General features: G+C 40.0%; 1 protein-coding gene across 8 annotated transcripts; it reads right to left on the reverse strand.

The window, feature by feature from the left end:
• Positions 1-8,235: 8,235 nt before the first annotated feature.
• On the reverse strand, positions 8,236-114,962 carry HECTD1 (HECT domain E3 ubiquitin protein ligase 1; the record flags this gene model as incomplete). Of its 8 annotated transcripts, none has more annotated exons than XM_080706752.1 (42): positions 8,236-8,373; positions 8,483-8,627; positions 13,331-13,481; positions 14,600-14,693; positions 14,814-14,892; positions 16,561-17,168; positions 17,646-17,783; positions 21,410-21,611; positions 24,131-24,258; positions 24,659-24,744; positions 24,832-25,039; positions 25,525-25,707; positions 25,893-25,947; positions 30,640-30,862; positions 33,367-33,523; positions 37,014-37,136; positions 38,244-38,371; positions 40,168-40,389; positions 41,083-41,778; positions 45,323-45,499; positions 45,594-45,760; positions 46,768-47,091; positions 48,662-48,801; positions 49,861-49,995; positions 52,291-52,396; positions 55,693-55,787; positions 57,480-57,626; positions 58,484-58,618; positions 63,155-63,231; positions 63,334-63,597; positions 64,594-64,816; positions 70,254-70,424; positions 70,633-70,771; positions 79,262-79,436; positions 81,684-81,798; positions 86,496-86,594; positions 86,679-86,755; positions 89,654-89,924; positions 90,022-90,303; positions 92,872-93,099; positions 98,744-98,978; positions 114,823-114,962. In XM_080706752.1, 42 exons carry the CDS (start codon positions 114,960-114,962, stop codon positions 8,236-8,238), a joined length of 7,686 nt encoding a protein of 2,561 aa, XP_080562878.1. The 8 variants fall into 8 exon arrangements, with proteins under 8 accessions (XP_080562878.1, XP_080562877.1, XP_080562876.1 ...); XM_080706751.1 differs by having other exon boundaries at positions 38,238-38,371; XM_080706750.1 differs by having other exon boundaries at positions 38,238-38,371; positions 41,083-41,919.
• Between the last annotated feature and the right edge of the window lie 4,556 nt (positions 114,963-119,518).

Genomic DNA, 119,518 nt, shown 5'->3' on the forward strand with positions numbered 1-119,518 from the left:
TTACAAGTGTGCGCCACCACGCCCGGCTCCCAGCCCTCTTTTTTATTCTTTATTTTGAAACAGGGTTTCACTAAGTTGTGGAGGGCTTCACAAAGTAGCTGAGGCTGGGTGTGAACCTCCTCTCTCAGCCTTCCAAGTACTGGTATTACAAGCGTGCACCACCACGCCCAGCTTATTTTCTAATTATAAGCATATTTTCCCACTTTAAATAAATGCTATTGAGTACCTAACCCTTTTAGGTCTCTGCTTCCCTTTACAAATTAAATTCAGCAATTGCAGGATGATGTAAAGATTGTGTGGCAGTTATCTTTTGGCCAATAAAAATTTAAAATTGACTTAAATACATGCCATTTTGATTAAAATTATCTTCTGGATGCTCTCTTTTTCCTTAAAAAGTTTTAGTAAAATTTCCTTTAAGCCAGGTGTGGTGGCACACGCTTGTCATGTCAGCATTTGGGAGGCTGAGACAGGAGGATCTGGGTTTGCTGCCAGCCTCAGGTACTTAGGCCCTTTACAACTCAGTGAGACCCTGTTTCAAAATAATAAAAACTAGGGCTGGGGGTGGAGCTCAGAGGTAGAATGCCCAGTAACCCCCCCCCCCGCAATTTTTTTTTCTTTAAAAAATGTACTTAGCCGGGTGGTGCACGCTTGTAATCCCCGCGCTTGGGAGGCTGATACAGGAGGATCGCACAGGTTCAAAGCCAGCCTGGGAGTATAGCCCAGAGGTAGAAAGCCTCTGGGATCCAGCTCCAGTACCACAAAAACAAAAAGTACCTAAAGGAGATTGCATAATTACATTTTACTTGCCAGTTTCTAAAGCCGTGTGTGTGTGTGTGTGTGTGTGTGTGTGTGTGTGTGTGTGTGTGTATTTTGCTGTGGATTGAACCCAGAGCAGTTGTGCCTCTGAGCTACACCCTCAGCCCTATTTTATTTTTTATTTGGAAACAGGGTCTCACTAAGTTGATGCGAGCCTGTCGCTGAGGCTAGCTTCAAACCTGTGATCCTAGTCTCAGCCTCCCAGATACTGGGAGTAGGGCATGCGCCACCTTGCTGGCTACTCTAAAAGCCTTCCATAGGCACTCTAAGGGCACTTTGCAGTCACCATGCTGCCATGTCACTAAGTCTGTGTTATCATCAACTAATGGTTAAGCATTAACACAGAGCCCTTGCAGCTGTCATTTATACCACATTTTGAAGGGTTATTAATAGGCTTCTGAAAATGTTACTTTCATTTCAGAGTTTAAAAATAAAATGCAAAAGAAAGCATATCTGTTCCAAGTTGGCATGAAATGAATCCTTTCCTTCCTTCCTGATGCTTGTTCCTTGAACTCCTCCCAGAATGTCTCAGAAGCCAAGTACTAAGCAGTATAGAACAGTAGTGCCCCATATCCCCTAAAACCTTCCTATATACGCTTTCTCCGCTCAGGCAACAGTAGAATATTGTAGGAATGGGAGGGCAGGTACGTGGAGAAGTGGAAATACATTAGGATGCCATTCTATGTACAATTCCAAGAGTTCTTTTATCTCCAAAACTCAATCCAAGAGGACACCAATGGCCCTTCTAGGGACTGACCACTCAGCACTGTGCTCTCGTGTAATGGAGGAGGGGCTTTTTTTCGGGGGAGGGGGGTTACTGGGGGTGGAACCCAGGGGCTTTCTACCTCCAGGCTATATTCCCAGATCTATCTTATGTTTTATTTGTAAATAGGGTCTAAGTTGCTGAGAGCCTCACTAAATAGCTGAGGCTGTCTTTGAACCTGTGCGATCTTCCTGTCTCAGCCTCCCAAGTGCTGGGATAACAAGTGTGTGGCACCACGCCTGACTAAAGGTTTTTTTGTTGTTGTTTTTTTTTTTTTTTTTTTTTTTTGTACTGGGGATGGAACCCAAGGGCTTTCTACCTCCAGGCTACACTCCCAGACCTATTTTACATTTTATTTAGTAACAGGGTCTCACTAAGCTGCTGAGAGCCTAAGTAGCTGAGGATGGCTTTGAACCTCCACGACCCTCCTGTCTCAGCCTCCCAAGTACTAGGATTACAAGCGGCGTCACCACGCCCAGGCTAATTTAGTTCTTTATCTTTTTCTGAAAACCTACTTCTGAGCCGGGTGTGGTGGCGCACGCTTGTAATCCCAGCATTCGGGAGGCTGAGACCTGGAGGATCGCGGTTCGTGGACAGCCTCAGCTACTTAGTGAGGCCCTCTGCAACTCAGTGAGACCCGGTTTCAAAATAAAGAATAAAAAGTAGGGCAGGGGGCGTAGCTCAGAGGTCAAATGCCCCTGGGTTCCATTCCCAAACCTGCAAAATTAAATAAAGTAAAAAAAATTAAAACCTACTTCTGTATTTCAAAATTTTGATCCATAAAGACCCAGAAAACTAGACATAGTGCATTCCAGAGGCAATCATGAGTGCTCCAGGACTCATTCAGGAAAGCAGGGGGAAGGCTTCTGACTTGTGGGAATAAGTGGTTATATGTATTGAGTTGTCAAGGTCTGGGGAAAGCCCAGTCTAAATCAAAGTGCTTTGGAGGTCTTTCTGAGACACAGTAGTTGGGAAACACTGTCCTAGTTGGTAAGCACTTATCAGTAGCACATTCAGGTAACTGCTGAAACTGGTACACCAGAAGCAGCTAGGGAATTAACAAAATTAATTTTGGGGTCACACCAAAATAGTAGTTGAGTTACATCTTGGCACAGATTTTAGCACCTTGAGAGAAAAATAAGTTTAAAAAGTATTAGGTGGATATCACAGAAAAAAAATTCAAATTACATTAAGAGACCCCAGTAGATGTTAACACTTCACTCATTCAAAGTGTGCTGTAAGCCTGGCGTGGTGGCGCACGTTTGTAATCCCAGCATTTGGGAGGCTGAGACCGGAGGATCACAGTTCGCGGACAACCTCAGCTACTTAGTGAGGCCCTCTGCAACTCAGTGAGACCCTGTTTCAAAATAAAGAATAAAAAATAGGGCAGGGGGTATAGCTTGCAGGTCGAATCCCCCTGAGTTCCATCCCCAGACCCTCAAAAAAAAGAGTGTGTTGTAATGTGATTATTTTACTGACAGGCTGTGAAGTCATCTCACTTCAGAAAGATGATTTTTTTTGGGGGGGTAGTACTGGGGGTGGAACACAAAGGCTTTCTACCTCCGGGCTATACTCCCAGACCTGTTTTATATTTTATTTGGAAACAGGGTCTCACTGAGTTGCTGAGAGCCTCACCAAGTAGCTGAGGCTGGCTTCGAACATGCGCGATCCTCCTGTCTAAGCCTCCCAAGAGCGGGGATTACAAGCGTGCGCCACCACACCCGGCTCAGAAAGATGATTTAAGTGATAGTAAACTTACTAATTTTTATAAGATCCATCAATTTATCTGCCATAGCAACCTGCTAGACTAGGGAATCTGCAAACCTTTTCAGTAAAGGGCCAGAAAATAAGTATTTTAGGTTGTGTGGCCTCATGGTCTCTGTTAACTAATCCACTCTGCTGTTGGCAGTGCAAAAGCAAACATGGATTGTACATAAATGTTACGTGTTTTAATAAAACTATGGCCAAGAGTAATGGTGCATGCCTGTAATCTCAGTACTTGTGAGGATGAAAGAGGATCACAGGTTTGAGGCCCGCCTTAGTAATTTAGCAAGAGCTTTTTAAAATTTCTTATAATTTCTGTATCATAACTACTATTCTTACACTGTTCAGCAATTTAAAAAATTTAAAACCACACTCATGGTTGTGTGGTTGTTTGCTGACCTTTTACCAGGTTATCCTTGATAAAAGTGGTTGAATGACAGACATTTTAGAATTTTAAATAATGGCAATACTATACACATACCTGGATTTCAACTGTAACCCGTGTAGTGGCTTAGTTTATGACTTTATTGAAAAAAATGATCACCACTTTTGTGGGTCTGTGGATGGAACCCAGAGGCATTTGACCCCCAAGCTACACCCCCAATTTTTTTTTGTTTTTGTTTTGGTGGTACTGGGGTTCCTGGAAACCCTTCTCCGGGCTACACTCCCAGACCTATTTTATACTTTTTTTTTAATTTTTGGAAACAGGGTCTCTTAAGCCAGCCAAGCTGGCTTCGATGATCACCACTTTTGGATTGAAACATAGGTCATACATTTGAATAAGGTTATTCGTGTGTGTGTGTGTGTGTGTGTGTGTGTGTGTGTGTGTGTGTGTGTTACTGGGAACAGAACCCAAGGGCATTTTACTTCCAAGCAATACACACAGCCCTACTTTTTAATTACTCATTTTGAAACAGGGTCTCACTGAGTTGCAAAGGACCTAAGTAGCCGAGGCTATCCACAAACCAAGATCCTCCTGTCTGTCTCCCGAATGCTAGGATTACAAGCATGCAACACCATGCCCAATTCAAGCTCTTAATATTGAAAGGAATTTTTTTTTTTGGGGGGGTGGTACTGGGGGTGGAACCCAGAGGCTTTTTACCTCCGGGCTATACTCCCAGACCTGTTTTGTATTTTATTTGGAAACAGGGTCTCACTAAGTTGCCGAGAGCCTCACTAAGTAGCTAAGGCTGGCTTGGAACCTGTGCGATCCTCCTGTCTCAGCCTCCCAAGCGCGGGGATTACAAGCATGCATCACCACGCCCGGCTAGGAAATGTATTTTTTAAACAGGTAAACACGCACCAGGCATGGTGGCGCAGGCTGGCGTGTAATCCCCGTGCTTGGGAGGCGGAGACAGGAGGATCGCACAGGTTCGTAGTCAGCCTCGCTGGCTTAAGAGACCCTGTTTCCAAATAAATAAAAAAAAGGTCTGGTAGTGTAGCCCTGAGGTAGAAGGGCTTCCAGGAACCTCAGTACCACCAAAAAAACCCCCACAAAAAACAAAAACCAAAAAAACAGGTAAACACTGGGCAATGTAAAAAATGCTTTTAAGCTAGGCTTGGTGGGGCACTTGGTAGGTTGAAATAGGAACAATACTGAGGAACCAATATAAAATAAAAAGGAGACCAGGCACACGCCTCTAATCCCAATACTTGGGAGACAGAGACAGGAAGATTGCAGGTTCAAAGCCAGCCTGAGCCACTCATCAAAGCTCTCAGCAACATAGTGACACTGTTTCCAAATAAAAAATAAGATAGGAGCCAGGTGTGGTGGCACAGCTTGTAATCCCAGCATTTGGGAGGCTGACACCTCTTTGCTGACAGCCTGTTACTTAGTGAGGCCCTCTGCAACTTTGTGAGACTCTGATTCAAAATAAAGAATAAAAAATAGGGCAAGGGGTGTAGCTCAGAGGTCAAATGTCCCTGGGTTCTATTCCCAGACCTGCAAAAAATTAAAATAAAATAAAATAGGGTAGGGGTATAGCTTGGAGGTAGAATGCTCATAGGTTCAATCCCCAGCACTACTAAATACAAATAAGTGAAAGGGGTTGGAGTATAACTTGGAAGTATAATGCCCCTGAGAGCAATCACAATATCACATAAAAATAAGAGGCTGAGGCCAGGCGTGGTAGCACACACCTGTAATCCCAGTGTACTTGGGAGCCTGAGACAGAATCACAGGTTCAGAACCAGCCTCAGCAATTTTAGCATAATCCTGTTTCCAAATAAATACAATAGGGCTTGAGGTATAGTTCAGAGGTAGAATGCCCCTCAGTTCAATCTCCACCAGCACCACCACCACCAAAAATAAATAAATCTCTAGTACCAAAAAAAATCCCTAGTACCAAAAAAATTAAGACAACTAACTGACCATTTCTAGCTGAAGAATCCTTTGGAACTAATTACAAGCCAGGCATGGTGGCACATGCTTGTAATCCCAGTACTTGGGAGGCTGAGTCAGGAAGATTGCAGGTCCAAAGCCAGCCTCAGCTAGCCAAAGAATACTTTAAAACTAAATACAAAGCCAGGTGTGGTGACGCATGCTTGTAATCTCAGCGTTCAGGAGGCTGAGACAGGAGGATCTGGGTTCATGCTCAGCCTCAGCTACTTAGTGAGGCCCTTTGCAACTCAATGAGACCTGTTTCAAAATAAATAAAAAATTGGGCTGGGGGTGTAGCTCAGAGGTAGAATGCCCCTGGGTTTCATCCCCAGTACCAGAAAAAAAAAATTAAATATAAACCGGGCACAGTGGCACATGCGTTCAGGAAACAGAGATGGGAGGATCGTGGTTTGCAGACAGCCTCAGCTATTACTTACAGAGGCCCTTTGCAACTCAGTGCAACTCAATGAGACCCTGTTTCAAACATAAAAAGAACTAAAAGAACTAAAAGGGCTGGGGTGTAGCTCGGAGGTAGAAGGCCCCTGGGTTCCATCCCCAGTACCACAAAAAAAAAAAAAAAAAAGAAAAAGAAAAAATGAAATACAAGCCGGGCATGGTGGCACATGCTTGTAATTCCAGTTCTTGGGAGGCTGAGACAGGAGGATTGCAGGTTCAAGGACAGCCTTGGCTACTTAGCCCTCTGCAACTTAAGTGAGACCCTGTTTCAAAATAAACATAAAAAAAAAAAAAAGCCGGGCGTGGTGGCGCACGCTTGTAATCCCAGCATTTGGGAGGCTGAGACAGGAGGATGGTGGTTCGTGGGCAGCCTCAGCTACTTAGTGAGGCCCTCTGAGACTCAGTGAGACCCTGTTTCAAAATAAAGAATAAAAAATTGGAAAGGGGGTGTAGCTTGGAGGTCAAATGCCTCTAGGTTCCAGCCCCAGACCCTCAAACAAAAAAAAAAAAAAAAAAAAAAAAAAGAAAGAAAGAAAAATAGGGCCGGGCGTGGTGGTGCACGCTTATAATCCTCGCGCTTGGGAGGCTAAAACAGGAGGATCACGTAGGTTCGAAGCCAGCCTCAGTTGGCTTAAGAGACCCTGTTTCCAAATAAAAATATGAAATAGGTCTGAGAGTGTAACCCGGAGGTAGAAGGCCCCTGGGTTCCACCCCAAGTACCACAAAAAAAAAAAAAAAAAAAAAAAAAAGCTGGAGGTATAATTCAGAGGTAGAATGCCCTGGATTCTATCCCCAGTACCACAAAAACAAAACAAAACAAAACAAACAAAACCGGCCAGGCATGGTGGCGCATGCTTGCAATCCTAGTACTTGGGAGGCTGAAATAGTATTGCAGTTTTGCAGCCACCCTCAGCAATTTAGGTAGGCCCTCTGCAACTCAGTGTGACCCGGTTTTAAAATAAAGAGCAAAAAATAGGGCTGGGAATGTAGCTTGGAGGTGGAATGCCCCTGGGATCAATCCCCAGTACCACAAAAAATAAATAAGTACAAATAAATATAAATACAAGAGATCAGTGACAAGTATGTGAATATGTGTATTTCTTCTAGCCTGCCAATTTTAATAAGTATATTTACTGTAGAAAAGTACATTTCTTTATGTAGTAATTTCAGAAAACTAAATTTGAAGGACTCAAAAAGTGTCTTAAGTCTGATGGCGTAAGTGAAATAGTCATGATACAGTTTTGTACGCTGCAAACATTTTAATGATTATTGTTGAGCATACATTTTGAAAAATTTTTACTTCAAACTGCAACAAGTTAAATAAATGTTTATAATATACAAAGAAAATACAACCAAACAAAACTTGCTTTAAGTGTGCCTTGCACCTAGACCAGTGTTTCCCCACCCCCAGTATTTATTTTTGAGCTGCACAAACACACTTAAGAATTTGATCTTTATAGTATGGCATTTAGGAAATAAAAATATACTCCCACCTCAAAGAAATAAAAAGGTTGTGCATGATTATATGCCAAACAAAAGAGAGAACACTATAATACTCTGATAGTGCAGGCATCATTAAAAAGGAAAAGAAAAAGCTTGAGATGCTCATTAACTCTCTATGTTTCAAGGAAGCCGATTTTTGACCAAGTAGCTTAAAAGCCAGCAAGACGGGAATCGGTGATGGCAACTGTAGTGTATGGAGTATGAAATGACAAACTTTACACAAATACACTGTTAGAAATGTACCAGTGAACACTGAAGATCTGAAAAGCTGCTCTTTGGAACAGTCAAGTAGGACCAACCACCTTATTCCAGTCACGTAAGCCCTTGTAAAGCAACACAGTGTTCTGTGCTATATACCTGCTGGCTGGGTAGTTAAAGGATTGGTTTTATCATTAGCAGCTAACAAACTTATTCCACATGTTCTTAAAGCCTTAAATGGTGGGAAAAAGGCAAGTGTCATTAGCGTGGAAGATTAGACACTTCTCTGCACACAAACACAAGAGGCTTCACTAGTATTTTAAAGTCTCTGATGTCTCTCATTGTATTTCAAAACTCAATTGAGATGAAAGCCTTTCTCCATTGTAGCAGCTAGCAAACGCTCTCTCATGATCTCCTCTGAAGAATACTCGGGCAACTTGAGATAGTGCACACAGGTATTGACCGATGGATAGCTTGCGTCAGTAGCATCGACCTGAAGAAAGTGAAAGTAACAGAAGACCATAAATATAAATGGTTTTTCTTTATTTTAATCCTAAAGTAATTGTATGTGGATTCCCCATTAGGTAGACTTTAGACTTTACCTTGCGCACAACCGTGAGCCTGGGATGCAGATTAGCCAGTCCACCAGGGGGTAGAGTTGAGCAGCCAGTGGTAAACTGCAGGAATGCTTTCCTTTCATCAGAAGACATGCCACATAAAACCCTCACAAACCTCAGGAAACCAGGGCTAGAAGAACAAAAGTTTAGTTATGTTGATCTGACAGTAGGTTTAAATAAAAAACACTACTACTACACTGCAATCCATTAATAACTCTTCTAAAAAAACAGTATCTACATGTCATAAGAACAGACTGCTGGGCACTGTGACAAACACCTATAATCCCAGCTACCCAGGAGGCTGAGAATGGAGGATCACAAGTTCAAGGCCAGCCTTGGCAATTTAGCAATGCCCTGTCTCAAAAAGGGGCCAGGCATATTGGTGTACACCTATAATCCCACTACTTGGAAGGCTGATATAAGAGGATCTCAGGTTGTAGACCAACCTTAGCAATTCAGCAGGATTTTCAAAAACCTAGTGAGATCTGTCTCAAAACAAAAACTAAAAAAAGACCAGGGCTATAACTCAGAGATAGAATGCCCATGGGTTCAATCCCCAGTATCACAATAATAAATAAATAAATAAATTAATTAATTAATAAAAGCCGGGCATGGTGGCACATGCTTGTAATCCCAGCATTTAGGAGGCTGAGACAGGAGGATCATGGTTAACGGCCAGCCTCAGTTACTTAGGCCCTTCGCAACTTAGTGAGGCCCTGTTTCAAATTAAAGAATAAGAAATAGGGCATCAGGTGTAGCTCAGAGGTCAAATGCCCCTGGGTTCCATCCCCAGACCCGCAAAAAAAACCCCAAAAAATTTAATTACGGAAAAAAAAAATTATTTTTAAACCAGGCATGGTGGCGCACGCTTGTAATCCCTGTGCTTGGGAGGCTGAAACAGGAGGATCGCACAGGTTTGAAACCAGCCTCAGGTACTTAGTGAGGCTTTCAACAACTTAGTGAGATCCTGTTTCCAAATAAAATATAAAAAAGGTATGGGAGTATGGCCTGGAGATAACACGCCCCTGGATTTCACCCCCAGCACCACCACCCCCCAAAAAAATTAAATAAAATATTAAATATGCTAAGGATATAGCCCAGTGGAATAGCCCTCCCCTACCCCTCGTTTAATTTCCAGGACTATCCAGAGACTTGCTTGGTAAGCATGAAATGGGACAATACAAGCAACTTTTTTTTTGGTACTGGTGATGAAACCCAGGGGCATTTTACCTCCAAGTGACATCTCCAGCCCTATTTTTTATTCTTTAATTTGAAACAGGGTCTCACTGAGTTGCAAACGGCCTCAACTAAGTAGCTGAGGAGGTCCACGAACCACGATCCTCTGGTCTTACCCTCCCAAATGCTGGAATTACAAGCATAGGCTACCATGCCCAGCTTTTTCTGGCTACATTTACAAGCTACCTCAAAGACAGTCTTGTACTTATATAAACAGTTAAGAACCGAAATACCAATGGACTGACTGTAAGGTCAAACATGCAATAACGCCAGCAAATCAGAAAAAAAATCACGATATACCTGCATTAATTAATCCAAATAAGGATAAATTTATCAGACTTAAATAATCCACTTTTATTCCAATAAAATGATCAATTACCATAATGAAATGAAGTACTTTTTTTTTTTTTGGTGGTACTGGGGTTCCTGAAAACCCTTCAATCTCCGGGCTACACTCCCAGACCTATTTTATATATTTTTAAAATTTGGAAACAGGGTCTCTTAAACCAGCGAGGCTGGCTTCAAACCTGGGCAATCCTCCTGTGTCCGCCTTCCAAGTGCAGGGATTACAAGCATGCACCACCACGCCCAGCAATGAAGTACTTTTATGCCAGAACATGTATGAATTTTTACACACACACACACACACACACACACACACACACACACACACTTTTTAGGTGGTAGTGGTACTAGGGATTGAACCCAGGAACATTCTACCGCCAAGCTACATCTCCAGCCCTCTTTCTTTCTTCTTTGGAAACAAGGTTTCCCTGGGTTGCTGAATATCACTATGGTGATGATGCTGGCCTCAAACCTATTGATCCTCCTGTCTTAGCCTCCCAAATACTGCATTATAGGCATATGTCACTGCACCTGGCTACAATTTATTTTATTTATTTATTTATTTTGCAGCACTGGGAATGGAAACTAGGAACATTCTACCTCTGAGCTATACCTCCAGCCCAACTTTTTTTTGTGTGTGCCATTCTGGGGACGGAACCCTGCCCTACATTTTATCTATATTTTGAAACAGGGTCTCACTAAATTGTGGAGGGCCTCACTAAGTAGCTGAGGCTGTCCATGAACCATGATCCTCCAGTCTCAAGCCTCCCAAATGCTGGTATTACACACGTGTGCCACCATGCCTGGCTTTATTCTTTACTTTATTTATTTATTTTGGTGGTACTGGGAGTAGAACCCACAGGCTTTTCTACCTCTGGACTATACTCCCAGACCTATTTCATACTTTATTTGGAAACAGTGTCTCATTAAGTTGCTGAGAACCTCACTAAGTAGCTGAGGCTGGCTTTGAATCTGCTCGATCCTCCTGTCTCTTACAAGCGTGAGCCACCACAGTCAGCTATTTTTCTTTCTTCTTCTTCTCCTTCTTCTTCTTCTTTTTTTTTTTTTTTTTTTTTTTTTTGTGGTGCTGGGGGTGGAACCCAGAGGCTTTCTACCTCTGGGCTACACTCCCAGACCTATATTCTATTTTATTTGGAAACAGGGTCTCACTGAGTTGCTGAGAGCCTCACTCAGTAGCTGAGGCTGGCTTTGAACCTGTGTGATCCTTCTGTCTCAGCCTCCCAAGCACTGGGATGACAAGCGTGCGCCACCACGCCTGGCTCTATTCCACGCTTGGCTCTATTCTTTATTTTGAAACAGAGACTCACTGAGATGCAAGAGCCTCACTGAGTAGCTGAGGTGAACCATGATCCTCCTGTCTCAGCCTCACAAATGCTGGGATTACAAGTGTGCGCCACCATGCCTGACTTGTTCTTTATTTTACAAATTGAGAAGCTGGGCATGGTGGCATATGTTTGTAATCCCAACATTCGGGAGGCTGAGACAGGAGGATTGTGGTTCGCAGACAGCCTCAGCCAAATACTGAGGTCCTTTGCAACTCAGTGAGACCCTGTTTCAAAATAAAGAATTATGCCGGGCGTGGTGGCACATGCTTGTAATCCCAGCATTTGGGAGGCTGAGACTGGAGGATCATGGTTCGTGGACAGCCTCAGCTATTTAGTGAGACTCTCTGCAACTTAGTGAGACCTTGTTTCAAAATAAAGAATAAAAATCAGGGCAGGGTGTGTAGCCTGGAGGTAGAATGCCCCTGGATTCCACCCCCAGACCCGCAAAAATAAAGAAAGAAAGAAAGAAAGAAAGAAAGAAAGAAAGAAAGAAAGAAAGAAAGAAAGAATTTAAAAAACAGGGCCGAGGAAGTAGCTCAGAGGTAGAATGCCCCTGGGTCCCATCTCCAGTACCACAAAAATAAAAAAAAAATTTCAAAAGTAAGGCTGGGGGGTATAGCTTGTAGGTAGAATGTCCCTGGGTTCAATGCTAGTACTATAATAAATAAATAAACAAACAAACAAAGAGAAGGATTTCAACATTAGTTAGGATTTAATTTTCTTCTTGTATACCCTCCTCAACCTTACCATTAGATATGACTGTGTGTGTGTGTGTGTGTGTGGGGGGGGGTACTGGGGATAAAACCCAGGGGCATTCTACCTCCAAGCTACACCCCCAGCTTGCTTGCTTTCTTTCTCTTTCTTTCTTTCTTTCTTTCTTTCTTTCTTTCTTTCTTTCTTTATTTATTTATTTTTGGTGGTACTAGGGTTCCTGAAAACCCTTCTACCTCCGGGCTACACTCCCAGACCTATTTTTATACTTTTTAAATTTGGAAACAGGGTCTCTTAAGCCAGCACGGCTGGCCTCAAACCTGCGCGGTCCTCCTGTCTCTGTCTCCTAAGCGCGGGGATTACAAGTGTGCGCCACCACACCTGGCTCTTTATTATTTTTTTGGTGGAAATGGGGATGGAACCCAGGGGCCTTCTACCTCCAGGATATACTCCCAGATCTATTTTATATTTTATTTGGAAACAGGGTCTTGCTAAGTTGCTGAGATTATTCTTTATTTTTTGAAACAGGGTCTCACTGAATTTCCAGGGCCTCACTAAGTAAGCGGAGGCTGTCCGCGAACTGCAATCCTCCAATCCCAGCCTTTCAAATGCTGGCATTATAAGCGTGTGCCAATATACCCGGCCTCCCCAGCCCAATTTTTGATTATTTTATTTTATTTGTTTTATCTTTTTATTTTTATTTTTATTTTTTTTTTTTTGCGGGTTTGGAGATGGAACCCAGGGGCATTCGACCTCTGAGCTATACCCCCTGCCCTATTTTTTTATTCTTTATTTTGAAACTGGGTCTCACTGAGTTGCAGAGGGCTTCACTAAGTAGCTGAGGCTGTCCGCGAACCGCAATCCTCCAGTCTCAGCCTCCCAAATACTGGGATTACAAGTGTGCGCCACCACGCCCGGCTTGATTCTTTATTTTAAAACAGGGTCTCACTGAGTTGCAAAGGGCCTCACCAAATAGTAGCTGAGGCTGTTTGCGAACCGCGACCCTCCTGTCTCAGCCTCCCAAATGCTGGGATTACAAACGTGGGCTGCCACACCTGGCTTTTACCAATGGATAAGAATCTTGGCACCATTGCTTTCTCATTTAGTTTATGAACATAATTCATTCTTTGGAAAACATTATTTGATTTTTGGACAAAAAACAATTTTGTAGAACTTAAAAATATTCAACACATACCTGTCACGTGTATAGCCCAGTTTAGGTTCAGTGTAATTGATAATATCCTCTGCTGCCCAGGAAGGTGACTGGTTTCCACAAAGAATCATCTGGACTTCTTCATGGCTGAAGGAACTTAGTTTCTCCATTGGAAAAACTTTATTAAACCCATCTACAATATACATATAGCAAAAACACAAAAACAGAGCACAACTCTTAAGTCTCTTAAAATACAAACATAGTAAGAGAATACTAGTCACTATGGTCAACAAATTCTTATCAATACCTAACCTGGAGATCCAGTTCTGTTATATAAGTAGCTAAAATTGTATTCAGGTTTTTCCAAAGTAATTTACAGTCTCATACTTTTCTCCCATTTTCACCTGAAGAACATTCATATTTGTTTGTTTTGTGGTACTGGGGATTGAACCTAGGGGCATTCTACTTGAGCTATACCCTCAGCCCTATTTTTTTATTTGGAAATACAGTATTACTAAGTTGCTTAGAACCTTACTAAGTTGCTGAGGCTGGCCTCTAACTACAGTCCTCCTGTCTCAGCATCCCAAGTACTGGGATTTCAGATGTACCCCACCATACCTGGAAAACTTTCATGTGTTAATTTATCCTGATCATGTAATGTAGAATGTATGCAAACTAATGCTCACTTACAAATGAGCAAACAAGGGCCAAAAGTGGGTTTTGATTACCTCAGAGGAGCAAGCTGAGACTCTTCCACAGATTGAGATTGTTAAAACCTACTCTGAGAAATCTGCAGGTCCTATCTGGAGGACAGAAACTACAGGGGAAGGTCAGTGATCTTGACCTTATTTTGGTGATACTACAGACATTCTACCTCTGAGCTACATAGCCCCCACTGTAAATTTTTTATTTTGAAACAGGGTCTAAGTTACCACATGCTGCCCTTGAACTGTAATCCTCCTGTTTCAGCCTCCCAAGTACTGAGGATATAGGTAGGTGTCACCACACCTGTAAGATTTTTTTTTTTTTTTTGGTGGTACTGAGGATGGAACCCAGGGGGGGCATTCTACCTCCTAGCTACACCCCCCAGACCTATTTTTTTTTTAATTCTTTATTTTAAAACAGGATTTCACTGAGTTGCAAAGGGCCTCACAAAGTAGCCGAGGCTGACACGAATCTCGATCCTGTCTCAGCCTCCCAAATGCTGGGATTACTAGCATGCGCCACCATGCCTGGCACCTGTGGTGATCTTGACCTTAATTTCAACTGTCTCAAAGTAAAAGGAAAGAGCTTATTATACTTTAAAATTACCTCTAAAGGCTTCCATCTGTTTCTGAATACCTGTATGCATACAAAAGTCAAACATCAAATCCACATATTCCTCTGCATTATCCATTGTTATCATCTGCAAAGAAAAATATGCCAGTATTGTTAATATCTAGGACTATTTCAGTAGCACCTAGTACAAGTGGCCTTGTTATTAGAGGATGTTTCAGAACAACTGTATTAAGAGCAAAATCTTTACCTCATCTTCACCACTTGGCTTGAGATCCACAGCTGTAAAACCATATATTCTTGAGGAAGGGCAAAACTGGAAATTTAAACTGAGAGGACAAAAAAGATTAAACTGACATTCAGCAACTGTTGATGTTTAGTTTTCATAACATTGCTGCCATAACTATGAATGTCCCCTCCCATTAAAATAATATCACTACCTACATCAGCTTAAGTATAAAATGACTAAATTTTATTATTTACTTATTTTCCGGTGCTGCGGATCAAACCCAGGGAAATTCTATTTCCAGGCCACACCCCCCTAAACCATCTTTATTTTTTATTTTGAAACAGGGTCTCACTAGGTTGTTGAGAGTCTCACTAAGTTGTTGAGGCTGGTCTTGGACCTGCAATCCTCTTGTCTCACCCTCCCATGTACTGGGATTACAGGCATGTGCTACCATGCCTGGTTGATACCTGATTTTTTTTTTTCCTCCCTGATACTGGGAATTGAATTCAGGGGGCATTCTACTTCCCAGATACAGCCCCAGCCCTATTTTTATTCTTTATTTTGAAGCAGGGTCTAAGTTGCAGAAGGTCTAAGTAGCTGAGGCTGTCTGTGAACCATGATCCTCCCATCTCAGCCTCCCAAGTATTGAGATTACAAGTGTGCGTCACCACACCTGACTTTTAAATGCAAAATCGTATGCATCCTATGCACAAAAACTACTGGGCCATCTGTTCTCCAACCTGTGCTTTGCAAAGAATGCGTGAAACTATGACTTTTTATATTTCACTTCTTTATGATACACAATTAATGAATTAAAGATTTTTGTAATAAATCATGATAGGAACATGCTTATAAGACAATTTTTTCAGAAACTACTCACTATTATTTACACATAGGAAATATGTGTATATTTATACATAGATAGTAATATATCGCTTACTGATTGGGGATACATTCTGAGAAATATGTCACTAGGCAATTTTTTTTTTGTGCAAGCATAGAATATACTTATACAAACCTATACAGTACAGCCTACTACACACCTAGGCTTTAACTCCTGGACTACAAACTTGAATAACATGTTACTGTGCTGAACAGTGTAGGCAACAGTAACACATTGGTACCTGTGTATCTAAACATATAAAAGGTAGAGTAAAATAAACCAGGTGACAGGAATGTTTCACACCATGAACATTCTGTGGAGCCACCTTCTTACAGGAGGCCCATCACTGGTTGAAATGTTACTATATGGCACATGACATATCAAACACAACTTCCCAATATTATCAGCAAACATTAAAGAAAGTGAAAGCCTTTTTGTCAACCCTAAAACATAAGAATATACCTGAAGAAATGATAACTACATGTATAGAAAAAGCATCTGATGTAGATATAGCCACTGGAAACAATGGCTTATATACCAACCAAACTCTTCTTAAGCTTTGCAAGGAGGCTATGTATCTATGATAAATTTATCAAAATATTTTGCCTTCAGACTTTTTACAAAAGACTTATATAAATTTAATACATCTGAAAAGTTAGATAATCTTTTGGAGGTTGATAATAAACTATATTCTGGTATCCTGAGTATTAATTACCTTTGTCACATTAATAAATCAAAGGTTTAAATTGAGAATCCATATTCCTATAGCATATTACTGCTTTTGACAGACTGTTTAGTCATATACTGTAAATAAGCAGGGACAGAGAAACTAAAGGTTTAGAACACATCCACTCATTGTGTTAAAGAACGTAATATAATACTTACCCTAAATCCTCTATGCTAAGTGGAGGCCCAGAACCTGATGGATTCTTCAGCACCAGTTCCTGTAACTTCGTGTTCTTTTCATCTTCAGAAAGACCTTTGTTGCTTAAAATCTGGCGCCTCTTGATAGCAAGGTCTTTAATTTCTTTTAAAAATCTGGCTCTGTGTGGGTTTACTAGTTCAAAGTCCTCCCAGGTTAAAATCCCATTAAACCAAGCTGGAGGTTTGGGCTTAGGGGGATCAAGAATAAATTCTGATTTTGAGTCTTCTTCAAAGCTTCCTACTGATAGTGAATCATGGCCTTCTTCTGTAGAAGCTTCAGACTGACTTTCAGTACAGTGTAAGTCTCTATCACCTCTTGACTCATAGATCAGTTTACTCATATTGCTTTTAATGTCCCCCATACACATGAGTTTAAAAAAAGGTTTAGAAATAGGTAAATCCACAAGTCTATTGTCTTGAATGCACTTGGCCAAGAATATTCCAAGGAAATGAAAGAGTTTCGTGATCCTTTCAAGCTCATCACTATCTTGTGGAAATGGTGCTGTAAACAGTCCACATGACCTCTGCACATAGTATCCAGGAGGTTTCAATCCACCTCCAAGATCGACCTAATTTTTTTTAGAGGGGGAAATGCAAATAAAATTAGACAAAAGCAACTAAGCCTGTAACTCATTTTATCTAAGAAAAATATCCATAAACATCTTCATGAATTTTTTTTTTTTGGGTCTGGGGATGGAACCCTAGGGCATTCTACCTCCAAGGTACACCCCCTGCCCTATTTTTTATTCTTTATTTTGAAACAGGGTCTCACTAAATTACGGAGGGCTTCACTAAGTAGCTGAGGTTATCCGCAAACCACAATCCTCCGGTCTCAGCATCTTCATGAATTTAACCATCTAAAAGTATATATTTTGTTACGAGCTTTTGATGATTAAATTTTATGCTTAAGAAATTATTAATAATGTCAAAATTATGCAGTAATGAAAGTAGAGTAGAAAACCTGGCTTATGTTCTAAAAGCATAAGGTATTTTTAACACTTTCCAAAGCAGAGTCACAACTCAAATCACAAAGATATACATCTTACATGACGAGATTCATCATCGGGGAAGTTATCATCACAAAGCCAAGCTCCCAAGTCCGTCCTCTGAAATTCTGCTGCCACCAGAGCATAAAACTCTAATGTGGGTCCCAAACCAGTTCCTTCTTCTCCTAAAAATTCAACCTAAAATAGGAACAAATAAATATGTTTGTGAATATAAGGTGCTTTTTTGAAAAATTTGTGTTTGCATGTGTACGGTACTGGGGATTGAACTCAGAGGCATTCTACTACCAAGCTATGCCCCAAGCTTAATATTACTTATCATTGCGAAACAGGGTCTTGCTAAGTAAGGGTCTTGCTAAGTTCGTGAAGCTGGTCTTAAATGTTTGATCTTCCTGTCTCACCCTCCCAAGTACTGGATTACACAGATGTGCATCACCATGCCTGGCACAGTTTTTTATTTTATTTTATTATATTATTTTTAGTGGCACTGGGGATTGAGCCCAAGGGCATTCTACCTCAGAATTACACCCCCAGCCGTGTGTGTGTGTGTGTGTGTGTGTGTGTGTGTGTGTGTGTGTGTGTGTAGCTGGGAATTGAACCCAGGGACATTTTACCTCTATGCTACACTCCCAGCCCAAGTAAGAGAGAGAGAGAGAGAGTGTGAGTGTGTGTGTGTGTGTGTGTGTGTGTGTGTAGCTGGGAATTGAACCCAGGGACATTCTACCTCTGTGCTATACTCCCAGCCCAATTGTGTGTGTGTGTGTGTGTGTGTGTGTGTGTGTGTGAGAGAGAGAGAGAGAGAGAGAGAGAGAGAGAGAGAGAGATAGATAGATACTGGGGGTGGAACCCAGAGGCTTTCTACCTCCAGGCTATACTCCCAGCCCTATTTTATATTTTATGTGGAAACAGGGTCTAAGTTGCTGAGAGCCTCACTAAGTTTAGCTGAGGCTGGCTTCGATCCTGCACAATCCTCCTGTTTCTGCCTCTCAAGTGTGGGGATTACAAGAATGTGCCACCACGCCTGGCTCTAGCCCAAATTTTAGTCCTTATTTTGAAACAAGGTCTCACTAAGTTGCAGAGGGCCCCACTAAGTAGCTTGAGGCTGGCCACGAACCTGGATCTTCCCGTCTCAGCCTCCCACATACTGGGATTATAAATGTGCATGGCTCCCATTTTATTTTTACTTGAAAACAGGGTCTTGCTAGGTTGATGCATGTCTCACTACTTGCTGAGGGTGTCCTCAAATCTGTAATCCTCCTGTCTCAGCCTCCAAAGAATTGGGATTATAAGAGTGCGCCACCAGGCCCAGATTATTATTATTATTATTAATTTATTTTTTGGTGGTACTGAGGGTGGAACCCAGGGGCTTTTCTATCTCCGGGTTATACTCCCAGACCTATTTTATACTTTATTTGGAAACAGTTTCTCACTAAGTTGCTGAGAGCCTCACTAAATAGTTGAAGCTGGCTTCAAACCTGTGCGATCCTCCTGTCTCAGCCTCCCAAGTGCTGGGATTATAAACGTGAGTTACCATGCCCGGCTTGTTTTATTTTTACTTACTTACTTAACTAACTTACTGACTTACTGACTGACTTACTTACTTATTTATTTGCGGGTCTGGGGGTGGAACCCAGGGGCATTTGACCTCTGAGCTACACCCCCTGTCCTATTTTTTATTCTTTATTTTGAAACCGGGTCTCACTGAGTTGCAGAGGGCCTCACTAGGTAGCTGAGGCTGTCCGCGAACTGCGATCTGGTCTCAGCTTCCCAAATGCTGGGAATACAAGCATGCGCCACCACTCCCGGCTTATTTTATTTTTAATGATTCAATTCTTTCCAAAATTTGACTCTCCTCAATCCAATAGTACACCATTTCTCACAACAGCAGTGTAGTACAGTATAATAAGCAACATAGGAATTTTATTTCAGTTTTTCTAAAAAGGAGATTACCTTTTGTTATACACTATTATACATTTAAAACAGTTCAACACTGTTCATATATTGATTACTGGTCATAACAATTACAGAATAATTAAATCTGCTTTTTATATCAAAGCCAATCAAATCTCAGGTAAAGAGATTAATTTGCTCAAAGAAGCAATGGTAAACCAAGTGTGGTGGCGTACGCTTATAATCCCAGTATTTGGGAGGCTGAGACAGGAGGATTGCAGGTTCTAGGCCAGCCTCAGGTACTTAGTGAGACCCTCTTTCAAAATAAAGAATAAATATAGGGCTGGGGAGTGTAACTCAGAGGTAGAATGACCCTGGGTTCAATCCCCCAGTACCACATACACACACAAAAAATGATGGTGTACGGATTTTTTTTTTTTTTGGTGGTACTGGGGTTCCCGGAAGCCCTTCTACCTCCGGGCTACACTCCCAGACCTATTTTTACATTTTTATTTGGAAACAGGGTCTCCTAAGTCAGCACGAACGGCTGGCTTCGAACCTGCGCAATCCTCCTGTCTCTGCCTCTCAAGCGCGGGGATTACAAGCGTGCGCCACCATGCCCAGCTGGTGTACAGATTTTTATGTGTGTGTTTGTTTTTGCGGTACTGGGGTTAAACCCAGGGGCATTCTACCTCTGAGCTACACCTTGAGCCCTATTTTTTATTCTTTAGTTTGAAACAGGGTCTCACTGAGTTGCACAGGGCCTCACTAAGTAGTAGCTGAGGCTGTCCTCTAACCGTGATCCTCCTGTTTCAGCCTCCCAAATGCTGGGATTACAAGCTTGTACCACCATGCCCAGCTAGATTTTTATGTGTTTTTGTGATACTAAAGCCTAAACTCTTTAACTGTATCATTTAAAGGTGTTTGTCTATACTCTACCTCTTCCAAAATTGATTTGAAGCCAGGCGTGGTGGCGCATGATTGTAATCCCAGCATTTGGGAGGCAGGGACCGGAGGATTGTGGTTCACCAACAGCATCAGGTACTTAGCAAGGCCCTTCGCAACTCAGTGAGACCCTGTTTCAAAAATAAAAAGACTAAAAAATAGGGCTGGGGGCATAGCTTGGAGGTAGAATGGCCCTGGGTTCCATCCTCCCAGTGCTGCAAAAAAAAATTATTTGAAGCCTCTTCTAAAACCATACATCATAAAATAAAAAAAAATTAAGAATTATCTAGATTAGAACATAAAGGCAAGAGCAATATGATAAGAGCAAAGAACACTTAAATATAAAATGAATCATAAAGCTTGTACAACTTCTAGAGATGTATCAGATTTGTCATGATCAATTTGTGATCCAAAAGATCAAACAAGCTGATTCATGAACGTTAGTGATAGGAGATATTTCCCCAGTTCCTCATTAAGGGATAATGGGATATGACTAACAATGTCCAAAACAGCATTTCTATAGTAAAATACTGAATTTCATAGTCTTTTCCTGCTTTCAATACAGACTACCAATGATGCAATAGCAAGTACAATTTAGGTTAAGCAATGGCACAAACACAGCATGCTCCAAAAATGCAGATTATCTCAAAGCACAGCTTAATATAAAAAGAATTTTTGTGAGTACTATTCATTTCAACTTTAGGAAATGAACCGTGGCCTTTAAACATATCTTGCCATCGCGAGAATGAAGAAATTTGCTGCTAATTAAGCATGCCAAATCCTGACCCATGAGAGGTGGGCCAACACCCTCTTAGAAAAGGCGCTCTGCCAGAAAAGGCCTCTGTAGAGATAACAGAGACCCCTACTCGTGTTTGTCTGACACCACTTTTAAGCAGTAGAAAACAAAGACTGGCTGACTTCCTAAGTATCATTCCTTTCCCCCCCAAAAAATTTTATTTATATGAGGTTACCTCAAGAACTGATTTCCGATCTGCATGTATTTGCATGACATTCTCAGCCCATTCCATCAGAGATTCACCACGTGGAACTTTTACTCTTTCATGCTTGAGACGACCAACTCTAAATTCTCCAGGGTCATCTCGCCTCACACTGCTTGTGGTCCTTGTTCGTTCCACAGTAGCTTCACGTCGGTTTTGTAACCACACTATCGCTCTGAAATAGAAATGACTATGTAGTTGCAACATACTTTAACAGCTGAATGCACTATTAAACCAGTAACAAAATATAAAGATTTAAGAGGGTCTTGCTAAATTGACCAGAGTCTAAGTTGTTGAGGTTGGCCTCAAACCTGAGATATTCCTGTCTTAGCCACCTAAGTGCCAGGATTACAGGTGCATGCCACCATATCCAGCTTAGTCAATTTAATTTTTACCGCATAAATTATGGTTTCCTTTCATAAATAAAATATTTAAAATTCTTTTTATTATAGTCTGCATTCAAAAAGTTGAGAAAATACTGGGTCTGTATATTCCCTTGTTATTTCAGTTAAATATAGGTCTAGCTGGACACAGTGGTGCACACCTGTAATATCAGTATTTGGGAGGCTAAGGCAGCAGTATCACAGGTTCAAAGACAGCCTCAGCAATCTAGTGAAGCCCTTAGAAACCTAGTGAAACCCTGTTTAAAAAACAAAACAAGGCTGGGGGTGGTGGCATAAGCTTGTAATCCCAGCATCTGGGAGGCTGAGAGAAGAGGATAGTTTGTGAACAGCCTCAGCTACTTAGTGAGGCCCTTTACAACTCAGTGAGACCCTGTTTCAAAATAAACAATAAAAAATTGAGCTGGGATTCGCCGGGCATGGTGGCACACACTTGTAATCCCCGCACTTGGGAGGCGGAGACAGGAGGATCGCGCAGGTTCAAAGCTAGCCTCGCTGGCTTAAAATATCCTGTTTCCAAATAAAAATATAAAAAACAGGTGTCCAGGGGTATAGCCCAGAGGTAGAAGGGTTTCCAGGAACCCCAGTACCACAAAAAAAAAAAAAAAAAAAAAAAAAAAAAGAAAAGAACAAACAGGGCTAGGGGATTGGCTCAGAAGTAGAATCCCTAGTGTCTCTGTCTGTCTGTCTGTCTGTCTGTCTGTCTGTCTCTCTCTCTCTCTCACACACACACACACACGTCTATAGTCTAAGCCCCCAAAAGTACATCCTCAGCCCTATTTTATTTTGAAATGGTCTCAAGTAAGAAGCTGAGGCTGACTACATATCCAAGTTCCTCCTGTCTCAGCCTACCAAGTACTGGAATTACAAGTGTGAACCATCATGCCTCATTAAGCTATCTTTATTACTTTGATACAAACTGAAAATTAAGACTGAAATGATTAGTATAGCCAGGCATGGTGGCACATGCTTATAATAAGAATTCAGTTTTGTATTGCTGAGAATTTTAAATTACCAAAGAATTGTAAGCCAGGCATGGTGGCAAATGCTTGAAACTCCAGCATTTGGGAGGCTGAAACAGGAGAATCACAGCTGAGACAGGAGAATCAGTTTGCCGACAGCCTCAGCTACTACTTTTTTTTTTTTTTTTTTTTGCAGGTCTAGCAATGGAACCCAGGGGCATTACAACCTCTGAGCTACACCCCCTGCCCTATTTTTTATTCTTTATTTTGAAACCGGGTCTCACTGAGTTGCAAAGGGCCTCACTAAGTAGCTAAGCCTGTCCGCGAACCGCAATCCTCCTGTCTTAGCCTCCTGAATGCTGGGATTACAAGCGTGCGCCACCATGCCCAGCTTCTCAGCTACTTCTCGGTGAGGCCCTCTACAATTCAGTGAGACCCCGTTTCAAAATACACAATAAAAAATAGGACTGGGGATGTAACTTGGAGGTAGAATGCCTCTGGGCTCCATCCCCAGTACTGCAAAATAAAGGAAGAAAAAAAAAGAAAAAAGACTAAATAGGGCTGGCGGTGTAGCTCGGAGGTATGATGCCCCTGGGTTCCATCTCCGGTACTACAAAAAAAAACTCATAAAAATAAAACAAACAAACAAACAAACAAAAAAGAGAGATAGAGAAATGAATTGTAGAGTAAATCTTAGTTGATAGAAATATTCATTTGTCCTGTACTACTCCAACAAAATATATGCAACTGGAAATGGAAAAAAAATTTTTTTGGTGGGTCTGGGAATGGAACCCAGGGGTATTTGACCTCCAAGTTACATCCCCTGCCCTATTTTGTATTTTTATTTTAAAACAAGGTCTCACTAAGTTGCAGAGGGCCTCACTAAGTAGCTGAGGCTCCAGTCTCAGCCTCCCAAATGCTGGGGTTACAAGCATGCGCCACCATACCCAACTTATGGAAACAAATTTAAATACTAACAATTCTTTTTATTTATTTTATTTTATTGCAGGTCTGAGGATGGAACGCAAAGGCATTTGACCTCTGAGCTACAACCCTGGCCCTATTTTTTATTCTTTATTTTGAAACGGGGTCTCACTAGGTTGCGGAGGGCCTCACTGAGTAACTAAAGCTGTCCACGAACTGTAATCCTTCAGTGTCTGCCTCCCGAATGCTGGGATTACAAGTGAGCGCCACCACACCCGGCCTAACAATCCTTTTTAATAACACAAGAAAGTATATTCCCTCCATCAGTCTTAACAGTATACTTCTATATTTTTCAAACTTATATAACATTAAGACCAATATTTCTGATAAAAAGATATACTTCCTACCTTGATGCACCAAATGCTGTACATGTGAAATAAAGCTGTCTAGTTTCAAATGGTATTAGAAAAGGACACTTGCTGGTTAACTGTTCACACCAGTCTGGTAGAGCTCCACTTGCCAATGCCAATGGTTCCTGCAAATTAACAAATTTAAGAATGTCTTAGTGCTAAAAGGCAATCAAATCTTAAATCAATATTGAATGCAGAAGACTCTATATCCAACGCCGGGCGTGGTGGCACACACCTGTAATCCCTGCGCTTGGGAGGCTGAGACAGGAGGATCGTACAGGTTCGAACCCACCCTCAGCTACTTAGTGAGACCCTGTTTCCAAATAAAATATAAAATAGGTATGGGAGTATAGCCCAGAAGTAGAAAGCCCCTGGGATCCATCCCCAGTACCACCAAAAAAAAAAAAAAAAGGCTATATCCCAAATTACTGAATAAGAGAGAAAAACAAATGGAGAAAGGACAAAAAGGAATATTGCAAAAGCCTGACAGGTACAGAAAATAGCCCACCGATGTGATGTAATTACCTCAATCTGCTGCAAAATTTTTGTTGTGATTTTCTTGCTAGTAAATTCATCTGGTGGAAAAGTAAACTGAGGCTGCTCTTCACCATCTATAAAATTAAAAGAAAAAAATGAATAAAAATTTAACTCCACTTGCTTCTAAGATGCTTAGAAATGACACAGGGCTTCTTACAGACCTTCTTGGGATATTCTTGAATAAGGGTCACTTGCAACAATATACAGAATACGAAGAAGTTGAAGGACATCTTCTACGCCACAAGAGTTCTGTCCATTGCCTGCTTTGGCCTGAGGCTGTTCTTTTATCAAATTAAGGATATCACTACTTTGAAGACTAGAAATGGCCCCCTGGCTTAATCCAGACTTTGTTCCATGCTCACAAAAATCCTAAAGAAACAAGTTGCAAAAGTAGCCATCAATCACATTTTCAAGAAGTGTTATACATTCTTCTGATAGTGTTACTTTAAAAAGGTTAGGTTTGTCAAAGCTTTACCTTCTTTTGAAATAAAATTAGTATCACACAAGATAAAAATCAATGTACCCTAAACCATAAAATTCCCAGATAAAATATAACCATATAAGCCATAGTTAAAAGTCTGCATTCAGATCAAATATCCAAAGCCTTTGAAATTTTAATATTGACACATTAACAATGTTAATTCACTACTTATTTTTTTAGGTGTCCCCAACAAATCAGTCTTCTCTAAGCTTTTATCTTTCTTGCAGTGCTGGGGATTGAACCCAGGGCCTCATATGTACTAAGTAAGGCCTCTACCACTGAGTTACACCCCCAACTCCTAAAGCTTTTAGAGCTGCAAAACAAAGCATAAAGTCATTCTCAATCAGAATAGTGTTCTGAAGCAAATATATACCTTATATGCAGCTATGAGCTGAGAACAATTTCTGTTTTTCCTAATACTTTTATTAGTGCCAGTTAATTTCCAGTGGCGCAGGAAAGCTGCATCTGCATTCTTCTGCAGGTAGGTTATCAAGTCATTCTTTGGTAATTCATCAGTGCCAAGGTACTGCTCCACATGCTCTATAGACCAGCAACCCTACAACAGGAAAAACCAAAATGTTGGCCTTTCCTAATACTACAGTCCATAATACTTAACATGCATCACATGAGGTATGTTTAAGATCATGCATTTAATCTAAAGTATTCCAAATGGTTCACTGCAAGTGTTAGTTTTTTCCTCTTGACTAAACAGCAATAAGAGCTTTTCTAAAAATAACTTACCATCTTTCCATTTTCCTTTTCTTTGTCAGAATCCTTCATTTCTCTGTACATGATTCTAAATATAAAGACATTGATTTAAGTTAATTTATATATCACATCATATATATATAATTTTTTTAAATTTTGGTGGTACTGGGGATTAAGCCTAGAGGGCATTCTATCTCCTAACTACACCCCCAGCCCTATTTTTTATTTTTTTATTTTGAAACAGGTCTCCCATCCAAGTACTGAGGATTCAGCTTCGTGACTAGCCTCAGCTACTTAGTGAGGCCCTTTGCAACTCAATGAGACCCCATTCAAAATAAAGAATAAAAAATAGGCTGGGGGTAGAGTTCAGAGGTAGAATGCCCCTGGGTTCCATCCCCAGTACCACAAAAAAAAAAAAAAAAAGAAAAGAAAAGAAAACGAGGGTCTCACAAAGTTGGAGAGGGCCTTACTAAGTAGCTGAGGCTGGGCTTGAACCTATAATCCTCTTATCACAGCCTTCCAAGTACTAGTATTACAAAGTGGTCGCCACCACGCTCAGCTCAAATCATATTCTTTAAAAAGTATATTAATGATCCATTCCCTAAAAATATGCTTCCATTAAACAACGAACTCAGGAAGAATTTTTTTTTTTTCCCAGTACTGGAGATGGAGCCCAGGGGCATTCTACCTCCAAGCTATACCACCAGCCCTATTTTTTATTTTTTGAAATAGGGCCTCACTGAATTGCAAAGGGCCTCACTCAGTAGCTGAGGCTGTCTGCGATCGGCAATCCTCCAGTCTCCACCTCCTGAATGCTGCGACTACAAGTGTGTGCCACCACACCCGGCCCAGAAAGAATTTTAAGAAAAAAGTATTTGTTGATAATAAAGAAAAGTAGCTGAAACTATATTCCTGAAAATTAGCCTTACAGAAAAAAAAGCATAGCCGGGTGTGGTGGCACACACTTGTAATCCCCGCGCTTGGGAGGCTGAGACAGGAGGATCGCACAGGTTCGAAGCCAGCCTCAGCTACTCAGTGAGGCTTCCAGCAACTTAATAAGACCCTGTTTCCAAATAAAATATTAAAAAAAAAAAAGGTCTGGGAGTATAGCCCGGAGGTAGAAAGCCTCTGGATTCCACCCCCAGTACCACCAAAAAAGAAAAAAGAAAAAAAGAAAAAAAAGCATACATAAAATATAGAACCTTTTATTGGGGATTGAATAATACAGATGTGTCCTCCTAGTTACACCCTCCTCCTTATTTTTAATTTTCTTTTATTTCCTTTTTTTAAATTTTGGTGGTACTGGGGTTCCTGGAAACCCTTCTACTTCTGGGCTATACTCCCAGACCTATTTTTATACTTTTTTATTTGGAAAAAAGGTGTCTTAAGCCAGTGTGGCTGGCTTCAAACCTGCCCGATCCTCCTGTCTCCGCCTCCCAAGCACAGGGATTACAAGCGTGCACCACCATACCCGGCTTTTATTTACTTTTTTGCGGGTCTGGGGATGGAACCAAGGGGCATTTGACCTCTGAGCTACACCTCCTGCCTTATTTTGTATTTTTATTTTGAAAGGGTCTCACTAAGTTGTGGAGGGCCTCACTAAGTAACTGAGGCTGTTTGTGAACTGCGATCTTTCTGTCTCAGCCTCCTGAATGCTGGGATTACAAGTGTGCGCCACCACACCCAGCTTTAATATTCATTTATTTATTTACTTATTTTTGTGTGGTACTGGAGGTTGAACCCAGGGAAATTTTACCTCAGAGATACACCTTCAGTTCTTTTTTCTTTTTTATTTTTTTCTTTTGGTGGTACTGGGGTTCCTGGAAGCCCTTCTACCTCCGGGCTACACTCCCACGGGCTACACTCCCAGACCTATTTTTTAACTTTTTTATTTGGAAACAGGGTCTCTTAAGCCAGCATGGCTGGCTCCGAACCAGCGTGATCCTCCTGTCTCCACCTCCCAAGTGCGGGGATTACAAGCGTGCGCCACCACGCCCGGCCAGTTCTTTTTTATTTTGAAACAAGGTCATGTTAGGTTTCTGAGAGTCTCTTTCTTTGCTGAGGCCGTCCTCGAACTTGCCATCCTTCTGTCTCAACCTCTCAACTACTGGATTACAGGCATGTGCCACTATGCCTAGTTAGGTTTTATTTTTGAAACAGGGTCTTTCAAAGTTCCTGAGAGTCTGGCTATATTGCTGAGCCTTGCCTTGAACCTGTGATTCTCCTGTCTCAACCTCCCAAGTACTAGGATTGCAGGGGTACACCACCACACCTAACTGAATTTCTAAAGATATGAAATGATGCTCTATACCAAATATTATGACATTCATATATTGCTGTAAAAATAAAATGGGAGCTGGGTATAGTGGCGCACGCTTGTAATCCCAGCATTTGGGAGGCTGAGACCGGAGGATCGTGGTTCGCAGATAGCCTCGGCTACGTAGTGAGGCCCTCTGCAACTTAGTGAGACCCTATTTCAAAATAAAGAATAAAAAATAAATAAGGCAGAGGGTGTAGCTTGGAGGTCGAATGTCCCTGGATTACATCCCCAGACCCAAAAAAAAAAAAAAAAAAGAAAGAAAGAAAAGAAAAAAAATGGGATAAGAAATAGTTCTTCTATACCTACATAGAAAAGAAAGTGATTATATTAAACAAGGCACTGATGTCAATTTTTTTGATGTGTGATACTGGCATTCCTGGAAGCCCTTCAACCTCCAGGCTACACTCCCAGACCTATTTTATATTTTTTAAATTTGGAAACAGGGTCTCCTAAGCCAGTGCGCACGGCTGGCTTCGAACGTGTGCGATCCTCCTGTCTCTGCCTCCCAAGTGCGGGGATTACAAGCGTGCACCACCAAGCCTGGCCTGATGTCAATTTTTGAACTCTAATAAAAATTGAAGGGAAGGCCGGGCGTGGTGACGCACGCTTGTAATCCCGCGCTTGGGAGGTGGAGACAGGAGAATCGCACAGGTTTGAAGCCAGATGCGCTGGTTTAAGAGACCCTGTTTCCAAATAAAAATATAAAAAAATAGGTCTGGGAGTGTAGCCCGGAGGTAGAAGGGCTTCCAGGAACCCTAGTACCACCACCAAAAAAAAAAAAAAAAAAAAAAAAACACTGAAGGGAGATTATGATGACCTTCTGTTCTATCTTAATGAAATGAACCTTTTATTGGACATTATATAAGATTATTAAAGATAAGAGAAATAAATTAACAAAACTGAGTTACAATAACAATTATGTAACAATTTATTATTTATGACATATATATTTGTGGTACTGCAAATTGAAGCTCAGTGCTATTTTATTTTTTATTTTAAAACAGGGTCTCTCGTCCGGGCATGGTGGTGCACGCTTGTAATTCCCCCACTTGGGAGACGGAGACAGGAAGATTGTGTAGGTTCAAAGCCAGCCATGCTGGTTTCCAAAAAAAAAAAAAAAAAAAGTATAAAATAGGTCTGGGAGTATAGCCCAGAAGGGCTTCCAGGAACCCCAGTACCACCAAACAAACAAACAAACAAACAAACAAACAAAAAAAAACAATAATAAATAAAACAAACAGGGTCTGTCTCTCTTGCCAGGTGTGGTGGCACACGCTTGTAATCCTAGCATTTGGGAGACTGAGACCGGAGGATCATGGTTCGCAGACAGCCTCAACAACTTAGTGAGGTCCTTTGCAACTTAGTGAGACCCTATTTCAAATAATAAAATAAAACAGGGTCTAAGTTGCTGGAGGTCTCACTAACTTGCTAGGACTGACCTCATACCTTCAATCCTCCTGTCTCAACTTCCCAAGTACTAGGATTATATGCACATGACACCATGCCCAGCTTATGTTATTAATATTATGAAAGACTAAATATATTTTGAGTAATACTTATAAGGTACTTACTACATCCCATAAGTAACCAAGGCACTTTACATCTATCAATTCATTGACTATTTACAACTTATTTATTTATTTATTTATTTAATTTATTTATTTCTTGTGGTACTGGGGGTGGAACCCAGGGGCTTTTCTACTTCTGGGATATACTCCCAGACCTATTTTCTACTTTATTTGGAAACAGGCTCTCATTAAGTTGCTGAGAGCCTCACTAAGTAGCTGAGGCTGGCTTTGAACCTGTGCGATCTTCCTGTTTCAGCCTCCCAAACACTGGAATTACAAGCACGCACCACTTTCTAGATTAGGAGAGTTAAGCATCACTGGGTATGGTGGAGCACACTTGTAATCCCTGCGCTTGGGAGGCAGAGACAGGAGGATCACGCAGGTTCGAAGCCAGCAGCGCTGGCTTAAGAGATCCTGTTTCCAAATAAAAATATAAAATAGGTCTGGGAGTGTAGTCCGAGGGTAGAAGGGCTTCCAAAACCCCAGTACCACCAAAAAAAAAAAAAAAAAGGAAAGTTAAGCATCAAATTTTAAGTATGCCCAGGTTCATTTGTTCAAGAGAATAAATGAAACAGAAAGATAAGCTTGGTGGGCTAAATTCACATACTCCAAAATAAAAAATAAAAGTACTTAATACTTCATATACAAACTTTATAAAGGAGTTCAACTGATACTCTTTTTAACTATTACATGAAGTCAAGATTATTTCTAGTTCTAAAACTTAAGATATTCTACATCAGGAATCAGAAATGTGCCCATCTGTTCCTTGTAAGTAATAGAACAAGGAACAAATATTTTCTATTCCTAAAACTCAAAATATAGAAACACAAAGCTTTGTGATTCCTATGCAATGTAACAGTATCTTTTTAAATATTCGGGTAAACTCTCTTACGTGTATGTTGGCTCCCAAATACGCCTGAGTTTATCTGACTTCACATTGCCATTACAAGACAACTGGAGCAGTTTCTGCACATAGTAAAAGATGGTCGATCTGAAATTGGTGAGTGGCAATTCAACTTCTCGGGTTGTTCCAAGACCCGTTACTTTCAAAGTAAGGGCTAATCGAGGTGATGGAGTACACTCGACTTCTTCCAAGAGCTCTGAATGAGGTGTTCCTAGAAATTTGGAAGACTTATAAAAAACAACCATACTAAAACAATCCACAAATAAACGGGAGACAAAGCTATATGAAATCCAAATTCTTTTTGCCACAAATAGATATGTCATACACATTTATTGGCTGTCCTCAAACTGCGATCCTCCTGTCTCAGCCTTTAAAATGCTGGGATTACAAGTGTGTGCCACCACCCCCAGCTCTGCCGATAGTAATTTATACTAAAGAATATTAGCTCTGCATCCTGTTTTGTATACATTGACAACTAATAATATTTATCTTGTCAAAAATAGAAAGTTATCTTAATCATGTTCAATAATAGGGATATGGCTCAGTTAAGGTATAGTGATATGTCATGCAATGAGTAAAATATTTTAGATAAGAACTGGGCAAGCTGGATGTGGTAGCGCAGGCTTGTAATCCCAGCATTTGGGAGGCTGAAACTGAAGAACTGCAGTTTACGGACATAGCTTGGAGGTAGAATCACCCTGGGTTCCGTCCCCAGTGCTGCAAAAATAAATGAATAAATAAACTTATATAAATGTGCGCCCACCATGCTCAGCTGCCATATACGTTTATTTATTTATTTTTTTTGTGGTACTGGGGGTGAAACCCAGAGGCTTTCAACCTCCAAGCTATACTCCCAGCCCTATTTTATATTTTTATTTGGAAACAGGGTCTCACTAAGTTGCTGAGAACCTCACTAGGTAGCTGAGGCTGGCTTCGAACCTGCGTGATCCTCCTGTCATAGTCCCCCAAGCGTGGGGATTACAAGCGTGGGCCACCATGCCCAGCTTTGCTATGTACTTTTAAATGTTTTACTTCATTTAATCTTTTTAACTACCTTACAAACAGGAACTATTCTCTCCATATAAGAGATATAGAAATTCAGGCTTAGCTTGGGGGACTTGCCCAATGCATTAGTTTTCTATTGCTGCAAAAAAATATTACCATAAACTGGGTAGGTCTGAAGTTACACAAAATTATTCTCTCACAGTTCTGGAGGTCACAAGTCTAAAGTGGACTGTGTAATGCTTCATTCCTACTGGAGGCTCTAGAGAAGCCTCTTCTTATTCTGGGGAGCTACCCACATTTTTAAGCTCTCAGCCCCTTCTGTTTTCTTATCTATATCTTCTCCTCAGACTCTGACCCCTCTGCCTCCCTCTAAAAGAAGTGCTGTGATAATATTAAGCCACCTGAATAATCCTCGATAATTTTCCCATCTCCAGATGCTTATCTTAATTATATCTGCAATGTCTCTTTTGTAATGTTCAGGTAACATATTGACAGGCTCCACAGGTTAATACCTGAACGTCTTTAAGGATGCCATTAGAATACCTACTATACTCTATAAAATTTTAAGGGGTGAAGTTGTCACCTAGGCCAAGGGACTCCAAAAGCCATAACTAGAATCACGCCATGGGTTTTCAAAATTAACAGGAGCCAGGCATAGTTTTGTATACTTGTAATCTTTACTTGGAAGGCTTAGACAGTAGGATCATACATTCAAGGACAACCTCTGCAAGTAGTGAGATGTTCATCAACCTACTGAAACCCTGTTTCCAAGAAAAAAAAAAACAAAAACAAGACTAGCAATGCAGCTCAGAGGTAAAAATGCCCCTGGGTTCAATCTCTAGTGCCTCCCCACATGCATGCACACACACAAAAAGGCTAATAGAAATATTAGCAAATTCAATCCAATAGAAAATAGAATAAAAAATTCCCCATCTTTAAATGATGCCTTGCTTTAAAAACTATAAAAATATTTTAGAACAATTTGTGTGTTGGAAGCTAGACATGATGGTGCACACTTGTACTTGGGAGGCCGAGACAGGAGGATCACAGGTTCTCCGCCAGCCTCAGCTACTTTAAAAAGCCCTCTGCAATTTAGTGAGGCCCTGTTTCAAAATAAAGAATAAAAAAATAAGGCTGGGGGTGTGGCTCAGAGGTAGAATGCCCCTGGGTTCCGTCTCCAGAACCACACACACACACACACACACACACACACACACACACACACACACACACACAAATTGTTAGAGTTGGAGATGCAACTCAGTGGTTCAATATAAGTTTAAACATGTACGAGGCTGTAGTTTCAATCCCTAGCACCAGAAATTTAATATATATATACTTATTTATATTTTATACATAATTTCCTCTTCTAAACTATGTTTCTTCAATGACCAACAAAGAGCTTTACCCAAAAAATTTTTAGTTATAACCTGTGAATATAAGCAAGTTACAAATGACCTTACTTTTCAAACTGTACATAACTATTTTAGTAAGTATCCTTTCAGGGGAGTTGGGGTTAGGGAGTACTGGAGATTAAACCCAGGGGCATTCTACCTCCAAGCTACACCCCCAATCTTATATTCCCCACACTGGCCTTGAGCCTCCCGTCCTCCTGTCTCAGCCTCCCAAGCACTGAGATTACAGCTTTGTGTCACTGTACCCGGCCTATTTGGTATCTATTAGAACTAAATCACAAAACTAAAACTGTACCTGGGGGTGGAATTTCTAAGTCAGTTGTCTGTTGGACATTAGTACGACCAGGTCTAGGATCAAAAGCAGGAACCAAAGCAGAAAACTGCCGCTTTAGCACATAATCATCATCCCATGTTCTCCGACGACCACCTTTAGTTTCATACTCTTCTTCTTCCTATTAAAATTTCAAATACAGTTAAAAATGACAAGATGAAAATTCTTATTTGAAGCCTAGCGTGGTGGTACACACTTGTAATCCAAGCATTTGGGAGGCTGAGACTGGAGAATCACGGTTCGTGGACGGTCTCAGCTACTTAGTGAGGCCCTCTGCAACTTAGTGAGACCCTGTTTCAAAGTAAAGAATAAAAAATTGGGCTGGAGGTATAGCTCGGAGGTCGAATGCCCCTGGGTTCCATCCCCAGACCCGCAAAAATAAATAAATAAAAATAAAAAGTGATGTGCTAGCTACAAAATAAGGTATGTTATATACTTCTTTATATAGCTGTTGTACTTCCTTATTTAGAGATACCACTTAAGCACTGAAGGAGCTAATATGAAAAGTACATATGAAAAAGTATGTTGCTTAATGGTTTGGGTTTAGCAAATGTAAGCTGCAGCAAATGTAAGTGGTAAATGCACAAATCTACACATGTGGTAATATGACAGCACACATACACCAAACCAATACCAAATTTCTAGCTTTGATATTATGCTATAATTAGTAAGTACGAAACTAATCACTGGAAATAGCCAGACACATAAAACCTTTTTGTGATATTTTGGCAGCTTCCTATGTACGCGTGTGTGCGTATGTGTGCACGTGCGTGCGTATGTTACTGGGGATTGAAACCAGGGGCATTCTAACTCTGAGCTATACTCCCAGCTCCTTTTTTATTCTTATTTTAAAACAGGGTCTCACTAAGTTGCAGAGGGCCTACTTTAAGTAGCTGAGGCTGACCACGAACCCAGATCCTTCTGTCTCAGCCTCCCAAATACTGGGATTACAAGCATACACCACTATTCCTGGCTTTAGTATCTTAAAAAGGGTGTTTTAACGCAAATTTCATTTCAGACTGAATTACTCACATAAATAATAGCACATTTAGGCATTACTTTAAATATCTCTATGGAAATGGGGTGGCAAGGTTGCAAGTAGGTCTGGTTGCAATCTCAGGAATGGCGGGTCCCTGGGGTGTGGCCTTGGAAATTATTTCCCTTTTTCCACTTTCTGCTGCCATGTCCTGAGATCCAGGGTCCCCAGCCTCACAGAGACTGAACTCAAAATCTCCAAACTGTGACCAAGTAATTCTTCCTTCTTTTAAACTACGTTGTCAGGTGTTTGGATTACAGCAGTGAAAATGCTGACAAGACAGGAAATGTTAAGGCAAATGATATATACTTACACACACACACACACACACACACACACACACACACACACACACACACCTACACCTTTACAGCTTTTTATTTTGTGGTACTGTTAATAGTATTCAGAGGTGCTCTACCACTGAGCTACATTGTACCCAGCTATTTTTTTTTTTAAATTTTGGGAGAGGGTCTTGCCAAATTGTCAAGGTTGGTCTTGAGCATGAAATCCTCCAATCTTAGCCTTTTTCTGGGGGTGGGGGGGTGGTACTGGGATTCCTGGAAACCCTTCTACCTCCGGGCTATACTCCCAGTGCTATTTTTTTATATTTTTTAAATTTGGAAACGGGTCTCTAAAGCCAGCCGGGCTAGCTTCAAACCTGCACGATCCTCCTGTCTCCGCCTCCCAAGCACGGGGATTACAATCATGTGCCACCACGCCCCACCTATCTTAGCCTTCTAAGAACTGAGAACATAGGCATGCACCACCACACCCAGCTGAAAATTAATTTTTAAAATAGATCACACTGGCATTTTGTATGTTTATGGGGGTTCTTAGGTTGAACCCAAGGGTGTTCTATCTCTATGCCTATTTTGTTTTATTATTACTATTATTATTATTATTTTGCTGTACTGGAGATGAAAACCATGTGTGTTATACCTCCAAGGTATATCCCCAGTCCTATTTTTTATTCTTTATTTTGAAACAGGGTCTCACTGAGTTGCAAAGGGCCTCACTAAGTAGTAGCTGAGGCTCTCCAAAAACCACAATCCTCCTGTCTCAACCTCCCAAATGCTGGAATTACAAGCATGCACCACCATGCCCAGCTTTTTTAAAAATTTGAAACAGGGTCTCAGTAAGTTATTGAGGGTCTTGCTAAGTTTCTGGGTTTGGCCTTAAACTTGCAATCTTACTGTCTCAGCTTCCCAAGTATTAGGATTACAGGTGTGTGCCTCACACCTGGCTTCAAACTGACATTTGATAGCTCTGGAGCCAAAATGTCTGGATTTGCATCCTGGACTCAAAACTCTGTGTGTGACTTTTAGCATCACTTCATCTGCAAGTCTAAGCTAATTGAAACATTGAAAGGAATGTTGGAAAGGTTAAATAAGTTAGGATGTATTTAGGACTATGACCAGCACCTAATCAGTGATTAGAGATAGCTCATGAGACTACTCCTGCTATACTAATACAATTACAAATTTTTTTTTTTTTTTTTTTTTGGTGGTACTGGGATTCCTGGAAGCCTTTCTACCTCGGGGCTACACTCGCAGACCTATTTCTATTTTTATTTGGAAACAGGGTCTCCTAAGCCAGTGCGCGCGGCTGGCTTCGAACCTGCACGATCCTCCTGTCTCTGCCTCCCAAGCGCGGGGATTACAAGCGTGCGCTACCACGCCCGGCTACAATTACAAATTTTAACCAGTTAACAAACTTTCATATATACTTACTGTTACCCAAAGGCCAAGAGAAAGGGGTTTCAGTAAGATTTTTTTTTTTTGGTAATACTGAGGATGGAAGCCAGGGTCATTCTACCTCCAAGCTACACCCCAGCCCTTTTTTTTTTTTTTTTTTTTTTTTTTATGGTACTGGGGATGGAACCCTTCTACCTCCAGGCTTCACTCCCCAATCTATTTAAAATTTTATTTGGCTGGGCGTAGTGGCGCACACTTGTAATCCCCGCACTTGGGAGGCAGAGACAGGAAGATCCCGCAGGTTCGAAGCCAGCCGTGCTGGCTTTAAGAGAACCTGTTTCCAAATAAAAATATAAAATAGGTCTGGGAGTGTAGCCCTAAGGTAGAAGGGCTTCCAGGAACCCCAGTACCACCAAAAAAAAAAAAAAAAATTATTTGGAAATAAGAGTCTCTTAAGCCAGCGCGGCTGGCTTCGAACCTGCACGATCCTCCTGTCTCCGCCTCCCAAACGCAGGGATTACAAGTGTGTGCCACCACCACCACCAGCTATTTCTTTTTTTTTTTTAATTCTTTATTTTGAAACAGGGTCTCACTGATTTGCGAAGGGCCTCGCTAATTATCTGAAACTATCTGCGAACTGCGATCCTCCGGTCTCAGCCTCCCGAATGCTGGGATTACAAGTGTGCGCCACCACGCCCAGCTAGTACGGTATTTTTGATTGCCAAACAATCATGAAATCTACTTGGAATATGGAACCCAAGAAAAAGGAAAAGTTTCTTTTGGTAACTCTAGAAGCTGCCTCCTTCCCACCACTTCCCACATGTAATTCTAAGCATTTTCATAAAAATATACCATAGGGAAGATACATATGACAGTAATACCTGCTCCCCAATAGGTCGGCTCCCTGCTCCAGCAGGGACCTGTGGTAGCTGGGAGGTGACAGCATGGTGTGTAACATCAGAGCGGGAGCCAGCTCGACGTTGCAAGGATGGACGTCTCAGGATCTGAAGTAAAAAAACCCCACAGAGACACAGTTTAGTTACTTGACCCATAAATAACATCCCCACCACTGGGCCTTGCCCTGAAACTATCAATATGTATTAAGAAACATGTTACTAAAAACCTTTGCTTTTATTAGCCATCTTCAGAAAAGTTAGAAATTGAAAGTTTTAAATTTACCATGCATTTTACGCTAATCTCCTTCCTAAAAACTTTACTACTGTGTTTTCTTCTTCTTTTTTTTTTTTTTTTTTTGCGGATCTAGGGATGGAACCCAGAGGCATTCAACCTCCGAGCTATACCCCCTGCCCAATTTTTTATTCTTTATTTTGAAACAGGGTCTCACTGATTTGCAGAGGGCCTCACTAAGTAGCTGAGGCTGTCTGCGAACTGTAATCCTCCAGTCTCAGCCTCCGGAATGCTGGGGTTACAAGCCTGCACCACGCCTGGCTACTACTATTGTGTTTTCTAAAAAGTACACACTAAAAGCATTTTTTAGGTTTCTTTACCCCATTAAGACTCAACTTCTCTTCTTTAAATATGTAAAGCCAGCTGGGCGTGGTGGCGCATGCTTGCAATCCCTGAGCTTGGGAGGCTGAGACAGAAAGATCACACAAGTCAGAGCCAGCCTCAGCTACTTAGTGAGACTCTGTTTCCAAATAAAATATAATAATAGATCTGGGAGTATAGCCTGAAGGTAAAAAAGCCCCCGGGTTCCACCCTCAGTACCACCAAAAAAAAAAAAAAATAAATAAATAAATAAATAAACAAACAAACAGTGACACTGTTTATAAAATAGCAGGCCCTAAAAATCCTAATTATAATTACTATTGAAGAGCCAAAAAAATTAAGTTCTTTAAGATTAATGCAATTGTCTCTAATTTCACACAGCTTTAATTCTGTTAAAACACCAGCATGTTAAATTGTGGTAATTTCCAAATACAAAGACACTCATGAATGCCTAGATTAAAAAGTGATGTTAACTATCCATATTTTTCATACTGGTGCCATCTATCCCTCCTTCAAAGTTTAATTCTGACAGCTCTTCTTCGCCTTGATTATTAGCATCCCATCTTAGTGAAGAGAAAGGGGGACTCCGTCTCTACCATAACCTCCTCGTATTCTTGGTCCTCCTGATTGTCATCTTCATTCTCATCATCTTCCTCATCTGGCTCAGGCAAATCCTCATCATCATCTAGCTCAGCTAACAGAGTACTGGCACGGCAGCTATCAAGAAAATCTAGAAAACAAAACCAACAACCTTATCATCAACACAATTAATGAAGCAATAACAAAGTTAATGGCATCTGACGCTGTAAAACACAAAAGGTAAAATTCAAAAGGTTCAAGTTTACGCCGGGCGTGGTGGTGCACACTTATAATCCCCGTGCTTGGGAGGTGGAGACAGGAGGACCGCGCAGGTTCGAAGCCAGCCGTGCTGGCCTAAGAGACCCTGTTTCAAAAATACAAAATAGGTCTGGGAGTGTAGCCCGGAAGTAGAAGGGCTTCCAGGAACCCCAGCACCACACACAAAAAAAAGGTTCAAGTTTATAAAGATCACTTAATGATGCCACCCATCTTCCATCACCATACATAAAGGATGAGTAACAAATGGGAACTAGTCACAAATGTTGCAGAAAACTGGCAAGTTAGAGATATAAACGGACATTTTTGGTTTTAGTTTGAATGCCATAAAAAATGTTTTACAATGAGTGGCATCTTAAATTTGATAAAATACATTACTCCTAACATATAAGAGCATCCTATAAATCATCACTTTTGCAAACACAATTACAGGTAAAGAAAAATTAGAGAAATATGACATTCCTAAAACCATAAAAGATCAGATTCAAATCTAACTTAGGACAGGCCATATGATCAGAAAAAAAAGAAGAGTACTGTCTAGTAATGTGGTACACACCTATATAATTATAGAATACACATTCATATAAATGCCTATGACAATGAAAAGCTACAAATTACATAAAATAGAGAATTTATTAAATAGTGATAATACAGTAGAGTATTCTGAAACTATTTAAAATGCTGAAGAAACCCATTCAATAATGTAAAAATATTTTCAAAGTATACTGAGAACAGCTGGCTGAAAGGATATATATATATATATATATATACATATGTGTATATACATACATATGTATATATATACGTGTGTGTGTGTGTGTGTGTGTGTGTGTGTGTGTATGCACAATTTCTTTTCTGTTTAAAATCAAAATCAAGCTGGCCATGGTGGTGCACACTTGTAATCCCAGTACTTGGGAAGCTGAGACAGGAGGATCATACAGGTTTAAAGCTGGCCTCAGCTACTTAGTGAAGCTCTCAGTAACTTAGATCCTGTTTCCAAATAAAATATAAAATAGGTTGGGGTGTAGCCCGGAGATAGAAGACCCCTGGGTTTCATCCCCAGTATCACACACACACACACACAAAATTAAAATCATACATATCAAATGATATACCTTAAATCAGATTTGGAAGGTACAGCACAAATATTTTTGGGGGGATATTGGGGAATGAATCAAGGTCATTTTACCTCTGAGCTACACCCTCACTAAGTTAATGAGGCTGGCTACAAACCTACGACCCACGTTTCAGCCTCCCTAGTACTGGGATTTCAGGTACGTACCACGACTCCCAGCTTCTACATATTCTATATTTGATTTTCTTGTGTGTGGTATTAAAGCATTTTACCTCCAAGATTCACCCTAGCCCTTTTTATTTTTGAACATTATCTCAGTATCAAAGTTGCTAAGGGTTTCACTAAACTGCTGAGGCTGGCCTTGAGCCTGGGATCCTCTTGTTTCAGTCTCCCCAAGTACTGAGATTACAGGTGTTAGCCACTAGGCCTATACATAATTGATAATTTAATAGTTTTTCATTATCACTGAATTTTTTTCATTTTATATGAAGATATATATATTTTTTAAATTCCTTTTAAACTGAAAGTTAAGAATATGCCAGTAGAAAAACTTATCATCATTATCTAAATAATTTTTACTTTAAACTGTAACTTACCATATAAGGAATACTCTGCTTCCTGACCTGTGTCACTCTCACTTGAAGTTGATGTGAGGCTTGTGGTTAAAGTATTACTTAATGACTGACCAACTGATAAAACTGTTGTTGCTGTAGCTACATTGCTGCTGCTAGTAACACTGGATGTTGACATAGTCACTGTTGATGTAGTACCAGGTGTGGTCAAATTAGGAAAACTCTGAGCACCCATAAGAGGAGAAGCTAAAGACAAAAATGAAGCAAAGCAATATAAATATTTGGGGCTGTAGAAACGTTAGTAAAAAACAAGATTTACTTTTTTTTAAAGTCATGAAAAACAAATAATGAAAAAGCTAAAAAGCAACAACTTTGGGAACCCAACTGAAATCCAACTAAAAATTCTGGTTTTAAATATAGCACTATTATTTTAAAAAGTATTAAGCCTATTTTTTAAAAAAAAAAAGTGAAAAAAGCAATGAAAATAATTCTTGGTGTTATTTTGCAATTAGTTTGAATCATTAATAGCCTAAATTAGAGTTAAGTAATTTTCAGACACTACAATGAATTTAGCAGCTAAGTAAAAGCTCTATCGGGATAAAGCTTTGGTTTCAATGGACTATAATATTTAATAGTCACCTATTTCTTCATGCAACTTTGCTTAATCATTTTTCATAAAGAAGTGAAAAACATTAAGTGTTATTGTTTTATCCTTTTAGAATATGAAATTATTTATCATACTTTATCTCAGTTCTTAAAATATTATTATTCTATAGAGCTTAACTTTATATTCCTGCAGTGCTAAATCTGATGTCTTGGCCAACATGGTTAATGATCTAGTTAAAGACTGCAGCCAGAACAACTGAATATGAGACTCTACAACTTCACATCCCTCCAGGTGGAATAAGCATGGGGTTCCATAAGGAAAAGCTCACTTACTTGCTGTGCTCATCACATTCCTCCCCAAAGTATTAGTGTTGTTATCACTGCTGCTTCGGCTTAGATTCATGTTGTTCGTGGCATTAGTCCGTGCTATGTTTGCCACTCTCCTTACAAAACTCTCCAAGCTAGATGTTTCTCTTGAGGACAGGTTAGGTACACTTGCACTAGAGCTCATAGGGGCCCCAGCAGCCAACAAAGAACTCACTGACAGTCTGTTACTTGCTGAAGAGCTAAGGGGTCGTTGTGAAGCTGCTTCTTTATTAGTTAATTCAGATACTGAACTAACATCAGGGGAGCTAACACTAACGATCCCCATGGATATTGCACTAGAATCCCCAGGAGTACGAACAGAACTATCGGGGCCTAACTTCCTTTCAGCATTTTCGCTTCCCGTTTCCGCTGTTAAGGTGCTGGTGCTTGCACTGGATGATGACCCTACTTCTGTTTGAGGGACGCTTTCAGCAGATGAAAGAACAACAATTGGTTCATGGACATCAGCTCCTGAAACTATACTGTGTTCCATTACAATTTCTGATCTCCGTTCCGTTTTGGTCGAACCCAAGCTGATGTCGCTGCTACTGGCCACGCTACACACAGAACTGCTGCTTCCTTTTCTACTTGAGGAGCCTGCAGCAGCAGATGTCTTGTCTGGACAGTTGTTTTTCACCAAGCTGCTCCATGATTGCGTTGTGCCTGAAACAGTGGATGAAACAGGTTTGGGTGATGCCACTGTATCAGGGTCGTACCCTGGTGCAAGCTTGAGGTCAAATTTTCCTTCTGCGCCCATACGGTAAGAGTTTGAGCCACCAGCATCCCAGGTGACATCAATCCAGCCTGGAAAGGGACAGGAGTTTGTGAGACCCAGCAGAAAGCAGATAGGAGCGTGTCAGACAGTAGCTCCACAATATGGGATCAGCTTTTCATCAGTGTTGTACTTTTCTGAATTTCTAGTCACTTAAGGTCTGCTAACTAAATGTAAATTTTTGGACTCAAATATTATTTAAATATGCATAATTAGTCTGAAGGTCTATACTAAAATATTCTCACAATAAAATTATACTAAGGAAAAGAAATGTATATGTAAGGTTTCTGAAAAATCTTTAAAATTCTTCCTTTTATTTCTGAACTGTTGAAGACTAATGATATTTTAAAACAATTTAAGGGCAGTGTTTACATCTATTGTGTTATATTTTAAATGGAAGAATTTCTTAAAATTTTATAAGACTGATATAAATAGTAAAATAAAATACTGCAATTTCAGCAAGGAAATAAAAAGGTTTTAAATTGCTAAATATGATTATGTGGTCAACGGTTCTTTCTAGAAAAGTTCTGGCCTACAATTAATTTCTAAGGTTGAGATAAATCCTCTAAATGACAAGTACAATATTCATATATTAACTTGTAGAAAATTCGAGGCTATAAGTCAGCATTTCGGTTGTGTTCTCAAAGTTCAGTGGTTATTTGATTCTCTTATGATTAAATTTAATAGATTTTAAAAAGCACAGAAAAAATTTTAAAACAAAACTTAAAACGCATGCTTAACTCTTATATTAGAACTTATATGCTAAAGCTAGTAAGATGTAAAAGAACTGAGAAGCGCAATGATAATCATTCTATATTTAATTTTACTTGGAAATGATGTTTTTAAAAAGGTAATAAAATTCCCAAAGGTAAAAAGAAAAGAAAAGCCTAATAGGAAGGAAATTGATATAAAATTTAAAATTTTATTTTAGTGTTATAAGCCAACTACTTCAGGTAAAACCACAACACATAAAAACATTTTAAAAATATAACAAGCTTTTACAAAATTTAAAAGTACTTTACCTATACATGTGCACAGAGTGCACACTCGAAGATACACATCCAGCAACATACCCAGTTGCCCAACCACCCTCACACCAGGTTCATATATGTTTATGATAAAGCTCAGAGGGGTTTAAGTAATACTGAATTACCTGTGGGGTTAATTGTCTGCATATGAGTTCTTTGAAAGAACTACTGACTGCCCCAAATCTACACAAGTAGCTTAGATAAGATTTCAATGGCTTCAATTTATTCTGTAGGCTCAAACAACCTCTGAAGAACAAGATTTAGCTATCTCTTCTATTGGGCAGGAAAGCATGAGAAAAGGAAACATCCAAAAATATATTCCAGACCAAAATAAAAATGAGTTTTATATTGTATCAATTCATCCAAAAATATACTGATTTTTATTTCACAGCACTTACCAAAATTTGAAATTATATTTGTTTTACCCAGAAAACAGGTAATCATACTTTTTTTGACCACTGAATATTCGAGGTTCAACAAAAGTAGCTTTACATAGTAATTATTCAGTATTTGTGGAATAAATGGGTATTGCTACCAGCACAGACTCTTCAGAAGGGAAATATTTAACTGATACAATGTGGAAAAGTATTAAAATATGAAAGCCTTATATTAGGTTTAAGAATGTGTTTAAACTGTTATCTAAAACCTTACAGTAGAACTAAAGGAGTACATACATACTACCCTTAAGTAGTTGTATAAACTCAACCTTTCCCATGTCCACAAGATAGATAAAAAGAGCAAAGACTAGCCATTATTAGAAATGGTTGGTTCAAGTATTTGAAAACTAAGAACCCTTCCTGACATAAAGGTTTTAAGCTTAAATTGAGTATCTACATTTGTAAAATCGGCAAAACAGGCCTTTCTTGAATGATAAATTCTGAAATCAAGATTCTAATTGTCTTATGCAGTTGCTTCAGTTGATTGAATCCAGAGAATGACTGTATTCACATTTCCCTAACTAATCTCTTCTTACCAAGTCACAACCTTTGAGGCAAAAATAATTTATGGGAGATGGAATATAATTTCATTAATAAGTATCATCAAGATGCTTTAAAGCAGTATAATTTTAAATTTTGAGTTGAAGTGGGGCATGGTGGCGCATGCTTGTAATCCCCGCGCTTGGGAGGCTGAGACAGGAGGATCGCACAGGTTCAAAGCCAGCCTCAGCTATTTAGTGAGGCTCTCAGCAACTTAGTAAGACCCTGTTTCCAAATAAAATATAAAATAGGTCTGAGAGCGTAGCCCAGATGTAGAAAGCCTCTGGGTTCCACCCCCAGTACCACCAAAAAAAAAAAAAAAAAAAAAAAAATTCTGAGTTGAATTGTATCACCATCATCTCAACTATTACTGTTTGTCTCCGTATAAACCTGCTTTGATGATAATAATTTTCAATTACAGTTCAAGAGTACAGAAATGCATTTGGTACTGTGGTAATTCAAGGAACAAAATCTTAAAAGCAATAAAATCAAAGGATTTATTTAAATAAATGCCTCTATCATATAAAATACGACAATGTTGTGAAAGTAAATGTTAGTTTATTCTCCAAAGCATAGCCATTTTATCATAGCTCATTAAATATTTGATAAAAGCTAGCAAATATAGACATTATATTTTGGTAGTACTGGGGTTCCTGGAAACCCTTCTACCTCCAGGCTACACTCCCAGACCTATTTTTATATTTTTTTAATTTGTAAACAGGGTCTCTTAAGCTAGCGAGGCTGACTTCGAACACGTGTAATCCTCCTGTCTCCGCCTCCCAAACACGGGGATTACAAGCGTGCACCACCACACCCGGTGAAAATAGAGACATTTTGACTTTCTTAATGCTAGGCAAAATTGACAAGAAAAAATGCACAGCTATATAGACAAACTATCTACTAATAAGTCAGCCTTATAAGAATAAATTAGCCATAATAGTTGCTTTGAGATCCAATAGTAATTTATTAAGTAGTAACTAAGAACTTGGCCAAAACCTACAGTGTAAAATATTAAAAATGAACTTGATTTATAAAATAAGCCCTACTAAACATGAAAGTTTAAACTTCCCCTCTAAAAGCTGGTAGGCTGAGAAACACTGTGAAATAACCATAAGCCACACACAAAAAAAAGAATCGTTTCCTGTTCCATGCTTTATTGAAAATTAAGTAAAAAAAACTTAAAAAAGGAATGTGTTATGAAGACGCTCAACTTATACTAGCTCAATAATCATACTAGCAATAAGTTTCTAGTCAAAATCCAAGAATTTAAAAGGTTCCTATTTCCAAATAAATGTGATTTTTCCTATTTAAATGTGAAATTATTCGTTTTTCTATGTAGTTGGTATATTTACATGACTTAGAAATTATCAGAAAAAGACGATCCTTTACATACTTGGTGTCTATGTCACAAGTGTTAAGCACCCACTCACCATTATGCAGTTCTCCTGTGACAGTGCCTTCTCCCTGGGGACTGCCATCCTGATCTCGCCATTTCCAATCGAGGCCTCTAATAACACGAGCTCCTGGGACCATGTATTTCAGAACCTGTGAACGTACCAGACGTCTTTGTCTTCTAAGATTAGCTTCTGCTTCCTTAGCTGCTTTCCCTGTAAGGTAGTAATTACAGACGTATAATCCAAATCACTTTTTAGAAATACAATTGTTGCAGTAAGCTAGAAAACCCTCATATCCTCTCTTTACCTAACTGATCTTCACATACTCCATTCACAGTGCCATAAAGTTCAAATCCCGAGAGAGAGAGGTAGTGTGTTTGTCCACTAGCATTCTTCCCCATCTGTTTAATTCTTACATGTCGCCACCCTTGTTTTTCATCCTTTGGTGGATCAAGAGGCCAGGTTGCAGTTGACCTATAAATGTGTTAGAGAAAAAATGTTTTAAGACAGACGAAAAAGCTTACATACAGAGAATTTTAGAAATAATTCTCTTCTTCACTCAATTCATTACAAGAATCAACAAAGCAATGGAGAAAGTCAAGACAATAAAAATAAGATATTTTACATGCTCTATAATTTGATTCGTAACATTAAATGATTAATACAGAAAGATATAAGAAAGTTTACAAGGAAGAGTAAACAAACTCTTATGATAAAAAGTTTAATAAAAAGTTTTTTTAAATTCTTGCTAAGTTATAAATGACGTTATGAAAAATTTTAACTTTAAAGCTAAAAAAGGTAGGAAACATTACCTACTAATCCTAATGTTAAGAAGCTCCTTTCATAATATGTCAAATGCAAAAACCAATTTAACCATACTCTTAACCTTGAAATGTACCATAAAATAGAATTAAAACTTACTAGAACTAATTTCTTAGAAATAAGAAAGACACTGTTAACTTGTTAAACATTCATATGTATTTTGTGAATATAGTTTGTAAGTTAATCCCATTTTTGCTTTCTATTCATGTGCTATACACATGCATAATTTTTAAAATTTACTAATTTTCAACTTAAATTTTTTGTGTGGTACTAGGGGTGGAACCCAGAGGCTTTCTACCTCCGGGCTATACTCCCAGACCCCCCCCCTTTTTTTTTTAATTTAGAAACAGGGTCTTGCTAAAGCCTCACTAAGTAGCTGCGACTGGCTTCGAACCCGTGCAACCCTCCTGTGTCAGCCGCCCAAGCGCAGGGATTACAAGCGTGCGCCACCACGCCTGGCCTAATTTAACTTAATTTTTTAGCAAGTTTCAGGAAAAAAAATAAAGTTTTAATGTCTAAAACATAGACCAAGTGATCTTTTTAAGAAAGAAAATCTTGCTTCAATACTTGACAAAAAAGAGAGCTCTACATTATACAATTATAAAAATAAACAAAGCTCTGTACTGAGTTTTTCAATTTGCAAAGACTCCTCCACTAACCCTGGTTCATTGAGACTGCAGTCATCAACATGGGTATACAAAGAAGTCCAGTTCTGTCCATCTTTGGATACCTGGAAAACCCAATTTCTTAGTGCAGACCTTCCATAACCACGAGCATGACGAAGTGTATAGGCTGATGGTATCACCCAGAGACCCAGATCTATGGCAAACCAGGCATTCTTATCATCATTGCTATGACAATTTAAAGCTGAATTATCACGACTTAATATGTCTTCCAAGCGACCATAAGGTAGATTTCTTCCTTCTGATGATGTTACTACTACAAGTCCATAAGCAGCAGGATTAACCCATTCATATGCAGTTCTACACAAAAATCAAGAAAAACTTAAAATTAACAACATTATAATAACCACACTTATTCATACTACAGTGTGTGTGGGGGGGTAACTGGGGACAGAACTCAGAGGCCTTGTACACCTGGGCTTTAATCCCTAGATCTCTTTTATTTTATATTTTTATTTTTTTGTGGTACTGGAGATTGAACCCAGAAGCATTCTACCTCTGAGCTACATCCCAAGCCCTACTTTTCATTCTTTATTTTGAAACATGGTCTCATTAAGTTGCAGAGGGCCTCACTAAGTAGCTGAGGCTGGCTGTGAACCCGGATCCTCCTGTCTCAGCCTCCCAAATACTGGGATTACAAGCGTGCACCACCACACCCGACTTCCTATTTTGTTTTTTATTTGGAATCAAGGTCTCGCAAAATCGCTAAGAGCCTTATTAAGTTGTTTTGAACCTGCAATTCTCTTGTCTCAGCCTCCCAAGTACTGAGATTACAAACATGCACCATTATACGTGGCTCCATACTGGGTTTTAAAAATAAAATTATTTATTTTTTTATTCCAAGGATGGAACCCAGGGGATTCTACCTCCGAGCTACACCCCCAGCCCTATTTTTTATTCTTTATTTGGAAACAGGGTTTCACTGAGTGCCACAGGGACTAAGAAGTAGCTGAGACTGTCCACGAACCACAGTCCTCCTGTCTTAGCCTCCCACATGCTGGGATTACAAGCGTGCACCACCACGCCTGGTGTAAATATAAAATTCTATTAAATTAAACACTGCAACTTAGTGAGACCCTGTTTCAAAATAAAGAATAAAACCCGGGCATGGTGGTGCATGCTCGTAATCCCAATGCTTGGGATTACGCATTTGGGAGCATCAGTTACTTAGTGAGGCTCTCAGCAACTTAGTGAGACCCTATTTCCAAATAAAGTATAAAATAGGTCTGTGAGTACAGCCTGGAGGTAGAAAGCCCCTGGGTTCCACCCCTAGTACCACCAAAAAAAAAAGAATAAAATTAGGAAAATAGGCCTGGGCGTTTAGCTTGGAGGCAATATGTCCTTGGAAGAAAAAAAATATATTTTTTTATGGGGAGGGAAGGGTTGTACTGAAGATTAAATCCAGTGGCATTCTACCTCTGAGCTACAGAGGGCCTAAGGTGCTGAGATTGATTTTGAACCTATGATCCGTCTCTTTTGTGTGTGTGAGTCTGGGGGTGGAACCCAGGGGCATTCGACCTCCGAGTCACACCCCCTGCCCTATTTTTTATTCTTTATTTTGAAACAGGGTCTCACTAAGTTGCAGAGGGCCTCACTAAGTAGCTAAGGCTGTCTGTGAACTGCGATCCTCCTGTCTCAGCCTCCAAAATGCTGGGATTACAAGCGTGCACCACCATGCCTGGGTGAACCTGTGATCCTTCTGTCTCAGCTTTCCAGGTACTAGAATTATAAACATGTGCCACCATGCCTAGCTAACTACATTAATTCTACAATTATCAATTTAAATATTTTTTCTTAATAAAAAGTAAAATAGAAAACCTTAAATTTAATCTGTAAACCTCTATTCCAGGTAAATACTGTTACAACTTACTTTGCATTTGTCCCAATCCAGTAAATGATTCCATTTTCATCAAAATCATGCTGGTGCCGAAATATAAAATTTTGTCCTTCTCTTAATTTTCGAACAAAGACAAATGAAGATCGGTCAAAATCATACCATTGCTTTGCTACCTAAACCAAAGAAAATATGGAAGACAGTCACCTTAATATTAAGATCTTCAAATATATTGGCTACTCTCTCTTCATTTTTTGGGGGGGAGTGTAATTGGGATCGAACCCAAGAGTGTTCTACCTCTGAGCTATACCCCAGCCCTATTTTATTTTTTATTTGGAAACAGGGTCTCATCATGTTACTGTGCGATGGTCTCAAACCTGCAATTCTCACATCTAAACCTCCCAAAAATTGGGATTATAGGCATGTGCCACAGAACCAGCTGTTCTTTTTCATTATTTATGATTACAAATGCTCATTTTAAAATACTAAAAAAAATCCCCAGCACTAAAACATAAAATTGAAGACTATACAGAAAAATTGTAAGTCCTACAACATAACACTTCACTATTTAATATCATAGAGAACTTCTTTGACCTATTATTTCTGTGGTTGTGTGTGTGTGTGTGTGTGTGTGCGCGCTGAAACTTGAACAAAGGAACATCTCTATCTCACAGCCATACACCAGTCCTATTTTTTGTTGTTTTTTTGTTTTGAAACAGTCTTGCTACTAGCTGAAGCTGTCCTTAAGTCTGTGATTCTCCTGTCTTGGTCATACAAATACTGGGATTATAGTTGCATGTCACCACACCCAGTTAGCCTATTATTTAAAATTGATAGGAAAAAACAAATACATCAACCTAGTGTACTAAATCATGTTTCTATTATCATTAGTCTTCATAAATTTTAAGAAAAGCTGGATATGGTGGCGCATTCTTGTAATCCCAGAATTTGGGAGGCTGAGAATTTTGGGAGGATTGCAGTTCATGGACAGCCTCAACTACTTAGTGAGGCCCTTTGCAACCCAGTGAGACCCTGTTTCAAAATAAAGAATAAAAAATAGGGCTGGGGGGTTTAGCTTAAAGGTAGAATTCCCCTTAGGTTCCATATCCATACTCAGTACTGTTAAAAATGCATTATGTAACTCTAGATGCATACTTCCCACACTATTGTTACAAATAGCTACTCCACATAAGAGAATGCTTATTTCACCATGTACTTTCCAGACAGAAGCTCACCATTTTCAGGAGGTACTGTTCCAGAGATTCAACTGTAGCTAAGGGTTCCATCTTCAACATTCTGCCCGTTCTATCTATCAATGCAGTTTCACCAGGAGCACGCTCCAATCGAAAACGTAATCTTCTTGTAAGTATCTACAAAAAAGTTATCAAAATTCTTCAGAAAATACTGTTTTTTCCTTAAAATTATAAAAAGAACACATTACATAACCACAACTGAGATTGATAAGGTATAACCATAATGAAAAGATAAATGAAAACGTGTCTGTTTTATTTGCAGTACACTCTCAGCCCTGTTTTATTTTTGATTTTGTAACAGGGTCTCACCAAGTTGCAGAGGGCCTTGCTAAATTGATGAGGGACGGTAGCAACCTTTGATCCTCCTGTCTCACCTTCCCAAATACTGGGTTTACAAGCATGTGCCACAATGCCCAGCTCACATATTTGTTTCCTAATAAATTCTGTTATTGTTTTGTTGTTGGTAGTAGAAACTTAACCAAAACGGATTCCACCTCTAATTGCCCAGCCCTTTTTATTTTGAAAGAGGGTACTGCTGAGTTTCTGAAGTTGGCCTCGAAGCTAGGATCTTCCTGTCTTAGCCCCCCCAAGTACTGGGATTATATGCATGCAATACCATGCCTAGAACAGGTCACCACCAGACACCAAATCTACTGGTTCCTTGATCCTTGATCTAGGACTTTCAGCCTCCAAAACGAACAGCATTAAAATTTCAATTGTTCACGAAATAAATGAAACACACAATTTTAGAAGAGAAACTCCTTTTTTTTTGTGGTGCTAGAAATTGAACCCATGGGCATTCTACCTCCGAGCTACACCCACGGCCCACTTTCCTTCCTTCCTTTTTTCCTTCCTAACTTCCTTCATTTATTTTTTGTGGTATTGAGGATAGAACCGAGGGGCATTCTACCTCTGAGTGACACCCCCAGCCCTATTTTTTATTCTTTATTTTTGAAACAGGGTCTCACTGAGTTGCAAAAGGCGTCACTAAGTAGTTGAAGCTGGAGCTGGGCGTGGTGGCACATGCTTGTAATCCCAGCATTCATTCGGGAGGCTGAGACTGGAGGATCGCGGTTCACGGATAGCCTCAGCTACTTAGTGAGGCCCTCTGCAACTCAGTGAGACCCAGTTTCAAAATAAAGAATAAAAAAGTAGTGTAGGGGCTGTAGCTTGGAGGTAGAATACCCCTGGCTTCCATCCCCAGACCCACACACACAAAAAAAGTAGTTGAAGCTGGGCAATGTGGTGATGCAAGCTTTTAATCCCAGCTCTTAAGAGGATGAGACAGGAGGATCGCACTGGTTCGAAGCCAGCCTCAGCTACTTAGTGAGGCTCTCGGCAACCTAGTGAGACCCTGTTTCCAGATAAAATTTAAAATGGGTCTGGAAGTATAGCCTGGAGGTAGAAAAAGCCCCTGGGTTCCATCCCCAGTATCACACACACTAAAAAAGTTGAAGCCATCCCAAACCATGATCCTCCTGTCTCAGCCTCCCAAATGCTGGGATTACAAGCATGCACCACCACACCCGGCTTATCTTCTTTCTTTCTTTCTTTCTTTCTTTCTTTCTTTCTTTCTTTCTTTCTTTCTTTCTTTCTTATTTATTTATTTATTTTTGGTGGTACTGGGGGTGGAACCCAGAGGCTTTCTACCTCTGGGCTATACTCCCAGACCTATTTTATATTTTATTTGGAAACAGGGTCTCATTAAGTTGCTGAGAGCCTCACTAAGTAGATGAGGCTGGCTTTGAACCTGTGCGAACCTCCTGTCTCAGCCTCACAAGCGCAGGGATTACAGGCGTGCGCCACCACGCCCGGCTCTTATTCCTTATTTCTAAATAGGGTCTAAGTTGTGGAGGGCTTCACTAAGTAGCTGAGGCTGGCTTTGAACCATCATGTCTTAGCCTTCCAAGTACTGGCATTACAAGTGAGTGCTACCACATCCAGCTAAGAAACTCCTTTTAATCTTATATTTACACTGACAAGATATATTTTGCCACTTATGATCTATCAAGTATAATCTATTATTTATACTGTTAAAGGATAAAAGTGATTTATTCCACAATGTGATTAAATAAAACAGATTTGAAATACCAATACACAGAACAGTCATTAAAAAGATCAATCAAATGGCACTTAAACTGAGTCAGGCGTGGTGGCACACACTTGTAATCCAGCATTTGGGAGGCTGAGACAGAAGGATCACAGTTCGTGGCTGGCCTAAGCTACTTACACCCTTTGCAACTCTGGGAGACCATGTTTCTAAATAAAGAATAAAAGTACTGAAAAAAACCCACAAAAACACAAAAACAAAAGGCACTTAAACTAAAATCTTAAAGAGTAAGCACAAAAAAAGCATTATCACTGTTCTTAGATGGATTAAGCCATAATAGGTACTGCATTTTTTATGGTTACCTGGAGGTTATATGTGGATCCTGGTGTATCATACAAATGGAGAGGTAGACGTTCAATTGATTCTAGTACAGCTATTAACTTTCGAATTAATGCAACTGCTGGTCGACTGTAAAGAGAAAAAAAATTAAAAGCTTTTGCATAAATGCCATGCAGAAACTGCAATAACCAATAATAATAAGCCCTCTTTTTTTTCATGTATAAACAGAAGAGTGATTTTGTATTAGACTACTTGAGTAGTCAGAGATGCTCTCTTGGCTTAATTTATTTAAGACTATTTTTGTGGCGGGGAGGTGTACTGGAAATTGAACCCAAGGACATTTTATCTCTGAGTGTGTATACCCACAGCACTATTATTTTATTCTGAAACAGGGTCTTGCTAAGTTGTTGAGGGCCTTCTGGCCTAGAACCTGCAAACTTCCTGTCTCTCAGTCTCCCAAATACTAAGACTACAGGTGTGCACTACCACACCCAGCTTATCAACTTGCTATTAAAGATGCACTGTAATTATACATCATAGTGAGATTTCAAAGTGACATTTTCCTACATGAGGTATAATCCTTAACATTCAAACAATTTTATTATATAATATTTGTTATACAGAAAAAACAAAAACACTAAATTTTAAAAATTAACACACCTGATGACAAGGGTATCATACCATGTACTTTGCCACACATTATGAAGGTGTAGTTGAGATACGTTTCTCAAAAATAATTTGAAAAGTAGCCCGACATGGTGGCGCACGCTTGTAATCCCAGCATTTGGGAGGCTGAGACCGGAGGACCGTGGTTCGCGGACAGCCTCAGCTACTTAGTGAGGTCCTCGGCAACTTAGTGAGACCCAGTTTCAAAATAAAGAATAAAAAATAGGGCAGGAGGTGTAGCTCGGAGGTCGAATCCCCCTGGGTTCCATCCCCAGACCCGGAAAAAAAAAAAAAAAAAAATTATCAAAAGGATCAAGAACCTTTAAAAATTAAGCCTAACAGAACTTGGCATGGTGGCGCACACTTGTAAACCCAGCACTTGGGAGGCTACAACAGGAGAATCTCAGGTCCACGGCCAGCCTCAGCTACTTACAGAGATCATGTTTCAAAGAAAAGAATAAAAAATAAATAAATTTTTAAAAAAGGGGGCTGTGTTGTAGCTTAGAGGTAGAATGGCCCTTGGTTCCATCTCCATTACCACCAAAAAACAAACAAAAACAAAAACAAAAAAACAACAAAACTATGCATAATAAAATACCACTTCAGGATCAAGACTATTTTATCTTTTTGTAGTACTGGGATTGAACACAGGGGCATTGTACCTCCTAGCTATTCATTCTTATTTATTCTTTCTTTCTCTCTTTCTTTCTCTCTTTCTTTTATTTTTTGCGGTACTTGGAATGAAACCAGGGGGAATTCTACATCTGAATTATACCCCTAGCCCTATTTTTTATTCTTTATTTTGAAACAGGGTCTCACTGAATTACAAAGGGCCTCACTAAGTAGCTGAGGCTGCCTGTGAAATTCGATCTTCCTGTCTCAGCCTCCCAAATCCTGAGATTACAAGCATGCACCACCATGCCCAGGCCTATTATTTATTCTTTATTTTGAAACAGGGTCTCACTTAGTTGTGGAGGGTCTCACTTAAGTAGCTGAAGTTGGCCGTGAAATTGTGATCCTCCTGTCTTAGCCTCCCAAGTACTGTGATTATAAGCATGAACAACCTTGCCTGGCTAGGATTACTTTATTTTTAAAAAATCATGTAATATTGCCAAGCGTGATAGAGCACACTTGTAATCCCAGCATTCAGCAGGATGATATGGAAGGATCGAGGTTCAGGGATATCCTCAGCTACTTAGTGAGGTCCCTCGCAACTCAGTGAGACCCAGTTTTAAAATAAAGAATAAAAAATAGTCTGGGGGTATGGCTAGGAGGTAGAATGCCCTGGGTTTCATCCCTAGTACCACAAAAGAAAGAATTAAAAAAAAAACACGCAATGTTATGTGCGTATATGAATGTTATCACTATAAATCTATCATGTACAATTACAAAGTAATAATGAAAATAGACTAGTATAAGTCGGGCGTGGTGGTGTACGCTTGTAATCCCCACGCTTGGGAGGCTGAGACAGGAGGATCACACAGGTTCGAAGCCAGCCTCAGCTACTTAGTTAGGCTCTCAGCAACTTAGTGAGACCCTGTTTCCAAATAAAATATAAAATAGGTCTAGGAGTATAGCCCAGAGGTAGAAAGCCCCTGGGTTCCACCCCCAGTACCGCCCAAAAAAAATAAAGACTAGATATATTTTTATGTTAGTAATAATTTTCAAAGAACTAAAATGTTCAATACAAGTTTCAATAAATTACCCTCTGTAAAAATATAACATGTACTCATTAAAAATCTTACTTAAGTTGAGTGTGGTAATGCAAATTTATAATCCTAGTACATGAGAGGCTGAGACAGGAGGATCTTACTTCATGGACAGCCTCAGCTACTTAGTGAGACCCTGTTTCAAAATAAAGAATAAAAAATAGGGCAGGAGATGTACCTAGGAGGGCAAATGCCCTGGGTTCCATCCCCAGAATTGCAAAAAAAAAAAAAAAAAGTTTCCCTAATTTTTTTTTAAGTCTTTATTTTTGAAACAGAGTCTCACTGAGTTACAAAGGACTTCACTAAGTAGCTGATGTTGTCCTCAAACTGCGATCCTCCAGTCTCAGCCTCCTGAATGCTGGGATTACAAGCATGCACCACCATGCCCGGCATAAAAGAGTTTGTGTATTAACATTACATTAGATGTACTTTAATGAAATATACCAACTGTGGATATTAAAAACATCAAATTAAAAGAAATTTGGGCTGGAGCCGGGCGTGGTGGCGCATGCTTGTAATCCCTGTGCTTGGGAGGCAGACAGGAGGATCGCACAGGTTCGAAGCCAGCCACGCACGCTGGCTTAGGAGACCGTTTCCAAATAAAAATGTAAAAATAGGTCAGGGAGTGTAGCCCGGAGGTAGAAAGGCTTCCAGGAACCCCAGTACCACCAAAAAAAAAAAAAAAAGAAAAGAAAAGAAATTTGCGCTGGGCGTGGTGGAGCACGTTTGTAATCCCTGTGCTTGGGAGGCTGAGACAGGAGGATTGCACAGGTTCAAAGCCAGCCTCAGCTACTTAGTGAGGCTCTCAGCAACTTAGTGAGGCCCTGTTTCCATATAAATGTATAAAATAGACCTGGGAATATAGCCCGGAGGTAGAAAAGCCTTGGTTCCACTACCAGAGCATGCGTGTGCGCACGCACAAACACACACAGAAATTTGGGGGTTTTGTTTCAGTTTGGTTTTGATGCTAGGGACTGAACAGAAGGCTCTGTGCATGTGAAATGTATTATTCATACCACTGAAATATACCCCAACCTTTGGATATTTTACCTTTCATCATCTTCATTTTCACTAAAGGCTGTTTTGAAAACATTTATTCTTTCTACCAGTTGACTACAATCTTGTTTCATATCCAAATCCATGCTCTAAAGAAAAATAAAAGTCAGAAAGAACAAAATTTTTTATAAATCTTACTGAAATATTTCAAAAACTCATACGGACATAAATATTAATATATCAAAAAATGATCAATACAATGAGTGTTCTCAGATTTTACAGTAACATTTCCCACATTTTGTATTATAATGAGCATTAGAAAAAACTGGTATATCAAACCATGATTTCATAGATACTACTGACATAAATATAATTTTAATTAAAGGGAACAAATTAAAATAATAAAATTTATGAAGACACTATAAAACTCATGAAAGCAAACTTTAAGAAACTTTATAGTATATCATCACATACAAATTTTATTATCAGGAAACAAAAACGGCAAATAAAACTGAAACAGGGCAAAACGTTCTCTTTCATTAAAATGAAGAAAAGAAAAAAAACAGGCATGATGGCACACGCTTGTAATCCCAGCACTTGGGAGACCGAGACAGGAAACACAAACATGTTTTTGGTTCACAAACAGCCTCAGCTACTTAGTGAGGCCCTCTGCAACTCAGTAAGACCCTGTTTCAAAATGAAAAATAAAAAATAGGGCTAGGGGTATAGCTCTGAGGTAGAATATCCCTGGGTTCCATCCTCAATACTGAAAAAAAAAAAACAAACCCCAAAACACAAAAAACTATGTATATAGTTCAGGTACTTAGGCCTTATTCTATTTTATGTAACTTATGAGAAAATTAAAACAATGATGAATGTTAATCTTAGGGTAACAAAATTTTAAACTAAAACTGGAGAACTTAAGCCAGGCATGGTGGTGCACGCTTGTAATCCCAGCACTTGGGAGATTCAGACAGAAAGATCGCACAAGTTTGAAGCCAGCCTCAGCTACTTAGTGAGGATCTGGGCAACTTAGAAAGACCATGTTTCCAAATAAAGTATAAAAAAAATAGGTCTGGGAGTATAGCCTGGGGGTAGAAAGGCCCCTGGCTTCCACCCCCATACCACAAAACAAAAACAAACTGGAGAACTTAGAAATTAAACTCAATTATTTGACTCATTGGGCTTAAATTAATGATATAACTTAAAGAAAAGACTGGAAAGCCAGGCGTGGTGGCGCATGCTTGTAATCTCAGCTTTTGGGAGACTGAGGCAGAAGGATGACAGTTCACGGACAGCCTTGGCCTTTACAACTCAGTAAGATCCTGTTTCAAAATTAAAAAAAAATAGGGCTGGGGGTGTAGCTCAGAGATATAATGCCCCTTGGGTTCCATCCCAGTAATACAAAAGAAAAAAAAAAAAAAACTGGAGAAATTAGAAATACTAGTTCTTTTTAATATTTAACCAGTCTTTAAGTATTTTTTTTTCTGAGTGTGTGTGGGTGGAATGCAGGGGCATTCTATCTCCAAGATACACCCCCTGCCCTAATTTTTTATTCTTTATTTTGAAACAGGGCCTCACTAAGTAGTTGAGGGAGGCTATCTGTGAACCTCAATCCTCCTGTCTCAGTCTCCCGAATGCTGTGATTACATTTGTGTACCACCACCCCCCGGCTTAACCAGTTTTTAAGTATTTCTTGGCAAAATAAAATAATATGCACTCTATCAAAAGTTAGCTACAAAATATTTTCTTAATTGTATTATAAAAACCATATTAAAGCTGTATTATACTTTTGTTCACTAGTACTTAAAAAACTTGCATTTTTTTTTTTACTTACTTACATTGTTTAAAACAGTAAGAAGTGCTTGTACTAAACCACTACTGCACATTTCATATGGTGAAATTGTGTTTTCATCCTTTAAAAGTACAATTAGATTTTCTAAAGCTGTCTTCATTAAATCTCGCCAAGTGTTCTCACCTTCAATACACTGAGGAAGGAAAAACAAATACAAAATTTAGGGGGGCATACATTCCTTAAAATAATTTATCATGTTTGGGAATGTAACTCGGTGGTAGATTGTTTGCCTAGCTTGCATGGAGTCTTGCTTGGGTTCAAACCCCAGCACCACAAACACATAAATATGAATACTAATTTATCAGAATACCAATTATCATAAAACAAATTACAAATTAAATAAGATTAAAAGTTCAAATTATTAAAGCAAGTTATCTCTATAGAGGTCAGCAAAGATTTTTATAAAGGGTCCATTATAGCCGGGAGCAGTGGCACATGCTTGTAATTCCAGCATTCAGAAGGCTGAGACTGGAGGACTGACATGTACAGACAACCTCAGCTACTTAGTGAGACCCTGTCTCAAAATAAAAAATAGGGAAGGGGGTGTAGCTCAGAGGCCGAATGCCCCTGGGATTCATCCCCAGATCCTCAATTAAATAAATAAATAAATAAATAAATAAATAAATAAATAAATAAATAAAATTAAAGGGCCCACTATAAATATCTTATGCTTTTCAAGCCGTATGATTCTCAGTAGTCACATAAGACATGTAAATGAAGGAGGCCTATGTGCAATAAAATTTTATTTATGGACCATACGATTTAATTTTCATGTGTCATGAAATATTTTTATTTTCTTTTGGTTCTTCAATCACTTAAAATATAAAAGCAACTCTAACCTCACAAAACTGTATAAAACCTGGTGACAGGCAAGATTTGGTTAGTAGGCTATAATTTGCTCACCCTTACTCAAAACTCAACATAAAGAATAGAATAGAAAAAAATAAACTAAAATTCAGTGTGTGCCATAAAATTAAGTGGATGACATACTTGTCTATTTGTATGAAGCTCCCAAGATGACTCTAACTGAGTTGCTATGTTTCTGAGTGTTACCACAACTCCACGAGGCATGCTTTCAACAGCTTTAAAGTGGTCATCATATAAATCTCGAGCCATAGTTCGTACCTACCAAAATAAGAAAAGTAAATGTGAAATTTTACTATGATTAATGATTTTACCAACTCTTTCTTTTACAAGTATGTATAAAATTTTAGAAAATAAAATGGTAGAATATTTCCATAGCATGCAGAGACATTGGATTATCCCCAGTACCATACACATACACAAAAATTAACAAAAAAAAAAAAAAAAAGATTTTTGTGCCATATGAACTTCCAAAAAATACTTCTAATCAGATATGTCAAAAGTTCTGCTGGCTGAAAAGGAAATCTAGTAAATTTTAAATGTTATAAAATAGATCTTAATTGGGCATGGTGCACACACTTGTAATCCCAGCATTCGGGAAGCTGTGACTAGAGGATCGTGGTTCGCAAACAGCCTCAGCTACTTAGTGAGGCCCTTCACAACTTAGTGAGACCCTGTTTCAAAAAAAAAGAGTAAAAAATAGGGCTGGTGGTGTAGCTCAGAGGTCAAATACCCCTGGGTTCCATCCCCAGACCCACACATACCAAAAAATAAAATAAAATAAATATTACATTTTAAATTTTTGGTTATTTAAACTTCCTATCTATATACCAAATAAGCACTTGTTTCACTTAAATCTACATAATCTATAAAAGTTAACTTTGCTCTTTTTAAAATAAAAATAAAGTATTTATGGTGAATCAATTAGAAAATATAAATAAGCCTCCATATATAAAAAAATTAGCCGGGCATTGTGGCACATGCATGTAATCCCTGCACTTGGGAGGCTAAGACAGGAGGATTGCACAGGTTCAAAGCCAGCCTCAGCTACTCAGTGAGGCTCTCTGCAACTTAGTGAGACCCTGTTTCCAAATAAAATATAAAATAGGACTAGGAGTATAGAAGGCCCCTCCCTAGGTTCCATTCCCAGTACCACAAGAAGAAAGAAAGAAAGGAAGGAAGGAAGGAAGGAAGGAAGGAAGGAAGAAAGAAAGAAAGAAAGAAAGAAAGAAAGAAAGAAAGAAAGAAAGAAAGAAAGAAAGAAAATAAATTAAACCACTTAATCCATTAAAAACTTGGCCCTAGTAGAGAATGGTGGCACATGCTTATAATCCCAGTACTTAGGAGGAGACAGAATTGCAGGTTTGTGGCCAGCTTCAGCTACTTTGTGAGGCCCTCTGCAATTTAGTGAGACCCTGTTTCAAAATAAAGAATAAAAAATAGAAATGGGGTTGTAGTTTGGAGGTAAGATACCCCTGGGTTCAATCTCCAGTACTGCATTAAAGGTATTCTGGGATATACCTTGCGGGTTTTTTTTTTTTTCCCCCCGGGTCTGGGGATGAAACCCAGGGGCATTTGACCTCCGAGCTACACCCTCTGCCCTATTTTTTATTTTTTAATTTGAAACCGGGTCTCACTGAGTTGCAGAGGGCCTCACTTAGTAGCTGAGGCTGTCCGCGAACCGCGATCCTCCGGTCTCAGCCTCCCAAATGCTAGGATTACAAGTGCCACCATGCCCGGTGTACCTTACAGTTTTTAATATCAATATATAGTACATATGGCACTCATATCCTAGGCTTAGGTCTTACTGTCTATTTGTGTACTAATGACCTGTAATTTAAGTTAAAGTTATTTGAGAGAACAGTTCATACATATCCTAGGCTTAGGTAGGTCTGATGAAATTTAATACATAATAGTATTAAAAAATATACCACCTACAGTAAATTTAGGGTTTATTTGATTGTATTTTAATCACGAACGAACTCAACATAACTCGAATACAACAGAAAAAAAATCTTCCTAAAGTACTGAATATCTTCGTGTGTGTGTGTGTGTGTGTGTGTGTGTGTGTGTGTGTGTGTGTGTGTGTTAGTGGGGACTGAACCCAGAGGCATTCTCTCCATTCTATTCTGCATTGTCCTGGCTATGAGATGACATCAAAGAAACTAAAACTACTCCTTTATAAAACAGCTTTACTAAGCCAGATGTGGTGGCATATACCTGTAATCCCAGTACTTGGAAGGCTGATCTAGGAGATCTCAAGTTCAAGGACAGCCACAGCAACTTAGTGAGACTCTCAGCAAACCCAGCAAGACTCTGTTTCAAAACAATAGGGCTAAAGGATAGCTCAGAGGTAGAATGCCTCTGGATTCAATCCCTAGTACCACAAAAATAAAACCAAACAAATAAACAGCCCTAATTAGTAAAACCGAGGCTAAAACTAATAGCTAACATTATTTTTAGTTAAAAGATGCCTATTTTGAAACCTATTGCATTTATATGCAAGAGTAGCCAACTGTTCATTGACTTGCTGCTCATTTCAAATCAAGAAAGTGAACCCATGGCTAGGGATATGGCTCAGTTAGTACTCACCTGGTATAAGCAAGGCCCTAGGTTTGATTTCCAGCACCACAAACAAAAGTAAATCAATAATCCCAATTTTTAAAGAAAATGAAAATAGAGATTAAGCATCCTTGATCCTAAAATCCAAAATGCTCCAAAATCTGAAAATTTTTAGATCAATATGGGCAATCCATTTGAGAGTTACACCTTCAATTGATTTTATTTTTTAAAGCTTTATTTATTTATTTATTTATTTTGTGGTACTGGGGATAGAACCTAGGGGCTTTTCTACCTCCGGGCTATACTCCAGACCTATTTTATACTTTATTTGGAAACAGGGCCTCACTAAGTTGCTGAGAACCTCACTAAGTAACTGAGGCTGGCTTCAAACCTGCACAATCCTATCTCAGCCCCCCAAAGCGCTGGGATTACAGGCATGTGCCACCATACCCAGCTAATTCCTTTTATTTTGAAACAGCACCTTGCTAAATTGCTGAGGCTGGTCTCAAACCTGTGACCCTCCTGTCACAGCCTCTCAAGTACTGGGATTATAGGTGAGCACCAATGGAATGAAACTAGGCCTCTTTTTGAAGTAGTGATTTCATTTAAGATGGCAGTTTAAATAAGCATCACGATAATCTGAATCCAGAATCAGGCAGTAACACTGTGTTGTCATACAATACAAAATCTAAAATTTATACTATAATAATAAATTTCAATTCTTCCATACTGTTATCATTAAGAATAGATCATCATTAATAATCTCAGAATGCATTTAAAGGTTGTGACAGAGCTGGGGATGAGGTTCAGTGAGAGAGTGTTTGCTTAGCATTCAGGACGCCCTGTATCTGGTCCCCTTCACTATAAAAACATAAATAAAGGTTTATGGCAAGACTCTCATGACTTACTGAGACCCTGTTACAAAATAAAAAAATAAAACAGGGTTGAAGGTATAGCTTGGAGTTACAATTCCCCTGGGGGGAAAAAAAGGTTTCTGATATTAATAAGTCAAGAAATTAAACAAACTTGGTGTGGTGACACATGCTTATAATCCCAATATGTGGGAAGCTGAGACAAGATCACAGGTCCGTAGCCAACCCCAACAGTGAGGCCCTCCACAACTTTATGAGATCCTGTTTCAAACTAAAAAATGAAATAGGGCTAGCAGTGTAGCTTGGAAGTAGAATGCCCCTGACTTCAATCCACAGTACCAAAAAAATAAACAATTGGCTGAGCATGGTGGCCCATGCCCATAGTCCCAGTACTTAGAAGGCCGAAGCAGGAAGACCACAAGTTCTTGATGACCCTGGACTTAGTGAGACATCTCAAAATAAAAAAGCCAGGCATAGTTGTGCATTCTTGTAATCACAGTACGTAAGAGGCTGAGACAGGAGGACTACAAGTCTGAGGCCAGTCTCAGCAACTTTGTAAGACCCTATTTCCAAATAAAAAATAAAATAGGGCTAGGGGTGTGGCTCAGAGACAGCCTCTGGGGTCAATCTACAGTACCACAAGAAAAAATAAAATAAAAAAAAAGGGCTGGAGCTGGATGTAGTGGCACTGTCCTGTAATCCCAGTACTTGGGAGGCTGAGACAAGAGGACTATAAGTTCAAGACCAGCCTCAGCAAGTCAATGAGACTCTCAGCAACCTAGTGAGACCATTTCAACACAATTAATATAAAAAAAACTAGGAGTCTGAAGTGGTGGTGCATGCCTGTAATCCTAGCACTAGAAAAATTGAAATAAGAGGATCACAGGTTTGTGGGCAGTCTTACCAACTTAGAGATGCCCTCTACAACTCAGTAAGACCATTTCCAAATAAAATAGTGCTAGGAGTATAATTCAGAGGCAGAATGACCCTGGATTCAATCCTCAATTCCAAAAATATGTACATAAAATAAAATGGCTGGGTATACAGCTTAGAGGTAGAATACAGCTGGGTTCAACCTCCAATTACACACACACACACACACACACACACACACACACACACACACACAAACAATTTAAACTTTAGTCTTTTTCTCATTAATTTCTACTTTTTTGGATTTTTTTTTGGTATTTAGTATAGTACAGAAATTATATTATGAAAAATTTGAACAAAAAAAGAAAAACTAAAAATGTTATATTTGGGAAGTTTTTTTACATGGCTCAAGTTTTTCAATGCTTTTAATCTACCACTAAAAATGTACCAATGTAAGAGACAAAAAAATCCCCACATTTTACAAATATACCTTTTGCTTTGTTTTTTCTAACTTGGATTTCAGTTTTCTGCCTCTTTTGCCAGTCCAGCCAGTCACGAATTCTGAACCTTGAGGGTAAGAACAAAAGAATACTTCATAGAACATACTTCATTGCAATTTAACATACTCATTTATTCTTACCTCCTAAACTTACATGGCTACATACTTACCTAGAGAAGTTTCTGCAGTAAATGAATGTTTGGTTCCTCTATTAGATTCAAATACAAAACCAGGTAAATCTTCTTTCAGTATTGTAGCTTGCTGACCATCAGAGTTATGAATAGCAATTTCTCCTTCTTTCAAACATGTTAATGACCAGTTCCCTACAGTAAGTTTAGTGGGTCCTGGTGCTGAGAGTATAGGTTGACTTGAAGTAGATGGCTTTACTTGGCCTCGGGCTCTTTGTAACTTCTCTAAAAATTCACTTCTGCTTTCTATAAAGATAAAATACTTGTTTAAAAAAACAAAACATTCATTTCAAATCTTCCATGTTAAAAATAAATAAATAAAAGCTGGACTTGGTGGTAGCACACTTGTGATCCCAGTACTTGGGAGACTGAGACAGGAGGATCACAGGTTTGAAGCTAGCATCAGCAGCTTAGTATGACCCTTTTACAAATTAGGTCTGGAGATGTAGCTCAGAGGTAGAAGGCCCCTGGGTTCTATCCCTAGTAACACACACACACACACACACACACACACACACACACACACACACACAGAAACCAACCACCCAACCACCATTGGAACATTAATCCTACAGGCATTTTTTAAAAATAAAACTTCTGAGAAAATATTTAACTTGAGAAAGCAATAGACCCATGAAATTTACTATTATAAGACAAAAGACAGGTTTATCTAAAAGATTAAAGAATTAAAAGTTGGTATAGTGCTATTCCTTGTCTCATACAATAAGATGTTTTTGTTTTTTGGTATTTGGGATTGAATTCAAAGGCATTCTACCTCCAAGCTATACTCCCAACCCTATTTTTTATTTTTATTTGGAAACAGGGTCTTGCTAAGTTGATGAAAATCTCACTACTTGCTGAGGCTGGCTGCAAACCTGCAATCTTGCTATCTAAACCTCGCAAGTTTACATATGGTTACCACCACACCTGGCTTAAGAAGGTATTTATGAAGGCTGAGGATGTTGTTCAGTGTCTGAAAGATTGCCTATAGTATACAAGGTGCTGCACTCAGGCCACAATATCTATCTATCTATCTATCTATCTCTCTCTCTCTCTCTCTCTCTCCCTCTCTCTCGTATTTATGAAAGGTTTTCATAGTAGTAATTCTTCTCTATTACTAAAGAAATTGGCCACATGATCATCAAATATTTGCTACTTCTATGTCAACAATAGCAAACTTATGAGCAGAAAGAAAAAGACTCTAGAGGTAAAGAAAATATTTTAGTTGAAACAAAGTATTACCTGAACTATCCGATCCTCCTTCAGGACTACCACTTGAATACATGGTGGCAAGTTTTCCATCCAAGATAAATCTGAACCATCCATTACTGCCATTAGATAATTCCAAGGCTGCGGCATCACTCCAAATATATAAGCAGTCCCTTCCCCTAATGATTGACCAGTCTCTCCAATGATATGGTTTACCTTGCTGCAATTCTTTAGCATCTTCTTGTGGTTCATCTTCCTAAATGTATAGAATTATTCAATAAAATGTGGGAAACAATTTATTTCAAATATTCATAATTTTTTTCTTAAGGTACTGGGGATTGAACCTAGGGACATTCTATCTCCAATCTATACTCCCAACCCTATTTTTTATTCTTTATTTTTGAAAAAGGCTCTCATTAAGTTGTGCAGGGTCTCACTAAGTAGTTGAGGCTGCCTGCAAACCTGTGATTCTACTGTTATAGCTTCTCAAGTACTATAAATCAAATTTAGAATTTAAATATCTTAGCGCCAGGCGTGGTGGCACATGCTTGCAATCCCTGCGCTTGGGAGGCAGAGACAGGAGGATCGCGCAGGTTCGAAGCCAGCCGTGCGCACTGGCTTAGGAGACACTGTTTCCAAATAAAAATATAAAATTGGTCTGGGAGTGTAGCCCGGATATAGAAGGGCTTCCAGGAACCCTAGTACCACCACCAAAAAAAAAAAAAAAAAAAAAAAAAAAAAAAAAAAAAGAATTTAAATATCTTAAACATAATATTCAATTCTTATAGCTCAATATCTATTGTGATTATATAATTACTAAATCTTAAAAATGAGTCTAAAAAAGGTTTTTAAAAAATCATATAAAAGCCAGGAATGGTGGCTCATGCTTGTAATCCCAGTACTTGGAAGGCTGAGGCAGGAGGATCACGCAGGTTTGAAGCCAGCCTCAGCTACTTAGTGAAGTTCTCAGCAGCTTGGTGAGATCCTGTTTCCAAATAAAATGTAAAGTAGGTCTGGAAGTATAGCAGCCCAGGGGTAGAAAGCCCCTAGATTCCATCCTCAGTACCACCAAAAAAAAAAAAATATATATATATATATATATATATATATATATATATATATATAAATAATGACCTAAATTATATCACATTCAGGGATGGTGGTTAAGACCAGTGGATAAGAGCTTTATACACATCTACCTAATACTCTAAGAACTTTGTAAATATCTCTGGGTCCAAAGATCTGTGAGAAATAGAGGTTTAGATATTTGGATTCAATGGTATCTGAATCAAACAGTGCAAGAGAATCACCAGAAAACTTTTAAAAAATAAATTCCAGCCGGGTGTGGTGGCGCACACTTGTAATCCCAGCATTTGGGAGGCTGAGACTGGAGGATCGCAGTTCACAGACAGCCTCAGCTACTTAAGTGAGGCCCTTTGCAACTCAGAGATCTGGTTTCAAAATAAAGAATAAAAAACAGGGCAGGGGCTATAGCTCGGAGGTCGAATGCCCCCGGGGTTTCATCCACAGACCCACAAAAAAAAAAAAAAAAAAAAAAAAAAAAAAAAACGCGCACGTTTATAATCCCAGCATTTGGGAAGCTGAAACCAGAGGATTGCAGTTCACGGACAGCCTCAGCTACTTAGTGAGGCACTCCGTAACTTAGTGAGACCCTGTTTCAAAATAAAGAATAAAAAATAGGGCAGGGGGTGTAGCTTGGAGGTCGAATGCCCCTGGGTCTCATCCCTAGATCTGCAAAATAAGTAAGTAAATAAATGAAAAATAAATAAATAAATTCCAGTCGAGCGTGGTGGCGCACACTTGTAATCCCAGCATTCAGGAGGCTGAGACCAGAGTATGGTGGTTCATGAAGAGGCTCAGCTACTAAGTGAGGCCCTCTGCAACTTAGACCCTGTTTCAAAATAAAGAATAAAAAATAGGGCTAGGAGTATAGCTCAGAGGTCGAATGCCCCTGGGTTCCATCCCCAGACCTGCAAAAAAAAAAAAAAAAATTTCCAAGCCGGGTGTGGTGGCACACACTTGTAATCTCAGTACTTGGGAGTCTGGAACAGGAGGATGATCAGGTTTGTGGACAGTCTCAGCTACTTAGTGAGGCCCTCCATAACTTAGTGAGATACTATTTCAAAATAAAGAATAAAAAATACAACTGGGAGCTGGCCATGGTGGCACACGCTTGTAATTCTAGTACTTGGGAAGCTGAGACAGGAGGATCACGGTTCACAGCCAGACTCAGCTACTTATTAAGGCCCTTTGCAACTTAGTGCAACTCCGTTTCAATATAAAGAATAAAAAATAGGGCTGGGAGTGTAGCTCAGAGTTAGAATGCCCCTGGGTTCCATTCCCAGTACTGCCAAAAATAAAGCGGGGGGGGGGGGGGGGGGTTGGGAGTGTAGTTCAGAGGTAGATGCCCTTGGACTCTATTCTCCCAAAAGACTGGGAGTGTAGCACAGAGGTAAAATGCCCCTGCGTTCAAGTCAATAAAAACATAAAAAAAAATAAATTCCAAGTTAGAAGTATAGTTCAATGTTAGAGCACTTGCCTAGCATTGAGACCCTGGGTTCAATTTGCGGCATCACAAAAATAAATAAGTAAATAAATCTTACATTAAACATGCAGCATATATACACAGTAGAATAACAGTAAGCAATTAAAAGAAAAAAAAAAAAAAAAGAATGAGGGCAGGCATGGTGGTACATGCTTGTAATCTGAATACTTGGGAGACTGAGACAGGAAGATCACAGGTTCGTGGCCGGCCTCAACTACCTGGTGAGGCCCTCTGCAATTCAGTGAGACCTATTTCCAAATAAAGAATAAAGAAGAAAAAAATAATAATAATAATAATAAAAGGAGGCAAGCATGGTGGCTCACGCTTGTAATCTCTGCACTTGGGAGGATGAGACAAGAGGATAACACAGGTTCGAAGCCAGCCTCAGCTACTTAGGCTCTCAGCAACTTAGTGAGACTCTGTTTCCAAATAAAATATAAAAATAGGTCTGGGAGTTTAGCCCGAAGGTAGAAAGACTCTGGGTTCCACCCCCCAGTACCACACACACACACACACACACACACACACACACACACATAGGGCTGGGGGTGTGTGGCTTGAATGTATAATGTCCCTGTTTTGATCTCCCAATACTGCAAAAAAAAAAAAAAAGTTCCATTGTAGTCTAAATGGCATAGTTTATGATAAGATTTTTCATTTGCATATAGAGAATCTTCTGTTTTCACTATTACTGGTTTTCAGAATTTTCACTTGTATGTGCCTGGCTGTGTTTGGGGCATGGAACATTTTTAATGTACTGGAAAATAATAAACTACAAATTCTGTAGGCAAAGAAAATATCCACAAAAAATGAAAGTGAAACAGACTGGGGCAATAGCTCAATGGTACAGTGCTTGCTAGTGTGGGTAAGACTCTGGGTTCAATCCCCAGCAAAGCCCACCTCCCCCCAAAAAAATCATATAAAGGTATTTTCAGATAACAAAAGCTGAGAATTCTCTGGCTTGCCCTTTAGTCTTAACAATTTTTTGTTTTTTTCGGTACAGCGGATGGAACCCAAGGGCATTCATTCTATCTCCCTATTTTTTATTTTGAAACAGGTTCTCACTGAGTTGCAAAGAGCTTCACTAAGTAGCTGAGGCTGTCCGCAAACCGAGATCCTCCTCTCAGCCTCCCAAATGCTGGGATTACAAGCGTGCACCACCATGCCTGGCTAAGAACAAAATTTTGTTGAAGTCCAATTTATTTTGTTGCTTTTTTTTAAACTGGGTATTGAACGCAGGAACATGCTACTTCTAAGCTATATCTCCAACCCTTTTTATATTTTTTAACAATTTTGAAATACAACCTTCCTGAATTGCTGAGGATGGCCTCAAAACCAAGATCCTCCTGTCTTACCTCCTACACCATCACACTGAGCTGTTTTTTGTTGTTGTTGTTTTTTTGGTTTTTTTGTGTGTGGTACTGGGGTTCCTGGAAACCCTTCTACCTCTGGGCTACACTCCCAGACCTATTTTATACTTTTTTAAAATTTGAAAACAGGGTCTCTTAAGCCAGCGCAGCTGGGTTCGAACCTGCGCGATCCTCCTGTCTTTACCTCCCAAGCACGTGCGCCACCATGCCTGGCGTCTAAGTTTTTTTTTAATAGCATAACTTTTTTTTGCGGCACTGGGGCTGGAGCCTGTGGCATTCTACTTCTGAGCTACATTTCTAGCCCTATTTTTTACTTTGAAACCAGGTTTCACTGAGTTGCAAAAGTCCTCATTAAGTAGCTGAAGCTGGCCACGAAAGGCGATCCACCTGTTTCAGCCTCCCAAATGCTGGGATTATAAGCGTGCACCACCATGTGTGGCTAACAGGGCAACTTTTTTTTTAATGCAGGTCTGGGGATGGAACCCAGGGGCATTTAACCTCTGAGCCACATCCCCTGCCCTATTTTTTATTTTTTATTTTGAAACAGGGCCTAAGTTGGGGAGGGTCTCACTAAGTACCTGAAGATGTCCACGAACCGCGATCCTCTGGTTCAGCCTCCTGAATGCTGGGATTACCAGTGAGTGCCACCACGCCCAGCTTTAAATTTTGTAGGTTTTTTTTGTTTCTGTTTTTGCATTGTTGGGGCTAGAACTCAGGGCCTCATTCATACTAACCAAAGCACTCTAACACTGAGCTATATCCTCAGCCCTATAGCATCACTTTTTCTTTTTTTTTTGGTTTCTCCTCCATTACTGAGGATACTTTACCACTGAGCTACATTTCTAGCCCATTCTTTTTTTGTGCGTGTGTGTGATACTGGGGGTGAAACCCAGGAGTTTTTCTACCTCCAGGCTATACTCCCAGACCTATTTTATACTTTATTTGGAAATTGGGTCTCACTAAGCTGCTGAGAGCCTAAGTCACTGAGGCTGGCTTCAAACCTTTGTGATCCTCCTGTTTCAACCTCCCAAGCACTGGGATGATAAATGTGTGCCACCACGCCCGGCTCCATTTTTTTTTTCTTTAACTTTAATTTTTGTTGTTGTTGTGGTACTGGGTTTTTTTTTTTTTTTTTTTTTTTTTTGGTGGTACTGGGGTTCCTGGAAGCCCTTCTACCTACGGGCTACACTCCCAGACCTATTTTTACATTTTTTTATTTGAAAACAGGGTCTCCTAAGCCAGCGCGCGCGGCTGGCTTCGAACCTGCGCGATCCCCTGTCTCTGCCTCCCAAGCGCGGGGATTACAAGCGTGCGCCACCACGCCCGGCATGGTACTGGGTATTGAACCCAGGAACATTCTATCTCCAAGGTACATCACCAGCCTATTTTTATTTTGAAACAGGGTCTTACTAAATTGCGAAGGGCCTCATTATGTAGCTGAGGCTAGCTACAAACTTGAAGGCCTCCTGTTTCAGCCTAGCAAGTACTGAGATTATAAGTGTGCACCACCCTATCCAGCTTATTTTTAGAATTTGAATAAACATTTTTGATACTGCTAAATAGGACTGGGGGTATACGTCAGAGGTAGAATGCACATCTCTTCAATCCCCAGTAACACAAAAAGACTAAATAAAATAAAATACATATACAGCACTATATCATATTGAAATTATTTTGTTAAAAATCATCATAAACTGAAAATACAGTTCCTCAAAACAAACCCTATTTCTAATGCAACTACAATTAAGACCACTTACTTTTTCTGGTTTTGATTCCTCTTCATTTTCATCATCAGAGGAAGGTCCTGCCAAAGTTGACACTTTACTAATTACACCAAGTCTGGCTAGTTGATCCAAAAAAATATCACCACCTTTATCCACTAAATCCCTTATGATTTGTAAAGCCAGCAAATGGCCATCATCATCATCCTGGGGGGGGGTAGGGTGAAAAAAAGGACACATGATAATAAAGGCATTAAGGGAAAATGATAAAAATAAGTTTAGTTGCCTACAGTACACAATTACATTAATTTTCACACAAAAAATAATTTACTGAAATTAGAACAAAACTTATTTTAATAACTACTATCTAAAGAAAATTATGGCTACAAGCATTTCAGAAAACTAAGAAACTGACCTCTTGATCAAGAACAGTTGCAGTGATTTCCACTAGTATGGTGGGCAAATTGTGACCAACATCAGAATCACAAACTTCTTTTAACAGTGCTTCAGAGCAAAAATGAATCATTTTTCTGATTAGAGCAAGACTTGCTTTCCTTGAAAAGTAAAAAAAAAATAATAATAATTTTATGAGGCCAAGAGACTAAAATACACCAGAATGCAACTATGCATTAATGAAAACATCTTTTTCAACATGGTTTTATATACTCCTAAAAAGTACACTTAATAAAAGAATACAAAAAATTAAAATTCAGTAGCAAAATCATTTGTTTACTCTTAAGGTAAGAGTATTTCCTATTATTAATATATTGAGCTCGTCAAAATGGATAATTTTCAGTTTTCTAAATATACTATTCTATTTCACATTTAACCAGCATTCCAGTTATCATGTCATGTTAATTTTAGAAACTCAAGTAAAAGTAATACCATTATTACAAAAGTAAATAAACTGTAAACAACCTATAATTTCCTATAACCCAAAATAATAAACTCTAACATCAAACATCCAGTAGTTTATATAAAAAACAAAATTTGAATGAAAACTTTGTTTTCTGTTATTTTAAAATTCATGTTCACTACAGCTATTTCTCATATAAATGAAAATAATTCCATGCCCCAAATATTCCAACTATAAACAATTTGGCACACCTCCGTTCCCTTCTGTTCACCCACTGCTTTGACTTGTACATAAGAGACACCTAAGCCACAAACTAACCTCAACAACTTTACAATAAGCAATGTGTCCTTTTAAAATATACACACATATTCATATAATACACTAAAAGAAACTTGTTCTATTACTTGAGTTAATATCAATTCATTTGACGATTTTTTTCTAAGCACCTATAACAATATTCTAGGTACCAAGCTGAGAATACCAAAACACTTGAGGTTAAGGATGAAGAAGAAAAATCACTATGAACATGAGACGGCTGTGCATCTACAGCATGCAATCTCAAAATACTTCCCAACACTCTAGCTGAATTCAAAACATTCTATTTGCTTTAAGAAAGTAATGTGTTTTATTACAAATTTAAGAATACTATAAGAAATAGTGGGTGGACAAGAGGCAAACTGCCCTAATAGGACTTAACATCAATTAACAACAGTATAAGACTATCTACTTGTTCTCTGTCTCTTACTCATTCACTATTAAATACTAAACCATTATGAGCCAAGAACACTTTTATGTACTTAAAAACATTAAGCTCATTTAATCCACACAACAAAACCTGTAAGGTATGTTTTACTATCTCAGTTTTATATTCTTGAGACTAAGAAAATAGTCAGTCTACTAAGGTCACAGAGCTAATAAATTACACAGCCTGATCTCAAATTCAAAAAATGAGTAAGTACACCACATATAATATTTACAACATAAAGTTTTCCTGTTTACCCCTATCCATAAAGTAAGTTTGGAATATTTAACTTACAATCTTTTCCACTAAAAATAGCACTATTTAGAGCTAGGCATGGAAACACACACCTGTCACCACAGTACTTGGAAGGCTGAGACAGGATGCTAACAGGTTCTTGACTAGCCAAACTTAGCGAAGCCCTCAGTAACTTAGTGAGACTCTGTTTCAATATAAAAATAAAATAGGACTGGGGGTGTAGCTCAAAGGAAGAAAGCTCCTGCGTTCACTCCCTAGAACAAAACTAATTAATAATAATAATAATAATAATAATAATAATAATAATAATAATACCCTCTGAATTTCTTACATCAATTTGTACATTTTTTTTTGTATAATAAGGATGGTATCCCCTGGTTATACCAATCTGCTGGCATATTTTTTTTTTCGTTCTTGGGGATTAAACTCAGGGCATTATGCCTCTTAGTGTCACCTCCAGCCTCATTTTTTTAGACTTTATTTTGAAACAGGGTCTCACTAAGTTGTATAGGGCCTTACTAAGTAGCTGAGGTTAATCTCGAACCTGCAATCTTCCTGTCTCAGCCTCCCAAGTACTGGGATTACAAGTGGAGCCACCACACTTGGCTCCTGGCTATTTGACTGAGTTTTTAGTGCTTTTATTGCTATAAAGAACGTTTTTGACTTATACTAGTGTACGGTTTTTTACATACGATTAAAAAAGAAAGATTTGTCTGGGCACTGTAGTGTGCACCTCTAATACCAATTATTCAGGACACTGAGGAAGGATTCCTTGAGTTGAGTTCAAGAGCAGCCTGGGTAACACAGCAAGATCTCACCTCTCAAAAAAATAACATAATCCATGAGGATAGCCAGGCACAGTGGCACATGCCCGAAATCCCAGTATATTAAGTCAAAATAGGAGAATTGCAGGCTCAAGGCCAGCACACAGTAACTGAGGAATATCTTATTTCAAAGTAAAAATTAAAAACAGGTAGGTATGTAGCTCAGAGACAGAGTGCTCCCCTGCCAAGGGGAGGGGGCTCAATACTAAATAAATAATGCAAGCAAATAAAAAAATCTAGGTGGCACACACCTATTACTCCCAGCTAACTTGGCAGCTGAAATAGGAGGATTCCAAGTTCAAAGCCAGCAACTTAGTGAGACCCTGTCTCAAAATAAAATTTAAAGAAGAGAAGTCAGAAATGGTGGCATACTCTCATAATCCCAGTGCTTGGGAGGCTGAGACAGAAAATCACAGGTTTGAGGAAAGTCTCAGTAACTGAGACTCTCATCAACCTAGTTAGACCAGATGAAAATAAAATAGAGCTGGGAGTCTAGTTCAGAGGTAAAATGCCTCTGGGGTCAATCCCCAGTGTCACAAAAAACAAAAAAAGGAGAAAGTAGCTCAGAGGTACAGTGCATGCCTCACATGTGTGAGGCCCTGTGTTTAGTCCCCAGTACTGTAATTAATCAATAAGTAAATAAGTAAAAAAACAAGCATTAGTGATATAGCTTGGTAGTAGAATGCTACCCTGGTATGCCCTCAGTTAAATCTCTAGCACTAAAAGCAAGAAAATACAAAATAAAAACAATAGTTTTCATAACTGCCATCAAGTTTTGAAAATCCTTCTTATCAAAGCCTTATAAACGTCACATTTTATTTTCTTTTTGTTTTCCTAAAAGCTTGTATGTGCCAGGGGTGGTGGCGCATGCTTGTAATCCCTGCGCTTGGGAGGTGGATCAGGAGGATCTCGCAGGTTCGAAGCCAGCCTCACTGGCTTAAGAGACCCTGTTTCCAAATTAAAAAAAAAAAAAACATAAGTCTGGAAGTGTAGTCCAGAGGTAGAAGGGTTTCTGGGAACCCCAGTACCACCAAAATAAAAAAAAAAGCTTGTATGTGTGTGGTACTAGAGATGGAACCCAGGAGCATTCTACCTCAGAGCTATACCCCCAGCCCATTTTATTTTTTATTTTGAAACAAGGTCCCACTAAGTTGCAGAGGCCTTGTTAATATTGCAGAAGCTAGCCCTGAAACCTGTGATCCTCCTGCTTCAGCCTCCCAGGTACTGGAATTACAAGCATGCACCACTATGCTCAGATTTTTAAGTGCTTTTAAAAATTTATTTTAACTCTCTACAATTTAGATTTAGAACATACAATGAAGAACTAAACATTTTTCAAGTAAATCTGCAAAGCAGATATTTTAGTACTATTAATAACCATTCTTCCCCTAAATGATCTAAGAAATCTTCACTATAATAATTCTATTCCTATATATAACTCACTCTGGGGGGGTTGTTCTTCTAATGATTTATACATTCTTCTACTAGCTTCAATAAAGACTTCATTACTAAAGCTTTACACTAGCTTTCCATATTTTTTTAACATTCTCACCTAAGTTATTCTTCCAGATGACCTTTGGGATCTGTCAAGTTCTAAAACAAATTCTGTAGTTATTTTCCTTAGAACTGCGTAACCTATAAATTAATTTTGGAAGAGTTTATATCTTAGAATTATTTAATATTCTCATCCAAGAACAATTTCTCCCTTTACCCAAACAAGTCTACTTTTCTCTCATTGATTTTGAATAAAATAAACGAATCCTCAAGGATCTCTGGTTTGCTATAGACTCAATCTGTTCAGTTATTAATAATAGCCCCTAAGATGTTTACTTACCAAACCTCTTTGAAATTCAGTATATCCTTTCTTCTAAAACTAAGCAGAGAAGTCCTTAGTCTAAGATATTATAGATAGGAATAACCAGGTTTTTAACAAACTTGATATAGCTATCTTCTGTTTTGAATCCTTCACTGATCTGTTTCTGACTTTTATTTCCTGACAGACACCATGCAAAGCCAAGATACACATATAAGAGCTAATGTCAGCCGGGTGTGGTGGCGCACGCCTGTAATCCCAGCACTTGGGAGGCTGAGACAGGAGGATTGCACAGGTTCAAAGCCAGCCTCAGCTACTTAGTGAGGCTCTCAGCAACTTAGTGAGACCCTGTTTCCAAATAAAGTATAAAATAGGTCTGGGAGTATAGCCCAACGGTAGAAAGCCCCTGGGTTCCATCCCCAGTACCAAAAAAAAAAAAAAAAGAGCCAATGTCAGTGTGTAGAATCTCCTTTAACTGTGTGACTGTTTACTCTTCTGACAAATTTGATCTAAAAAGGCAAAACTTTAGGTTGTAACCTATTCCTCATTAATTTTGCTATATAGTTAAAAAATAAACTCCCATTTTTCATATGCCTCTAATATGGTGGGCACTATGCTAAACATGTATGATATATTTAATATTTATTTATTTATTTATTTATTTACTTACTTACTTATTTATTTATTTAGCGGGTCTGGGGATGGAACCCAGGGGCATTCTACCTCCGAGCTACAGCCCCTACTACTCTATTTTTTATTCTTTATTTTGAAACCGGGTCTCATTGAGTTGCAGAGGGCCTCACTAAGTAGCTGACGCTGTCCACGAGTCCCGATCCTCCGGTCTCAGCCTCCCAAATGCTGGGATTACAAGCATGCGCCACCACGCCCGGCTAGATATATTTAATTCTTATTCTCATACCTGAAGATAATTAAATATAATTGTCCTCATCTTAGTAATGAACCAACTAAGATCAAGAGTTTAGGTTTTTACATAGTCACCTGTCTGGGAAGTGACAATGCTAGCATTTGGACATACTTTGAGCTGAGTCCAGAGACTCTTAACTAAGATGTATACTGTATTCCTATCCATAATTAAAAGTGTCTGCTAGGCTGGGCGTGATGGCGCATGCTTGTAATCCCAGCATTTGGGATTACAAGCATTTGGGATTACGGAGGATCGCGGACAGCCTCAGCTACTTAGTGAGGTCCTCTGCAACTCAGTGAGACCCAGTTTCAAAATAAAGAATAAAAAATAGGGCAGGGGGTATAGCTCAGAGGTCTAATGCCCCTGGGTTCCATCCCCAGACCCGCAAAAATAAATAAATAAATAAATAAATGTGTCTGCTAATTATTACCTGGAAGAATCTAGCATCAAATATAGTAAAGCTAAAATTATAGTTAGATAATCTTCAAATATTTAAAAAGATGACAGAAAATTACCACCCAATAAAGGAATCCTATACATGGTGGCATACATTATAATTTTTGTGGTACTGAAGGTGGAAGCCAGGGGCTTTACCTCTGGGCTATACTCCCAGACCTATTTTATACTTTATTTGGAAACAGGGTCTCACTGAGTTGCAGAGAGCCTCTTGTCTCAGCCTCCCAACCGCTGGGATTACAAGCATGCACCACCACGTCCAGCAATACATTATAATTTCTAATGGTCCTATCACAAAGCCCTTCCACTCCACAAACATCTTAAGATTATTTTACAGGCAAGGACAGCTGCCCTGTCCGCTAAAATTTTTAAACCAAATTATTTTGTTCAAAACTTGCTAATTTCTCTGATTTGAAGTTTTTGTTAAAAAAAAAAAAAAAGTGGCCCCACTCACACCTACACATCTGTAGCTATTTGAGGAAGAATTAAAAACTAAGTTCTTAAATGTTCACAGTGAATTATTTTGCTGTCACTTCTCTATGTAGCATACTGCTTAAACTTTAATGTCAACTCATAATACTGGTATCTGAAATACTTGAATCTCATAAAATTAAAATTATTCTGAACTTAAAATGGTTAAAATTAAACTCCCAATCACTCAACCAAATACCTGGGAGTTAGCATTTACTCCTTTTCTTTCAAGCTTCACATCTAACTAGTCACCAATCCCTATACAACCTTCCAACTCCTAAATTTGTTTTTACTATGCTGTGTGAAGTTACCATTGCAATGAACATTTGCCCAATTTTTATCCTTCTCTCTACGAGACTGCCAAAGTTACCTTTACAAATGGAAAATATAACTATAAAGCTGGGCACAGTGGTGCACTTATAAATCCACTACTAGAGAGGCTGAGACAGGAGGTTCATAGCCAGCCTTAGCAATTTAGTGAGGCCCTCCACAACTTAGTGAGACTCTGTATCAAAATAAAGAATATAATAGAGCCGGGGGTATAGCTTGGAGGTAGAATGCCCCTGGATTCAATCTCTAGTAATACACACACACACACACACACACACACACACACACACACACACACAGAAATTTAACTGCATCAAATTTTCTCCTTGGTCTTTAATAATCCTTTAACTGTGAGATAATGTCCATATTCATTACCATGGCCTACAAACACTTTCACAGGCCATAAGAAGCTCCTATGTACCTGATCAACTGAGCTTTCTAAACATATTTTGTACTCCATTAATAGAAAAACACTTGCAGTTGCTAACAAAACACTTGTTTAATCAATTCAGTAAGTATCTCTTGAGGACCAGAATATCAGACCTTAGTCTATATACCCTTGCATTTGTAGAAATAAGAGTAGTACACAATGGCCCACTCTCATGGTGCTTATTTTAAAGGGAAGTCAAACAGTAAAACAAAAAAAGATTCCAGATAATGTAAACTCTGTAAAGACATTCAAACATGACTGATACAAAAAGATGCCCTGGGTTGCCTACTATGTGCAAGGCCCTGAGTTCAATCCCTAGAACCATCACCACCACCACCACCCAAAAAAAAAAAAAGAGTCCTATCTAGAGATAAATTTAAATTAAATGAACAGACTTTAGTAGCTGTAACATTTTAACTGAGATCTGAATAACAAGAAGCAACCATCCATTCAGAAAGATCTGAGAAAAGAAAGTTTCAAGCAGATAAAAAAACAAGTGCAAAGCCTTAAGGTAGAAATATACTTGAATTGTTCCAAAAACAAGAAGGCCAGCATAGTTAAGTGTAAGGGACAAAGGTTAGATAGTGCTAAATGAAGTTGGGGAACTAGCTGAGGATTGAGGAAAACCTTGCAAGCCTGAGAGGAAGAGTGTTTTTAATTTATGGCCAATCAGAAGCTACGGAGGTTTTAAACAGGACAGTGATTTGATATAATTTATAATTTTAAAATATAATTCAGTCTAACATGTATGAACAGATTATGGAGCCGCATGAAAGAAGAAGAGATTAGTTAAGAGGCTACTAAGTAGTCAAATTATGATCTACAGGAGCTTAAACCACAGTATAAATAAAAGATGGTCAGAAATGGCAGGATATATATAGTACAGAGAGAAAGCCAGAAGGACTTGCTGAAAGATTAATTCATATCTCCATGTATTTGCACATTCCCTACCCATGCTTCCAATCTGTCTACAATTTATTTATTTATTTATTATTATTATTATTATTATTTTTTTTTTTGGTGGTACTGGGGGTGGAACCCAGAGGCTTTCTACCTCCGGGCTATCCTCCCAGATCCATTTTATATTTTATTTGGCAACAGGGTCTCACTAAGTAGCTGAGAGTCTCACTAAGTAGCTGAGGCTGGCTTTGAACCTGTGCGATCCTCCTGTCTCAGCCTCCCAAGCGCAGGGATTACAAGCATGCGCCACCACACCTGGCTCTGTCTACAATTTAAATCTCATCTCTGAGTAAAATCTCCAACTTGCTCAAACCAGTAACTAGTGAAATCATCTGTTTCCAGAGAATTCTAAGTCTTATCTGTCATGTGCCACTCACTCCACACTGTTTCATTTGTCCTCACTAATCTGGCAAGGTTTCAGGAAGCAGAAGTCAAGTCTCGTTTATATTAACTCCTCCAGTGGCCATCTCACACTGAACCTACCAACAGGCTTCCATAGAGCTAAATTAAGTACTTGCAATACTTATCAAAATTTGTTTAGTGAGTTAATATTCAGAACTATAACAAATGTGTTTAAGAATCTAATGCAGCCGGGCATGGTGGTGCACACTTGTAACCCAAGCATTTGAGAGGCTGAGACTGGAGGATGGAAGTTCGTGGACAGCCTCAGCTACTTAGTGAGGCCCTTTGCAACTCAGTGAGACCCTGTTACAAAATTAATAAAAAATAGGGCAGGGGGTGTAGCTCGGAGGTAGAATGCCCTTGGTTCCACCCCAAGACCCACACACACAAAAAAAACCTAATCCTCTTGATTTTCCAAACACTTTTTCTTAACAGATCACCAAAGATATGACTTTCCCAATTCCAATTAAATTTTTATTCTTACTGTGCCTTCCAATGTTAGAATAAACCTCAAATCCTCCTAAAAAAGGAAAATAAACCATATACAAAGAGCACAATTACAAATAGTATGAATAACTACCTTATTGATGGCAGCATAGTTTGCTGAAATGTTTGTGCAAATACTGGCAATAACCTTTTCAAGTATATCGGTGCCATTTCTGGATCTCCTTTGGGCTCATTACATTCTTCTTCATCTTTGTTTGTATCTTTCTTTTTCTTATCATCTCCTTTGTTAACTGGACACATCCAATCACCTGCAGACAAAGTATTGTTCAAAGAAATACTTTTCTTGGAAACTCAAGGAAAATAAAAATCTTGAGATATACTCACTTCAAACTGTAATCATCTAAGGGATAGAGAGACAGCTCAGTGGCAGAGTATATGGCTGGCTGGTGGGAAGCTCTGAGTTCAATTTCCAGCAAAACACACACACACTCACACACACACACACACACACACGGATCATCAGCATCATCAAAATTAACAATGAATAAATAAATAATGGGGTATTTTTTGTTTTGTTTTGTTTGATACTGGGGATTGATTCCAACGGCATTCTACCTCCAAACTACACCACAAGCCCTAATTTATTTATTTGTGTGTGTGTTGGAGGGGTACTGGAGATTGAACCTAGGAGCATTCTAACTCTCTAGCCCTATTTTTTTTTTTTTTTTGCTGGTCTGGGGATGGAACCCACAGGCATTTGACCTCCGAGCTACACCTCCTGCCCAATTTTTTATTCTTTATTTTGAAACAGGGTCTCACTGAGTTGCAAAGGCTGACCTCACTAAGTAGCTGAGGCTGTCTGCGAACCACAATCCTCTGGTCTCAGCCTCCCAAATGCTGGGATTACAAGTGTGCACCACCATGCCCAGCTCCTATTTTTAATTATTTATTTTGAAATAGGGTCTCACAAAGTTGTGGAGGACCTCACTAAGTTGCTAAGGCTGTTCACAAACTGAGATCCTCTTGGCTCAGACTCTCACAAAATGAGATTATAAGCACGCATCTTAACACCCAGTTTATTTTTTATTTTGAAATAAGGTCACACTAAGCTGCTGAGGGTCTTGCCAAGTAACTGAGGTTAGCCACAAATCTGCAATCTTCCTGTCTCAGCCTTCCAAATATTAAGATTACAGGCCTGCGCCACCACACTTGGCTTAGGGCATTACATGTTTTTTTTTTTTTTTCTTTGTAGTACTGGGGATGAAACCCAGAGGCATTCTACGTGAGTCACACCCCCAGCCCTTTTCTACCTCCAGGATATACTCCCAGACCTATTTTATACTTTATTTGAAAACAGGGTCTCACTGAGTTGCTGAGAGCCTCACTAAGTAGCTGAGGCTGGCTTTGAACCTTTGCAATCCTCCTGACTCAGCCTCCCAAGTGCTGGGATTACAAGCATGCGCCACCATGCCCAGCTCAGCCCTATTTTTTATTCTTTATTTTGAAACAGGGTCTCAATGAATTGCAGAGGTCCTCACTAAGTAGCTAAAGCTGGCCATGAACCAAAATCTTCCTGTCTCAGCCTCTGGAATGCTAAGATTACAAGTGCATGCCACAACGCCTGGTTTGCATTGTATCTATTGACGGTGTTTTTAAAAAAAAATCCTAAACCAGGCGTGGTGGCGCACACTTGTAATCCCTGCGCTTGGGAGGCTGAGACAGGAGGATCACACAGGTTCAAAGCCAGCCTCAGCTAATTAGTGAGGCTCTCAGCAACTTAGCGAGATTCTGTTTCCCAAATAAAATATAAAATAGGTCTGGGAGTATAGCCCGGAGGTAGAAGGCCCCTGGGTTCCATCCCCAGTACCACCAAAAAAAAAAAAAACCTAGCCAAATGTGGCAAACACTTGTAATTCCAGTACTTGGGAGACTGAGACAAGAAGATCACAGGTTCGAGGCCAGCCTCAGGAACTTACTGAGACTCTCCACAACTTAGTGAGACTCTTGTTCCAAATTACAATAATAAAATTGGGACAGGAGTATAGCTCAGAGGTAGAATGCCCCTGGGTTCCATTTCAGCACCATAAAAAAAAGTGTGCTTATATACGTGTGTGTGTGTGTATTATATATATTATATATATGTATGTATGTATGTATATGAATCATTAGATGAGTTGAATAGCAAATTAAGGAGATAATTTTAAATACTCCATTTGCTTCCAAAAACTATTTCACAGATGCTCTACATTCATCAACTCAGTGCAAACTTAAAAATGTAACTGAATTACTTTATCTACACAATATCCATTTTTTTTCTTTACCTGACATTCCCAAATATGTTAAATTTTCTAGGCTTTGATCATTCTATAACCATTCACTCAGTCTTAAGAACACAGAACAGTAAACTATTAAAGGTTTATCAAATGTAAAGATATATGTATGTAATTATTTATAGCAATAGTTCATTTGTATGATAATGTGTCTATAAAAAGCTACTTCTATGGGAAGTGAGCTGAAAGGTAATAGCAAATGGCCTAAAATAATTTATTACTTACCTGGAGACTGAAGAATAGCCACTACTTCACTATGGCCTCTTTCTCGCGCTTTATCTAATGGAGTTTTCCCATCTTCATCTCTCAGATCTGGATTTGCACCATGGCGTAACAGAGTCTTGAGGAGAAAAGCAATGAATACAACAATTGCTTATTTCACTGACATCCAATTCTACAATCTAATGATTTTTCCAAAATTACTTGTTCATGCAAATACTAATCCAAGTCTCTGCCTTTGCATCTATCACCTTCAACGCAGCTATTCAAGCTAGCACTGCTGCACGTGCCTGTAATCTCATTACTTGGGAAGCTGAGACAGAAGGATTACAAGTTTCAGGTCAACCTGGGCAACACAGGGAGACCCTGTTTCAAAATAAATAATACAGGAGAATCGCACAGGTTCGAAACCAAGCTACCTAGCGAGGCTCTCAGCACCTTAATGAGACCCTGTTTCCAAATAAAGTATAAAATAGGTCTGGGAGTGTAGCTTGGAGGGAGAAAAGCCCCTGGGTTCCACCCCCAGTACCAAAAAAAAAAAAAGGAGCTGGGCATGGTGGTGAATGCTTGTAATCCCAATACTTGGGAGGCTGAGAAAGGAGGATTGCAGGTTTGTGACCTGCCTCAGCTATTCAGTAATGCCCTCTGCAACTTAGTGAGACCCTGTTTCAAAGTAGAAAAGAATAAAAAAGGGCCATGGGAGTAGTTCAGAGGTAGAATACCCCTGGGTCTGAGACAGGCATGGTGGCACATGCTTGTAATCCCAGCATTTGGGAGGCTGAGACAGGAGAATCACAGTTCAAAGATAGCCTCAGCTACTTAGTGAGGCCCTCTGCAACTTAGTGAGACCATGTTTCAAAATAAAGAAGAAAAAATAGGGCTGGGGCCGGGCGTGTTGGCGCACATTTGTAATACGTGCGCTTGGGAGGCTGAGACAGAAGGATCGCACAGGTTCCAAGCCAGCCTCAACTACTTAGTGAGGCTCTCAACAACTAACTGAGATCCTGTTTCCAAATAAAAATAGGTCTGGAAGTATAGCCCGGAGGTAGAAAGCCTCTGGGTTCCACCCCCAGTACAACAACAAAAATATAGGGCTGGAGGAATAGTTTAGAGGTGGAATGCGCCTGGGTTCAATCCCTAGTAACACACACACACACACACACACACACACACACACACACACCAGCTATTTATATCTTGAAAAATTATAAATTAATTTCACTTGTTTATTATTCCTCAAATTTAGCTATGTTTCAATCTAAACTTGTTACCTGCCGGGTGTGGCAGCGCATCCCCACTCTTGGGAGGTGGAGACAGGAGGATAGTGCAGGTTCAAAGCCAGCTGCGCTGGCTTAAGAGACCCTGTTTCCAAATAAAAATATGAAATAGGTCTGGGAGTGTAGCCCGGAGGTAGAAGGGTTTCCAGGAACCCCCAGTACCACCAAAAAATAAAAAAATAAACTTGTCACCTCCAAATTTCTCCTGTCGATTTCTTCATGTTAACAGAGGCACTATTAAGTTTATGACCTAACAATCAAATTCATCATTTCCTATATAGTGAAAATTATTAAATGAAAGTTAGTTCTTTGACTAAATAATCATCAAGATCTGTCCTTTACTTCTATTTCTACTCTAAACCTGTCAGGACCTATGCTAAGATTGCTTGCTTTTATTTATTTATTATTATTATTTTTTGCAGTACTGGGATTGGAACCCAGGGGAATACTACCTCCAAGCAACACCCCAGCCCTAATTTTTATTCTTCATTTTGAAACAGGGTCTCACTAAGTTGTGAAGGGCCTCGCTAAGTAGCCAAGACTCTCTGTGAACCTAGATCCTCCTGTTTCAGCCTCCCAAATTCTGGGATTACAAGTGTGTGCCACCATGCCCGGCTCTACTTTTCTTTTTTGATTTTATCACACTGAAGATGGCGCCCAAGAGCCCTCTACTACTGATCTACATCCCTAGCTTTTAAAATTTTGAAACAGGGTCTTGCTAGGTTCCTCAAGCTGGCCTCAAACTTTTACTACTCCTTTCTCAGCCTCCCCCAAACCAGTTATATACGAGTGTTCACCACCACATCTGGCTCTAAGACTACATACTTTCATCACAGTGGATAAATAAAAACATTTTTATTAACTGGCTGACTTTAAAAATAACTGAAATAAGCAAGGTGTGGTGGTGCACACTTTTAACCCCAGCACTTAGGGGCTGAGACAGGAGGACTGCACAGGTTTGAACCCAGCCTCAGCTACTTAGTGAGGCTCTCAACAACTTAGTGAGACCCTGTTTCCAAATAAAATATAAAATAGGTCTGGGAGTATAGCCCAGAAGAAGAAAAGCCCCTGGGTTCCATCCCCAGTACCACACACACACACACACACACAAAAAAAAAAAAAAAAAAAAAAAAAAAAAAAAAACTGAAATAGCCAAGCAGGGTGGTGGCACATGCCTGCAATCCTAGTACCTGAAAGGTTGAGACAGGAGGATCATGGGTTTGAGGACAACCTCAGCAACACACCGAGACTTTCAACAACATAGCAAGACCCTATTTCAAAAACAAGAAATAAAGCCAGGCATGGTGGCACATGCTTGTGATCTCCACACTTGTGCGGCTGAGACAGGAGAATCGCACAGGTTCGAAGCCAGCCTCAGCTACTTAGTGAGGCTCTCAGCATCTTAGTGAGACCCTGTTTCCAAATAAAGTACAAAAAAAAAAAAAATAGGTCTGGGAATATAGCTGGGAGGTAGAAAGCCCCTGGGTTCCACCCCCAGTACCACAAAAAAAAAAAAAAAAAAAAAAAGAAAGACAGAAAGAAAAAAGAAAAAAGAAATAGCTGGCATGGTGGGAGACTGAGACAGTTGGAGGCCAGCCTCAGCTATTTAGTGAGATCCTTTTTCCAAATAAAGAATAAAAAATAGGGTTGGAGGTGCTTCCTGGAGATTGCATGACCCTGGGTTCCATCCCCAGTACTGTAAAAACAAAACAAACAAAAGACTGGGGTTGTAGTTCAGAGGTAAAATGTCCCTGGGTTCAATACCTAGTACCAAACATAAACACACAAACAAACAACCTGAAACACAGTTGGGGATGTAGTTCAGTGGCAGAGCATTTGTCTAACAGGCAGGAGGCCCACCCTGAGTTCAATCCCCTAACACTACAAAAAAAGAAACAAAAAACCCCAAACTGCTTAATTGCCATTCAAAGCAGCATTGGCTCTAAAACCTAATCAACTTAAACCAATTTGAACATGAAGAGATCACCTTTCCCAATTTTTTTTTTGTTGTTGTTATTGTACTGTGAATGGGACCCAGGGGCATTCTACCTCCAAGCTATACCCCCTATGTTTTTTTTTTTTTATTCTTTACTTTGAAACAGGGTCTCATTGAGTTGCAAAGAGCCTCACCAAGTAGTTGAGGCTATCCACAAACCGCGATCCTTCAGTCTCAGCCTCCTGAATGCTTGGATTACGAGCGTGTACCACCACAACTGGCCACCTTTCCCAATTTAGAAAGCTACTAAGTTGTTACCAAAAATTTTATTCTAGTGTGAAAATGACAATAATAGCAGTTGTCATTTGTGCATCTACAATGTGCTGACTACTATAACACATAAACGGTTTATATGTACTTTTTCTAATTCTCACAATCATTTTGGGAGGAGTATATACCTATTTTTACAGAGAAAACTTCAAGTCAAACTTATGAAACTCACAAAAGGTCACAATCACTTTGTGCCTTAGCAGAAACTTCACTGTAGGTGTGCCTGACTTCAAAGTGGACTACCCTTGCATTACACCAAATTAATTCACAACAGGCAAATTCTAGAGACCTAGATCATACATTTGATTCAACCTTTTTCATTTTACTTCTCTAAATCTCAATTTCTCTAATTGTAGAAAGAAATCTCCAAAGCAGGAGTTAAAGAGTTACTGAGCCTCTGAAAACAAAGGGTCTGTTTGCTTTGCTTTGGTATTGGGAATTGCTTTGGTATTGCGCATTCTACTTCTGAGCTAAACTCCCTGCCCTTTATATTTTTTTTTTATTTGAAACAGGGTTTCACCAAGTATCTTGCTAAATTGCTGAAACTGGCCTCAAATCTGCAATCCTCCTATTTCTACCTTCCAAGTTTTGGGATTACAAACATGTGTTTAAATGATGAACAGAAAAAACAACAATATGCAAGCACTTATTCATTGCTAAGAATAAGTGAAAAACAACCGCATGTTCACCTATGGGTGACTAGTTAACTTTTTTTTTGGAGCACTGGGGATTGAACCCAGGGACATTCTAACATGAAGCCACACCTCCAGCCCTATTTTATTTTTATTTGGAAACAAGAGCTTTGCTAGGTTGATAAGTCTCACTATTTGCTGAGACTCTCCTCGAACCTGAGATCCTCCTGTCTCAACCTTCCAAGTACTGGCATTACAGGCATACACCACCACATCTGACTTCAGAGTTAATTTATAACATACCAAAACAGGTTAAGCATCTAGATGTAAAAAAAAAAGCTCTCTACATAGTAACAGGGGAGAAGTCTCCAATATACATTATTAAATGAAAGAAACAAAGTAAAGATTAGTGTATATGTTTCATTTTGTATAAAAGAAAAATAAGCATATAGATTTGTTTTTACTTGAATCTCTATTAAAAAACACTAAAAAAGAGCCAAGAAAACTAAATAAAAGCAATTATAATGGAAAAAGAGGAATGGAATAGATGGAGATAGCAAGACTAATCAGAAGTTTTTATATCACTCTAATTTTTGAACCATGTAATTGTAAAAAATTGGTAATTTAAAAACCTGGATTTTACCTTTGCTACTTGAGGTCTTCCAAAACATGCAGCATAATGTAATGATGATGACCTTTGACCCCTATTAACATCAGCACCTCTCTCACAAAGAAATTCTACCTATAAAATGATGAAGAATCATAAAGTTGCTTTATTAATACTTCTACCTTGATTTAAAACACTAGCTTTTATTTATTAGCTTACCATTTCCTGAGTTCCAAAAGCAGATGCCCAGTTTAATAGAGTCTGACCTACGTCATCCATAAAATTTACTTCAAAGGCTGAAAGTTTGAAGGAAAAAAACTTAATTTTAAAGTCATTATAACAGTGAGCTTTATTCTAAAGTTTACAACATTTATAGGTTACTATTAATAATCAACTAAGTACAGAGCCAAGAGATTGTTTTATTTATTGTGTGTACATGTGATACTACGAATTAAACACAGGAGCATTCTACCTCTGAGCTCCATCCTCTATTTTATTTTTTATTTGGAGACAGGGCCTCACTGTTGCTGAGGCTTACCTTGAACCTGCAATTCTACTATCTCAGCCTCTCAAATACTGGGATTACACTTGGCTTTCATCTTTTATTTTGAAACAGGATTGCACTAAGTTGCCAAGGCTGGCCAAAAACCTACAATATTCCTGTTTCAGCCTTTCAAGTACTGGGATCACAGGCATGCAATACCATTTCAGCTGAGACTGTTTTTTTTTGTTGGGTTTTTTTTGTGTGTGTGTGGTACTGGGGGTGGAACCCAGAGGCTTTCTACCTTCGGGCTATACTCCCAGACCGTTTTTATATTTTATTTGGAAACAGGGTCTCACTAAGTTGCTGAGAGCCTCACTAAGTAGCTGAGGCTGTCTTCGAACCTGTGTGATCCTCCTGTCTCAGCCTCCCAAGCGCAGGGATTACAAGCGTGCGCCACCACGCCCAGCTCAGGCTTAGACTGTTTTAAATATGGAGGTCTATTATACAATAGTAAATAGCCAGTAAACTTAAGGGCAGCTAAGAAAACATTCTAATTTTTGTGTGGGTATGTGTGTGGTCATGGAGATGAACTCAGAAGCATTCAACCTCTGAGCTACTCCCCCAGCCCTATTTTATTCTTTTTTTTTTTTTTTTTGCAGGTCTGGGGATGGAACCCAGGGGCACTGGACCTCCGAGCTACACGCTACATCCCCTGCCATATTTTTTATGGTTTATTTTGAAACAGGGTCTCACTAAGTTGCGGAGGGCCTCACTAAGTAGCTGAGGCCTCACTAAGTAGCTGAGGGCCTCACTAAGTAGCGAACGGCGATCCTCCAGTCTCAGCCTCTCGAATGCTGGGATTACAAGTGTGCGCCACCACGCCCGGCTTGTTTATTCTTTTATTTTGAAACAGAGTCTCACTAAATTGCTGAGGCTAGCCACGGACCTGTGATTCTCCTGTCTCAGCCTCCCAAGTACTGGGATTACAAGCACGTGCCACTATGCCCAGCTAAAAATTTTTACATCACTGAGGAATCAAAAAGCTTTAAACCTTAAAAATAAACATGAAATAGAAAAAATTAAAGTATAACCTAACAGTAATAGTTGCATAATGACATAATTGTGGAAAAGAAGTTAATCTAAACTAGGCGTGGTGACGCACTCTTAATCTAGTACTTGGGAGGCTGAAACAGGAGGATCTCAGGTTTGCAGCCAGCCTGAGTTACTTAGTGAGGCCCTCTGCAACTTAGTGAGACTCTGTTTCAAAAAAAAAAAAAAAAAAAAGTATGGCTGGGGGGTGTAGCTTGAAAATAGAAAGCCCTTAGGTTCCATCCCCAGTACCACAATAAAAAAAGAAACAAGGCCGGGCGTGGTGGCGCACGCTTGTAATCCCCGCTCTTGGTAAGCTGAGACAGGAGGATCACATGAGTTCGAAGCCAGCCTCAGCTACTTAGTGAGGCTCTCAGCAACTTAGTGAGACCCCGTTTCCAAATAAAATAGAAAATAGGTCTGGGAGTATAGCCCGGAGGTAGGAGGCCTCTGGGTTCCACCCCAGTACCACCAAAAAAAAAAAAAAAAAAAGAAAAAGAAAAGAAACAACTTAGCCACTTTCATAAATGTGGAAAAAAAAATTTTTTTTTTGGTGATGGAGGTACTATTGAGCTATACCTTCAAGATCCCTGCTTTTTTTAGTTTTGAGACAGAGTTTCAATCAGTTGCTATCAAAGTTAAATAGCAGTGCCTCTTAAAGAGATCATGTATAAAGCTCAGGGTTGACATGTAATGGATTTATCCGGGTGGTGGCCAGGCTGGTAGGGTGTAGCTGGAGAAGGTGGATCCCTGGGGTGCAGCCTTGGAGATTATATATGGTTCCTCCTTCCCTTGCTGGTGCCCTCTCTTGCTTTGGTCTCCATATCGTGAGAGCAAAGCCTTGCACTCGCCCTCTCTCTGCTTCCTGCTGCCATGCCCTAAGATCTGTGGTCCCCAGTCTCACATGGACTATACTCAAAATCTCCAAGAAAACCATAACCAAATAAATCTCCCTTCCTCTAAGTTATAGAGTCAGTTTTTTATTTTGAAACAGGTCTCACTGAGTTGCAAAGTGCCTCATTAAGTAGCTGAGGCTGTCTCCGCAATCCTCCCGTCTTAGCCCCCCCAAATGCTGGGATTACAAGCATGCACCACCACGCCCAGCTGGGTCAGTTGTTCTTAATTATACCAATGAAAATACTGACCAAGGCAAAGCCGCTCCCAACTTATGATCTTCCAGTCTTGGCCTCCCAAGTACTGGGATTACAGGCATGTGTCAAGGTGCCTGGCTTTATACAGTTATATTTGATCATCAACTCAAGCAGCATCAGTAGCAAATTTTAGTATATATTACTGTAAATTACTCTTATCAGTTTCTATCAATCTTGATAGAACACTTAAATTCTCCAATTTACCACAGAACTGGCAGAATTTCCTTCAGGTGATAAAACAGATAAATTCCAAACTCTGTAGAAGTTTTATCCTTTCAACAAGTATTTATAAAGATCTTACCATGCATCAGGCTGATAATTATGGAACTTACATATAAGAAGAGGGGAGGATATTGAAGGGATTGGCACAGCATAGCACAATTGCTAAGAATACTGTCCGAAAATTGAGAAACTAGAAATTGCTTATAATTGGCTTATAGTTTTTTATTTTAAAAAACATATATTCTGACCTCCTGTGTCAATTGCATCTATAAGTGCATCGGTATCTTTACTTCGAATACAGTCTATAAGCTGCCGATGTGAGCGCTCCCCAGAACTATCCAGTCTCCGGAGTCCTGGGATTCTGCCTGTAGACCCAGCACTAGACTTAGGCAAAGCCTTTCGTCCTTCAAATAATAGCACCAAGAGAAGGTCAACCAAACGCATGGTATCAAGCACACATCTTTCATCACCCTGTAATGCACTTTCAATTGAATCTGGAAGCTCTGACCTCAGGAGATCCTAAAAGAAAATGGGAGAACAAACCTTAAATATATTTGTATTAAGCAAATACACTTTTTCTGAAGATTAAAGAGCAAAGACTGAAAAACATTCTTACGTGCGTTACTACTGGAGAGCCTCTGCAAAGCGTTGAGAGCAGACTTACAATTGTTGACACCTGATTACTCAGTTTGGAATCTGCAGTTGTAGAAGGGGCTCCAGTGGTGCTGCGACCTGGTTTGCAAGCTGATGACGGTCCTGACACAGTACCACCAGCAGCAGCCATTCGAGACAACAGCTCCTCAGTTAACCCATGCTTGGCTAATGGAGCTGGATCAACACCACGACGGGTAAATCGGTCAGCCAGTGATGCAAAACATCTCAGAGCTCCATCTGAAACCTAAAGACATAAATATGCACATGGATAATATTCACCTTAAAAAAGGCTAATACTAGCCAGGAGACCAGAGGATCACAGTTCGTAGACAGCCTCAGCTACTTAGTGAGGCCTTCCACAACTTAGTGAAACCCTGTTTCAAAATAAAGAATAAAAAATAGGGCAGGGGGTGTAGCTCGGAGGTCAAATGCCTCTGGGTTCCATCTCCAGACCCGCAAAAAAAAAAAAAAAAAAAAAAAAAAAAAAGGCTAATACCGATCAATTCAATATTAACACTAGAGGAAAGGCAGCTGTAGTGGTTTGGGATTATCTTAGTGAAAAGAGTACTTACCTAGCATGAACAAGAGAAGAAAAAGAAAGGCCAGCAGGCAAGCATAGCAGCAAAGTGATAAAGTGTATAATCTATCTAGATTTGAATCATGTCATGGCTCCATTTTCTGCTAACTGTATGATGTGAGAAAGTCACTTAACTGTTTAAGGACTCAGTTCTTTCATCTGTAAAAAACATATAATAATGATACCTATATTTCACTGTTTCACCTTAAGGGAGCTAGCACATAGAAGAAATGTAGACGGGCAGTAAAAGCTCAAAAATGTTAACGCGCGCATGTGTTTGTGTGTGTGTGTTTTTTGCTGGTACCTCCGAGTTACATTCCCAGCCCGATTTTTTTATTCTTTATTTTGAAACAGGGTCTCAGTAGTTGCAAAGGGCCTAAGTAGCTGAAGATATATGCGAGCTGAGGCTCTCTGAGCTGAGGCTGTTCGTGAGGTGAGGCTGTCCATGATATATGATCCTCCTGTCTCAGCCTCCCAAATGCTGGGAATACAAGCATGCACCACCACATCCAGCTTTATTACTATTATAATGTACAGCTTTGCCAAGATAATCTCTAAGTTATCACTGAAAATTTTCTAAATAGTAAAGAAGCACAAAAAGTGAAGTTCCATTTTCTAAACTATAGTAATTTAACCAAGCTTTACAAATAAAATTATGACTGTTTTTTTTTTTGTACTGGATATTGAACCCAGTGTGTTCTACCTCTCTGCTCCACCCCCACCCCTATTTTATCTTTTTTATTTTAAAACAGGGTCTTGCCGGGCATGGTGGCGCACGCTTGTAATCCCCGCGCTTGGGAGGCGGAGACAGGAGGATCGCGCAGGTTCGAAGCCAGCCGCGCTGGCGTAAGAGACCCTGTTTCAAAAATATAAAATAGGTCTGGGAGTGTAGCCGGAGGTAGAAGGGCTTCCAGGAACCCCAGTACCACCAAAAAAAAAAAAAAAAAAAAAAAACAGGGTCTCTGTGGTGTATTCATTTCGAGTCACCCCCTCATGCCATTTTGGCATGGGGCTGTATTTCTATTTTCTGTATTTCTATCTTTCTAATAAACTTCTTTAAATCTTAAAAAAAAAAAAACAAAAAACAGGGTCTCACAGCCGGGTGTGGTGGCGCACGCTTGTAATCCCAGCATTTGGGAGGCTGAGACTAGAGGATCACAGTTCGCAGACAGCCTCAGCTACTTAGGCCCTTTGCAACTCAGTGAGACACTGTTTCAAAATAAAGAATAAAAAATTGGGCAGGGGGTGTAGCTCGGAGATCAAATGCCTCTGGGTTCCATCCCCAGACCCGCAAAAAAAATAAATAAATAAATAAAATAAAACAAAACAAAACAGGGTCTCACTAAGTTGTAGAGGGCCTCACTAAATTGCTGAGACTGGCTTCAAAGTTATAATCCTCCTGTCTCAGTCTCCCATATACTGGGATTACAAGTGTGTACCACCACGTCTGGCTATGCTGGGTTCTTTTACTGAGATCTAATTTTTAATCTTCAAAATTGCACTGAGTCAATAAAATTATACTGAATACTAGCTTACCTGTAAAAATGTTTACATAGTTCTATATTTAAAATTTAAAGCCAGGTGTGGTAGCACACACTTGTAATCCCAGCATTCAGGAGGCTGAGACCAGAGGATTATGGTTCGTGGACAGCCTCAGCTACTTAGAAAGGTCCTCTGCAATTTAGTGAGACCTTGTTTCAAAACAAAGAATAAAAAATAGAAAAACAGAGGGTGTAGTTTGGAGGTCAAATGACCCTGGGTTCCTTCCCCAGACTCCCCAAGAAATCAAAAAAATCAAAAATAAATAAAACTTAAGATTAAACACATACCATTTTTTTTTTGGGGGGGGGGGGGTTGGTCTGAGGATGGAACCCAGAGGCATTTGATCTCCGAGCTACACCCCCTGCCCAATTTTTTATTCTTTATTTTGAAACAGTGTCTCACTGAGTTGCAAAGGGCCTAAGTAGCTGAGGCTGTCTGCGAACTGTGATCCTTTAGTCTCAGCCTCCCAAATGCTGGGATTACAAGCTGTGCCACCATGCCCAGCAACACATACCACTTTTATAATTAAAAACATTTTATGGCCAAAAGTTAGCATATACAAATATAAAAGAAAGAAAAGATGGGATTACCTCTACTTCAAGTGAAAAGTTCAAATTAGTGTATCATGGTTCTAAATAGGAACATAATAATCACTTTTTGAAAACTGAAGGTATACAAAAGCAATTTACTTACCTGATGATCTTCATGCTTTAATAAACTAGACAGAGATTCTACACAAATTTCTAACGAAGTATCTTGAGGTTCCATTTTGCCACAGAGTCTTGATACCACTGCCATAGCAGAGTGCAAAGTATCTTTATGAACCAGGTGTCCACTGTCACGAATGAAGGTAAGCACACAATTCAAACCGCCAGCCTCAAAGACTGCTCCTGACTCACGAGTGCATATCAGTTCCAACACCTAAACAAAATTGAGAAAATATGTATCTAATTTTAATTTGTTAGAATCAAAGAAAACATCATGGACCTTCCAAAGTATATTAAATAAAGTGAAACAAACAATTTTTTGTGTGTGTGTGGGTCTGGAATCCAGGGGCATTCTACCTCTGAATTACAACCCCAGCCCTATTTTTTAGGACTCAGCCTCCCAAATGCTGGGATTTCAAGCATGCACCACCATGTCCAGCTCAAATAAAATACTTTTTGTGAGTGTGTGGGGGGTACTGGGGGTGGAACCCAGGGGTTTTTCTACCTCCAGGCTACACTCTCAGACCTATTTTATACTTTGTTTGGAAAGAGGGTCTCACTACGTTGCTGAGGCTGGCTTCAAACTTGTGCGATCCTCTTGTCTCAGCCTCCCAAGCACAGGGATTACCTGTGAGTTACACCCACAACCCTATTTTTTATTCTTTATTTTGAAACAGGGTCTCACTAGATTGCGAAGGGCCTCACTAAGTAGCAGAGGCTATTGTGAACCATTATCCTCCTGTCTCAGCCTCCTGAATGCTGGGATTACAAGCATGCGCCACCACATATAACCAATATACAAATTGATATATTTTACATTTTTTATGTATTGTCTTCAAAATTACATGGAATATTTCACAACACATCTTCATTTGGGGTATCCATACTTAGTGCTCAATAGTCACATATGGCTAGATTTTAGCACAGTTTTAGACGGCGAAATGTACGTGGCAAGCTAAAGAACTATGGGTAATTTAGCTAAAGAACACAAGATGTTAGACATTAATATAAAAGTTGAATAACTGGGCTCATGCTTGTAATCCCAGCATTTGGAAGGTTGACAGGAGGATTGAGGTTCACACACAGCCTCAGCTACTTAGTGAGGCCCTTTGCAACTCAGTGAGACATTATTTAAAAATAAAAAATAAAGAATAGCTCTAGGGGTATAGCTCAGAGGTAGAAAGCCCCTGGGTTCCATTCTCAGTACTGGAAAAAAAAGAAAAGTTGGATAAATGCCTAGGTATTACTATTATTCAATATCCTCAACACCTAATTTGTGAATATCAAAACATTAAAACTATACTTTTATTTTCTAATAATGTTTATGTTTAAGGTGCTAAGGTACAACTTGAGCGTTAACAAGGTCCATGGATTTTACAGACATACAAACATTTAGACCTTTAACCCATAGGCAAAATTATTTGTTTATTTTTTTATTGTGTGTCTGGTTGTATATATGTATGTATGTATGTATGTATGTATGTATAAATAAATAAATAAATCTAGGCAAACAAAAACAACCTTCAAAAAGAGATGGTTCAACACATCAGCATGTTTATATGCTGAGAACACTGAATCTGCTACAGAGAGCTTGAAAATATAGATCAGTGAATAAGCAATGAAGTAAAATCTCAGATTTGGAAGAAATATGAGGTGAGGAGATCAAGAGAATAAGGAGGGAAAGACCATGAACTCTGAATGGATTACCTATTCCTTTGAGGCTAGAGACAAGACAGACACAAATGCAGAGACAGAAAGTTCTAAAATACAGTCCAGGGTTTTTAGGGCCCCAGAACTTTTTCAAGGATCCTTCAAATTAAACTTGTTTCATAATAATACTATACACACTCTGTCTCTCACTCTAATTCTCTCATGAGTGTATGGTAGAATTCTCCAAATGCTGTATGAGCATCTCATATCTGCAGAAGCAGATATGAGAATCCCGCTGTCTTCTAGCTAGAGGGTTTTTTAAAGAGATTTCTAAAATAAACAACTAGCTGGATGTGGTGAAATACCTGTAATCTCAGTACTTGTGAGGCTAAAACAGGAAATATCAAGGTTTGAAACCAGCCTCAGCAACTTATGAAAACCCTGTTTCAAAACGAAGAGTAAGTCGGCATAATGGTACAAAAGCTGAGACAGGAGTATCATAGCTTCAAGGCCAGCTTTTACAGCTTTAACAAGACCGTTTAAAATACAAACACAAAAAGAGCTGGGGGTACAGCTGTTAAGACAGAGCTCCCAAGTTCAATCCTCAGTATCAATCCATCCATTAATCAATAAGTAAATATTTTTAATAAGTAGAGTTGGAGCTGGGCGTGGTGGCGCATGCTTGTAATCCCTGCACTTGGGAGTCTGAGACAGGAAGATCGCACAGGTTCAAAGCCAGCCTCAGCGACTTAGTGAGGCTCTCAGCAACTTAGTGAGACCCTGTTTCCAAATAAAATATAAAACAGGTCTGGGAGTATAGCCCGAAGGTAGAAAGCCTCTGGGTTCCATCCCCAGTACCACCAAAAAAAAAAAAAAAAAAAAGTAGAGTTGGATGTACAGCTCAGAGATAGAATGCCCGAGTTCAACCCCCAGTACTACTCCCCCAAAAAAGGCACAAAAGTTTTTTCCTAATTTTCTTTTTACTTTTTTTTTTTTTTTTAGGTACTGACATGGAACCCAGGGGGCATTCTACCTCTAAAATACACCTCCAGCCCCATTTTTGGTTCTTTACTTTGAAACAAGGTCTCACTGAGTTACAAAGTGTCTCACTTAGTAGCTAAGGCTGTTTGAGCTCCCAAGTTCAATCCTCCTGTCTCAGCCTCCCAAATGCTGGGATCACAAGCATGCCACCACATCAGGCTTCTTTTTACTTTTTTAAATTGTTATTTCTCATTTAAAATGTTACATATATGTAATAAGTATGTTATTTTAAGAGAAATATTTTAAATTTTTTCCCACACTTCCTTTTGTGTGTCATGGTACTGAGGATCAAAACAAAGGCCTAACACATTCTAGGCAGGCGTTCAAACACTGAGCTATATCCCTAGCCACACTTAGTTTTCATATCTAATATGGTAAATATAGATGTATCTTACATAAACAAAGGCTCCTTTTGGAGGCTCAAACTTTTTTTTTTTTTTTTTGCGGGTCTGGGCATTCGACCTCTGAGCTATACCCCCTGACCTATTTCTTATTCTTTATTTTGAAACCGGGTCTCACTGAGTTGCAGAGTGCCTCACTAGGTAACTGAAGCTGTCCGTGATCCTCCAGTCTTAGCCTCCTGAATGCTGGGATTACAAGCGTGCGCCACCACGCCCAGCTGAGGCTCAAACATTTTTTTTTTTTTTGTGGGTCTGGAGATGGAACCCAGGGGCATTCAACCTCCGAGCTACACTGCCTGCCCTATTTTTTATTCTTTATTTTGAAACCGGGTCTCAATGACTTGCAGAGTGCCTCACTAAGTAGCTGAGGCTGTCCGTGAACCGCGATCCTCCTGTCTCAGCCTCCCGAATACTGGGATTACAAGCGTGCGCCACCACGCCCAGCAAGGCTCAAACATTTAAGATTTGTAAAGGAATCATAAGACAAAAACCTTTTAAAACAGTTCACCTAGAGCAGAAAGAACTCTAAGAGTGAAGCAAAAATCATAAAAAGAAACAACATGGCCAGGCATACAATTGTAGCCCTAGCACTTGAGGGTGAGGCAAGAGAACAAATCACTTAAGACCAGGAGTTCAAGACCAGCCCTGGTAACACAGTGAGACTTTATCTCAAAAACAAAACAAAAATCTAAATGTGTTCACCAAGTAATTCCAATAAATTGCTAAACCAGTACTAATAATTTTAGAATTGAATAAAATTTAGTTAATCCACAAATAAAACAGCTTACTCTGAAAAGAATATAACAAAATAGTTAAATTCATTTGCCCTAGATCCAGACTTCCTAATTTTCAGATTCCTGATCTTTAAACCTTGACATAACCTTTAAGTAAATTACTCAACCTTAGTATACTTGATATTTTTCATCTGTAAAATGGAAATATTAATACAACCTACCTTGTATAATTTCATAAAGATTAAATGAGTTAACACACTTAAAAATGTTTAGAAGAACGCTGGGTGTGGTGGCGCAAGCTTGTAATCTCCGCACTTGGGAGGCAGAGACAGGAGGATCACACAGGTTCAAAGCCAACCATGTGCGCTGGCTTAGGAGACCCTGTTTCTAAATAAAAATGTAAAAATAGGTCTGGGAGTGTAGCCCAGAGGTAGAAGGGCTTCCAGGAACCCCAGTACCACCAAAAAAAAAAAAAAATGTTTAGAAGAAAGCTGGGTATGATGGCACACACTTGTAATCCCAGTACTTGGGAAGCTAAGACAGAAGGATTGCAGGTTTATGGCCAGCCTCAGCTACTTAGTAAGGCACTCCATAACTTAGTGAGACCCTATTTCAACATAAGAATAAAAAATAGGGCTGGGGATGTATCTTGGAGGTAGATTGCTCCTGGGTTCAATGCCCAGTACCACACACACAAAAAAAAAAAAGTTTAGAAGAATATCCACCACTGGTGGCAACTGAATTGTTGTCATAGTGGTTTCTGAAACTATTTTCATATAAAATAACTCGGCAAATACATGAGTAACCTTTCTCAAAGTGCCAACCAGAACTGAAGGGCATAGGAGTGACCTACAATTTTCACTCACAGGTAAGATATCTTTTCCCAAGTACAATGGGATATCCTTTGGTGCCACAAGATTGACTTCTCACTTTCAACAAAGTAAAAGGCCAGGCATAGTGGCACATACTTGTAATCTCAGAACCTGGAAAACTAAGACAGGTCTAGGGACAGTCTCAACAAGTAGTAAGACTTTCATCAACCTAGCAAGATCCTGTTTCAAAATTAAAAAAATAATAGAGGTAGGGGTGTAGCTCAGAGGTAGACTACCCCTGGGTTCAATCCCTGGTATCAAAAAAAAAAAAAAGTAAGAGAAACTGGGTGTGGTGGCACACCCTGAAATCCCAATGGGAAGCTAAAACATGAAAATCATCACAGGTTTATGGCCAGTTTTAACAATTTAGCAAGACCCTTAGCAACTTAGTGAGAGGCTATTTCAAAATAATAAAATTTTAAAAGAGAAATGATAGAATATTTTTTTGTGTATGTGGTACTGGGGATGGATCCCAGGAGCTTTCAAACACCGGACTATTTTTCTTTTCTTTTATTTTATTTGGAAATAGGGTCTCACTAAGTTGCTAATAGCCTCACTAAGTAGCTGAGGCTGGCTTCGAACCTGCATGATCCTCCTGTCTCAGCCTCCCAAGCATGCACCACCACATCAGGCTTTTTTTTTTTTTTTTTTTTTTTTGAGGTACTGAGGATTGGATGCAGGGGCATTCCACCTCCAGGCTACACCCCCAGCCATATTTTTTTTATCCTTTATTTTCAACAGAGTCTCACTAAATTGTGAAGAATTTTTTTTTTTTTTTCTTTTTGGTGGTACTGGGGGTGGAACCCAGGAGCTTTCTACCTCCGGGCTATACTCCCAGACCTATTTTATACTTTATTTGGAAACAGGGTCTCACTAAGTTGCTGAGAGCCTCACTAAGTAGCTGAGGCTGGCTTCGAACCCGTGCGATCCTCCTGTCTCAGCCTCCCAGGCGCGGGGATTACAAGCATGCGCCACCACACCCAGCCAATTGTGAAGAATTTTACTAAGTAGCTGAGGCTGGTTGCCAACCTGTGATTTTCCTGTTTCAGCCTCCCAAATACTGGGATTATAAGCATTATCACACTCAGCTCAAATTTTACCTTTTAATATACTTTTTACTCTTTAAGTAATGCTCAAATGAGCAGATAAATAATATTTACCTTTACACACTGTTCAGCTAAGTCTCTGCTAGTTCTGTTGTTAAGTTCAACTACAACCAAACGATTACAAAGTGCTTTTATAGCTCCATCTACCCCAACGATCCTTCGGGTGCATTCTGCAGATACATCCAGGTAGTATGTTATGGCACGGGCTGTAACCTCTAACACATTGTCAGGAGCACTTTCATCAAGAAAAATCTTGCAGAGGGCTGGTAAGAAAGTACGAGGAGGACATCTGTAATGAAAGAAATATTACAAGTAATATGATTGCTAAACAAAGTATTAAGAAATTAATAGAAAATAAAAAACCATAATGTTATACTCAATAGTGCTAATATTAGGTAACATTCTTCTAGCTTCCAATATAATTTTACCATGTAAATTTCGCCATTGCTTAAAACACCAAGCAGTTTAAAGTAGCAGCATTACCTTCAAATATTAAAAAAAATATTTTTTTTTTTGGTGTGTGTGTGTGTGTATGTGTGTGTGTTACTTAAGATGGAACCCAGGGGCTTTCTACCCCCAAACTACACTCCCAGACCTATTTTTTTTTTTTTTTAATATTTGGATACGGTCTCATTAAGTAGCTGAGAGACTCACTAAGTAGCTGAGGCTGGCTTCAAACCTGCACAATCCTTCTTTCTCAGCCTCCCAAGTGCTGGGATTACAAGTGTATGCCACCATGCCCTACTAAAAAATGAAATTCTTATGTATACTCAACTCAACCATCAACTGTTCTGTGAAACCTTCCCTAACTTCCCCAAATAGTTAAGCAGTACTTTCATGTTCCTTAAATATAAAAGCAGGGTACAACTGTTTAATATAACACTTTATTTGTTTAATTTATTTATCTTTTTTTGGTACTAGAGATGGAAACTAGGGGCATTCTACCTCTATGCTACACCCCTAGCCCTATTTTTTATTTTGAAACAGGGTATGACTAAGTTGTGGAGGGCCTCATTAAATAGCTGAGGCTGGCTTCAAACATGGATCCTGTCTCAGCCTCCCAAGTACTGAGATTACAGGCATGCACCACTGCTCCCAGCTTTATTTCCTTAAATTTTTATGACTCCCTACAGGCCAGGGAACATTGTTCAATTCCTGTGTTTTGTTTTGTTTGGTTTTGTGGCAATGGGATTAAACCTAGAGGTGGTTTTTTTTGTTTGTTTTTTGTTTTTTACCTCTAAGCTACTTTCCTTCACCCCCTTCCTCTTTTTTAAATTTATTTCAAAACAGGGTCTTCTTAAGATATAGCACACTGGCCTCAAGCCTGTCATCCTTCCGATTCAGCACCCCAACTCCCAAGTACTGGGACTACAGGCATGTACACCTGACTCATTTTGTTTTATAGGAACAAGCACTAATATGGGGGTCTAAAAAACCAGAATAAAGCAGAGAACAGCAGCTATGTGACCTTTCTTTTTTACATATATTTTTTATTTGGAAACAGGTTCTCACTGAATTGCTGAGAGCCTCACTAAGCAGCTTGGCTGGCTTGAAACCTGTGCGATCCTCCTGTCTCAGCCTCCCAAGTACTAGGAGTGCAGCATATGCCACCATGCCCTGCTGCTATGTGACCTTTCTTAGCCTGTTTCCTCATTTGTGCAGCAAAGATATTAACTAAACAATACCTACATTACATGGTTGTTATGAAGTTTAAATTAAGTTATATAAGTAGCTGAGGCTGGCCATGAACCCTGATCCTCCTGTCTCAGCCTCCCAAAAGCTGGGATTGCAAGTATGCGCCACCACTCTGAGCCATCATTCTAATTTCTCTGCACAGAAGTTTCTCCACATTTCAGTGGAATTATTTTTCCCCAAATTTTTAGCGTGCAAGTGAGCCCCTTTCATTCCTTTAGCAGCTTTAAAAAATTCTTGTATAGCTGGACGTGGTGGTGCATCCTTGTAATCCCCAGCATTAGGGAAATTGAAACATGAGGATCACAGGTTCAGGAGCAGCCTCGGCTACTTAGTGAGGCCCTTTGCAACTCAGTGAGACCCTGTTTCAAAATAAAGAGTAAAAACAGGGCTGGGAGTGTGGCTCGGAGATAGAATACCCCTGGGTTCCATCCCCAGCACCACAAAAAAATAATAAAATAAAATAAAGAATAAAAAATAGGATTGGTGGTGTAGCTTGGAGATAGAATGCCCCTGGGTTCCATCCACAGTACCACAAAAATAAATATATAAAAAAAAATAGGGCTGTGGTATATAGCTTGGAGGAGAATGTCCTTGAGTTCCATCCCCAGGACCACACACACACAAAAAAAAGGTTAAGGTAGCCGGGAATAGTATGCTTGTAATCTCAGTACTTGGGAGCGGAGAAAACAGGATTGCGGTTCATTGACAGCATCAGCTACTTAGGCCCTTTGCAATTCAGTGAGAACCTGTTTCAAAATAAGGACCAAACAATAGGGCAGTGGGGTGTAGCTCGGAGGTAGAATGCCCCTGGGTTCTATTCCCAGTGCTACAAAAGGGTTGGGAGGGTCATGGTTAGGTAAATTCAATTCCAATGTGTAAAACTTACTTTTCTCCAATTATAATATACACACAAACTTGACAGCAACTCATTCAACACATCTACTGAATGCCTTTTCATATCAAGTACTATACTAGCAACGTGGCGTGTGGGGGGTGCGGGGAGGGGGGATAGGACACAGTGCTAGACTGAGAACCTCAAAGTCTCATTACACAGTCAACAATTATACAGACTATACACACAAATTGTTCGAAGAAACAATGTTCATATACAGAAAAATTCCAAGAGTTAAAAAACCTATCTCCAGACAGGTGCACATACCAATAATCCCAGTACTTGGGAGGCCAAGATAGGAAAATCAGAGGTTCACAGCCACTTTCATCAATAATAAAAATAGGGGTAGGGGTGTAGCTCAGAAGTAGAAGGCTCCTTGGTTCAATCTCTAGTACCACACACACATACACACACAAAAAAACCTATCTCCATAAACTTTCATCGCATTTTTCCTGTTGTGACTAGAATAGTGTTTTGTTTTTTACATTTTTTGGTCACAGACACAAAATTTTTCTGAATTTAGCTCATCACCTATGGACCTTCAAGATTACCAAATAAGAACCCCGAAAGAAGCCGGGCGTAGTGGTGCAGCTTGTAACCCCAGCATTCCCGGTACCACACACACACAAAATAAGGCTGGGGGTATAACTCAGAGGTAGAATGCCCCTGTGTTTACACCCCTTCCCACCAAACAAAGCGGGAATAGTGGCGCATGCTTGTAACCCCAGCATTTGGGAGGCTGAGACAGGAGGATCGTGGTTCACGGACAGCCTCAGCTACTTAGGCCCTTTGCAACTCAATGAGACCCTGTTTCAAAATAAAGAATAAAAAATAGGGTTGGGAGTGTAGCTTTGAGGTAGAATGCCCCTGGGTTCTATCCCCAGTACTGGGGGCGGAGGGGGGGGGGAATCCTTACCCAAGACACAATAGCCCAGACAGGGCAAATCAATGAAAGCAATTTCACTTCACTATTACTCTGACAGAGGGTCGAAAAGAAGGATCAATAGAGAAGGCAGGAACATTAATGTAAAAAGGGTAGGGAAAGGATCTATTGATATTTATACTGTTTCTTGTAGAGAGAAGAATCAACACTTCCTATAGCACACTCCCAGTTACATGACTCCAAAAATATTTTGTATAGACGTTTTGGGCATAAGTGAAAACAGGTACAATATAAAGACTTTCTTCAATTCACTCATTATCTGGATATTAGCTATTTGTGTGCCAGGCACTATACTTAGCAATGAGGGAAAAAAGATGAGGTCCAGTGGAGAACACAAAAATATAGTAGGGTGGTAGTCATATATACATGTGAGGTTATCGGGAGTCTTTGAAGGCATTCAAATTTGACCCACTAAATAAGGTGGTACAATCATATATATAAATATATGTACACATACATACATATTACAGCCGGGCATGATGGCGCACGCCGTAATCCCAGCATTTGGGAGGCTGAAACAGGAGGATTAGAGTTTGCAGGCTGTCTCAGCCACTAGTGAAGCCCTTTGCAACTCAACTGTTTCAATATAAAGAATTAAAAATTAGGGCTGGGACTGTGGCTTTGAGGTAGAATGCCCCTGGGTTCCATTCCTAGTACAGCAATAAATAAATAAATAAATAAATAAATAAATAAATAAATATAAAAAATTAAATATACATATTTATATACATACATACTGTAGTGTGTGTGTGTTTATGGGTGTGTGTATTACTGGTGATTAAACCCAGGAGCATTCTGCCTCTGAGATACACCCTATCTAATAGATACTATTCTATTTTAGCCAGCCTCACTAAATTGCTAAGGCTGGCTTCAAACCTGTGATCCTCTTGTCTCAACCTCTCAATTATTAAGACTGCAGGTGTATACCACCAAGCCCAGCCTAAATATATCTTTTTAATGTTTCATCTAAAGAAATGAGAAATAAACACAAAGCACTTCTGCATACCAAACAATGACGGCTGTTATCAAGGAAAAGTACAACTAAGACCTCAAATACCAGCTTTTATTCTTGCAACATTATTTTTACTTGAAAGAACATCAAACTGATTATTCAGACTTAAGTTTTTGGCAAAGATTTTCTAAAAAATTAATGAGATATGCTTTTCACTTCTAGTAAAACAACTGACAGTATTTGTTGCCAATGACTTTAGCCAGACATGGTAGCACAGGTTTGTAATCTCAGTATTTGGGAAGCTGAGACAGGAAGATCAAAAGTTTGTGGCCAACCTCAGCTGGGCCATCTGCAATTCAGTGAGACCCTGTTTCAAAATAAGAATAAAAAATGGGACTTCCGGGAAGATGGCGACCAAGAAAAGTGGGGCTTAAGAGCCCCGCTAACAACTAATCTCCATGACCACAAAATCAGCGCCTTTCATAGCCAGAAAACACCATCACCAGAGAAACAAAAATCACCAGGCTCCACAGAGAAAGCGGACTGAGAACAGAGCTCAGAGCCACAGAGGAGATACACCGGCCTCACGCCTGAGGACGCGGCAGCAGCAGCTGCCGGCGGCATCGGCGACTTCACCGAACAGCTACAGCAAGCCGAGGTGAGCTGCTGCGGAACAGCCAGGCGGGATTTCTCGCCGCAGGCAAAATCTAAAGCTCCCAGTGGCTGAGCTCAGCACACGCTGCAGGGATTCAGAGTGGAAATCAAAACCAACAAGAAATACGCCAGCCTCACGGCCGAGGGCGTAGCAGCAGCGCCGTATTGCCACCGGCGGCAGCAGCAGAGAATTCACCGAATCCAGTACAGCTACATCTGCGTACTCAAGAACAGTGAGTCAAATTGCGGGCCACAGAGGAGAAATCCCAGTACTGTACTCCCTGGGACTTGACCCAGTGGGGTAGGGGCGATGGCAGAGATATCACACCATAGGAGAACGTGCAACCTGGCACCCCCCACAGTCTAAAGCAGCCTCTATCGACTCTCTGGGTTGGAGACTCTGTGATACAACCCAGTAAAGGAGTAGTGGGGTCTGAGATACTACAGACTCGAGATCCAGAACACCTTAAGTGAAGTCATAGTGACCCAAGGGAAGAACCCAGAGGAGGCACAAACTTCCTAAATCATGGGAAAGAGGAATAATACTGGAGCAATGAATGCCCACAACCCCACAACATCAGAACCCGATAAAACAGAAAATCAGAGATTTCTAGAAGATCAAATCAGGAAAATAACTGTAGAAATAATAGAGGTGCTTCGAAAAGAACTCAGAGAGAGCCAAAAAGAGATAAAGGATGCAATTAATGAAGTAAAGGCCTCAATTCAAAGCACAAACAACCGATTAGACCACATGGAGAACAGAATCTCACTCTTAGAAGATGATCATTCCAAAAATGAACGCACAGTTTCTAATCTAGGAAAAAATATCCGACAACAGGAATCTGACATTGAAGAAATATGGGCCCATTTTAAGAGAGCTAACCTAAGAATAATTGGAATAGAGGAGGGAAAAGAAAGTGAAACCAAAGGGATCGACAATCTCTTCAAGGAAGTAATAGCAGAAAATTTTCCAAACCTAGAGCAAGAGGTTGATACACAGGTCCAGGAAACTTATAGAACTCCCTTTAGACAGGATCGGAGAAGAGGATCCCCACGCCACATAATTGTCAAAATGACCAATGTGGAAGCCAAGCAGAGAATCTTAAAGGCAACAAAAACAAAGGGCCAAGTGACATTCAGAGGCAAGCCAATTAGAATCACTCCAGACTTCCCAAACCAAGTCATGAGAGCCAGAAGGGCTTGGAGTAACATATTCCAAACTCTGAAAGAAAACAACTTCCAGCCAAAAATTTCCTACCCAGCAAAACTTTCTATCAAATTAGATGGAAAAATAAGAAGCTTCCATGACAAACAGAAACTGAAGGAATTTATGTCTTCAAAACCAGCACTAGAGAAAATACTCAAAGAGATTAACTACAAAGAAGAAATAGGTAACACACACCAGAACCAGAGAAACAAGATTTTCCACCCAACAGACAACTAAGATTGGTTATCTGTGGAGATTCATTATTTATGTTAGTCTTTTACCTATCTCTAAATGGTATTGTTTGCCTTTATTGATGTTAATTTTTAGGATTTCTAGTTGGAATATTAATATACCTTCAGATATAGCATTTGGAAATATTTTATCCCATTCTATTAGTAACTGTTAACTCTGTTTACATTGTCTTTGGATATACAATTTTTTTTTATTTTTTAGGGAGTTTGTATACTCTTCTGTTGCCTGTGCCATTAAAATCATAACCAAGAAATCACTGCCAATTTCAATGTTGTGAGGTTTTATGACCCAGATTTTCTCCTAAAAGTTTATAGTCTTAAGATTTATATTTAGGTCTTTTATCTATTTTGAGTTAATATTTGGATATGGGATTAGGTAAGGGTCCAACTTTATTCTTTTCCATGTAATTATTATGTTTCAACAATATTTAGTTAAAAGATTATTATTTCCACTACCAAATGTTCGTGGAAACCTTGTCAAAAATAACTTGACAATATAGGAAAGAATTTAGCTCTAGGCTTTTATTTAACTCCAATGGTTTATATATCTGCCTTTAGAATAGTACTACACTGTTTCAATTATTGTAGCTTTATATGGTTTGATATCAGAAAATATATATCTTCTAGCTTTGTTCTTTTTCAAGATTGTTTTGGGTATCTAGAGTCTATTTTCCATATTAGGCTAGATTTTTTTTTTCTGAAAAATAAATATATAAATATATGATAGTTACACCTAAAAAAAATATAAAAAAAAATATTCTCTGGTAAGAAAGTAAAAAGAAATATTGAAATGTTATCTTTAAGTCATCAAAAGCTTGGTATCAGACAAAGGAAACTGTTATGTGAGATTATCATTTTTAATTTTGGATAAATTGCTATAATACTAGATGTCAACCACTAAGCCAAACATGGGAGGGAGGGATGGGGAGAGAATGGGGTGGGGATCGGGTGGGGGCTGACTGGGCGATGTGTGCATGTATGTCTACAAAAGTTTGTATCCCACTATGATGTATGAATACAGTGCACCAATTAAAAAAAAAAAATACCAAAAAAAAAAAAAAATGGGCCAGGCATAATGGCACAAGCTTGTAATCCCAGCAATTTGGGAGGCTGAAACAGGAGGAGGGTGGTGCAAAGACAGCCTCAGCTGCTACTTAGTGAAGCCCTTTGCAAATCAGTGAGACCCTGTTTCAAAAAAATAAGAAATAAAATGTGTGTCTGGGCATGTAGCTCGGAGGTAGAATGGCCCTGGGTTCCATCCCCAGTACCACAGGAAAAAGAAAGAATAAAAAATGGGGCTGGGGATGTAGCTCAGAGGTAGAATGCCCTGGGTTCCATCCCCAGGACCACAGGAAAAAAAAAAAGAATTAAAAGTGGGGATGGGGGTATAGATTGGAGGTAGAATGCCCCTGGGTTCCATCCCAGTACCAAAAAAATAAGGGGGGGGGAACAAGTCAGGAGTGGTGATGTACTCTTGTAATCCTAGTACTTAGGAGGCTGAGACAAGACAATCACAGGTTCCTGGCCAGCCTCAGCTACTTAGTGAGACCCTCGTAACTTAGTGAGACCCTGTTTCAAAATAAAAGATAAAAAATAGGGCTGGGGGTATAAGTCAGAGGTAGAATGCCCCTGGGTTCAATTTCCCAGTACTGCCCCAAAAATGTAAAAAATAAAGCCAGGCATGGTGGCACACACTTGTAATACCAGTACTTGGGAGGCTGATACAGGAGGATCTCAGGTTCGCTGCCAATCTCAGCTACTTAGTGATGCCCTCCACAACTTAGACCATTTCAAAACAAAAGAATAAAAAATAGGGCTGAAATGTAACAAAGATAAAATGATCCTAGATTCAATCCCCAGTACTACCCTCCCCCCCCAAAAAAGGACAGTCAAATAGTAAGCTAAAAACACCACTTAACTATTAAAAAAAAATAAGAAAAAAACAGGCATTTCACGTGTATTATTCCATTTAATTTCACCAAAACCCACCAAGGATGAGAAAACAAGCTTGAAAAGCTATATACAACTATTCAGCAGTAAAAATCTGAGCACTCAGGTCTATTCCATTGCAAAGGCCATTGGTTTTAATATACCATCTGCCTTCCTGACTAAATAGATTGTCTACTTCCTAATGGTGGCTAATCAGGCAAAAATGTATCTGAATAAATGGTCATCTTTTGCTTTATTAGATATAAATGAGAGCTATTTGCCATACGAAATCAAATTGGTGTGAAGATTTTCTCCAATACTGAAAATATGAACATCATCTTGGTTTTGATTTTCCTTATTTGTAAACTGTTGAAAAGAATTTTAAGGCTTTCCAAAATCAGTCTTTTTTTTTTTTTTGGTCCTTGAACCCAGGGGCATACTACCTCGAAGCCACACTCCCAGCCCTCTCTTATTTTATTTGGAAACAAGGTCTCACTAGGTTGATGTGAGCCTCACTACTTGCTGAGGCTGTCCTCTTGTCTCAGCCTCCCAAATGCTGTGAGTACAAGCATGTGCCACTACGCCCAGCTCAATCACCTTTTCAAAAAATAAATTCAAGCCAGGCATGATGGCACATGCTTGTAATCCCCGCGCTTGGGAGGCAGGGACAGGAGGATCGCGCAGGTTAGAAGCCAGCCGCGCGCGCTGGCTTAGGAGACCCTGTTTCCAAATAAAAATGTAAAAATAGGTCTGGGAGTGTAGCCCAGAGGTAGAAGGGCTTCCAGGAACCCCAGTACCACCAAAAAATAAACATTAAAAATAAATAAATTAATTAACTAATTATTAATTCAGCCCGGTGTGGTGGCGCACGCCTGTAATCATAGCATTTGGGAGGCTGAGACTGGAGGATCACCGTTCACGGTCATCCTCAGCTACTTAGTGAGGCCCTCTGCAATTTAGTGAAACCCTGTTTCAAACTAAAGAATAAAAAAATAGGGCAGGGGATATAGTTTGGAGGTCAAATGCCTCTGGGTTCCATCCCCAGACCCGAAAAAAAAATTCAAAATTAGATATTAATAGTGATACCAGTAAATAGCCTGCCCACTTTACTCAAAACATTTTTCAGAGCCGGGCGTGGTGGCGCACGCTTGTAATCCCAGCTTTCGGGAGGCTGAGACCTGGAGGATCGCGGTTCGCGGACAGCCTCAGCTACTTAGTGAGGCCCTTTGCAACTCAGTGAGACCCGGTTTCAAAATAAAAAGAATAAAAAATAGGGCAGGGGGTGTAGCCCGGAGGTCAAATGCCCCTGGGTTCCATCCCCAGACCCGCAAAAAAAAAAAAAAAAAAAAAAAAAAAACCATTTTTCACATACATTCTCTCCCTTAATCCTCACAAGAAGCCAAATGAAATAAAAATGCTGCTTTTTTACAGAGGAAGATAGGCTTTCACAGGCTCACTTAAGTAACACAGGTACTACGAATGTGAACCCAGGACTCTGATGCCACTGCCTCATCTCACTATGCCTTTTCTCTGGCTTAAAGAAGAAACCAAAAAGGTGGGCATGGTGACACAACACACTTGTAATCCTCTGGGAGGCTGAGACAGGAGGATCTAAGGTTTACTGCCAGCCTCAGCTACTTAGTCAGGCCCTCCACAACTTAAGACCCTGTTTCAAAATAAAGAATAAAAAAAAAAAAAATAGGACTAGGGTGTAGCTTGTAGGTAGAATGCCCCTGCGTTCAATCTCCAGTACTGCAAAATAAGTAAACACACACATACAGACATAAGACAGACAGACAGACAGAATAGAAAACAGGGCTTAGAGTGTAGCTCGAAGGTAGACTGTCCCTGAGTTAAATCCCCGGTACCAAAAAAAAGGAAGAACCAAGAGCCAAGCACCATAGCACACAGCTAAAATCCCAGCTACCATTATCTGGGAGGCTGATGCAGGACAATCTCAAATTGGAACCCAGCCTGGGTGACACGGTTAAGATCTCATCACAAAAACAATGAAACAAAACAAAGAACCAAGACAATTTTCTTTGTGACAAAAAAAAATTTGGCTATAGAATGACGAAAGAAAATAAAGGTTTAAAAGCAAAACTGACAGTGGTGCACACTTGTAATCCCAGAAATTAGAAGGCTAAGACTGGAGGATCACAGTTCGCAGCCAGTCTTAGCTACTTAGGCCCTTTGCAGCTCAGTTAGACCTGGTTTCAAAATAAAAAATAAAAAATAGGGCTGGGGGTGTAGCTCGGAAGTAGAATATCCCTAGGTTCCATCCCCAGTAAAAATAAAATCCTTTAGAGCCGGGTGTGGTGGTGCATGCTTGTAATCCCAGTATTTGGGAGGCTGAGACAGGAGGATCTGGGTTCCCGGCTAGCCTCAGCTATTTATTGAGGCCCTTCACAACTTAGTGAGACCCTGTTTCAAAATTAAAGAATAAAAAAAAACAGGCTGGGGGTGTAGCATGAAGTAGAATGCGCCTGGGTTCAATCCCCAGCACCACACACAAAATTCTGTAATTCCAGTACTTGGGAAGTTGAGACAGGAGAATCACAGGTTCAAGACCAGCCTCAACAATTTAGTAAGGCCCTCAGCAACTTAGCAAAGACCCTATTTTAAAATAAATTAATTAGCCGGGCGTGGTGGCACACGCTTGTAATTCCCCCCCCACACTTGTTTGAAACCAGCCTGCACTAGTTCAAAACCAACCGCGCTAGTTTAAGAGACCCTGTTTCCAAATAAAAAGCATAAAAATAGGTCTGGGAGTGTAGCTCGGGAGGTAGAAGGGTTTCCAGGAACTCCAGTACCACCACAAAATAAAAATAAATTAAAAACAAATAAATAAAATAAATAAATTGGGCTGGGGTATAGTTCAGAAGTAGAGTGTTCCTGGGTTCAATCCCTAGTACCACAGAAACACAAAACACTTCAAATTTATTATTATTATTATTTTTTTATTATTATTTGTGGGGGGGGGGTCTGGGGATGGAACCCAGAGGCATTTGACCTCCAAGCCACACCCCCTGCCCTATTTTTATTCATTTTGAAACAGGGTCTCACTAAGTTGTGGAGGGTCTCACTAAGTAGCTGAGGCTATCCACAAACCACAATCCTCCGGTTTCAGCCTCCCAAATGCTGGGATTACAGCATGCGCCACCACGCCTGGCTCAAATTATTTTAATATATAACTCTTTTGCAAAATGCTATTATAGGCCAGGCATGTAATTCCAGTAGGAAACTAGGAAGCTGAAATAGGAAGATCACAGGTTCAAGGATAGCCTCAAGCAACCTAGTGAGACCCTGTTTCAAAATAAAAAATAAAAAAGGGCTGGGGTGTAACTCAGAAGTAGAATGCTCCTAGGTTCAATACCCAGTAACACACACAATAAAAGCTATTATAAGAACAGTAAAATTAGCATGGTGGCACACGCTTGTAATCCCAGCATTTGGGAGGCTAAGACCAGAGGATTAGAGTTCGCGACAGCCTCAGCTTCTTAGTGAGGCCCTTCACAACTCAGTGAGACCCTGTTTCAAAATAAAGAATAAAAAATTGGGCAGGGGGTGTAGCTCAGAGGTCAAATGCCCCTGGGTTCCATTCCCAGACCCGCCAAAAAAAAACCACAGTACATTTGGTGCATAACTGTAATCTCAGCTACTCTAAAAGGCTGAGGCAGGAGAATCTCAAATTCAAGGCCAGCCTCCGTAACGCAGTTATATATATTATATATATATAATTTTTTTTGTGTGGTACTAAGAATGGAACCCAGAGGGCACTCTACCTCTGAGCTACACCCCAATCCTATTTTTTAATTCCTTTTTAATATTATTTATTTATTTATTTATTTATTTATTTAGTGAGTCTGGAGATAGAACCCAGGGGCATTTGACCTCCGAGCTACACCTCCTGCCCTGTTTTTTGTTTTATTCTTTATTTTGAAACAGGGTCTCATGAAGTTGCAAAAGGCCTAAGTAGCTGAGGCTGTCCGCAAACCATGATCCTCTAGTCTCAGCCTACCAAATGCTGGGATTACAAGCATGAGCCACCACGCCCAGCTTCTTTTTTTATTTTTGAAATAGGGTCTCACTGAGTTGCAAAGAACCTCACTAAGTAGCTATGGCTGTCCTCAAACTGTGATCCTCCTGTCTCAGCTTCCCAAACGCTGGGATTGCAAGCATGCACCACCATGCCCAGCTTCAAAGTAAAATTTAAAAAGGCTGGGGATGGAATTTAGTGGCAGAGCCTCACTGAGTTCAATCCTCAATACTGAAAATTCAGTAAATATTTTTTTTTTTTAAATTAGCCGGGCTTGGTGGCACACACCTGTAATCCCAGCGCTTGGGAGGTTGAGACAGGAGGATCACATGGGTTAAAAGCCAGCCTCTCCTACTTAGTGAGTTTCTCAGCAACTTAGTGAGGCCCTGTTTCCAATAAAGTATAAAAAAGGTCACCAGGTGTGGTGGAGCACGCTTGTAATCCCCGCGCTTGGAGGCTGAGACAGGAGGATCGCACGGGTTCAAAGCCAGCCTCAGCTACTTAGTAAGGCTCTCAGCAACTTAGTGAGACCCTGTTTCCAAACAAAATATAAAAAAGGTCTGGGAGTATAGCCCGGAGGTAGAAAGCTCCTGGGTTCCACCCCCAGTACCACAAAAAAATAAATAAATAAAAATAAAATAAAATAAATAAATAAAAAAGGTCTAGGAGTATAGCCCAGAGGTAGAAAAGCCCCTGGGTTCCACCCCCAGTACCACCAAAAAAATAAATAAAAATTCCATTACAAATATCTCTCCTACATGTGAATACTAAATAGAAGATTTGAAATGATATTAATTTGACCAGCAAGTAAGACTTTTATTTTCTTGTGGTACTAGGAATTGAATCCCCTTTGTTTTTTTTTTTGTTTTGTTTTTTTTTGCAGTACTGGGGATGGAACCCAGGGGCATTATAATACCACCAAGCTATACCCCCAGCCCTAGTTTTTAGTCTTTGGTGGTGTTTTTTTTTTTTTTTTTTTTTTTTTTTTTGCAGGTTTAGGGCATTTGACCTCCGAGCTACACCCCCTGCCCTATTTTTTATTCTTTATTTTGAAACAGGGTCTCACTAAGTTGCAGAGAGCCTAAGTAGCTGAGGCTGTCCGCTAAGCTAACCGTGATCCTCCGGTCTCAGCCTCCCGAATGCTGGGATTACAAGTGTGCGTCACCACACCCGGCTTTAGTCTGTATTTTTGAAACAGGGTCTCACTGAGTTGCTAAGGGCCTCACTAAGAACCGCGATTCTCAGGTCTCTGCCTCCCAATGCTGGGATTACAAGCATGCGTGTACCACCACGCCCGGCCCCTTGAACATTTTAGGGAAGCAGCCTACCACCAAGCTACATCCCCAGCCCCACTTTTTTTTTTTTTTTTTTTTTTTTTTTGCGGTACTAGGGATGGAATCCAGTAGTGGCATTCTACCTCTGAGCTCTAATCTCAACCCTATTTTTTATTCTTTACTTTGAAACAGTCTCACTGAGTTAGTTGCAAAGGACCTCACTAAGCAGCTGAGGCTGTCCGAGAACCGTGATCCTCCTGTCTCAGCCTCCAGAATGCTGTGATTACAAGCATGCGCCACCACACCCAGCTTCTCTATGACTTTTTAAAATACCAAAAATAGTTCAGGTTAATGAAGACCTTCCAATAAAGCATGAATACTCAAAACTCTACTTCACTTTTCCATAAATCTTCCTAAAAAGGTGTCAACAAGTGTCAACATAAATTATTCTTATGTCTTCAAGACTGCTGATAACAAAAACTAGCTAAAATAAGTGGACTACTCATCATGATTAAGAAACTTTGTTTATAAAGATTTTTATCAAAATAGTAATGTTTTGACAATATTTACATCCAACAATTATTTAAAAATCAAGAGAGAAAACAAAAACATTTTGTCAGGGCTAGAGATATAGCTCAATGTTAGAGCTTACCTAACATGCATGAGGTCCTGGGTTAAATCCCTAGCACCGCCAAACAAAAAATTAAAAAATAAAAATACACTGTAAGCCAGGCGTGGTGGTGCATGCTTGTAATCCCAGCATTTGAAAGGCTGAGACAGGAGGATCTGGGTTCGCAGACAGCCTCAGCTACTTAGTGAGACCCTTTGCAACTCAGTGAGACCTTGTTTCAAAAATAAAGAATAAAAAATAGGGCTGGGGTGTAACTTGGAGGTAGAATGGGCCTGGGTTCCATCCCTAGCACCACAAAAAAAAAAAAAAAAAAAAAAAAAAAAATTTAAAAACAAAATACACTGTAAAAGCTGGGCATGGTGGCGCATGCTTGTAATCCCAGTGCTTCAGAAGCTGAAACTGGAGGATCGCACAGGTTAGACGCCAGCCTCGGCTACTTAGTGAGACTCTCAGCAACTTAGTGAGACTCTATTTCCAAATAAAAGTACAGTACAAAAAATAGGTCTGGGAGGATAGCCAGGAGGTAGAACAGCCCCTGGATTCCACCCTAGTACCGCCCCCCCACACACAAATACTGTAGTGACTACTATAGCCTTTAATTATACCAAATTTTAGATCAATACCACATACATTTTCTACTAGTTACCTTAAAATGGTATTAAAACAAACAAGAGTTTTTGACTACTCAAATTTAGAACTGTAAATACAAACAGTAAAAACCTAGCATGTTCAATACTTAGAAATACTTAGAAAAAAAGCTTAATCTGATTGGACCTATATCACCTTTTTTTTTTTTTTTTTTTTTTTCGGTGGTGGTACTGGGGATGGAACCCAGGGGCCTTCTACCTCCAGGCTAGACTCCCAGACCTATTTTATATTTTATTTAGAAACAGGGTCTGGCTAAGTTGCTGAGAGCTTCACTAAGTAGCTGAGGCTGGCTTCGAACCCGCGATCCTTCTGTCTCAGCCGCGCAAGCGCAGGGATTACAAGTGTGGGCCACCATGCCTGGCTCCAATATCACTTATATAAGAGGAAAAACCCATCACTTTAATGGCCTAAAATAATGAGTTCTTCCACAGTTTTGCACAAATTCGGTTACAATCTCCCAATAAAACTGTTCAAGCTCTCCATAGACCAAAATGTTTCTGCTATTCCAAAAAGTATACTGTAAGTTTTACATTCAATTTATACCTTCCCAAAATGAAATGTATAAGCCAATGACCTGACTTAACAAATGTTTAATGTCATATGACTTGACTCCAACAAAAAAATGGGCAGTTCAAAACATATGCTCATCATCATTTCTCTTATTCTACAAACCAGTTTCATGGTACAAAAAGAGCTTTGAAGGAGTTACTTGTATTCTCCCAGTTTATGACATATTTTTAAAATGAATCAACCAAGCTCTGGGTTAATATTAGTTTTCCTAATTCCCATTCATTCAACAAATATGTATTTACATGATCACAATTACTGTTACAAGAGTTACTTCACCTGCCACTTTTTATTTTCAGAAAACTATAAATATAAAGCCTGAGAAATCTGTAAAAGGAACTCTTTTAAAATTTACTAGAGAAGTTTCTACACAAACTGAAGTCAGCAAATGGTTGAAAACAGATGTCACTACAGCAACCCCCAAAAAAGGATGATGAAGGAATGTACTTACGTTTCAAAACAACGATCCACGTTGTCAGACATCAAAAGCAGCATGCATAGCTGTTCAAGGGCTATTAGTTGCATGTCCCTTTCATCTCCCTGTCCCATCTGTAGCCATTCCAGCAATGTATCCGGATCCACATCTGCCATGGTGTTTTAAAAGCCTCTTTGCTTAAATTTAAAAAGAAAAGGGAAAAAAAGTTGCTTAAATGTTCATAACGGCTTGAGTTTAATATCTCTTACATGTGCTAAAATCAAATTTTCATGGTGCTGTCCTAAGTAACTAAAAAACTCCTAAGCATGTCTGGATATAGTGCTAGTTAGTGTCCTTCTCAACTTTCCCTTATTCCTCGGATTTAATGTTCAAATACATTAGGCAAAAACCAGTTTTGCACAAGAGTATAAGCTGATTAGGTTGCCGCTTAACTAGAAACCAGAGCTGTCTTTGTCAAACACAGTCAAACAAGCTTTGGATCCCACTCCTGCTCACCAATGTCTGTGCCAAAAGGCAAAGAACACCTACACCTACCAAAGGTTGTTTTTTTTTTTTAAACAGCAAACTACTTCCCCCTTTCTCTCCCCAAAGGCAGATCTTCAGATAAGAGTTAGAACCAGTATTTTACTAATCCCCCTCGAAACTGAGTTTCTCCTTTAAAATAATCTCCAACTTCACAAATTCTGCTGACTTTTCGACTCCTGTTTTCAATACGTCCAAATACAAACGATAGTTAACTACCACTCTCTAGTTTTTTTATTTCGATAAACAAAAAAAGAAATACGAGTATTTGGGCAGCCTTGGCAACTGTTCTTAAAACTTTAAAGATAAATGCTAAAAGTGAAATGCAATGAACTTAACAGGTTAGGAATCGGAATGCCGGCTAATCCTAAGGGCCTTCTTTCCCCATCCCCATAGGATGGGGCAGCTGGTTACAAAAAATAAATAAAAATAGAGGACCAGCCCCAAGAGGCAGGTCACGACACCAGCTCCTCGCAAGCTCCGGGCCGAGAGGGCCGCCTCGGGTCCCGCCACCCGGCTGCCCGGGGCGCCCAGGGCGGGCCGCGGCGGCCCCCAACGGCGACACCGCGGGGCGGCCGACGGCGCCGGCGCGGAGCCCGCTCGGCTGGCGACCTGCGCGCCGAGGGGGCGAAGTTGGGGGCGCAGCCGCCGGCATGCGCGCTCCACAGGCCGCCGCCGGCCCCGCAGGGCGGCGAGCCTCCCGGGAGGGCGCGGGACGTCCCCGGAGCCCGGCGGGCTGCGGCCCCGCTCAAGGGCACGGGGAGCCGGCGGGGCTCGGGCGGGCCCGCCGCGGCACGGCCGGGAGGGAACAAAGGGGCCGACCCGGGGGCCCGAGGCCGCCGCCCGCCCCCGCCGGGCGACGCGGACCCCGGCCCGGCGCGGCCCTCCGACGGCCGGCGCGGCTCTCACCCGCGCTCGTCTCCCCGCCGCTCCGTCCAGCTCCCACAGGCCGCGGGCAGAGCCAGGCCCGGCCGCGGCCCTCGAGTTCCCAGGAAGCCGCAGGCCGCGCAGGTCGAGCCGGGTTGGCGGCGCAGGAAAAGCCGCGCCTCGTCCCGCCCCTTCCTCCGCGGGGACCTGGCGACCGGGAAGCGAGAGGGTCCCCGAGCGGCGGCCGCCGGCGCAGCTGCGTCCCCGGCACGCGGCAGCTCGGCCTGCGGCTCAGAGGCGGGCCCGCGCGGAGCTGCCGGCGGCGGCGGGGCAGGCCGCGACCGTCGCCATCCGGGAGGGGGCAGGGCGGAGGGCCGAGGGCGCGCCGGGCGGGGAGCGGCGGAGGCGGAGCGAGTGTGGCTGCGGGCCGCGAGCCTGCGGCCGGCCGCCTGGGGCGCTGCGGAGGCCGCGGGCCCCGCGCGGGGCGCCGACCGGGGGCGCGGGAGGCCGGGCGCTGTGCGCAGCTGTGCTCGGCGCCCCGGCTCCGCTGTCAGTCGGGCGCGCCCGGCGCCGTGCACGCGCGCGCGCTCCCGCCGCGGCCCCGCGACCCCCGCGCGCGCCGGCCCCGCTCGGCCGCCCTCCGCGCGGAAGTGCGTCGCTGGAGGCCCGGCGCCCCCGGGCCGCGGAGGAGCCGCCGCGCCCCCGGCCCGCCTTCTCCATCGCCGGGAGAGAACCCGGCTCCGCGGCTGCACCGCCCGCACGCTCGGCTCCTTGCCCCGAGGCTTCTGGGCACGGGACTTCCATGATTATTCCCGGCCAACTTGGAAATAAAATATGCCTCAACCGGGCGCGGTGGCGCATGCCTGTAACTCAGTATTTGGAGGCTGAGACGGGTAGATTTCAGGTTCGAGACCCGCGCCTGGTCATTTAGCAAGACCCTGTTTCAAAATTTAAAAAAAAAAAAAATTAAAAAAAAAATTGCGGGCGCATGTTTGTAATCCCCGCGCTTGGGAGGCTGAGACAGAAGGATCGCACAGGTTCAAAGCCAGCCTCAGCTACTTAGTGAGGCTCTCAGCAACTTACTGAGACCCTGTTTGCAAATAAAGTATAAAACAGGTCTGGGAGTATAGCCCGGAAGTAGAAAAGCCCCTGGGTTCCATCCCCAGCACCACAATAAATAAATAAATAAATAAATTTAAAAGGCTGGGAATGTCCCTGGACTTAATCCTCAGTACCAAAGATAAATAGTTAAAAAGAGCTGAGCTGTTATCTCAGGTAAAATGCACATGGGATTCAATCCCCTGTGCCAAAATATTATTTAAAAACATATGCCTGCCTCCAGGATACACTTGGATATTGCAGTATATAATGCAGTATATAATTAACCGAATATAGGTCCTTTTTTAAAACTCAAATCCCTTACTCAAGTTTTTAATCTTTCAAATAAATGGAATATATATATATATATATATATATATATATATATATACACACACACACACACACACACACACACACATAGTATTTAGGACATGAACTCTTAAGCAATCTTTAAGCTGTGCATTCTTAAATTTAGAGATTTACACTTTGGAAATTTACAGATTTGCATTTCTGATAGTTATTACCACATGTCCCACTGTCACAGGTCCCCTAGGTCTCCTATTAACAAATAGAATCAAGCCAGGCATGGTGGAGCACGCTTGTAATCCCAGCATTTTGGAGGCTGAGACAGGAGGATTGCAGTTCAAGGACAGCCTCAGCTACTTAGTGAGGCCCTTTGCAACTCACTGAGACCCTGTTTCAAAATAAAGAATAAAAAATAGGGCTGGGGGTGTAGCTTAGAGGTAGAATGCCCCTGGGTTCCATCCCCAGTACCACAAAAAATTAAAAAATAAATAGAATCAAGAAAACATGATAATAGAGTCAACTATCTTGTCACAGCAACACATGAAAAAAATTATTTAGAAGCCACTAGTGTGAGACCAGGCGTGGTGGTAGACCTGGAGGATCGCGGTTCGCGGACAGCCTCAGCTACTTAGTGAGGCCCTCTGCAACTCAGCAAGACCCGGTTTCAAAATAAAGAATTAAAAAAAAAAAAAAAATAGGGCAGGGGGTGTAGCTCGGAGGTCGAATGCCCCTGGGTTCCATCCTCAGACCCGCAAAAAAAAAAAGAAGCCACTAGTGTGAGTTAGAGCTGCCAGAACAATCTTCAAAGGAGGAAGTGGACCTTCAAGAAGGGGTCCAATGAACAGGACAGGGAAGAATGCAAGGAAAGCCTGGTGTGTTGATAGAGGAAAGGGACCTGGGCCCTCAGCAAAGAACCAGCTTCAAGCTACAGGAGGGAGATAAAGTTTGGGCTATTGAATTAAGGGCCTTGAATGTCAATGCAGAAATTAGACTAAGCCAAGCATTAGTTTCTGGACTGGAACAATTAGAATCCTACGATGATTTATAGGCAATCATGTCCAGAATGGCTAAAAGGAACTACCTAAACCAGGAGATTGCTGGGAAGTCATTAAAATGCTCTATCAGTGAAGGAAAGGAAGGCCCAGTTACTGGCAATAAGAATGGAGAAGTAGACCTAAGAAACATTTTAAAAGAAGCTATATCAAAATTTAAATGAATTATTATTATTATATTTTTTGGTACTTTGGTACTACCTCTGAGATATACATCAGTCCTATTTTATTTTTATTTTGAAACAGGGTCTCACTAGGTTGATGAGAGTCTCACTACTTGCTGAGGCTATACTTGAACCTGAGACCTCCTGTCTCAGTGTCCCAAGTACTGGGAATTACAAGCATGCACCACACCACCACACCAGACTAAATTGATTACTTTTAGCCATTACCCACAAAAAGGACTTGGAAGTTCAGAAAATGATTTGCTGCTAACAGAAAATTTTAAAAGTTTTTTTTTAATGACCTAAGTCGAGCCAGGCATGGTGGCATGCTTGTAATCCCAGCACTTTGGAGGCTGAGACAGGAGGATCCAAAAGGTTTGAATCCAGCCTGTTTCCAAATAAAAATATAAAATAGGTCTGTGAGTGTGGCACAGAAGTAGAAGGTTTCCAGGAACCCCAGTATCACCAAAAAAATAAATAAAAATAAAATAAAATAAACCTGGGAGTATAGCCCAGAGGAAGAAAAGCCCATGGGTTCCATTCCCAGTACCACAATTAAATAAAATAAAAAATGACCTAAGTTCCTTTCCTGTGTGTAAATGTGTGGTTTTTGTTTTGTTTTGTTTTGTTTTTGTTTGTGTTTGTTTGTTTTTTGTGGTACTGGAGATTAAACCCAAGGGCATTCTACCTCTGAGCTAT

Source organism: Muscardinus avellanarius (genome assembly GCF_963383645.1).
Source record: "Muscardinus avellanarius genome assembly, chromosome: 12".
In the NCBI taxonomy this organism is placed as follows: Eukaryota; Metazoa; Chordata; class Mammalia; order Rodentia; family Gliridae; genus Muscardinus; species Muscardinus avellanarius.